General features: G+C 43.2%; 3 protein-coding genes across 7 annotated transcripts; 1 reads left to right on the top strand and 2 right to left on the bottom strand.

Annotated features, from left to right (window-relative positions):
• Positions 1–19,748: 19,748 nt before the first annotated feature.
• Positions 19,749–60,173, bottom strand: NUP37 (nucleoporin 37). Of its 3 annotated transcripts, none has more exons than XM_014608456.3 (10): positions 60,079–60,173; positions 59,068–59,259; positions 56,300–56,424; positions 54,407–54,479; positions 49,566–49,660; positions 31,526–31,616; positions 27,140–27,318; positions 25,280–25,330; positions 24,324–24,417; positions 19,749–19,887 (listed from the first exon to the last, which is right to left on the bottom strand). In XM_014608456.3, exons 2-10 carry the CDS (start codon positions 59,221–59,223, stop codon positions 19,774–19,776), a joined length of 978 nt encoding a protein of 325 aa, XP_014463942.1. In that variant the 5' UTR covers positions 59,224–59,259; positions 60,079–60,173; the 3' UTR covers positions 19,749–19,773. The 3 variants fall into 3 exon arrangements, with proteins under 3 accessions (XP_014463942.1, XP_019345098.1, XP_059582426.1); XM_019489553.2 differs by having other exon boundaries at positions 60,074–60,152; XM_059726443.1 differs by lacking the exon at positions 60,079–60,173 and adding an exon at positions 59,660–59,759 and having other exon boundaries at positions 27,146–27,318.
• An 81-nt stretch (positions 60,174–60,254) lies between these two features.
• On the top strand, positions 60,255–122,021 carry PARPBP (PARP1 binding protein). 3 transcript variants are annotated; one of them, XM_019489614.2, is made up of 11 exons: positions 60,255–60,497; positions 63,711–63,864; positions 66,800–67,024; positions 68,108–68,218; positions 69,602–69,772; positions 76,121–76,275; positions 103,734–103,917; positions 107,709–107,887; positions 115,385–115,466; positions 120,850–121,012; positions 121,522–122,021. In XM_019489614.2, the coding sequence occupies exons 2-11, from the start codon at positions 63,715–63,717 to the stop codon at positions 121,854–121,856; spliced, it is 1,755 nt and encodes a 584-aa protein (XP_019345159.1). In that variant the 5' UTR covers positions 60,255–60,497; positions 63,711–63,714; the 3' UTR covers positions 121,857–122,021. The 3 variants fall into 3 exon arrangements, with proteins under 3 accessions (XP_019345159.1, XP_059582424.1, XP_059582425.1); XM_059726441.1 differs by having other exon boundaries at positions 60,488–60,559; XM_059726442.1 differs by lacking the exon at positions 60,255–60,497 and adding an exon at positions 60,604–61,835.
• A 92-nt stretch (positions 122,022–122,113) lies between these two features.
• Positions 122,114–123,690, bottom strand: PMCH (pro-melanin concentrating hormone). The gene is made up of 3 exons (XM_006277268.4): positions 123,320–123,690; positions 122,561–122,765; positions 122,114–122,287 (listed from the first exon to the last, which is right to left on the bottom strand). Exons 1-3 carry the CDS (start codon positions 123,563–123,565, stop codon positions 122,238–122,240), a joined length of 501 nt encoding a protein of 166 aa, XP_006277330.1. The 5' UTR covers positions 123,566–123,690; the 3' UTR covers positions 122,114–122,237.
• Between the last annotated feature and the right edge of the window lie 16,812 nt (positions 123,691–140,502).

The following is a 140,502-nucleotide window of genomic DNA, read 5'->3' as shown; positions in this document are numbered from 1 at the left end:
GGGGTGCGTTACAACCCCCTTTGATTCCTGCTCCACCCCAAATGTGTTGAAAGCTTGCAAATAAAGATTAAAAAAAATTTTTTTTGGTGCAAATATCTAGTTGGTCTAACAAAAGATATCACCTCTGCCAGGACCTTTGATTCCTTTTGGCAGTGGCAGTAGCATGCCTAGTCAGGTAGCGCTGAGGGAGTCAATGACTTCGTGGCTCGGTATAACTTACCCTTTCAATAATAATAATAATAATAATAATAAATACATCATATACCCATCATAATCTACCCTTCTAAACTCTTCATGCCACCAGTGTTAAGGTTGCTTTCTTCTTTTTAATGGTCTTGATGTTCCACCAGTTAAGTGATGACCCCAGCAGGCCTTCCTGCCCAAGTGTGGGGGAGCTGGATCGGGTGATCTCATGAGGTCCCTTCCAGCCCCTAACATCTCTGAATCTCTGAATCCTTTGTTCTGCACTTCTGCTGTTATCTGCTCATTGTCCGGAAGCTCCTATTTCACAGCCCTGCAGATTGTTTTTAACTCATTTGAATGAAATTATATTTGTTTTCACTGTAATCTTAAACTGAATACTGCAGCCCTGGGCTCCTAGCACATTAGTAAAGCTTCTAGTTTAATTGGTGGAAAATATGTATTGCTTTATGTGTGAAGACACAGCTCACCCCGGTTCCAAATTCTAGATCCACCCGTGGGTGGAGCTGCATCCTGAGGAGCAATGACAGGGCTCAAGGGCTCAGATAACTTGTGAACACCAGCCCCCACTGTAGTTCTGCAATGAACACCCTCATGCACTATTCCTTGAATGCCTAAACAGAGGAGTTTTAAGCTGTAGCAGAAAGGTGGTGTTGTCTTCCTGTATAGTGTCAGTGTAATGGTTACTGGCACGTTCTGGCCAGTTTTGCTGTCTCCACGTTTTAAAAGGGTTGAAAATAGAAGAAGAGTTCAGGAAAGAATTGTCAGAATGCTCTGATGTCTTGGAGAACTGCCTTGGAGAAAGGGCTCAAGAAGCTTGGTCTGTTTTATCCAAAATCAGGCTAAGAGGAGACTTGATTGTAGTCATCAGGCAGGAGATGTCTGAAAGCAGACATCTCTTAAATTTAGCAAAGTTGTAACAAGATCTGGAGGATGAAGGTCAAAGCCAGACAACTTGGAAGTGGAAATAAGGTGCACATTTTTAAAAGTGAAGTTTAATTAATGTTTGGAACAATTTCCATCACAAAGGTTTCAAATCAAGATGGGATGTCTTTCTAATTCAGGAGTGTCAGTCATCCAGCCTGCAGGACAGGTCTGGCCCAAAGAACTGTTCCATCTGTCTAGAGACAGGCCAGAGTATTTGAGGACGTGGTTAGTGGGGAGTAGGGCCTACAACAGAATTGGGGGCGCTGTTGGATATGGGTGAGGGAGGGCTGTGCTGACACTGCCCCCCAGTCAGTTGGTCCACTGTCACCACCACTTGCACTGTCCTTAATTGTCACAAAGGGCCATTTGCCCCATCACCTCTGCAACTGTTGGTTGTGTTGCTGCTGCCTCCAGCCCTGCCACATCCACCACTTGTCCCATGGATCCACATTCAGCCTGTGGCACAGGTTGAGTTTGACACCCCTGCTGTAGCTTATGGTTTCTCAACCAGTGGTCACAACTCTTGAAGAAAGTCAGATAGGCCATGAGGTCTTGGAAAAAAAAATGCTGCAACTTAATGTAAAGAAAATCTCACTCCTGTACTTCCTACACACTTGCCCTTGAACAAATTTATTTGAAACAACCTTGCCCAGATAAATTGTATAAATTCACTGTTCTCACTGACATACTTTTTACTTTTACTTTTATCATAAATTAAAGGGGGTCATGACTTTGCATAAGAAATCATCAACCTGAAGAGTTTAAGAAGATCTGGTAGAACTCAGCCCGAGCAATACAGGGCTTACCGGGTGGAATTTTCTGGTTTGTGTTATACAGGAGTTCAGACGAAATTATCACAATGACCTTTTCTGACCTTGGAAAACCTAGATATTCTGTGAACATTTAATGACCAATTCCTGGTACAAAGACTCAGAAAAATAAAACATTCCTTTCCTGAAATTAGAGGATGTCCATTTCCCAAGCCATTTGCAGCAAAGTCTATATAATCTGGAAAATTACAAAAATTTTACTGCTCTCATGTTTTGGACTTCCATGGCAAGAATCAATTCTATGGTAGTGGTGGTTTATTTTTCTCAGATATATTTGGCATTTCACAGATCTGTGTTTCACGAAGGCAGATTCAGTCTTTGTCTTTCATATCTTTTGACTGACAGATGTAATGATTTTTTTTCTGTGGCCCATTTGTCAATTTATATGTAAGATACTTGTGGATGGGTACAAACTGTTCAGGAAGGACAGGCAGGGGAGAAGAGGAGCAGGAGTTGCGCTGTATGTGAAAGAGCCATATGATTCTTCACAGATCCAGTATGAAACTGGAGATAGGCCTGTTGAAAGCCTCTGGGTTAGGGTAAGAGGAGAGAGCAACAAGGGTGATGTTGTGTTGGGGGTCTGCTATAGACCAACAGACCAGGAAGAAGTGGTGGATGAGGCTTTCTTCAAACAGCTAGCAGAAGTTTCCTGATCACAAGCCCTGGTTCTCATGGGGGACTTCAATCACCCTGACATCTGCTGGGAGGGCAATACAGCAGTGCACAGGCACTCTAGGAAGTTTTTGGAGAGTGTTGGGGTCAACTTCCGGGTGCAAGTACTGAAGCGGCCAAGTAGGGCTGTGCTCTTCTTGACCCGCTGCTCACGAACAGGGAAGAATTGATAAGGAATGTAGTAGTGGATGGCAACTTGGGCAGCAGTGACCACAAGATGATTGAGTTCAGGGTCCTGAAGAAAGGAAAGATGGAGAGCAGCAGAATAAGGACTCTGGACTTCAGAAAAGCATCTTCAACTCGCTCAGGGAACTCCTGGGCAGAATCCCCTGGGAAGCCAGTCTGAGGGGAAGAGGAGTCTAGGCTGCACTCTAAAGAAGCCTTACTGAGAGTGCAGGAACAAACCATCCTGATGTACAGGAAGACTAGCAAGTATGACAGACCAGCTTGGCTTAGGAGGGTACTCTTCAGTAAACTAAATCACAAAAAGGAAGCTTCTAAGAAGTGGAGACTTGGACAAATAACTAGTGAAGAATATAAAAGCATTGCTTGGGCATGCAGGGATGAAGTCAGGAAGAGAAAAGCCAGTGGTGTACTGACGGGGGGCGGGGCATGTCCTTGGGTGCTGGCTGGGTGGGGGTCGAGGCAACTTGGCCCCGCACCGGCACTTCCGGTTTCCAGGCTTGGTGATTGACCCCTGGGGGATCCCCCTCCTCACTCGGTGATTGGCCGTGGACTGGGGAGGGAGGGGGTGCAAATGTAAGAATTGGCCCCCGGGTGCAGGAGACCCACGGTACGCCACTGGCCAAAGTGCAATTGAAATTGAAGTTAGCAAGGGATATGAAGGGTGACAAGAAGGGTTTTGACAAGTATGTTGATAGCAAGAGAAGGATCAGGGAAAGTGTGGGTCCCTTACTGAATGGGGGAGGAACCTTGTGACAGAGGATGCACAAAATGCTGATATACTCAATACCTATTTTTCCTCAGTCTTCATGGGCAAAGTTAGTTCTTAGACTACTGCATTGGGCAGCACAGTTTGGGGAGGAGGGGAGCAGTCAACAGTGGCAAAAGAACAGGTTAGGGACTGTTTAGAAAAGCTGGATGTGTACAAGTCCATGGGGCTGGATGGGAGGCACACAAGGGTGCAGATCCTCAAGGAATCCATCTCGAAGCACTTGGAGAAGAAGGTGATTAGGAACAGTCAGCATGGATTCACTAAGGCCTATGATGAGATGACTGGTTCTCTGGATGTGGGGAGACCAAAGGATGTGGTATACCTCTATTTCAGCAAGACTTTTGATATGGTCACGCACAACATTCTCTCAGACAAGCTAAGGAAGTATGGGCTGGATGAAGGTGGATAGACAACTGGCTGGAGCATCAGGCTCAGAGTGTAGTAATCAGTGGCTCAATGTCTAGTTGGCTACTGGTATCAAGTGGAGTGCCCCAGGGGTTGGCCCTGGAGCCGTTTTGTTCAATGTCTTCATCAATGACCTGGAAGAAGGCATAGAGTGTACCTTCAGCAAGTTTGCAGATGACACCAAGCTGTGGGGAGAAGTAGATATGCTAGAGGGTAGGGCTAGAATTCAGAGTGACCTAGAGAAATTGGAGGATTGGGCCAAAAGAAACCTCATGGGGTACATCCATATGAGCGCGCACATGTGTCTTACAGTGTCTCAAAGCCCTTTGAGATGCTGTTAGAGGCATGTGTGGGAATGAGAAAAAGTTCTCCACAGTGCAGATTTGCAGCACGGGGGCAAAATTAGACACCTGGATATCCAGGAGCGAAAAAAACTGCAGCAGATAAAAGTGGGACAGGGCATGGTCTGTGCAGGGTGGCTGTGCCATGGGGCCAAGAGCATGGCTGCTGTTGCTGGTGTTGGCTACAAATGTCCAACTTGGGATCCTTAAAATTCTAGTTTATTAGGCGGATTGAAACACTGTAACGAGTTAAATCATAAACCTTGGGGCTGGTCCCCATGCACACACACACACACACACACATGCACACACATCCACACACACAGTAGCAAGCTACAGAGTCAGGTATACCTATCCTACAAGCGCTGGAGTCTGCCGTCGATGGCCAGTCAAGGCTTCTTTCAGTGTGGTGTTATCATCCAGAAGGGGGTCGCTGGCTGGTCTTTCTGGCTGGACAGGTCGGGTGCTGGTCAAGTTGGAGATAAAGAGGGCGCCACTGAGAGTCACTTTTCACTGCCTTTTATCTGTCCTTGGCAGACTTTGGTGACTCCCCAGTTTTCAGATTTGCTCAATCCAGGGGTCATTGACCCTCGTGGGACTTCCCCCCCCTCAGTGGCTACTGGATGGCATCTGTCAGCCCCAGGGGTCGTCCGCATGTACGTGCAGGTTTGGGAGTCCGTTGATGAATTTTGAATAGGGCTCTGGGAGTGGTCGATCTGGAGATATTCAGCCCAAAAGTTGGTCCCCGGTGTTGATTAACTCAGGCCAGGGCTTCTAGCCCTTGATCAGTGACGGTTAGAGATTTCCCGGTTGTTACATTGTCTTCTATTCAATTCTTTTGTTGGTTGATCTGGAGTTTCCCAGGTGTTAATTGCTGTCCGCTATCATGTTACACATTCAATCACTGATTCACTTGCTCTTTCAGGGGCCAGCCTGATACAGGGAAGGACAGTTTGATTCCTGCCCTTGTTAACATTGTTACAATGTATAACTTACTTATGAAACTAAATACAGTCAGTTGAAAGATGAAAGGTGAGGAGTATAAAATATAAGCTACCAATGCCATGGCACACAAATAGATAAAAATACCAAACTACAAGAGGAGATACAAAATGCACACACAAATTTTAAAACACAATTCCTTATCTTAAAGTGAAAGAGAGAGGAAGGAAGAAAAGGTAGAAAAAGAGAAACATATCCAAAGAGGGGAGAGCAAATGCAGGCAAGAGGAAAAGGGGGCTTTCTGCTACACTGGTAAGCTGTGGGGGGTTTGGAGCCGAACGGGGGACAAGTGAGGAGGCTGCAGCTGGGCAGGGAGTGTGCGGGGGGGCGGGTTGCTGTAGCCGGGTAGGGGGTGAGGCAAGAGGTGAGCCAGCCTGAGGCAACCAGAGGCTCGGTCCTCCACAGAGACACATTGGTAGCCTGCCAGAGCATCTCTGTAATTGGCCCTTTGCCCATTGCTGAAGCACGCTGCCTGCAGCAACCGGGCCCTGGCCTCTGTGCCAGGTAAGTAGGGGATGGGGGGAGGTGGAGGAGAAAGGGGGACTGCTGAGGGTGCAGGGGACCGTGAGGGGGCAGCTTGGGAGGGGTGGGTCCGCTGGTTGCCCCCAAACTGAAGCACACTCGTGCCCCAGCCAGCTGGCTCACTGTCTACACATGCACTGCTTATACATGCAAGAACTACCCTGCTACAGAGTTTATTAATTTCCTGCACCCTAATAGGGGCAACATGTGTAGATGCTGAGGTGTCTACTGTGGAGCTAATTAGCTCTGCAATAAATATCTCACGTAGATGCGCTCACTGAGACACACAGAGATGTCATCCACCAAGTGAACTTTGCAGCGTGATAAACTAAAGAGCTGTGTCCTTCATATTTTCTCCCTTAAATTTTATTATGTTCTGTTATTTTAGCAGGACTTTTAATATTGTTGTTGCTAACTGTGGGCTAGAAATTCTGCAGGGACATTCTATTATCTGCCCAGTTCTTACAAACAGGAAATATCTGTTAAATGAGGTTTAAAACAGGTCCAGTGGGAGCTCTCTGAGGAGTCATGTCCTCCTTTTAAGCATGAAAAAAATAACCTTCGGCCTCCCCTAATTTTAATGAATACTGTGCTTTACCCATCCCAATATACTTGTCCAATATAATATTAGATCCTCAATCTATTCATCCAACTCCTTAATTATTTTAACATTTAGCCTGTCTTGTCCTTGAAACTTGTATACTATATATTTTGTTTAATAATTGTCTGGCATGTCTATTTCATTTTAGCTCCCCGCTTTCCTCTCTTGGTTTCTGAATCTGGTTCCCAAGATGTCAGCCTCCATTTATTAATTACTCTGTGGTCACTGTTTCCCACCTTTTTAAACACTTCTAGGTCTATTAATGAACAGAGACAAAGAAATATAAGCAAAGAAATAATTGGTTCCAGATAAGTTTGGAAAATATGTGGAGAATCAATTATAGGGAAAAAGAAGGATGAAGGAACTGAAGGGGAGAGAATTCTCAAACCATCAGCAACAAGAAAAGAATGGAAGACCAGAAAAAAGGCAAGTGTGTAATGAAAAAGTAGGCTAGGAAAACAGATATTCCAATATTATAAAAGCCTTAGTCTGTCTGTCTGTCCATAATGCTTTATTTGTACTCTGATTGGCTGACAAACAGCCAATCAGTGTGTGAATATAGTGTTCGGACAGGAGGTGGCAGCGTGCCACCATGATGGCGGGGACACAGGGGATGGAGCGGTGTGGGGGATGAGGCCAGCACAGCTCACCCCCGACGCCTGCCCTGCTCCCTGGAGGCAGCAGCAGCAACGGAGCACATGGAACAGAGGGGTCAAGGCCCCCCCTTCCTCCTTTGAGGTGGCAGCGGTGGCACAGGAAGGGAGCCACAGGGGGGGTGGGGTGAGGCCACCAGTGCTGCCCTCGGCCTGCCCCCCTCCCACATCTGTCATCGCCACCTGCAGAGCTGATGCAGGCAGACGCAGCAGCGGCGGGGTGAGGTACGGGCCCGATATGAGGTGGGGGAGGAGCAGGCATGCCGTAGTGGCGGTGGGGGGAAGAGTGGGCCTAGGCCTGATGCGGTGGGGGAGGAGCAGGCCTGACTCGGCAGTATGGGGGGAGAGCAGCGGGCCTGACCTGATGCAGCACATCTGCTCCTTCCCCACATTGGCCTGGGCCTGCTACTCCCTGGTTCTGCGGCGGGCCGGCTTCTCCCAGCCTTGGACCTGGTTTCTCCCACATCCCCTGCATTGGGGATGGGCCTACTCCTCCCCTCTCCCAGCGGGAAAGGGGGAGCGGGCATGGGGTTCTGTCCCCGCCCACTCCCACCTGCTATTCTTGACAGGCATTTGATGGTATAAATATAAATGAGAGTTTTCCAGTATAAATATAAAATAAGAGTTTTCCAGTCGTCTTAAAATATTTGTAGAAGACTAGAACCCCTCTTGCTCCATTTGAACCACTGCACACATTTTTGCATATTTTTCAGGTTTTTTTTGGAGGCTTCCTTCTATTTCTACTTTGTTTCAACCAGGAGGAATTGGAAGAGGATCTCAGGTGAATATCTATTGTGGCAGAATTTTGTGCTGGGATCTTGTAGAGGTGACAGCGTGGTCTGGAGCCAGGGCAGAGCTGCCTGTACGTGTCTGCCTGGGGTGTGTGGGCTGCAGATCGTAGTCCTGCCCTAGCTCCAGACCACGCTGTCACTGCTGCAAGATCCCAGCCCCGGAGCAGCACCCCACCCAGCCATGTGCCCTGCCAGTGTTGCTGGGGCTGGTCTCCATGGAAACCCTGGCCTCACACTGTCATGGCCCTGCTGTTGCTGGGGTCTCCATGGAAACCGGCCACAGCAATGCAGTCAGAGGCTGCTGGGAAATGGAGTCCAGCTGCCAGCTGGATCTGCCATTTTGTCTACCCCTGTTATAGATTGACATACAGGCACCAGAGCTTGGCTTTGGTTTTACATTGGAATATTTTAATTCTTCATTTTCTGTGAGGAAAACAATAGAAACTTCTCTGCGTCCACTGGGAAATGCATAGCTATTGTCCATTAATTTAAGGCAATTGGTAGTGTTGCCAGTAAATGAAGCTATCTGACAGTTTTGTATTACACTATAAGCCTCCGTTTTCAGTTGCTTATAACTTTTTTCAAGCTTCAGCCATTTGGAGTGGGATTTTCCATTGTGTTCAACTGAGGCGGAATTTTCCTGGGAAAATATGAGATAAAACAACTTAAGTGTTTGTGAGAATAATGTTAGGGAAAATACATGGATTACTACGATTAAAAAAAGAAATCTTAAAACCACATCATTCAGAAGTTATGGGACCTCTGTGCTGTGGACCAGGGAGCTGAAATTTTGCAAGTGAGGGTTGTTCTGGTGTCGGGGTGCACAGTATTTGCCTCAATTAAAAGTTTCCTAACTTTGTCCAAGTTATAAGTCTCTTGACAATCTCAGTCTAAACATGGTCAGTAGAAACTCCTTAAGAGTTTAGTAGAAAAACTATTTGAAGATTTTTCCCTGAGTTGTGTGGACAGGAGAGTGGGGTTAGGATTTAGATGTCAGTAAGGGAAAGGCAGAGATATAGAAGGATCTAGGACCAGAACTAGAACTGCCCTCTCCATATCTGGCACTGCCTATTCTGTGTTTACATTCTGCTGCTGTCAGTAAAAAGCTGTGAAATTCACTAGCAAAGTGTGCACCTTACATCTGATCTAATGAGCGGTCCTCTGTAGCCACCAGCTGCTAAACCTTAATTAGTAGAGATCGGTGCTGTTTTCACATTTGGAATTTCTGTTTTCATTGTTTAAAATAGGAAACTGCATTTAAAAAACTCAGTCAAAAGAATGTTAAAGGTCATAAAATTAGGAATTCGGAACTTGGAAATACTTGAATTTAGGAAACCCGTGCAATCATGATTTGTGTATTATGACATAGTCTTAAAGTACATGTTCACAATTTTAGACAGGATTTTTGCCTCCCAGAGTGATCAGGCTGGGCCTGCTCTGGGGATAAATCAGGCCTGGGCAGCAAAGGGCACTATTGCCTATAGGAGTCTTGCTTAATTTCTTGCAGGAGTTGGAAGGTTTGAGGATTGCAAAAAGAGAATCTTTTCGGTCTCATGATTAAAGCCCTGAAGAACTGGTTTCTACCTTTGCATCTGCCAGAGTTCCTGTGTGATACTGGACAAATCTCTTGAACCAGCATTTTCTCAGGTGGTCACTAATTGCATGTTCCTTATTTCTTAGAAACCAGAGGGCTGCTCTAGCACCTTCCCTTCCTTTGTACAGTGTTGAGCGGGGGGGGGGGGGAGGGGGGGGGCAGGGGTGTGACCGGGCCCCGGCAGGACCTCTCATTAGGGAGGCCTGCCTGCACCGTCCCAGGCTTTTCCCCACTGGCTGCTCAAGGGGTGGGAGTGTTGTCAGACCCCAGCACCCTGCTAGCACTCTGAGGCAAGGGTGTGTGTGCAGTGCATGCCTCTGTTGATGATATGGAGTTTTTCAATCTCCCTCCCTGCTTCTTTATACTGGTTGAAGCAAACTGACAGGCAAGAAAGCCAGCAGAGGGCTGATAAGTGTTTATCACCCCATCAGCAAACCAATAGTCTCTCCCCATTAGTTCAAATTCTTCTTAAACAGCTTACCAGCTGACCTGTTAATTAGCTCCAAAAAGCCCTAAGCGGTCACTGTTCTGTCTGCGTGTCCCAGTGAAATTCGAGAGACACACACACAGACTCTTCTTAGCATTAGCTAGCATACCTCATGCCTACGGTCCATGGGGCTGGGATCCATGCTGTGGGAGATGGGAGGGAGCAGGGATTCCTGCTTAAGCAGTGAGCGGGTATGGGGAGGGCAGTGGGAAGCCAGGCAGACCCTGCTGTGCTTGCAGTCTCTGCCGGAGCTGCAGCCAGGGAGCAGAGGGGAAGGGCCAGCCCTGCTGTGGAACAGAAAGTCCCGCCCAGCCCAGAGAGCATGCCAGGATGCTGAAGGAGTCTGGTTTATCTTAAACCATCAAAGGGTCTGGGACAGACATTGCATAAACCGGTTTGACCTAAATCAGTTAAGTCTGGTATTACATTCAACCATGTTTATCTCAAACTGGTTTCAGCCATTTTCAAACTGGTTTATGTGCACTGAACATCTGTTCTGTTACAGGTTTAAACCAGTTTCTGATCACTTAAACCAGTTTATGTGTAATGTCTGTTCCTAGCCTATATGACAGTGTAGTGTGTGCTGTTTTATCTTGTGTTTAGAAAGAAATAGCTGATTCCTTTGTGCTTGTTTGTTTATATTACGGAAAAGGATATTGATATTATGATTTCTAAGACCTTACAATTCTAAACTTATTGAGGTTGCCACTGGTTTATTCCTCTTAAGATAATGGTTCCTTAAAAAATTTAAAGAATGTTTTATAGGCTGTTGTTTTTCACAGCAGTATATTGGCAAAGTTAGTGGAGCTGTTTGAAAAGATTGATTATTCCTGGCCTTCCACTAAGCAAAAAGGGCAACATTAGCCTAAGCAAGTTTTTGAAGTACTAGCACCTTAGTTTCATATTTTAAAATATTACAGCTTTACAGAATATTTCAAATAAGAGGATTTCTCTTTAAAATTAGCTTAATCCTCACCTAGAGGTTCCTGCAATACTTGGTGGCCTTACTTTAGCTTAGAAGTAAGCATTGTCAGAAGCAAATTCAGAGCTAGACAGATTAGGCAAAGGACAAGATTTCTTTTATAAACAGGGAAACAGATAAGGTAAATATGAAGAGTGGTTTGAAAAGGTTTTCAAAATGAACATGTGCTATATGAATAAAATCTACTAGGAGACTGTTTTATCTGGAAAAAAAATGGAGGCCAATAGAAGCAGGTTGAGCAGATAAAATATTTAAGCATTTGTAAGACCAAAGCCCTAGCATGCTGACTAAAGCTAACTAAAATAAACAGAAGTCAGAAATGTAAGGTTAAGTGTTAAACTGTGCTTTCTTCTGTGTATTCATTAAAATGTTGTCTTTATCTCATTTTAAGTAGTTAGTAAAATCTTTAGAGTCATAAAATACCCACATCTAAACTAAATAGAAAATAATATATATTTTAATGTCTTCCACAAAATTACATCAATAACAAAATATAATCTTCAGTCTAATTTAACTGATACATTTCAATAAGATTTACAAAACAAGCTCAATGTTAAGGAAACCGGATCAGTAGCTTGTGTTACAAATCTTTTAAAATTAAAAAGATTACAATGTGACAGAATCACAACTTGTCTTTTTTGATTCAACCCCTTCCCTTCAGAAACTCCAAGGACTTGTTTATGTAGGAAAATTTATGTATAACATTCTTGGCCATTTTAATTACCTTACTACCTGAATGAAGACTGGCTCTCTTTTAACAAGAAATGTCCATTATCTAAAGGTTTCCAGGCAATGCTGAAGACACTAATACTGGTTCAGTTTCCAGCATTCCAAGATATTTTGGGTGTTGGTCAAACCTTATCTGAATGCCTTTGGTTTGTAAAACAGGACAGAAAATCTTGTAAGAACTGGCTTTCTTGTCAGATTTCTGGTACTTTCTCATTTTGATTAAACCAAAATAACTGCTCAGAAATTTGTATCACAGCACTTTTGTTCCCAGCTGGAACCAGGAAGTGCAGAGAGGTATGAAAGGAAAATATACAAACAATGGAGTAGGGGGAAATTATCCAAACTTTCAAAAGCTTTTAAAAGGTGTTTTTATTTTATCTGAACTGATATTTTTTTTCTGAATTTTATTTTATCCATTCCTAGGTCAAACTGAAAATATTATTTCCTTTTTAATAAGTAAAGAATGAATTAACTCTAGTGGGAGGATTTATACACGATTATGGGATAACAACTATGTATACAGACTAAATGTTTTGCTTGGTTTTTTTTACCTTCACTCTTATTGGATGATAAGCTTGTATAGAAATCTACACATCAAATTTAAGTGAATAACATTGCATAGGATATAACTGAAGGCAGACTATGGTCAGTCACACACACACATACACATAGGAATTATTTTGCACTGCAATGAAGTTCAGCTTAGTTTCAGGGTGGCTGTTTTTCAAAAATGATTTTTAAGTTGAACTTTAGTGTTGGCAAGAAGCTAACTTTAGGTGGACTTAAGCCAACAAGAAACACTAAAGCAGTATCTTCAGAAAGGGGATCAAAGCTTTGTCTTTACCATCAGTAAAAATAAAAATACCATCGGCAGGTCTTGTGATTAACATACCATAAAGAGAAGTGGCAACTGCATGTATTGACAATAGCACTGGAAACTAATTTGACAGATTTTTATATTGCACAAAAATTGAGCTTCTAGCCAAAAGCAGAATGAAACTGTTTGCACAAGCTGAAGAAACTGGCAAAGACAACTGTAATTTACAATTGTTCATATGTATTTTATAAGCTTATATAAATGTTACAGTTCCCAAGGTACGGTACTCTGTTAACGATCAGCATAGAAGTCAAATATCTGTACAACCAAGAAGTAAGCGAAACAGAAATAAAGAGCTGATCCAAGGACATTTCCAGCCATGGTTTCACCTGATCCTCCATAGAGGCAACCATTGTTTTTATTAAGGTGGTCCAATGAACAGCTGAGAAGGTCAGAAATAAACAGTTTGATTTCCAATGAAGTCCTCTAAGTCTACGCTTACGAAGGAAACTGGCAAAAATACATGTAAGAAATGGATGGTTATACCCTCAATGAGTATTTTTCATAGATTGAAGCAAATGAAAAAAACAACAAAAACCAAAACTGATATCCCATATCACAATGACTTAGCTATGTGATAATGTGTACCAGGTTAGCAAATAAAAAGATTTGTGGGATATCGGCCCTTCACAGTTAAATAGATTTACAAAAGCAAACTTTCATCTGTCACCTTTCTTTCCTCTTAACTTAAAGACATGTAGATATAAATGTTAGCTCATTTGGAAGCATTTGAAAATACCTGTTATATATTGACATTTGACAGATTAGACTAAAAAAACATCAAAAGCTCCTCCCATCTCCTTGTATCTTGGATGCAGACAGTTTGTTCAAGATTTCTTTGAACCAGCTGATGAATTGATGCTTTTTATTACTGCAAGTTTATTGAAATAAGTCAGATTAAAATACTAGAGTATGTCCATGCAAATGCAAATTAAATTAGTAAGTGTGTAACAGTCTGAAGTTTGATTAAGAAACACAAATGATTATTTTGTTCTGCAAAGCAGCTCACAAGAAATATACTGAACACATACTGGCTACTCATTTTAGATTATTTTCTAAGTATGTATTTCATAGAGAGAAAAAAAAAATGTACTAAAAGCCTTGAACTGGGCAATACCCTTCCAGATTCTGGGATAATCCAGAAAAAACAAGGGAAAATTGAGGGGGGAAAATTCTGGCTTCCAATTTATATAGGTAAACTTACAAAGTACGATATAATTTCTTTCCCAGGAGTATAGAATCTGAGCAGCCTTTTGAGCAACCCAAGACTTCAGACTGTACCAACAATCAAAGCAAATTGGACTGTGTGCGTGGATTGGTGTTAGATATTGCCACCCAGAACTACGGGGGTGATATAAATGTTCTTGTAATATACAAGTAAAATAATAAAAATAGAATTCGTCGTGGCATTGTTTCAAGGACAGCACTTTTATAGTGCCCATTGCTGTAGGAATAATTAGGATGCATAGGTAAGTAATCTGGATATGCTGCAGAACATGTTCTCATCCAACAGCCCACCCCATCCCCATACAACTCTTTAACTAGATGACTGAGGGCAGAGAGAACCTGTGCCATTGTGGTCTGCAGCAGTCAGGAGCGAAGCAAATGCTGCATCTTGAAATGTGCTCTAATTTGCCTATTCTGCAGCTTAAGTATGTGTCACTGAATTCACAGTTGGATAACCTTTCAGTTCTCTTCCACAGTGCCCAGGACTTGTATGTACTAGCCCTTCTACTTGCTAACCTCCCACTATCCTCCAATACACTGGAAGCTACAAAGATGCAACTGGACACCTGAGCACCCTGGGCAGCAGTGGCACATGGGACAGTTCAGCTGCTGCTATTTTTACACCCCTCCCTTCTAAGTCCCCAGTCACCCCTGCTTTGTTATTCTATTAAGAAGCTAATTTATGACTTACATCCATCTGGTCACTGTTGTCCAGGACCTATTCCATTGTTGGTACAATTTAGTCCGGCTGACCTAAACAGAAGGTGCTCCCTCCCCACTGCTGTTAGGAGGAGCATGTAGAGGTTCTGGTTAACCTTTGCTATGAGGACTGTAGGGCCTCTGATTTTGGAATAAGCACCAGAAAAATGCATTTATGTGGAAAACAGTTCAAAGAGCCTGATAGAGATGGGGATGAGGCAGTCTGCCTTTCAACACAAATTAAGTGACTCAAATCCATCCACTGTCAATCAAAAGGGAAGGACAAGTTTGGCAATTCTTTGTCTACCTGCTCCCACTCTGAAGACTTTTATTGGGTGTTTGTTATTATGCCCAAGACAGAACCCAAACTCCTGTGTAACCGTATCACGAACAAGGAGGCATGCTTTGCAAAGCAGAGGCCAAGGGGGAGGAAGCGTCAGAGAACCTGGTATTCAGGAACAGAATACAGTGCAGCAAGCCTAATTCAGGTCCCCTGGGTGGATGGGCTAGGTGACAGTTTGGGGATATATTCTTTTGATCGGTGTAGGGTGGGCTATGGACAACCAGTAGAGGAAGAAGGACCCAGAGCTTGGCAGTAAGCATTTACCATCTCTAGTATTACCATATTTACCCAACTTCAAATTTAAGATGACCCCCACCCCATAATTAGATTCTGTATATGGAAAATTTAAAATTTCTTTATAGTTTTCTATGAATAGAACCTAATTATAGGAGAGATCTTACATTCGTGTCACCCTTCCCCCCACTGCAATGGGGAAAGTGACAGCAAGGAGGCAAGCAGTGGCAGGGGGCAGGTGGCCTGACCCCTGCCCCTTACTGCTTGCCCTCCACCACTTTCACCTACCGCTGCCTGCCCCCATGTGCTTGTATGTGCTGGCTGATTAGTCTCAATCAGGGCTCTGTCTGACTCAGGGCACGCCCCCACCTGACTACAGAGTAGCAGTTGCAGCAGTGGCAGCTCCAGCCCTTACCCCAGGTGGAGGAGGGGTGAGGAGGAAAGGAGGAAGGGGGTAAGCAGAGGCTACAGATCTGAGTTGGGGTTAGAGCCAGAGTCAGAGCATTTGCCTGTTTCTCCCCACCCTGTACTAAAATCCAAGAACAGGGGCTTTTTCCTCTTTGTTGAATGGAGATAAAAAAACAACAAACCCTATCTTGGATTTGAGTAAGTATGGTACAGGGGAAATACTGCATAATGGAGGACTTCTTGGGTTATGAGCAACACGGTTATTGTCCTGGAGGATATTACATGCAGGGGATTGAATTTAGTTTTTGCTGAGATTAAAAGCCATGCCACTTCTCAGCCCTTCCACCTCCACATCAGAGATGGTTGCAAAGGACTAACAAAAATTTAACCAAGCAACTAGCAATCCATGTTTGCTAAGGACACAGCTTATTGTTAGAGGACAGAGTCCAGATTATAGACCTGGCAAGCATGAGTGCATATATCAGCAAAGACCAGTCTTTGTAACCATCACCACCAATGCACTAGTTTAGACTTTTAGGGCACTTACACACACATGGGGAGCCTGCTCTGACACACTAGAAATCCAGTATGTCAGAGTATGTAAATTGATGCACTCTGGCAGCCTTGCATGTCATGTTCATCAGCAGCGCAGCATTCCTCTGCCTTGAGAAAATGGCAGCAGTGCGCTTTGAACTAAAACCCATTCGATGTGCTTTAGTTCAAAGCACACCTCCACCATTTGTTGAGCGTGGAGGCACACTGTGCCGCTGATACACGTGGCATGCGGGCGCTTTTAATTATAAATCCTAGTGGCTGTAGTAGGTCCAAAAGCTATCCAGTTTCCTTGCTCCCAGCATCCACAGGCTCAATGACAAGAAATGCACATTTGGAACAGATTTCTGATTTGTTGCCATGTCAGAAACAGAGAAACTTGCTGGAGTTGCAAACATGCTGTTTCTCAAGGCAAAAAAAAATGCTGTGCGCCAGATGTCCCTCTACACGTGCACCACTAGTAAAAGCATTCCATCTGCTGATGTGTGTCCATCCACACTAGAAAGGATCTATTCTTTGCTTGGGATTGACAGGTCTGATTCTGTTCCTGAAACTACAAAAAGCCTGAAGACTTCATTAGAGGATAGTCAGTTAACCTTTGGCAGAAGCAGGTCTACCAAGCTATTCTTGGGGGTAAGGAAAGTTAAAGAGTTCTGTAAGTGACAGTTCCCAATCTAAGTTAGAAACATAATAGTTAAGTTTTTGTAGCTGTTTTCTTTTTATGGCAATGAGTCAACAAGAAATAATCAGAATTTTACTGCATTACAAAATGGTGATGACACACGGACATATGACTTTCCTGTTTAAAAGAGGGCAATTTAAATTTAATTGAAAGCACATGTGAAAATTCATACAGTTTAAAATGACTGACTGGTCTGCAGCTATATCAATAGAATTTGTAAGAAAGGCTCTTCTTTTACTGATAAATATAAAAAATGAAACAATTCTTGAAACAGTGCATTGTAAGCTATAGTGTTTTAAAATTTGCTCATAATAGCTTGTTACATGTGAAAACTGCGTACTGTAAAACTCATTCTTGTTTGCCCAACCATTGACATCAAGTAGAAGAGAGGTTGTGATTCTTTTTTTTTTTTTAAAGCTACAACCCATAAGACCAGAAAAGCCCTAAGGATGTCCATTGCATTAGTTGCTATTGAAATGAGAAAACAGCTGAGACAAGTATTCAAGGCTCAGCAACTATCAATACAATGTAGGAAGTATGCTGTACATAGAATGTAGATACCCAAATACCATGAAGACAGATGTGGTATAAGAATATGAATGGAGCAGGACTTAATAAAGGGAAAGATATATATAAAGCAGAATTAAAGAGACAAAAAAACCCCCAAAGCCCCCAAACAGCTCTCTACATTTTGGATGCCTTTGAATAGGGGAGAATCACACGTTGATGATCACTCAAAATAAAAAGCTGCTAAACCTTTCTGAACAAGATTAACAAAACTCCAGTTCTTACAGAAAATGACACCGTCTGATTTGGAGAAAAGCAAATTTCAGACAGTGGTGGGAATAATAAATTATTTTTTGACAAATTTCATGGTCATGTTTCTTGTAAATTCTGGTGGGAGATTAAAACATTAACCTCTCAAGAAAGAAATAAAGATTGGGAAGGAATAATGAATTTTTAAAAGATGACTTTTAGCTAGCTTTTTGCTGTCTTGATACTGGCATGGTTGTGTACCAGTTTGCCTGGTACATAATTGTGTACCAGGCAAACTTAAGGTTGCTCTAAATTATGGTCCTGACTATAACTTCAGCAATCACCAACTACCATAATGGTCAGAGAAGAAAATAACCCTCTCTGAGCTGCTGTTAAGTCCCCTTATCTTTGTCAACACCCTATATGTTGCTAGTAAGGATGAACAATAACACAGGAGCTGCTATAGCAAATGTACCTACCTTATTCTGGAGTGAACCACTCAATGTCTGAAAGCTTGAAAGCCAGTTTGCAGTACTGGAGCTATGTAAGGGGACAGAAAGCCTGTCTCTACTGCTCAACTTCCCTCTCTGGCTTTTTCTTCATTTCTGGACACTGGGTTAGAGCAGTGGTTCTCAACCTATTTGCCACAGTGGGCCACACTTGCAGCTCTCAATGTGTTGTGTGGGCTGCACCCACACAACTTACTTCCTGAGTATCCATTTAAAAATGTTGTTTTGTATCTGTTATCTGACAGTAATGCAGTACAAATCAATATTCTGTAATACCTCTCATTTCTACACTGTCAAAAGTCTTTGTGGCCCGTAGGTTGAGAACCACTGGGTTAGAGGGTCAAGAAAAGCATACTTCTAGAAAGCAGACACGTCATGCCCCTCCCCTTCTTGTAGGCTGGGTAAAGACAACTGTATATCAAAAGGATATTTCTCAGGCTATTTGTTATACTTCATGTGAAGTTCATGACAACATAAAAAGATTAGTTTAAAATAATTTAAAATCCAAATCAGATGGGTCTACTAGTTACTAATATAGAGTCAAATGCTAAAAAATTATTTCCTTCTCCACCCCCTTAATATTGTGAAAATAAGTCAATTTTCCTGATTTTTCATAGGTAGTAGCTTGCAGATATGGCAAAAGTTAAAAATGATTACTCAGATTATTAATATAATAAACCAGTTCAGTATTATCAGTAACAGGTACATTCAGCAAATGTGCTCACTATAGCAAACTGATAGCTTAAGGATAACATTTTCTGACAGTAGATAAAAAACAAACATTCTCCTTTTTAGTAAGGCGATGTCCATGGAAGCTTGCTGTTACCAGTGGACAGAAGCAGTTGGTTGGTTGCAGGGGCTGCATTGACAGCATCAGAAACATCTGCTAATACAGCTCAGATCTTCATAAAGGCATAGATTAATCTAGCAATAAGCCCCATATTTAGACAAAACTGTCACTTGAACACGGTCTCATGGAGACTGTATAAAAAACCTCTTACATCTCAACAAATGTATTGTGAAAAATACACACATTTGATTTCAAAGGAAAAAACATACCAATACTGAAGACATGGGGCCAAGTCTATACCACCCATCAGGTGCATGAGTGAATTCAGGTGTCTAAGTGTGTTTATGTTACATTCTCCTTAAGTCTCCAAAAAACAGTTAATGCAAAAGGTGGGTTGGTTTTCCTCCTCGTTGCTATTTTGTGACTCAAGCTTAAGAGTATGACTGGGCGTGTCTACATGTTCATTAATGCGCCTTAGATACTGCGCATTTAGTTTAGTACTTCCTTAATAAAATATTAACTAAATACGCAGTACCTAGAATTAATGTGCAGTAGCACTGACACATGGTTTAGCAATGCTTACTGCGCATTAGTCTAATAACCTTGCGCAGTACACTATTAGTATGTTTTTTGGTGTAACGCACTACTATGCAGTGTTATTAGGCTAATGCCTAGTAAGAATCTCATTTAGACGCGCCCACTGTGTTACAAATGTTAGCTGCATTAACAGATTTTTTGGGGTAGAACAAAATTGTACTGCAGCATCTAAGTCCACTAAGACATCCAATGGGTAGAAGAGAATCTGGTCCCTGAGCTATGCTTTACAAAAACTTGTTATATGTAATCTATACATAAGCAAAGGGATTTAAATTGTTTTGTCTGCATATTTTGATTACTTTGTTTTTACAGTTTCTCAACAAATATACGTGAGCGACTAGATTTCTTTGTATTTTACTACAGAAAGACAGTATTTGGAAAGTTTAACAATCACAATAGATGTTTATTTACATTTCTGTTATCCAAAAGAAAATCTTATGATCTCCTCCAACTGCGCATAATGGAAGAGTTCTGTGCCAGGTCAGACCAGATCCTACAGCTGCTGAGCCAATGAGAATGGGCTAAAAAAAAAGAGAAAGCATATCATACACATTTTTTATTCCAGACTGTATATGTGACTGTAAGTTCAACAGATGTACAAAAATCTGAAATTCTAATTAAACCACCTAAACCAAATACCATATTTATTCGAATACAAGATGAGGTTCCCCCAATCAACATGGGGGAAAAAAGGTCTTCATCTTACATTCACACGCAAGAAAACTTTATTAAATACATTATCATTAAACTGCTGCCAAAAGCAGCATGTTCTCAGTGATGGCAACCAAGTCTGAAGTTGATTAAATGCAGCCAACACTGTGCATGTTTATAAAACACATGACCCACATAAGGCAGACGTACTGACAGGAAAATTTTTTTTTGGTGTGGACCTTAAAAAATGGGTGGGTGTTCCCTTCAGAGGGAACTGGCACTAGGCCTGGAGATACTGCAATACTAGGCTGGCACTAGGAAGGCCAGAGCCAGCCCTGATACCCTGCCTATGGTATCAAAAATGCTTGCATTTGTTCTTAGCCACAAGGGCCGAGATGCTGATAGTGTAACCTATCACAAGGATAGGTTAGTGCAGCCCACCTGAATGAGATACGGTAGTGCGCACTGCACTTGGCCTCTTTCAGAGCTGATTCTTTTACAAGTCATGGCAAGCTGTTATACATTGAATACATTTCAACTTCCTCTTTATGCGCACAGCTGAGCTGAGCCTTTCTTCCCATTTCCAATGAGTCTTTTTTTTTAACCAGCCTTAAATGTCTGACAAATACCATCAAATGGAGCCCCAAGCAGCTTACCCAGAATCCCTTTGTCACTCCCTCTCTCAGCCTGTCACGTATGATTAGTGTGGCTCCACCCTCTATGAAATGGAGTTGGAACGGGCTGCCTCATGCCTCATCTGCATCTAAATTTTTGGAGCATCCCAGGACCCGTGACAAGAACACCTGGCTCCAGTCATGAGCAGGGGCTAATTAGCACATGGATCCTTTGTAGGGGGTATCTGTAGTACACATACATGCTGAGCAGTGCTGAGCTGTGGGGTCATCATGGCTTGAAATGCTGCTGTCTTTGGTAGGGCCCAAGCCAATGACCTACATGGTAAATTGTGAACCTTTGGCTTTGGACTGATGTTATGCACAGTTTATACTATATACCAGTATATATAGAAATGTTGCTTATGTTTATGGAGTACCTGTCCTAAAAGTTGCAGCAGTTTCAAAAGAGGTAAACTGCATCAATTCTGGATGAACTAAAGTCTATGGGTACCTGTAGTAATCGCCCTATATGCAAGTTACTACAGGCAGTCCTCGACTTACAACCTTTTGAGTTACAATAAATGGTACTTATGACCTTTATAAATATACACCCTGTTTTGAGGTTCCAACATGGGTTTTGAATTTATGACGCTTGACACAGCTGCCTCCAGCTGGTAAGTCCCTTGTGGTGGGGGGAGGGAAGGGGCGTGGGGGGCCAGATCAACACCCCCAAAGTGAGGGAGGGATTGGGGCTGGGGCAAAAGCTGCCCACCCAGGGAGTGGGGGCGCAGAGAGGGGGTTGGACAGCTCCCACCAGTGTATGCTGCCAGTCTGGCAGCGGCTTGTCTGGTGGCTCTGGCTGCTGCTCCAGCTGCTGCTCTGGGAGAGCATGGGGGTGGGGGCATGCCCCCAGATCTGTTTGGGGCAGGCAGGACCAGAGCTGCGCTGGGCTGTAATCCAGGTGGGCAGCAAAAGGCGCTGGGAGTGGGGGCTACGCCCTCCTGCCGCTCGCCCAACTGGGGTGGGGTGGAGCCGCTGCGCTGCCTCCAGACAAGCGGTGCACAGTGGCAAGAGCCGCCTTGGCCTCCCATTGCCTCCTGGATGAGCAACGGTTTTGTCCCATGCCCCCCCATTCTGCCCTGCCCAAGTCTCCCTTTGTCCTGTGAGCCCCCACCCCTGCCTTGGCTGGATGAACGGCGGCAGGGCATGGGGGGGGCATGTGCCCTCAGATTGGGGCAGGACAGGCAGGGCCAGGGCTGCACCGGGCTGCGCTCTGAGTGGGCGGCGGAGGCTATGGGGGGGCTATCGCAAATTTTAGGGTGGCTGCAGCCCTGCCATAGCCCCCGCTCCCCTGCCCACCCTGATCTGGGGGCACATGCCACCCCCATGCCCTGACGCTGCTTGTCCAGCTGGGATGGGGGGGGGGGGGAGGGCGCGCAGGATGAAGCCGCTGCTCGTCTAGGGGGTGCGGGGTGGCCAGGGTAGGTCCTGCTGGTTCATGCCACTTGTCTGGAGATAGCACAGCAGCTCTGCCCCATCCTGGCTGGGTGAGCAGCAGAAGGGCATAGCTTCCGCTCCCAGTGCCTTCCACCTCCCGCCTGGAGCACAGCCAGGCGCAGCCCCAGCTCCACCTGCCCCGTGGAAATTCAGGGGCACATGCCTCACAATGCCCTTCCAGACTGGCAGCGGGAGCAGTGGCCAGAGCAGCCGTACAAGCCACTCCCGGACCAGTGGTGCGTAGCAGCGGGAGCCACCCCACCCCCTCCCTGCGCCCCCCTGCCCCAGTTTGGCAGTTTTTGCCCAAGCCCCTGTCCCAATCTCTCCCTCACTGCGGAGGCATTGATCTGCCTCTCCACACGCCTTCTCTCCCACCACAAAGGACTTACCAGCTGGAGGCAGCTGTGTTGAGCATTGTAAAGGACCCAATTCCCCTTTTTTAACATTGTTCCTATGGGAAAATTGGTTCTGAGTTATGACATTTCAACTTAAGATGCGGTTTTCAGGAACCAATTGCATCGTAAGTCTGAGGACTGCGTGTACAGGTATGTGTATTTCTAGGTCAGCACTTTCCAATTTGCTTCTCCCTTCTATGTGCTCAGGGATAGCAGGGTTTGACAGTAAGGAAGGGGGAAAGGGCTACAGGGGAAGGAAGCTGGGGGGAGAGAGAGGGCAAGGGGGTTACCTAATCCCCCAGATTTATTTTCCCTGCGGTAGCAGTGGGAGGGGGACACATTCAAGGCAAATCTCCAATAATTAGATTCTATGCCTGAAAAATTCTAACAAAAAATTTCCATGTATAGAACCTAATAATTGTGGGGTTGTTTTATATTCAAGGTCATCTCATATTCAAGTAAGTACAGCAATTTAAATTAAAAATCTCATTAGTTGCTATTCTGTTCCATCAGCTACTATACGTACATTAAAGCAAAGCATTGAAATGACAAAATGGAACCATTGGAAGGTATTTACAAATGTTCTCTCTGTACCCAAGACTATTTTAATAAAACCAGATATTCAAGATTACAGTTAAGTACGGTGCTTGGAGACAGTATGTTTGTGTGTCCAAAATAATAAAAATTTGCCTAATATATTTTTTCCGTCTGTGCTATTAAAACAATTTATTTCCCTAGAGTGCATTAGAATTACAAAATACTGTAGGATTTCTGGCAGGTGTTAGTTTTTATTTGCATTCTGTAACTGGCAGCTTAAATATGGAATGATTCAATGTGCATGTTTTAAAGAAAATATGAATTAATATTTTCTAGGATTCTGAGCAAGCCAAACATTTACATATGAAAACACACAAAAAAAATGAAGGGAACAACAGAGCAGATTCTCATTCCTCTTCCAAATACACAAAAAGAAATATGCAATATACTCACCTGACTGATAATCTTTGCTTAGGATTTCAAAGACACATGACCTATACCTTCCCAATCAGTTGTTACCCTTATGCATTAGGCCCCAGGTTGCATGTACCACCCTGGCTGGGCAGTGCCCCCAGCCTCTGCCACTTCCTCACTCGCTCCCTCACCATGGGGGCCTTGATCCCTCCCCCCCTGTCCCCTTCCCCTCCACAGACTTACTTGCAGGGAGTTGCTCTCCATGCTGCCCAGCTGTATTTCTGGCCATGTGCATGCATGCAGGCACGCACATGCATGTGGACTCCCTGCATCCTGCTCCCAGCAACTCCAAGCAGGACCTTTTGCAGGCTAGAATGCTGCCTGCCTGCAAGGGGAAACCTGTTTCCCTGAGGGAACCCAGGCATCCAGGGGCCCTGGCCCTGCAGGGGAGAAGGACCCAGGTGTCCAGGGCCCTGGCCAGAAGGCATAGTTATAGGTAAACATTATTGCCTACAACAGCCAAAAAAAAGTCAATAATGTAATTGCCCTTTTATCAGTGCCAATCTGAAGCAACCGATATATCAGTGCACCTCTAATAAATTTCAATCAAGAATTTTAAATGCACTTATTTTAAACCTAAAGCAGAGACTTAGTCATATCGTAACTAAACTAGTTATACAGAAAATTGTGGTCAGCTCATGTTTGGGTGACTTTTGGTCTGGAAAAACAAGTAGTAATCACCTGTAGGCAATCCTAGTTACCTTTTCAAGGTAATTATTAGATATTTACTTATGTGATTTAAAGAGAATAGATGAATCCCACCCAGAACACAGCATTATATAATTTTACCTGAGGATGTCCTGAATGATGAACTAGAAGTTGACTAGACATCTTTCCTGGATAGCCAGTAGTCGCAAACAAATTTTCATTCACTCGGGACCACCTAAAATAAAACAAAAGTGCTTTTAAATTCAAGTGTTGAACTATCAGTATTATATATGAACCTGATTTTTTGTAGTTAAGCATTGTTTGAACTTTCAGAAATAACACTAAAAAACTCAAATACAGGAACAAAAATACTTTATTTTTTAGAAAAGACTCACTATTCATTGCCTTTTACAATCTATGTACCTTAAAACCCCCCCAGCTAAGTGCCAATCACACTCAAACTCCCACTCAGAGTGGAATCCTGTAGGATATAGCCCTTTAAAAATTGTTAATGGAAGGACATGAAAACTGGAAAGTTCCGTATTTTCAATATTTTCCATCTAAGCTTGCTTAGTAATGCAGAAGTATGGTGTACTAGACAGTACTTGAATTAAGGGTCAAGAGACTTCTGTCCTATTCCTGGCACTGTTACTAGCCTACTGGATGCCTTGAACAAGTCACTTCAAATCTTTTTGCCTCACAAGCTTTATATGTAAAATGAAGATAATTACAGTGACCTCCTTTGAGAGCTGCTGAGGAATGTTATATAATATATATAATGTTATATAAAACCTACCTACATTGTGGTTTTGTGGAAACCACAGAAAACAGTGTTGTGCACAATCGTTGGGAAACCTGGCATTGGCCACGATTTCCCATGAAATCAACCAAAAAAAAAAAGTGGTAGTGAAATAGACAGTGAGGGCACCCTCTACCAATCAGTGGCAAGAGGCAGGACTGCTGCGAAATGCCCAAGAAATTGGCTCTGTGTGCTGTGAACAGGCCATGAAAAACCCAGTGTCTCACTATGACTCAGGTAGGTCCCTATATGCAACTGTAGAATACTAATAGTAGGAATATAAAACAAAAAAAAATACCTGAATAATTTGGCTCGATCTGCGTGGACAGGTCTTTTATCTTGTGGATACCTGTAAAATATACCATTTAGTATAAGAGCCATTCTGCAAGCTGTAGCAAATGATACTTACACTGAACTTTACATTGCAAGGGCAAAAAATAGAAATTGTTTACAGGAGTGGCAAGTTCAAATGGAATGGAATGTGGGGAATCTACCAAAAAAAAAGATAAATTTTATTTTGGCAGGTAGGCAGTCTCACATTGGGGTCCTGACAGGCTGAGGAGTCCACCTGTGAGAGAGGAAGAGATAAAAAGGGGGCAAAGTTGCATAGGATCTGAAGAGGAATTTTAATTTTTTTAGATTTCCTTTGGACCTTGGCCTTACAGAATTTCTCCTCTAGATGTTGGTTGTGTGTTGTTTTAGAATTTAAGAGATTCCCCTACCTTTCTGTTCAAGACATACTATATTTAATAACATGGAAGATCGATGGGGAAGAAAAACATGGGATGCCAACAGCAGCAAGGAATATAGAAGGTATATTTGTGTCCCCATTCAAGGAAGGGTGAAAAAAAACAAACCAGATGCCTGCCAATGAAACAGCTTGCGATTAATTTGTGTCTCCAGCACAGAAAGTTTGAGGTCTAACCCCACTTATGAAGGTGAAATTTTCAGAAGGCTATATAGCACAATGGACTGAGGGAGTCTGGGACACTCTTGAAATGGGAACAGGATAATCCCATCCTGTGGTAAAGGCAGCATTTAAAGAGCGATCCCAAAATCTGCAGTTGTTACTAGGGCTGTGCGAAATTTCGCCGGCTGTTTCATTTCGACTTGTTTCGACCTTGAAACAGCAAAATTGAAATGAAATGAAGGGCTTTGAAACAGCCTTGAAATGAAATGAGGCCAGTCGAAACATTCTGAAAGTTCCAGAACGTTTCGAGTTTCAAAGCAGCAGTCAGGTGGTGGGAGGCAGGGGAGGGCCAGGGCACTCCCAGCAGCTCTACAGCCCTATGTGGCTCAGCCAGGCGGGGAGTGCAGTCCTGGCTCTCCCCACCTCCTGCTGCTGGGCTGCACTCCATGGGGCTGGAGGAGCTGATGGGAGCACAACACCAGCTCTGCCCACCTCCTGACACTGGGCTGTGCTCCCATTGGCTCCACCAGCCCCATGGAAACCAGCCTGGTAGCAAGAGGCAGCCAGAGCTGGCGCTGCACTCTGCTTCCTGCCACCAGGGCTGTGTTCCACGGGGCTGGAGCCACTGGGAGCTGAGCCTGGTGAAGGGAGATGGCGTGCACTGCCAGTGCTGCGCACCAGCCCCCTTCACTGGGCTCAGCTCCTAGCAGCTTACTGCCTGATGCACAGCACTGGGGCTGCGCTCCACCTCCCTCCACCAGGATCAGCTCCCAGCAGCAGCAGCAGCCTCCTGCCCGCACCCCCAAGAGGGCTCTGCCGGACTCCTCCCAGGGTGTGGACTAAACTCGAAACAGCGAAACTGTTTTGACGAAATGAAATGGAACAGTGCTTTCAAAACAAAAATAAATTTGAAACAAAACATTGTTCCATCGAATCATTGAAACAGAAGTTGAAGTGAAATGGTGCTGTTTCGCTCAGCCCTAGTTGTTACCTATGTCAGGAGACACAGCTTGGCAGTGAAAAAAATGGACTGACTTGCTGTTGCTTTCACTAGGGAAAGATATATAAAGAATATTGGAGATACCTGCATTATTTATGAATGCTTGGTTAACTTCATTTAAATCACAAGTGAGTGGGATGACTACATGCAATGCTAATTGGTTAACAAAACATAGTAAAAATAGCAGTTCTAATAATGTAAATAGAAAGAATATGGTGAGGATGTCTTGCTCAGTAATTTGATGATACCTGGACCTGATATCCCAGATTAGCCAATCATTCCCAGCTACTGCTCCAATTCTAAAGGTGTTTTTTAAACACCAGTCTGCTGACATCAGCGGCATTTGTCCAGACTCAAGAGACAGAATGGCTTGCTGTGTAGTGAGATCGTAGAATCGTATCGTTCCATTCTTCTCTGCCACCATCAACTGTAAGAGAAGTAATAGATGCATTTTAATACAACTTTGTAAACTGCATTCTTTGCAAAAATCAAATTTTAAATCTTAAGTTACTACATAGCAAATCTTATCCTCCTGCAGCCAAGCATTAATAGACATAGCAAACGCTTATTAGAGTTGAAAGGTATTCACGATGGAGAACATGAAACAAAACAAAAATGAAACCAAACTTCTAGTATTTAAATTAGTGGGAATATTTTTGGTAGAGAAAAGTACATGAACTGACACCTATCAATTCCCATGTTACATATGTTGAATTGTAGGCCTTCTCAAATATTTTTAAAAGTGGTTTGGCCATGCAGAAATAGAAATCTAATAATTTTTATTGTGAACTGTTTTTATAATGACCAGGGAATACCAATGTTGACTGTATGTGGGACCAGAGGCTGAGCTTATTTTAACAGAACTCAGGAACTTTTCTTTTGGACTCTGATGTAGCAAAAAAATGGATGAATTACGTGTGCCAAGTAATGTAATAGTCTATTTATTTTTGAAATGTAACAATTATTTTATCTAACCAAGTTCTACTCAATGTCACTTGCTCAAGAATCTCTTTGCTCACTAGTGTGGAATGAGTTTTTGGATTAAGCCAGGGCTGGCCAACCTGTAGCACATGTACCACAAGTGGCATGGGCAGCCTCTGTGTGCGGCAGTTTGGGGAGAGGGCAGGCAGCACAACAGAGGGCAGAAAGCCTAGCATCAGATTAGAAGGAGAGCACGGGGCACGGAGAAGAAAGGAGAGGAGCAGATTGGGCGGGGGAAGTGGATCACAGTAGCAGTCAGGGAGGTTGCGGGGGCTAATTTGTGGTACCACTGCAAAACAGACTGGCCCCCACTAGATTAAACTATCCCAGGATGCTTTGAGGGGAACATTATGATGTATATAATATTTAAGTAGGCAATTAAAAAAAATCTAATGTCCAAGTATGTTCGAGAAACGAAAAATGATAATTATCCCACTTTGACATAAGAAAGTATGACTTTACAAACAAGAAGTGTCACAAGGGCGATAACCCCATTGGATTAGAACAACATTTTGAGGAAATACTGTTAAGGAGGTTTTTGACAGAGGGACTTAAAAGTCCCGACATATCTGTTTGGACGAAGGTGTGTCCTCTTTTAGACAAACCCTCCAACAGAAATACTGCTTTCTAATAAGGGTCAGAGGCAAGGGCAAATAAAACCCTGTAGATCCATTTCATATTTTGGTACTTTGTAACTAAGTTTAGAGGAATCTAGTCTGTAATACTTATCTACAGGAATTAGTTTTTTAACCTTACTTTATTTCTTTTATATATTTTTATACACTATATAAAGGGAGAACAGAGTGCAAGTATTCACAATAGTTTTATGGTAACTTGAACAGATGTTTGAAACTGATACTTCAGGTAGTAACTGATGGGTGCATCAGAGAGAAAATGTGAACACCGATCTCTAAGGCAGCAAAGCCAGAGTCAATAATGAAGCTGAATACAGGGTACAAAGTCTCCAGCCCTAAAAAGTGTCAGGATGTGAGTATGACTACTAATAAACATTTACAAACCGCTGTAGAAGCGTCAGCTATTTAATCTTCAAAACTCCCTTGCGCGCTAATGAGATCAATACACCAGGATTTCAAATATATTTAGATTTTTACTGCACCTTCTATATACTCTAAGCAAATTTCACCTATGAATCTCCTCTCCCCCTCAAAATAAATGAATTCATTATGGAAATGCCAAACATTGACACCCACTATCAGCTTTGTTTAAAATAGGAATGAAAAAATTTAGAATTAAACCACTGAGGGTTGTGCACTCTTAAACTGTGTTACTCTGTGACCTCATGGATTGAAACCCTCCTCATACCCCTTCTTACTTTCTTCTGACAGTCTGCTGCCTCATCTGCTGTGACACATCTAAGACTTAGAAGGGCTGATGGTGGGGAAGTGACCACATCTCTCTGTTTTGTCCTAGAGTAGCCGTCATACCTGTGGGCACTGTAACATTGACAAACAATAACAATAGCCTAAGTTCAGAAGGGCTTCAATGGGACAGAAATGAAACTGTCTGGAAAAATTTTGACAGGGTGAATGACACACTGGGAAGAAGTTTGAAAGGTTTATTTAAATTCTAAGGGCTTTTTAATATACTATATTTGCTCATTATTCATTAGAACCTGAAATTCACTCTCAGCTGAAACTACTCCTATCAGACCTTCCATGCTATAAACCATCCTCCACCTCTCCTATGGCTAAGAGTAGACTTCATCAGGATGGAAAGGAATGTAGCAGTATGCTCATAAGTTACCCGGGCCTTTTTGAAGGAAGAATTTTTAAAATGAAACTTATTACTTAGGGAGGTGAAAACCATGGTTTTAAATATGCTGCAGTTTTTTCCTCCCACTGCTGACTGACTGGTGGAGGGGCCCCAGCGGCCCTGCCACTTGCTGCTGACCAGATGGAAGCAAAAATTGTGGTGTATTTAAAACTGTGGTTTTTGCCTCCTGGCCATTAGGATCAAGCAGCAAGGCCAATCAGTGGCAGGGGGTGCACGGGGGAAACTGCAAGATTAAAGGACCTTTCCAGCATGAATTCCAGTGGTCCCTAACTATAAGTTCATAAACTGAATGTCAGCTCAATGATCCATAAGACAACATGTCACGCAGATAGTAAGGCAGGGTGGCACCTTAGGCCCCTGGGAAATGTTAAAATAATAGCACAATTGGGAGCCACTGACTCTTATCCTCCACCCCAAACCTCAAGCATTCTGCCATTCTAGATGTGCATGGCAGGACATGCGATATTTGCAGTAGGCCATAAAATTTCTCAGATCCCAATTGCATAACTGGGGTTGTCCGTTGCATAATCTTGCATATGAAGCAGGGAGCAACTATCCCACACTCCAGGACTACTACATGTTTGATACCAATGTTGAGCTGAGTTTTCAGCTCAGACATGGGCTGCCCAGCATCCCAATTCAAGGGGACAGCTCTGGATGCTATACTGGGACTCGAAGTTGCCCCTGATTGTTGTGATCAGGTGATTGTTGGCACCACCACTTCAATTATATATATGGAACATCTTTGTGGCTGGTTTTCAATTTTATGGAACTATAAATCGACTGAATGCATGGCACGCTGAAATTTTTGGCATTAATTGCATTATAAATACAATGTCTGCCAGGGCCCTTAGAAACTAACTGGTTTAGTGAGATATGAGCTTTTGTAGGGAACAAGTTACTTTGTCAGATGCTATGAATAGACTTGCAGAAAGAATGGGTTTTAAATAGAAGGAAAAAGGGCATAGGGATGAGGGGAGGGGGGAAGTGGGTTGATTTGATTAGATCAGGAACAGAGTGGCCAGCTGCCTCACCTTTGATCCTTAACCCCTCTGCAGTGAGGGTAAGTACAGACCTAGCAAAGGAGAAGGCTCTGCAGCAAGAGTGCTGTAAAGGAGATGGGTGGTATGGCACATCTCCATGTTGCATATCCCCCTTGCCAGACTGGACCTCTTCGTGGACTGGATCTACCCTACAAGGCATAGGTTACCAACCCCTGTATTAGATCAACTGAGTTGAATAAGTCTGGTAAAATTAAGAGGGACAACAGAATTAAGCAGTAGGATGTGTGAAATCCAAACAGATAAAAAGATAAATGAGGAAGTTGTATAAGGAGATGGGTGGAAATAATTCATATTAACCAACCGCAAAGTTATTTGCTCTTTCAGTAGTAGTTGCCAAGGAACTAGGAGAGGACAACAAACCAAGCCATTTACTGTTTGGAACAGGGGGGTGGGGGGGAAACCTGTATCTTGATTCAAAGTGATTAAGATGCATCTAACCTGCTAAAATTTAGGTATCAATGGAATTTAGAATCTCAGTAAGCAGAGGCAGACCTGGAATACAAAGGGACATACTTAGAAACCAAATACAAAATGACATAAATTTGTTTGGGGGGAGGGTGGAATATAGAGCATGTTCCTCATTTTTGGAAAAATTAGACCCAGCACTAAATCTTGGTTATCATATTTAGCCTTTGCAAAACTAGTAAATTTACAGAATCTGTTGCTAATGAAATGTAAAAATAAATTTCTTCTTTGATGCCTTAAACTCCAGTCTTATTAAGACTTCAATATTTTATAGTTTAGAACAGTACGAATCTTCATATAGGTTTAAGAAAGTAAACTGCAAAGCACAACCTTAAAAGCCTCCTCAGGATGCCAGCACACACTCACTCCAGGGGAATGAAGAACAAAATAAGCCTTTTGATTTCCTTCCAGATCCCAAACCCTATTAAAAAAAAGTACAATATTAAAGTATTTATTGGTGTTTGACTGTAAAAATATTAATTTCTACCTCTGACCTAATGACACCACAGAGATGGTAAATTTGATCTGATACCTATACTCTACCCTTTGAGCAGAAAACATGTTAACATGTTAACAGAAGTTTTAACACTGAGATACATTAAACACCTGCAAACACTTAAATCAACAGAACATAAGGTGCTAAGTACTTCTTAGCACTTAGATCAGGCACATGTGCAGAAGTAACTTTTATTCATGTTTAAGCATTTTTCCTTTACAATTAAAATTTTGTTGAAATATTAGTAGAGATAACTAGGGAGGGAAAATTTTGTTTCCCTCCCTAGTTATCTCTACTAATATTTCAACATGCTAAGACTGATCAAGCATATGTAAAGGCCAATGGTACTAAATCATAGACCATGTAAACAGAGATGTCAGTATACACAGTGTACGACAGCTGTCTCTGTAGCTTCAGTTAAATGAGAAATTTCTATAGCATGAACTTAATACCATAAAAATTATTCAATTATACTATTAATGATAAAACTGTTAGAAGTGATAACTATATATATTCAAATACTGTTTTGAAAGACAATACGCAGCTTGAATCCCACCAAAATATAGTCAACAAGCCAAACCATAAATGACTTTATAATACTACATGACATTCACTCTCACATTATTCATAATTCTGCCAACATTGCAGACTGTGTACTACATCACAAATAATAATAAGAAAAATCACAGATAGGAAGAACAGTATGGATTTGATCAATATAACCAACCCATGCTACCAGAAAGTGTATGACCAAGTCATCCACTTAACTATTTGGCTTGCTAACATTTCTAAGTGAATTGCCTTTGGAGTGAAGGGTTTGACTATTGCAGAGTAGGAGTTTTGAAGGGATGGGAGCCCAAGAAGGGTGGCTGTGCCTTAAGGAAATGATCCTTCGGGCACAAAGCAAAACGATCCCCGAGCAAGGCAAAAGAGGGAAAGGGGCCAGGAGGCTTCCATGGCTGACCAGAGAAATCCAGGGCAGCCTAAGGGCCAAAAGGGGAGCACATAAAAAGTGGAAACAGGGTGAGATCACTAAAGATGAATATACCTCCTCTGCTCGTGCTTGTAGGGAGGCAGTTAGGCGGGCCAAAGCTACCATGGAGCTGAGGATGGCAACCCAAGTAAAAGACAACAAGAAATTGTTTTTTAGATATATTGGGAGTAAAAGGAAGGCCCAGGGAGGAATAGGACCACTGCTAAATGGGCAGAAACAATTGGTGACAGATAGGGGGGACAAGGCTGAACTCCTCAACGAGTTCTTTGCCTCAGTGTTCCTAAGTGAGGGGCACAACAAGTCTCTCACTGGGGTTGTAGAGAGGCAGCAGCAAGGCACCAGACTTCCATACGTAGATCCTGAGGTGGTGCAGAGTCATTTGGAAGAACTGGATGCCTTTAAATCGGCATGCCCGGATGGGCTCCATCCGAGGGTGCTGAAGGCACTGGCCGACATCATTGCAGAGCCACTGGCAGGAATATTCGAACGCTTGTGGCGCACGGGCCAAGTCCTGGAGGACTGGAAAAGGGCTAACGTGGTCCCCATTTTCAAGAAGGGGAGGAAGGAGGACCCGGGCAACTATAGGCCAGTCAGTCTCACCTCCATCCTTGGTAAAGTCTTTGAAAAAATTATCAAGGCTCACATTTGTGAGAGCCCGGCAGGGCAAATTATGCTGAGGGGAAACCAGCACGGGTTTGTGGCGGGCAGATCGTGCCTGACCAATCTAGTCTCTTTCTATGACCAGGTTATGAAACGCCTGGACACAGGAGGAGGGGTGGATGTCGTATACTTAGACTTCAGGAAGGCCTTCGATATGGTATCCCACCCCATACTGGTGAACAAGCTAAGAGGCTGTGATGTGGATGACTGCACAGTCCGGTGGGTGGCGAATTGGCTAGAGGGTTGCACCCAGAGAGTCGTGGTGGATGGGTCGGTCTCGACCTGGAAGGGTGTGGGCAGTGGGGTCCTGCAGGGCTCGGTCCTTGGACCGATACTCTTTAATGTCTTCATCAGCGACTTGGACGAGGGAGTCAAATGTACTCTGTCCAAGTTTGCAGATGACACAAAGCTATGGGGAGAAGTGGATACGCCGGAGGGCAGGGAACAGCTGCAAGCAGACCTGGATAGGTTGGACAAGTGGGCAGAAAACAACAGGATGCAGTTCAAAAAGGAGAAATGCAAAGTGCTGCACCTAGGGAGGAAAAATGTCCAGCACACCTACAGCCTAGGGAATGACCTGCTGGGTGGCACGGAAGTGGAAAGGGATCTTGGAGTCCTAGTGGACTCCAAGATGAACATGAGTCGGCAGTGTGACGAAGCCATCAGAAAAGCCAATGGCACTTTATCGTGCATCAGCAGATGCATGACGAATAGGTCCAGGGAGGTGATACTTCCCCTCTATAGGGCGCTGGTCAGACCGCAGTTGGAGTACTGCGTGGAATTCTGGGCGCCACACTTCAAGAAGGATGCGGATAACCTGGAGAGGGTCCAGAGAAGGGCAACTCGTATGGTCAAGGGCCTGCAGACCAAGCCCTACGAGGAGAGACTAGAGAAACTGGACCTTTTCAGCCTCCGCAAGAGAAGGTTGAGAGGCGACCTTGTGGCTGCCTTTAAGTTCATCACGGGGGCACAGAAGGGAATTGGTGAGTATTTATTCACCAAGGCGCCCCCGGGGGTTACAAGAAACAATGGTCACAAGCTAGCAGAGAGCAGATTTAGATTGGACATTAGGAAGAACTTCTTCACAGTTCGAGTGGCCAAGGTCTGGAACGGGCTCCCAAGGGAGGTGGTGCTCTCCCCTACCCTGGGGGTCTTCAAGAGGAGGTTAGATGAGTATCTAGCTGGGGTCATCTAGACCCAGCACTCTTTACTGCTTATGCAGGGGGTCGGACTCGATGATCTATTGAGGTCCCTTCTGACCCTAACATCTATGAATCTATGAATCTATTGGGGTGGAATATAAAGAAACTAAAAATGAAACAGGGTTGCTAGAAAAGGAATGAACAGAAAAATCTAGTAAGAACATAAGAAGTGCTATACTAGGTCAGACCAATGGTCTATCTAGCCCAGTATCCTGTTTCTGATAGGGGCAGGGATGGATATTTTAGGGGGAGAGCACTGAACTGGATATACTAGAATTACCTGTCACCTATTCATTACCCTCCCTGGCATCCAACATTATTGGTTTAGAGATGTGAGAGGAAACATCTCCAACTGTGTAAGCTACATAACTCACTTGGGACAAAAGATTGTAACGAATAAGCTATATACCTGGTCTTACTCCTTTTGTTGCATTTGGAAAACACCTACCATTTCTTGGGCATGTCTACATTAGACACTTTACTGAGCAGCATACTATTTTGCTGCACAGTAAAGTGTCACAGTCTACATGTGCACAACAATTAGGGCACAGTAGACTAATTTATGGCCTGCTTCAAATACAAGTGGTATCCAGCAGTGCAGTAAATTACTGTGCTTAAAGGCATATGTAGATGGTGACATCAGGATTAGTTTATTCTGATTCAAACTGAGCCAGAGTAGATTCAGTCATACTAACTGCGTGTGTAGATGTGCTCCTTGTGTAGGTAAGCAAACACTGGTGGTGTAACTAAAAGTGGGTAGCTGGGTCAAGTCATGAGCCCTGAGAACTGAGTTATAGAGGGCACTGGAAACAGATGTCAGAGGGGTGAGTGGGTAGGAGTTAAAATGGCACTCAGGGAGGGGGTAGGAGTTTGGGCCTGCTTAAGGGCAGGAGCTGCTAAATTCGGCAATGCCATCCATGGTCCTGTGATGTCAGGATTAAGCAGCACTGGGCCACAGCAGAAGCTGTAGGGCGTAGTAACTTCCTGGATGTTGGTGGCACCATGCTAATACTTCCCCATGGAGTCAGCAGCATCACCCATGATCCAACTGGGTTTTGTGCCCAGGATGCAAATATTATCAGCAGTTTGTGTCCAAAATGATATATAACTGGAAGCAGCACTGGGAGAAGAACATATGAACAGTGAAATAAGTAACTAGAAATGGAAAGTGTAAAGCAAGGGTTAATATGCATTTTATAAGTCGTTATTCTGGGATTTACCAGGGTTTTTTTTTTTCCAAACCCCCTTTTCAGCACAGCAGGGTGAGAATATCTGCACTACAGTTTACAGCTGAGTTTATGTCACTGCTAGCACCAATGCAGCTGCGGTATTTTAAAAAAATAGGTCATATTTAGTTTAAATGCCCATAGTGCGAGTCCTTCAAATCTTTGACTCAAAGGCACAGTAAGAGGAAGGAAATGTGCAAAGCTCACTCTTCACCAAAAGAACACTTAGTATAGATTAAAAAAGACACGGAACAGAAAAATTACAAAACAGCCATAAAGCCAACCACCTGGAGGTCCAGGAGAGATGGCCTTCAAAAACTGTAATTTTTAAGAGGAAACAACCTGAGCTACAGCATATTTATTTCTGTCAGCTGTTTGGTTTAGCATTCCTACTGCCTAGGGTTAGTGACTTATTCCAAGTTTCTTTGGCTCTTTCCTGAGGTAGATGAGGTTATATATTACCTATAGTAAACATTGTGTCCTCTCCCACCACCAAATTTCCTAACCTGTGAGGAGACTTGAGGATCAGATTCATGGCTTCATAGGCCGCATTTGGCCTGTAGGCCAGAAGCTGAACTCCCCTGTCCTAGGACCATTACAAAGTCATTTCTCTGAACTCTCTATTTGACATGAAAAGGCTAAAATATTATAAAACGAATAGGCGTTCCCAGTTAAAGACAATGAGATAGAGGAACAATGAGTCAATTCTTAGTCAGCATGAAAGATGAAACTTGCTCAATCTTTAACACTAATTCCTGTAGCAACTGGGTTTTTCTTGGATATGTCTCAATTAAGTATTAGATTCCAATTGCAAGTTTATAATCTGGAGGTATATATGGCTAAAAATCTTACCAGCAGCCACATCTACTCAGTCTTCAAAGAAGTAGCAAAGTTATTACACACTCCCAGACCTTTTAAATTCATATTTTGCTAGGGTGCTTAAAACTTTATATTAGAGAGATTTCAACATACTTTTAAGTAATACATCAATAGTCTAGACAAAAAAATATATGTGAAATAAAGTAAATATATTTAATGAACAATGCTGTCTTCCCATGCCAAACCACAACAGATCAAATATTTGCTTTCCCTTTAGAAATCATAGGGTCTCCAATCCTGAGGGATGTGTATCCTTATTCTAACAATTCACAAATGTTTAAAAAACTGAATAAGTAATTTAGAAAGATACAATACTTTCTTGCACTGCCAAAATGTTTCCCTTGTACATCTTTCCAAATCAAATCAACACTTTTCATGTATATTCAGTGTGTGGAGAGAGAATTATGGCATAACTGAAGATGGTGAATCATTTTGGCCAAAGTACTATGCCATCATGTTCCCTTCTCAGCAGTAAATGAGATTATAAGGTGTGGAAATAGAAATGCATGTTTTCTCCACTCCTTTGGTGTTTATTCATAAAGTGACATTCTTTTATCTGTTTCATTGTATGTCAAAATTGTAAAATGGCTGAAAACCCCTCCAGATTGTCTTAACCATCCATTTCTTTGCAAACCAAGGGAAAAAAAGCAACTTGAAATATCCATTGTCTTGTAAATTTCAAATAATGAGGTTTATTTTAGTATGACCATTCAACTAAGACAGTTCTAATACCATATGCATGCTTTTATTGGAACCTTTATAACTCATTTCTTGAAATGACAACAGATTGAAATACATGTTCCTATTTTACAAACAAAATCTCAGATAAAATCACCAAGACAAAAAATAGCAATTCAACTCATTTTATGTCAGTGTTAAGATATTCATAGCTACATTCACATAATCATATCCCACGTGCTCTGGATAGGTTAGGCAAATGACACACTGCTTATATGCAGCAATTTTATTGTGCAACCAACTTTTATTAAACTTGGCAAAGCACGTATTAGAGCATCTGAAAAAACTTTCTTGAAGTGTGAAAATCATCCTTACTTCATACTTCACAAAGAACAAAAATAAACTGTCAAACTTTCCAAGACAAAAAACATCACCTTTGAGCCAAGTATAATAAAAATGTCATAACATTTCCCCCGAAAGTTACAGACAAGTGGAAAAGGAGATCATTTTTCTTAAAACCACCAATAATGATTTAAATTGATGCTACACTACATTGCTTTAGTTGCATAAATGAAATACTTGCTTCATTAGCAAAACTAGTATTGACAATACATTTTTCATATGAAACTCCTAATCTGTACTGAGGCATCATGCGCTGAAATTCTTAACCAACTGCAGTACATAAGGAGAAATAGGTAAATAAAAAACAGACAATAAAAATCACAAGCTTATCCATCCCTCCAGAAAAGCTGATCAAGCACATTGGTTATAGAATAGCAGTCTGGCAGAGCATTAGTTATCTACTGTGATTCAAGGAGAATTTCCAGGTGGTCTGCAGAAAGGGGTGATCACACTGTGCTGCGTCCTCTTAATTTCTAGCTGTTAAAATTACATCTAAAATAAAGAATATATTTTCTAATATTATTTCTCCACATATACAGTTGTTGTAGTTGCCAGAGGAATATGGAATGAATGGGAAAAATATTTGGCAATATTAAAAATAGTAGTGAGTGGGGTTGGAGTGGTAAAAGATCCATAAAAGACTATTTAAGTGTGATTCACCCTACAGAAAAAAATGAGAACTCTTAGCATAGATAAGTGAAGAACAAAAGATCAAAATAAGCTTTATACTGTTGTGCTGATACTCTATACCAAGCATCAACAGACAACCTTTTGAAGCAGCAGACTGTTTAAATGGAGCTAGCTCTGAAGGTGGCTGCCACTTCAGACCTGGCCACCAACACCGCTTCCCTCTGCTGTGCCCACATCCTGCAGAAGTGTTGCAGATGTACTGGCTTTATGAGCTGGATCTGATGGATCCACTTGCTGGACTGAATCTGACCTGTGGACCACAGGTTGCTGCCACCCTGGCTCTATACTAGGTGTGGGCAAAATACAGCCTGCCAATTGGATGGATCTGGCCTGCAGCTGTCCCCACTGTGCTCTACATGGGGTTACACCCTACTTGTTCCTGCCAGGGCAGCCCACACTGCACTCCTGCCATCCCCAACCTTTGCCAAAGTGCAGCTTCTGACAGGGCTGTTTCCAGTGTGGCTGCAGCCAGCCAGATGCTCCTCTGCTCCCCTCAGCTCCAGTGGGTGCAGCTGGGCTGATGCTCCCCCACCACCTCTGCCTGCCTGCCCAGAGTAGCGCAGCAGGGTCAGAAGTGGGAGGAGTGGTCACTGGAGGTGAGGAGAGCACAGCAGCACCTGACCAGCTGCAGCTACAAAGTGAAGAGCCCCATCAGAAGCTGTGTGCTGGCCAGGAACGGCAGGGATGCTCTGCTTGCTTGCCTCCAGCTGTGGCTCCTGCTGCACCACTCTGGGTGGGCCGGGGGAGCTTCAGCCAGGTGGCTCCTGCCCAGCGTATTGAGCTCCAGCTCCCAGCTGCCTCCCACCTGCTCCACCTTTAGGTGGCTGCTCATTGCTCTGGGAAGGTGGAGTGGGTGGAAGGCAGCTGGGAGCTAGAGCCAGAGCTCCATGCACTGGGCAGAAGCTGCCTGGCAGAAGCTTCTTGCCTGCCCACCCAGAGCAGCGCTGCAGGGGCCGGAGGAGGAGGAGGAGCAGCAGCATCTGCAGCTAGAGACAAGGGAAGCAGAACAGCCCTGCTGGCCTGGGCCCTGACCAGTGTGCAGCTTCCAGCGGGGCTGTTCTGAGCGTGGCTGCAGCTGGCTGAGTGTTGCTATGCTCCCCTTGCCTCCTGGTCACAATGTGAGCCTGGCCAACTGCAGCCATGCTGGGAACAGCCCTGCCAGAAGCTGTACACTGGCTTGGACCTGGGACAGGGCTGGGAGTCATGGGTGGGAGCATGGCACTGGCTGCCCTAAACAAGCTATGCTGCACGTGCCCCTCCCCCAACATGCCCACATATGCTCTCCCCTCCATACCCTGCCCCAGCTACCCTCCCACATAGGGCAGGGCATGCAGGGAGCAGATCACGCCTGTCCTGCTCCCAAACACTGCTCCCCACCCACCCAAAGCCCCTTAAGGAGTTCTGGTGAGTTGTTGTGGGAGACAGAGAAACTGTTAGAGACCTAGCTGGAGAATTTAAATGGGGTATTATGCCAGAAGGGACGAAGACATATGACTTAGCTGGAAGGCCAAATCAAGATCCATACCACAGAAACCTGGAGGATGAGAAAGATATGGTAAAATTGCAAAATCCAGCCTTATTATAAAACATGCTCCAGAATGGTAAACTGCCCGTGCGGAGATTCCTTGAAGATGAGGAATTTGGCTAGATCGTACATAAGTATCAGGGGTGCACGAAATGGTTTCCATTCGATATGGATTCGTCCCAAATTGGGGCAGTGATTTGATTCGGATCACTGTCCTGATTCAATTTCACTGAGTCTGAATCTGAAGATTCAATGCTGATTCAGAGATTCAGCGATTCAGCCATAGATGCAGCTTTAAATGTTTTTTCTACATACCTCGAGGTACCAGGTGTGGCTTGTGAACAGAGATGCTGGGGCTAATGGAGCATCCCACAGGAGCGCAGGGGGCTCCCCCCGCATGCTCGGCAGTGGACCCGGAAGTGAACCTGAAATGTTTTTGGTCCACTTCCAGGTTCAGTGCTGAGAGCGTGGAGGGCCCCCTGGCTCGGTGATTGGCTGTGGGGAGACCCTGGGTGCCCCCTCAGATCCAGGAGGCACCAGTCACTGAGCCGGAGGGGGGCAGTGTCCTGCATGCTCTGCAGCGGGACCCAAAGTGCTTCTGGTCCACTTCCACGTCCGCCGCTGAGCGTGCTGGGAACCCCCCCCACCATGCTCCTGTAGAACACTCCATCTGCCCCACCATCTCAACATTCATGAGCCGCCTGGTACCTTGAGGTATGTAGAAAAAACATTTAAAGCTGTGTTTATGTCCGAATCATCAAATCTCTCCAAATTGATTCAGAGGGTTCCGATTTGATTCGGATAGCTTAAAGGGTCTCCTGATTTGATTCTGATTCGGAGATTTGGCCACTGAATCGGGCTGAATCGAATCAGTGACTGAAACTTTGCACAGCTCTAATTAGTATGCACAACTTTACTTAATACTCAAAAAAGAGTATTAAGAAATGTACTTGTTGGTGAAATGTTAGGTATTAAGGCAGTGGTCCCCAATTCATGGCTTATGGAAAAAACACTACCCCTAGGACGCTCTAGCATTTCCTATAGCCAAAGAAAATTAAACTGTTCCAACCACGGAAGAGCCCAATAGGACTTTGCCTTTGGTGTACTGCTTGTTTAATAATGACAACTGTGAGCCAGTGCAGGTTGTAGACCACTGGGTTAATGGAATATCAAGACTATTAAACATTGGTATGATTAAACAAGGATCTTGCAGCTGTACAGCTTTATAGCATATTTTTCTTCAGTACCATAAGCTAAGCACTATAAAACAGTTAGATGTTCAGTGGGAGATTTCTCAGGAAAATGTAGCTGTAGTTAGAAAATGGCACCAATTATCAAGCAGGTAGCACATTTCTCTCTAAGTTAATACTGGACTGGCACTGTGGTAGGGGTACAATACAGCAGAAAGGAACTTCTTACATTTCATCCGAGGTAAGGTCCTAACAATCTGTAGTTATAAAAATGTGAAGTCACTTTTGTAAGAGGAAAGATGTTAAATTCCAACTGGGTAACTATATTTGCCTGCCAAATATTACCCTCTAGTTGTCTCTAGTAACCAGTTTGTCCTAAATGATTGATATGTAGTCAAGGGTACTACCTTTTGCTCACAGGCAAAATAATGAAAAGTGATATGTGTTCTAGTCACATTTTTCTTAGAGACACAATATCAAATTCAAATCTGTTATCAGACTCTAAAGGCAAGAAGGTAATAGATACCTTTTCTCAGTGTGCAATTTGTTCATGAAGTACCATTCACCTTTAGTGGATCTGGGGAGATCCTGGATTCTACAAAGGCTTTATTTAATAGTGTAATTAGGTTGTGAAAAAAAAGTTAAATAGTATAAAGTTCCAGCTAAAGAAAGCTTCTTTAACTTGTATTTCTTCCCTTTTCTTTCATGCCTCAGCTACCAGTTACCAAATACAATGTAGAAAACCCCCCCTTTCTTTATCACCTATATAGATGCTCATGGTTTCACCATTTTATTTTCAGTGTGGTGGTTTTGTTGAGTTGAGCTCTAAAGGGCTAATCCAATAAAAGACTTAGGTATCTACAAGTCAGTTATCACAATACAAACTTGTAAGAACCTGGCCTTCAGTTTACACATTGGAGTCCAGACCCCAGAGTCAGATGTCTAGGGAAGGGCGCAGGAAGATAGGAGGTTTCAAAAGTTTTGATCGAAAACAGTCCACATACTTGAAGGGGAGCAGTAGAGTTAACTAAACTCTAAGCACAGTTGTGTGAAATCCTACCCCTCTCCAGAGTGAAATCCTATTCCTCTCTAGACTCAGGGTCTGCAGTAAGGAGCCTTCAACCCCTTGGTTACCAGATTCCAGAATTCTCTCTTGAATGTAGGTTCTCATAGCTGTTCTTTCAGAGATCTGAGCAGGGCTGACAGTTTAAAAAACAAACAAGCAAAACAAAAACCGTATCTAGCTGAAGATGATGGTGACGGTCTTCAACTTAATAATGAACCCTAGGGCTTAGAGTACTCATCACGGGAGTGAGAGTCCCAGGTTCAGCGCCTGCTTCAGCCTGAGGAATTTCAAACCTCTGTCTCCCAGGAGAGTTCCCTAGACCAGAGGTTCCCAACGACAGGGCCGTGGCCCGGTACTGGGCTGTGGCAGGTTAGCTGTGGGGTTATGGCATGAGTCCCCTCCTCATAGCCCCATTTGTCTGCCTGGGTGAGCAGCTTCCAGGGTCACAACTGAGCTTCTGAGGTTAAAGCCAGGCGGTGGGGGAGCCCTGGGAGGGAGGCAGCCAGCTCTCCGTGCCCTAGTTCACTCCCACCAGGCCAGAGTAAAAAAAAAGGTTGGGAACTACTGCCCTAGACAGCATTCTGCAGGCTAGGCTGCGGCAATTAACTGCTCACCCTTCCTTTTGAAACTAGTACATTCTTTGCTATACAGTGTCAGTCATGCAGCAAGAAAGGGCAAGCAAGAAAGCACAACTCAGCAGCCTAGTAACATGGGCACTTATGGGGAATAGGAGCGGGAGAAGCCTGGGTTCTGATCCCTGTTCCCAGAACCTTTTGTTTACCCTTTTTTCTGGCCCTTCAATCTTGTGCAATGGTACAGTTTCAGAACAAAAAGAATGTGAGATTTGCTGGACCAGAAAAGTTGCAAGCAGGAGGGAGCATGACTAACTTAATTATTAGGCAACTCAGATGAGAGGAGACCTGACTTACAATCACTTCTCCAAGGACTGTTTTACAATTAACCAACGGATAATAGACAAATAATCCCAGTAGCCAGGATATGAGCCCAAGTCTCCTTTTTTCCAGGTAAGTATCCAAATAAGAATATTCATGTTCCTTATTGGTCCCTCTCTTTGGTCCAGTTAGTCCCAAATGCTTTTCTGTGCGGCAGCAGAGCTTCAACTGAAGGTTTAAAAAGTCTCCATGCTCCTGGAAGGAGGTAGGGATGGGGTGTCAAACTCCTTTGGCTCCAAGAGCCAGATCAGTAACATGGAACAGGTCCATGGGCCAGATAGAGTGCAGGACTGACTCCACAGGTGGGATTAGGGCCCCAGTTCAACCTCCACCCAATCCCATACTGGATCCAGTGCCTGCTTTGGGACAAGCTGTGTGTAGTGCTGTTCCAGCTGGTCTGGGGCAGGCACCAAGTTCAGACCGGGTCCCAGACTAGGTGGAGTGAGAACTGAATCCAACCTGCAGTAAATTACTTTGTAGGACAATTAATTTAATTAAATTAACCCTCATAACTAAAAATGTAGGTATAGACAAATGTATACTTGAAGCAGTTTCAAAAAGAAGAGAGGGACCTGCTACTACTAAAGATCTCACAGCCTGTAACTGTTACATGTACATGACCTTGTAAGCAGGGCTGGGCAACTATTTGGTCTGGAGGGCCACTTAATGAGTTTTGGTGAGCTGTTGAGGCCTGCACACAAAATTAATGGTGTTTACCAACAGCTATACTTAACATTTTATAATATAAAGGATCCTTCATGTCATTTCCACACTTAATCAAAATAACAACACTTATAAACATGCTAATGAATATGATACAGGTCTACCCAAAACTTGTCTGCAGGCTGTATAAAAATCAATTGGTGGGCCAGATATGACCCATGGGCCATATTTCGCCCACCTCTGCCCTGTAGTGATACAAGTGCAACTAAATCACCCCAACTTTTAACCCTGCTTCATAATAGGGTTCAGCTGCTGTGATTTAGCTGTACTTGCATTGCTACAAGGCCATGAATATGTAATAAAAGAGTCAAGTTTCAAAGTAGCAGCTTGCTCCCCCCACAACTTGTGAAGCTGCTACAAGTGCATGTTTATCTATACCTTATTCTACTTTTCTAACAAATGAATCTGAATGTAAATTTTAAAATTTGTTTTAAAAAAAGTTATTGGTTTTGTTTACAAAATGATTAGATATGTATATCAGTGACAATCTTACACTTGTACAATAATTAGAGTGCAATAATAGCTTAAATGAATCATATCTGGGCAACATATTAGACAGCATATAAAAATAGGCAAAGGATTAGACTAGCATCCAAAAAAAATAATCAGGAAATAATCTTGTCAGTCTATAATCTCATTCCAAATCTTCCTCCACTGTAACCCATCACAATGCATAATAAATATCTTGATAAGGGTAATCAAGAAGTCTTGCATTTGAAAAGTCTTAATCATTAAAAAAAGAAATGTTTGTTATGACTTGGACACATTAAACACTAGAGTAGGTGTCCTGCCACAACAAACAGGCCAAAGAAAAAATAACAGAGGAACATAAAAAGTTTTAATTCTTGGCTAAACAATAATCTTAATGCAAGTGCAACAAAGGGAAGGGTAACACAGATGTTAAACACTGCTGGAGGCAGGAGCAAATGAGGACAGAGTGATTTTTGGCATTGCTATCCAAAGACTGCATCATTTATTGAATTAAAAAAAAAAGTGTCACCCAGGAACAAGTCTTGGCAGCGTTTTAAAGAACAAATAACTGGAAGGCCGAGGGAAGATGATAGCCATGCAGAGTCATTCTTAGCTAGCTTTTATTTTGGTTCTTATAACTTTGGAGTCTCCCAAGGGCTGCTGCAACCTGTGGCTCTACTCCCTGCCCCACAAACAACAGGGTGGGGAAGGAGAAAGGGAGGGGAACAGAGCTAACCATCAGTGAGCATGGTCTTGTACACCCTGTTTACCCAGAGCACTCCCCCACCAGAACTGGGAGGTGAGGGACCTGTGCCCTCCTGATTCTGGAGAAGAGAGGGGCACTGTGGGAGAGCTGAGGTGGAGTACATAGGAGAGAGCTCACTGACAGTCTTCCCCACTGTGCTTCTAAAAATAATATTTGCTTTCTTCAGGGTTATTTTGAGAGTGCTTCCACCATTTTCAGAACACCTTGAAGAACATCAAGAGTGCTGCACTTCAAGAGGGATGTAGATAACCTGGAAAGGGTTCAGAGGAGGGCCATCCGCCTGGTTAAAGGACTACATGAAAAACCCTACGAAACCGACTGAGGGACCTGAATCTCTTCAGCTTCCGTAACAGAAGGCTGAGAGGTGATCTTGTGGCCGCCTACAAGCTCATGGGGGGGAAATAGAGACAGCAGGAAATAGGGGATACAATGTTTACCAGGGCGCCCATTGGGGTAACTAGAAGCAATGGTCAGAAATTGAAGGAGAGCAAATTCAGATTGGACACACCAGGAAAAAATTCTTTACAGTGAAGGTTGCCAAAATAGGGAATATGCTTCCAAAGGAGGTGGTGCTGTCCCCTTCCTTGGAGTTATTTAAGGGGAGATTGGACAAACACCTGGCTGGGGTCATCTGACCCCAACACTCTTTCCTGCCCAGGGCAGGGGGCCGGACTCGATGGTCTAATAGGTCCCTTCCGACCCTAAAAATCTATGAACATGTGTCCTCTTGCCCTTTGAAGCATTTCAAACATGAAATGCTTCAAACATTTTCTGTCCACACCCTATGAAAACTACTAGCCCCTGCCTTAAGTTTTGGCATTCTAGTTAATCCAATTTTGAATGTCAAATCTCCTCCCCACTATCTCCACCTAGGAAGCTAATTTAACCCCAAGGTCACACACACTAGAACAACATGTGGTCATGTGAAACAAAGAAGATCGAATCCAATTAGGATCTGCAGGAAAATTTCTGAGTGTGTCCATAAAACAATTTGCACTATGGCATGAGTACTCTAAACTGAAAGGATATGAATAGTTATACAATGGGTAGCAAAGCAAAATTACACAGACACAAAAAACAGGGTAATGAGACAACTATATATCTTTCCCACATGTCAAAGGAGTTGGGACAACAGGCAGGCTAGCCCCAAACTGGCTCTGGTTACCTGCACAGGAATGATTGCCTGCTTACAGGCAGCGGCCCTTTCAGTACCCAGGGGACAGATGCCTTTCTCCTTCGCTCATATGCCTGAATCCTTGTTCCTGCTTGTTGGTTCCTGCCTGCTGACCCCTACTTCCTAACTTGGTGGCTCCTGACACCCTGGCTTGTGGTTCCAGTCTGGACACCTGCTTCTGGCTTTTGGCTCCTGGCTCTGTCTGCTCCTGATCCTCTGGTTTGTGACTATGTTGGGACCCTTACTTCCAAACTTTGACTGCTCCCAACTCTTTAGTGTCAAGACCCGGGCTGATCACCCATGTCCTAGTCAACTCCTAACACCAGAAATATGGGTGGTGGGGAGTTACTGCAGATACTGCAGTAGGAAAGGACATATATCTACTTTTGATTTACATGCTGTGACTCCACAGAAGCACCTGACAGACACCTGCATCTACCAATTGCAGCCCTTCTACCAGTGATAGCCCCCCCAGTGACTGTTAAGGGTATTAGAGAGAGGAATGTCAAGCAGATTTTCAGGTCTTGTACCAGTAGCCAGCACTTTTTTTAATATTTAAAATTCAGCTTTAGCATTAATACTCAGATATACATCAGTGCAGGAAAAAAAAGGTGGTTTTTTTTTTCCTTTCTTGAATCTGCAGGTGCAATGTTAGGTAAGATGACTTGCACCTTTGATTTCATTAACGACTTAAATGGCCAAGGCAGGTTTGTCATCAGATGACAAATGGCACTTTCAGATTAACATATTAAAACTATACTTAGCGTGGATTCTTAAAATAACATCACACAGAACATATTTAATACAAGAATCATCTCATTGATGCCTCTCCTCCAAACTAACTGCACATACCATTTTCTTTCCCATTACATCTCTGTGATGACTAATGCAGTTGCTCTCATTGAAAGAATATTTTAACTCTTTAATTCAAATTTTGTAACTGGAATTAAGGAGAAATCTTTATGATGTGACCAGCTAGCTTTCTATGTAGTAGTGAGAACTGCTGAACTAGAAGACTTATGAAGCACTGATTCACAAGGGAGACCACCTCTGAATGGAGCGTTTGCACCTAGGCTTTTATTGGAAGCCTTCCATCCAAGTGATGGAACCAAGTTGGTTCCACACTGAAATGTCATGTTGAGGTAACATACCAACAGTTTTTTTAGTGCATGAAATATGTACCTCTCTGATTTATCTAGTTTCTTTAAATCTTCACTAATTCTATTGTGGTAGAGAGGTGACTAGGGAAAATTCAGAGATATTTCTACATTTTTTTCTAACAGCTGTACATTGAAAGTGATTTAACTCGCTTATGGTTAATACAGTAAAACCACTGTTAGACAGTAATGGTGAAATCTAGCAACGTCAGGACAACACCCTCAAATGCTGGGAAGTTTGTGTTCTTGTACTAGTTGTTCTAGTATTGCATATCAAAACCATTAACAGATGTCTTAAGAGAAATTTACAGCCAAAAAAAGTGTTTCTCTTCTCACATTTTTGTTGAAGAACCAAATTACACAGTAAATTAAATATGATCTTGGTAAATCCAAGGGAATGCATTCTCCTTTGGCTTTTGAAGTGTAACTTTTATATTCAATTAAAAAATATATCTTCCTGCTCCACATTTCTTTTGCAAGAATGGAAAAAATGAGAACTCTGGTGGCCAAACAAATCCTGCTTACTTCCCTTGGCTGTTAACCAAAGACTTTATAGTTTTGTGGATAAAGTTTCTGCTTTATATTTTCAAGTTAGAGTTCAATTTTGGTGGCAAACTTTCATTACACTATTTTATTCTGTTAGTGTCAAACCAATAACTGCATTTTAACTAATTTCTTTATCTATGAAATATTCTTTTATTACATTTAATTATTTAAAACATTCAATCAACTCTTTTTTTTCTGAAGGAAGACTGTACTAGACCAAAGAAGAACCTAAAGAGGAAGTGAACCAGCTAAGGCCCTTAGTAGATCTTACATTTTTTTCATTCTTATAAAAATTAGAAGACTTTTGTATGCTTGATGGAAATGAGGTTATACAGAAACCTTCTGCTAGCCAAAATAAGACTTCTAAATTTTCTATGGGTAGAAACCAATTCAACCAATTTTCATCACATGTCCATCTAACCTTATCTTAGAAAGTTCCAGGGATAGAAATTCCACACTTTTCTACGCAGACTGTTTCAATTCTTGACCACATTCATAATTAGAAAGTACTTCCCAATTTTCAACCTAAATTTCCTCTGATGCAGTTTTGAGGACATTTCTCCTAATTCTGTCCCTTGCAGTCATAGAGAAAATGCTATCTCCATCCTCTTTATAATCACTCTTCAGGTATTGCCTTTTTAAAGCCATTCAACATATGCAACTTAAAAACAGAAACATTACTTTAAAAAGTTAGACTGTCATTTGACTGCTTAATCTATTCACTAACTGTTATGTCATTAACTTAAACCATAAAATCATAAAAGTCATAGTTGATCTGTCAGTCTTCCCTTCTCAGAAGTCTTCACAGTCCCCAAATGTTTGGTCTTCTGCTTCCCTGTGCATCATGGGATCATCTTTCTCTCATTCCTTGTAATGTCCTCTCTTCATTGCTAAACTGAACCATTAGAGCTGCATAATCCAATATGTGGCTTTGGTCCTTGAGAATCTAATCCATGGTAAGAATGTGTATATGGGTTTTATTTGAGAGTGCTTCCTTAGCTTGGACCTGCAATATCTTTTTCTTTCAAACTGATCTTTGAGTCATCCCAAGGAAGAGGTAGAGTAATGATTCTCAAGCAGGGTGATGTGAGATCCTTTTAAGGGTTACACAGACTGCCACACAGTATTAAGCGTGCAAACATGTACACATAATTCACAAGATAAACCCAGAGATGGGGATGGAGGAAAGTAGCTTTGACTATGTTTGCTCTGCTCTGGGGACTACTGCTCTCCTCAGGGTAAGTAACAGTCTAGGAATAGACAGATTTCCCTTTTATGTAACCAAGAACATCTGACTTGATCGGATAAAGTACAAGAGAAAGATACATGACAGAGGTTGTGCCTTAACACTGAAACAATTAATTGTCAAACTACTTAATATCTCTTTCCTTAAGGCAGCTGACTGACATTTTCAGTAATTACATATTATTTAAAAAAAAACCCTTTTATTTTTAAATATTTCAAAGTTTTGTTTAAATATTCTCAGTTGCTCTGGTTTTCAGATATTCTAGTCAAAATGAAGAAATAGTAAACTTGACATTTCATAGTCACATTTATCCACAGGATACATACCTGCAGGTGTGATCATCTCCTACACTTGCAATCACCTGACCTTCTTTAGGTGCAAATACCAAGTCATTAATGTAATCTGAGTGGCCATCAAAAATCTGTTAATAAGAAAGAGAGACTTATCCTGAAGTCCAAAGCACTTCTGATAAATACTAGTATTTGAGCATTCCAGAAGTTTGTTACAGGAAAAGCAGACAAATTTACAATGAAGCTGGCATTCTATATAGTTAGGAGGAAAGGTGTATAAATGTATAGAAACTGTTTCTAAAATTAATCTATATATTACTAAACTATTGTTCCAATCCAATTTCTTGGTTTTAATATTTACTTTAGACTGCTGAATATAATTTACCCATACAAGAAACTGATTCAGCAGCACAGCATCTTTGAACAAACAGTAGGTCCTTCCCCTACATGTGAATTTCTAGTCCACTGGCTTATTAGGCCTACTATTCATTTTTATCTGTCCTTGGATAGCGATATACTTTTACCAACTTGTTTGCATTTTCAGTACCTCTCATGCTATTTGATGAAAACCAAGAGAATATGATAAATATCACATTTAAATGTTTCTGAGCTGTCTGGACAGAAGCACAAGCCTTCTGAAAAACCGACAAAGTTCTCAATTCAAGTATCCTATCTTTCATGGTTTTACTCCCATAATTTCTCCAATGTTTTGATGCAATGAATTGTCGCACTTTTTCACACAAATGTATTCAAAGCAGAAGAATAAAATCTTCAAATCTAAATGTTCACAAAGAAGCAATTCTTACGTGCTTGTGAACAATTAGACAGATTTCACCCTCTGCTTCTTGATCTGAGGTCAGCCTTGATCTTGTATTTAGGACTATTCAGGTTGCCAAAGTAACACAAAGTTTCTCTGAACCAGTTTTTGATTTTGTTCTTACATGCTTCCAATTCTGTGTTGATAGTTGGAGTAAGTTGTTTTTTCCACTGAGGCTGAGTCAGACTTTTCTGTCAAATCCTTCCCAAAGTGCTAAATGCAATTGTTTACTATTAAACACAAAATGTTTAGTAATTAGCCAGACTGTAACCACAGACTTCCTTCAATTGGTTTTGCATGTTTTGTACCTCTCTGGAGAGAGTCCTTTGTTACATAAAACTTATGTTGTTATGTTGGATCAATCAAAATTCCACCATATGTTCACTATAAATTTCAACATCTAGTTGTCAGCCTAGTTTTCTTGAACTTTCATCTCTGTGTGACTGGAAAATTAAGGTATCAAGCAAGCCTTGTTTTACTGGGCTGGCTAACACTGGCCAGTCCAGAACAAGTTTTGATATTCCACAGTGCACTTTAGGGCTGAATTGTTTATTACTTCTTTCTCAATAAAATGTAATAGAATGATATATATCCTTATATCAAAGGCTTAAAACGACTATACATTAGGAAACTGTGATTATATTCATTTTATTGGTTGGTATTTTTCAGCAACTTTGACACAGTCATTCATATTTTCTCTTTCATATGTAGAATCATTGATATATTAAGCAGAAATATTGTATTTACTTTAGCATAAAATAATCCCAAATATAAAATCATCTCCTCAATATAGATTTTACATATGGAACATTTACAAATTAGTTATAATTTTCCAGGTCTAGAACCTAATTATTGGAGGCTTGCCTTGAATTTGTTCACCTCTCACTGTGTTTTCCCTGCTGTAACATCTGGGGGAGTCAGGTTGCCCTGTCACTGTAGTCTGAATTTCTATTTTTATGCATTAACATTGTGCGTGTGTTAGTTTTATTTTAAATAATAGTAGTGTTGAACTGATAAACCTTTATTTCTGCATTTCATAAATGGCTCAATGAATTGACAAACCTTTATTTCTGTATTTCATTAATAGCTAAACTCAATTTTGTATTTGCCTTTTTGCTTGACGTGAGTGAATGAACTTTGCATGGCCCTGCATATGAAAAGGAGTTATGTGAAAGGGTGAATGGTAAGAGAATGGGAATATTTAACTGTTTGTGTAAGCAACAAGGCGCCAGCATGTAAATTACCAGTCAGTGAACTAATTAATGAATGGATGAAGAATCTGCTTGAGACCTGGCGCACATACAAGATGATGAGGGAAAGGAGTGCTGTATGTCCTTGCAGCCCACCTGGCAGAATACTTCAAGGCTGAGATACCAACTTTTACGACCAACACGACCGAGTTGAGATAATCAGAAGATGGATGAGAAACTTCGAAAACAGAGACCAAGCATGAAAAAACCCCAAAATGCTGAACAAAGACTGGCAACTCCTATAAGAAGAAGGATCTGAGTAATGCCAGGTTGGGTGAACCATCTTGATTGCTGCTGCTTTCTTCGTAGCACAGGCGCATCTGTTCACCCCGCTCCAGCTTCAATCTTCATCACCAGCTCAATAGGCCTGGGCTGGCCACCCAGTGCTAATACTGAGCAACTGCTGCTGGTAACTATAACTGCTGGATGGAGTGGTTGTTTTGCGTATGTGCGTTTATGTATGACGACGTGCATGGTGATATGTGTATGTTTGTATGAGTGGTGTGCTTAAGATCATGTATCCGCCTCTCTTAAATCAATAAACACAGCATTTTGCTTTATCCCCCCTTTTCAGCTTCAAGATTTGGTTTAAAAAAAAAAAAAAAAAAATTGTGATCCCCCCACCCCCACAACACCTCGGGATAATAGTAGACCGTAGTATGAACATGAGTCATCAATGCAATGCTGTAGCCAGCAGGGCAAACAATACTCTGGCAAGTATCAACCGATCCATCTCAAGCAAAACCAAGGAGGTGATTCTTCTGCTTTACTCAACATTGGTGAAACTGCAGCTAGAGTACTGCGCCAAGTTCTGGGTGCTGCACTTCAACAGGGGTGTGCAAAAGCTCAAGACAGTCCAGGGAAGGGCTACCCATATGATCAGAGACTTGCAAGGCAAGCCATATGAGGAAAGGCTGAGGGACTTGGGTCTCTTCAGCCTAAAAAAGAGAAGGCTGAGAGGGGACTTGGTAGCAGCTTACTGCTATATTAGGGGAATACATCAAGGGCTCGGCCAACAACCATTCACCAGGGCACCCTTGGGGAAAATCAAGAGTAATGGCCACAAAACTCCTGGAAGACTGTTTCAGGCTTAACACTAGGAAACTTCTTCACAGTTAGAGTGTCCAGACTGTGGAATAAACTCCCTCCAGAGATGGTGCAATCACCTATCCTGGAAATCTTCAAGAGGAGACTGGACAGTCACCTTGCTGGGGTCACCTGACCCCAGTTCTGTTCTGCCTAGGGCAGGGGGGCTGGACCCAATGATCGTGTGAGGTCCCTTTCGGCACCTTACAATCTATGAATTAGCCCCCACGTATGACAGAAACTAATTGGTCTTGTCATGAGTCCTGGGATCCTCCAAAAATGTATATACAGATTCAGGCACAGGGCAATGTGGTTCAGTTCCACCTCATGGAGGATAGGGTCACTCTAATCATACGTGGCAGGCTGTGGGAGAGGGGTGAACTGTTTGGGGCCCCGTTTAGTGATGCTTGCCAGACATTTAAGGCTGAAGAAAGAGGCATTATTGGAAATGGGAAAGACACGTGCAGCTCAGCTTACCTGATGGAAGCCTACCACAAAGATTAGTGCAGCCTGTCTGAATAATATATACGATAGTGCCTATTGCACTCAGCCCCCCTCAGCGCTGACTGTTTTTCAAGTCATAGTGAGCTACTACATTGAATATATTTTGACTTCCTCTTCAGTCCCACATCTGAGCTGCCCATCACTAAACAGGGACACAAACAGTTCACCCCCCTACCACATATGATTATTGTGTCCCTGCCCTCCATGAGGAGGAGCTGGACCAGGTTATTCTGCCCTTGAATCTGCATATACATTTTTGGAGGATTCCAGGACTTGTAACAAGAACACCTGGTTCCACTCATGAGTGGTGGGGAGGCACTAATTAGCACATGGATCCTTTGTTGGGCAGGGTGGTGTCTGGAATACACACAAATACTGAGCAATGCTGAGCTATGGATCACCATGGTTTGAAAATGCTGTTGACTCTGCTGGGGCCCAGCTGAAGGACCTACATGGTAGATCATGAGCCTTTTGGCTTTAGACTAATATCCTGTACAAGTACCTGGCAGGGGCAATACTATGTCATGATCAACACCATGGTGGAAGTAGTATTGGTTTATGCAATTTTGCTGTACCTGGAAGGAAGAAGCCCTTCTCCCTAACCTTGAATGGCTTTGTGGACTTGAGGGTGAAGACTTGTCCATTGCACTGTGGGCAGGCAACCCTACAAGAGTCTACTCCCAATGGGAGGATCTCAGCTACACACTTTATTTTATAGAATGTGGGATTTCTCTCTAGCTTGGCTCCTTTGGTCTTTTGGCTAAGGGCAAGTAAGACTTGGGGCCATCTGAATCCCAAAACTTCTGGGCCTGGGGCTTGCACATAAGATGCCTGCCATCGCTCTGGGAGTATCTAAAGGCCTAGGCTGAAGAGTCTGGGAGGTAAGATACTTGCCAGCGGTAATACCACATGGACCTGAATAACTGAGCTCTGCTCAGTGGGTGGAATTTGGAACTGATTTGATTAATTTGGCCGGAGAAATGAAATGAAAAACAAAAACAAAACAATAAAACCCCAGCAGTAGGCTCCCATCAGTATGTTTGCCCATTATGGGCCATGTGTTCTATAGTCATGCTCAGTGTTAGCTGTATTTGATCAACTCCATAGTTTATTTCCATTACTGAGCACACACTGCTTTTGGCAGCAGTTTAAATACATTTTCTATCATTAACAAGGTTAACAACATCTAATTCAATCCTAATTAATTAATTTTTTCTTACCTTATATTCATTCTTCTCCTGGAGGTCTGAAGTGAACAGCCTTAACTTCCTATCAGCAGCTGCAGTACAAAACCTAGAAGGATTAGATAAACAGAAAAACCCTTTAATTATTTTGCATCACTGAGTTAGGATGGAAATCTGGTAAGTGGCCAACAAGCTTACATTGCACTTCATGTTTTTAGAAGAACAAATTCATATTATTATGCCTACGTGTGCATGTGTGCCCGCACACACACACACACCCACCCACCCACCACTTATCACTACCGTTTGGCAATAACAGCCTTTAGAGTGATAAAACAAATTAATCATTTTTTGAATACAGGTCAATCAGAAGAGAGTTTAATTGCAACCCCCTCCTAAATATTTTGGACACACAAGTACATTTCAAAGAATCTTAAGAAAGTAGGGCTGGAAGGGATCCTCGGTAGGGGCAGGGGGGGCATGTAGTCCAGTCCCCTGCTCAAGGCAAGATCATACCTGACTAAACCATCCAGGCCAAGTGTCTGTCTAACCTATTCTTGAAGAGTTCCTTGGATAGAGATTCCACAGCTTGCGGATAGCCTGTTTTAATGTTTAAAAACCCTCATAGTGAGAAAGTTCTTCCTAACCTACAACCCAAATTTCCTTTCATGCAGCTTGAGGTCACTGTGCCTAGTCCTGCCTACCATGGCCACAGAGAAGAGCTTCATCACAGTAATGCCAACTGTCACAAAAACATTGCAAGACTTGCGATTTCTAAGTCAAAATAACTCTGACTCATGATCTCCCCATCGAACCCTAAAGTCTCCAGATTTTCCCAGCTGGTAAATCTGTGGCGAGGAAGGGGCAGGGGAGAGGGAAGGGGCAGAGGCAGATCAAGGACCCCATGGTAAGGGAGGGATTGGGGCAGGAGCAGAGGCTGGGATGAATGGGGTTCTGCAGCCAGGGCAGGTTGTCCAGAGGCGTGGGGGTGGGAATGGAGCAGAAGGCGCAGCTCCCTGCAGCTGCACACACCTCTGGGGGAGGCGTCTGCACCCCCAGGGCAGAGGCAGGCTGCCCGCCACAGGCTCGGGGCTCTGCGCCCTGCTGTCCTTGTCTGGGGAGTTCAGCTGTGTGATGCTGTCACTGCCTGCCGGGAGGGCAGGGGATGCGAGGAGTGCTGGCTGCATAGCGCATCCCCTGCCTGCCTGATGGCAGGAAGCACACTGGCATCGCACGGCTGAGCTCTCGGGGCAAAGGCAGCAGGAAGCATGTGCTCCTCATTCCTCCCCTGGGAAGTGTGTGCAGCTGCGGGGAGCCATCCCCCTCTCCTCCCCATTGCTCTGGATGACCTGCCCCGCCCCTGGGGCCCCAATCACCCCAGCCCCTGCTCCTGTCCCACTCCCTCCCACGCCATGGAGGCCTTGATCTTTCCCCCCTACCCCTCCTCTTACCAGCTGGGTGCTGTCTCTCTCTCTGTGTGTCTCCCGCTTCCTGCCAAGCCACAGCCCCCCAGCTGCCCCATACTCCTCAGTACCCTGCACTGGTGACGCATAGGGGGTGCATGTATATCCCGAGATTGGTGGTGCAACCCCTGAAAGAAGCGCTGCCACTGCTGGTGGTGCCTGAGGGCGGTCACCGCTAACGACCACCCTCCCGCCTCCGATGGCATCTGTGGGTGGTCACCGACCACTGGTCAGCACTCGCCACCTCCCTCCTCCCCCTTCGATACTGCTGTGGCTACCTGCGGGAGCTCCCCCCTTGCCACCACCACGCCTCTGCCTGTGCGTGGCTACCGGGTACCCTTCTTGTACATGCAGACTGTTATCAAACCCCCCTCCCTCAGTCATCTTTTCTCCATAAAAAAATTGTAGTTCTTTCAGCCTTTCTTCCAGTCATGTTGTTCTTGTACTCAAGTGCTTTTAAAAATACCTTATCTGGGGAGGTAAAGAATTGAGTCTGGTTTCTGGACTCCATGCTATGGCATCAACTCTGATCCCATGATGAAATGTTCTTAGCATCTTATATTGTATTCCTTCCACTTCTGCATCCTCCTCCTAAATAAAGTAGCACAATAAGTTTATCAAGAAAATGGTCCTGAAGACTATTAGTAAGACAAAAACCTTTTAATTCTAGATCAGTCTCCACTAGTAGTGACCAAAAATAATTACTCGGTTGCCTTTTAGACTGTCAACTCATTATGAAAGAGTCCATGCCCTCTTTGTAGGTCTGTACAGCAACAAATCACAGAACACAAATAATAATATTGAGTGACCTATGACATGTAAAGTGAGGTGCTGATATTCAGTTTCTACTGAACAGGTGTATACATCACAAATCTTAGATTACAATTTACATCTTTGTTAGTCTTGGAAACAAGGTTAAAAACGTGTGTATGCAGGCACACTAAGCCTGTCATCGTTTCAGATCATGACTTCATAGGTTTAGTTAAGATGCAATGCATTGGAGCTTTTGGGGGGGGGGGGGGGGGAAGTTTCACATGCATACAAGTATTATCCATCTTTTGACAAGAACCAAGAAAAGAAAAAGAAAAAAGCAGCACACAGTCAACAAGATACAGATAGCTTCTTTCAAGTTAAGTCCGTAGTAATGAATGTTTCCAGCATGCATGGACTATCTACTCCAAACAAAAAAGAGAAAAAAAGGTAGAGGCTACATTGGTAGTAGAGGCATCAAAGATGACCACAAGAACTTATAAAAAGCTTATTACCATGTTGTTTCATCTACTGGAAGGAATAGAAAAAAAAAGTTCTATGAACATGTCCCTGCTATATTGCTATTGTAAATGCTGTTGGATCACTGGATGCATAAATAATGTTCTTTTATACACAGATAGATTCAGATAAGAATTTCAGAAACTAGATCCAGTTTCTAGAACACTCCCCTCTAGGTTTCCAAACATGTTCACTGAAAAGAAATGCTTTGTATTGTTGAAGTTAAGCACCGTTTAAAAAATAATTTACATTGACTCTTGATGCTTATATGCTCACAAGAAGCATTTTGTTTTTACCTAACAATTGGCCAACATGAATTATGCAAAGACTACCACCTATATGTATACTGAATAGGTGCATAATTTAACTGTATAACATGCCAGTTCTAATTTTTTTGCCTACTGATTACGTAACAAATAAAGATTATGCATAGGATCTCTTCTGCACTGCTGTCTCCTTTTTGCCATAACTGCATTCTGTTTACCTATATAATTTGTAAAGTGAAGCAAAAGCCTCAACTTGAAGGTTTTGTAAGCAGCCCTGAACTGACTAGGTCCTGTCAATTTCAAGGTTGGGGGAGGCATAAAGGAGGTACAGAAAGTTAAACGCCAGGCAATAGCAGCAGGTCCAGCTTCAGCCTCCAGCTGCAGTCAGGTTTAAGACTGGAGTTGCAGCACCATGCCTGCTGCTCCACGTTCTCTCTTCCCTGTGCTCCACCTGCTGTGTCCCCCTTTCCTAGCGCTCTCCCTTCATTGCATGCCCCTTCCCTGTGCCCCTTGTGCTCTGTACTCCACTTGCCCTGCACCCTAAGTGTCCCTTTCCCCACACTCCCCTTGCTCCACGTGTTCCTGCCCTATGCTACCTGCTGTATCTGCATGCCCTTTCCCCTGCGCTTCCCCTTGCATGGAGTGGCCCCTTCCACACCTCATCCCCCATGTCCCTTTCCTCACACTCCCCTTGCTCTATGCATCCCTTCACCCATACTCCCCGCTGCAACCCCTTCCTCTGTGTCCCTTCCCTGTATTCCTACAAACCCTTGCCCTGTGCTCTCCTCATACCATACATCCATTCACCCATGCTGCCCCGCCACCTGTTCTCATGAGCTCCCCCACACTGTGCTTTTCCCCCCCACCGTGTTCCCCTCTGCACTGTGCTCCCTGCATACCGTTTCTCCATGCTCTGTGTGCACCTTTCTCCATGCCCCCTTGCTCTGTGCATCCCCCCCTCCCATGTCCCCTCACACCGTATGCCCCTTCCCTGAACACCTCCTACCTGCCACACAAGCTACCATGGCTGCATCTTGAACAGGAGCAGCTGTTTGCCTGGCCCAAACTCTGTTCCAAGCAAAAGGTTTCCACGCCCCCCTCCACCTCCGAACGGGAAAAAAGCCTCATCTTATATTTGAGGAAATATGGCAAGTAATTATTAATTTCTGGTATCACAGCCATTGGCTGGAAGTCAGTCCATAAGTAACAGATTCATACAGATTGGGATTTAGTGCTCTGGGAAGAAGAGTTGAATCAGATATAATAAATTATGGCACTTTGTAAACACACACAGCACATCTCCAGTTCACCAGGCACAGTCCAAACTAATAGCTGCACAACTCCCCAGGTAGCAATTACCTACATTCCAAAAGACACAGAAACTGAACTTTCTTTCCAAGAGAAAAGACCTATTATTTTTGTGTCTTATTCAGTGATCAAAAAGAAGTTATAGTAGCAGAATCAAACCTCACAGTAATATACATAATTTTCATTGAAGTGAATTTCTATGAACATACATGCCTGAAGAACAATTATGCTGGAATCTAAAAACAAAATGGGCCCAACTCAAAGTGATTTTATAAAGGAAAAAAAAATGCTGTGGCTCCAATGTACTCCTTAACCATTCCTTTTAAAGATGAATTAACCCCCCAAACTGCAAATATTCAGTTAAAAAAAATAACAGAAAAAACCTACTCACTTGAAACCTGCAAGTCCCGACAACGACATAATTGTTGCCACCATATGCAATTAGGGAACATGCCTCTCCACTATCAAACGGACTGAACTCCACCACGTGCACGTAATCCTCGCAGTCCACAGCATAGGCAGCGCTCCTAACAGAGTCTTGCTTCATTTCAGTGGTAAGATGGAGGTGGCATAGAAGCAACAACTGTTACAGGAGGAGGAGATTTAAAAAAAACAAACAAACAAACCGCACGTGCATGCGCGCGCACATACTCCCACCCCCAGACAAAGCTTCTTGGGGTAAGGGTAATATCTTTTATTAAACAAATTAGACAGTTACAAAAAAGTCTTTATTTGCAAGTTTCTGGGCCCAAACGTTCTTCATCGGGCAAAGATGAATTGAAAGACTGTAAAATTTCTCCGAGGTAGAAATAAAACCTCGTATTACATGGGGGAGGTAAAGGGCTGTATGGTTCTCCTGGGTAGGAAATTTTATTTGTAAAACAGCTGTTCTTTAACATGGCTACAACAAATATTCCCAGACAAAAAAACCCCCCAAAACAAACCACACGCTTGAGAAGAAAACACCTGGGACATGATCTTACCAACAGCATTGGGGCACGAGAAGTCAGACACAGACATTTTCTGACTGTGGGGCTCTGCCTGCTCCATAGGGGCTTTAGCATCACAGAGTTCCCACACAGCAGCAAAGCTAGAAGGGGCCTTAGGACATCCCCATGTGCAGCAGGGGACCAGCCCGCAAGCACCAGGAAGGGGCCCAGATGAGCCCCAGGCAGAGGAAGCAGCTCCTGCCCCTCGTCCCAAGGTGTTTCAGGAAGGCTGGGGGAGCGCAGCCTTGCCTCAGCCTCCCCTCCACGGGATGACGAGCCCCGTGACAGGGCAGGGCCCCCCGCACACAGGGGAAGGGTGGCACTATTCTCCCCACCCCGCAGCTGTTAACCACCCCCCCAACACCCACACCTCCCCCGCAACACCCCCCAACCCCATCCCGACCTCACCTTACCTAGAGATCTCCCGCGAACCTGTTCGTAAAGCACTGCTTCCGTCCCCGGCACCCCGCACTTCCGGGCCAAAGGCTGCGGCGCTCTGATTGGTCGGCTGCGGGAGATTTAAATTCAAACCGCCGGGGGCTCGCGTGCGTTGGCGCTTGGGGCCCGCTCATTGGCTGGACCGGAACGCGGGGGGGCGGGGCAAGGACAAGGACACTCCGCCTCCTCCCCCTCCCCCTCTCCCTCCCTCCCCTCGCTTCCCCTCCGCGCAGGTACCGGTGTCCGAGATCCTCCCTGCAGCCACTCTCTCGGACCCGCCCGGACCTGGGGAAGGGGGATCCCGAGGACGCTGAAAGCCGTGAGCGCGAGTCTTGCCTGAGCAAAGCGGAGCGGAGGCGCCAGGAGCCCGGGGCTGCCGGGGCACTTGGAAGGCGTGAGTGGCGCTGGGCAGTCGCCTGGCTGCAGGGCCCTGGGGCAGTTGCAGTAGCCACGCAGGTGCGGTAGCTCCGGGGCTTGACGGGCTCGGTCCGCCTGGGCGCCTGGATCCGCCGGTGCGCTCGGACCGTGCACCTGCATCCCTGCCTGAGCCTGCGCGGACCCCCCCCGTGCACCCGGATCTGATCCCCAGCCTCGTGCCTGGACCTGTGCGTGCCCCTGGCTGGCAACAGAGTGACCGTGGGTCACCACGGTGTCGCACGCGGGGCCATGTTATCTGCCCTGCAGTGTTTCATTCTTTCATGGTTGTTACGGGCTGGAGGGGACCTTACAGATCATCAGGTCTGCCGGCCCCCCCACTCCCGTGCTTGGGCAGGGAAGGCTGCTGGGGTCAGATGCACAACGCATGGATGCATGCAGAGGTGGTGCAGTCAGAGGTGTACAGTCCAGTACACCTGGGGTGTGTTGAATGCTAGTAGTGGTCCATCTCCAGCCCATGCAGTCCTGTCATCCAGCCTCCCCGTGGGACCTGACAGGCTCCTCAGGGGACCAGAGGCTTGTCAGCAGGGAAGTGACAGTGCTTCCCTGCCACCAGATCTCCAGAGCTATGGGGAGTGCTACAGGCCAGATGACACATTGCATGGGGTGGAGATTGAGCTGGTCACCCCCTTCTCCAAGAAGGGATTTAGGGAAGGGCAAGGAGTAGGATTTGTCCTAGGCTGGTAAATAAGGGTACTCCAGTGAACAGGGAAGTCATCAGTGAGTCCACAAATAACTTCAGAGGTTGAGTCAAGATCAACGTGTTCAACAACAGATGTGGTGAATAGTTCAGGGAGGAAGGAACAGGAAGATCCTGGTGATGTAGGATCACAGGTCTGTCTTGTCTGTCTCTCATCTATACACCTCTTAGTGAAGTGAATTTGCTCAAAATGTTTGATGCCTTGTCATGCATCACGCTGCTACAGGGGCTGACTCAGTGCTGGAGTTTCCCAGGTATTGATGCTACTATGACATTTCTTCAGATTGGCCTTTGAGATGTCCTTGCATCTCTTCCTTGCCCACCCCTAGAGGGGTGACCATCGGTGATTTGGGAGCATAGGACATGTTTTGTGAGCTGGTTATTGGCCATCCTATGACGTGTCCTTTCCAACGGAGCTAGTGCTGTGTAAACACAGTTTTAATGCTGGTGGTGTTTGCTTGAACCAGAAGACAGGCGTTCATTCATCTGTCCTTCCAGCTGGTATGGAGGATTTTTCACAGGCATCGCCGATGGCAGTGATCCAAAGCTTCCAGGGGTTTCTGCTACGTTGTCCAAGTTCCCCACTCCTACAACAAGGTATGGATGACTGCAGCCTGTAGGCGAGAAGTTCGTCATGGTCATTGAAGACACAATTTTGGAGACATCCAAAGGCAGCACTGGCAGGTTTTATCCGGTGTTGAATATCATTGTCTATGTTTACTTTTTGGGAAAGGGGGCTACCTAGACAGGGAAAATGCTCAACTATCTTCAAGAATTGCCTTCTGATTGTAATATGTGGTGGAGCAGCTGTTTGGTTTGGGGTGGGTTGGTAAAGTACTGCATTTTTTGTGAAGTTGGCAGTGAGGCCAAGCATTTCATATGCTTCACAGAGGCAATCCAAAGTGACCTGGAGCTTTTCAATTGAGTGGGCATGCATAACACAGGCTGGCATGTTGGAAATTCGTAATGAAGGTGTTGGTTATCTTGGATTTGAAATGTAACCAGCTGATATTAGAGATTCCCATCCATGTAATACTGGACTGCAGCAGGCTCCAGATGGAAGTCCATCAGCAATGAAATATGATATAGCTATGGTGTACATGGAAAAGTACTGGTGCAGTTGCACATCCTTGCTTGACTCTAGTCCTAATAGTGAAGGAGTCCATTTTTGCACCATTGCTCAGGAGGTTTGTGGTTCTGTTATGAAGAAATCTGATAATGGTAACCAATTTTGGCAGTCATTCAGATCTCATTAGTATCTGACAAAGAACCTCTCTGTTGATTGAATCAAAGGCCTTAGTCAGGTCTAGCAACAGAGATAATATCCACTGTCCATCAGAGTGATCTGAAACCACACCGGGGCTTGGGTAGAATCTCATCAGTGAGGAAAGTGAGTCTGCTGATAAGAATGTAGGCAAGGATCTTCCCAGCTGTGAGCAGGAGGGCAATATCAGTGTTCACTGCAATATATCTCCTTTCTTGAATATGGTAATGATTCTTTCAAGTCACTGGGTATCTGTTCAGGTTTCCAGATTTTCACAATAAGACATGTTGATGAGAGGACGTGTTTCCACCTTGCTTATAAATTTCAGCTGGTATTCCATCAGGATCAGATGCTTTGTTGTTTATCTGCTTATTTGCTTTTACTTCTTGATAAGTTGGTGGATCTGCAAGGTAATCGTTAATGGGGTTGTGGAATGGCTTCAGCGGTATTGTCTTTCACATTAGAGTCTCAGTTCAGGAGCTCTTGAAAGTGCTCATCCCACCTTACTTTCATATTGGAGCTGTCTTTAGAGAGTGTTGCATCCTTGGACCTCAAAAGAATGGCTCCTTATGCACTTGACCCATAGATAGCTTTGGTTGCGCTGAAGAAACTGTCATGGCTATCATAAAACTTTTGCATCTCTTGCTTTGTCCTCCCACCACTTGCCCTTTTGCCCTCAACTTTTGTCTGGGTCTCAGCTTTAATGTGGCAATAAGTGTTTTGTTTCAGTTTGATCACTCGCCTCTCCAAAAGAAGGGATTCAGAGGGTGATGGGGTAGGATTAAAAAACTGGAAAAACAGTACTGTGAAGATCCATTGTAAAGAAGGAGATGGTTTATATTGGGTGAGGATGGGCTGAGTGATTTGTAGGAAACTTGAGGGGCACCAGATGAACTATGGGATCTAAAAAGTTTAGAGGAGTTTGAGATGAACCAAAACCCAGAGGTTTGGGATTAAAAGACACCTTCCACTCTATAGGAAATATTCTTGCAGTCCCCAGATTGGGGTATAAACACATGACTTCACATCATGCATTGCTTGATGTTGCCACGCTCCCTGTCCTATCACCTTCCCTTCCATAAGCTTATTCAATTCAGTCTTAAAGATTCATGTTCCTTCTCTCCACTGCTTTGCTTGGAAGTCCATTCCTGAATTCTACTTCTCTGATAGTTAAAAATCTAACTTACTTTCTCTGACTTCTATTGTAGGAACATGGCTGCCTTTCAGCAAAAGATCTTAAATATGGTCAAGAGTTTTAGAAGACAATGGCATCTATTTTCAGACTCGGAAAGAACAACTGTGTGTGGAGCAGACTGTATGCTTATGGCTTTACAGCTTTCAATGGCTGAGGTCAATAAACAGGTTAGTACTCTGTCAATGGAAACTGCTGGACATTTAGGAGTGCCTACATGTGGATTAAGATCATTACTTTATGTGCATATTTGTCATGTATTTTGCACGGAAGTAAAAAAAAAAAATAAAAAAAATCTTGCACTTAGTTTTCTGACCTTTGTATGCTGAATCGCTCCATTTCAATATTATATTAACGTGTCTGAAGTTTGCATTATTGTTTAACTTTGATTACAGCCTATGCTCTTTTCCTTCAGATGTTCCTCATACTCTAGATCAGGGGTTGGCAAACTATAGCAATCAGGATGGATTCAGCCTGCCAGGCAATTCCATCTGGTCTGCAAAGTCCTGATATTGGCAGTGATTTGGTGGTGGCAATTTGGTTCTGGGGGGAAGTGGTGCTTGGGTTGGAAGTGCCAGAAATTATACACAAAAAAATGTCTCTTAGCCTTTGGACCACTGTGAAGTTGTGTTTGGGATGCAGTATCCCAGTGAGTGCTATAGGAGGGAGGTTTGCTTTACAGAGACGATGTAATTTGAACCTCCTGGATATAGATGGGGGTGGTATATATTAGGGCTGTGCAAACCTTCGGTTGCTGATTTGATTCGGTGGCCGAATCTCCCAATACAAATCTAATCAGGAGACCCTTTTAATCTCTCTGAATTGATTCTGAGAGATTTAGCGATTCGGACATAGACACAGTTTTAAATGTTTTTTCTACATACCTCGAGGTACTAGGTGGCTTGTGAATGCTGCAATGCTGGGGCGGATAGTGTGTCCCACAGGAGCACAGGGGGCTCCCCAGCGCACTCACCAGTAGACCCAGAAATGGACCAAAAGCATTTCCGGTCCGCTTCTGGGTCTGCTTGGGAGCCCCCCCACCTCCTGACACAGCAACTGTTGCCTCCTGGGTCTGCAGGGGGCACCCGGAATCCCCCCCGTAGCCAATCGCCAGTTTTTTGGGGGGGGCCCTAATGTGCTCCCCAGCAGACCCAGAAGTGGACCCGAAGTATTTCTGGTCTGCTTCCGGGTTTGTCACTGAGCATGTGGAGGGCCCCCACACCCTCTCGAGCTCCTGTGGGTTGCGCTATCTGCCCCAGTGTCACAGCATTCACATGCCATGCCTGATACCTTGAGGTATGTAGAAGAAAGATTTAAAGTTGCTCTATGCTGAATTGCTGATTTTCTGAATCGGAATCGAATCTTCAGATTTGGATTTGACCTAATCGAATCGGGGACAGTGATCTGAATCAACTAATCGAATCGCTGTCCCTGATTTGGGCCAAATCCGAATTGAATAGGGCCCATTTCTCACACCCCTAGTGTATGCCTGTATGGATGAGTGTAAAATTTCAGTGTCTGCATACACTGTTTTCTCTGCAGCACTCAACATGTTTTATGCGTTGACTTGAAAATGATTAGGAAACTGAGGTAAACCTTACATTTCTCTGTTCTCCATCCATCATACTATGAGGCTTTTTATAGAAGGGTACAATGTGGCTGTATTACTTTATTGACCAGTATTAGAGGTAAAATGTAGAGATATTAAAACTGGAAGCTTCTCCTTCATTGCTTTATTTTGGTTTCATCCAACCCAGCCATACGTGGTGAGGATGCACAGTGCCAGCACAAGCGCTGAGGTGCGCATATACTTTTAAAATCATGGGGATTCAAAGGGATTTGCCTTTCTATCTTTAAACAACTTTTACAATATCAGTAGCAGTTATTTGCTAGCTACCTAGGCCTAGGAAGAACTGTAAAAAATCTTGTTGCTCCCCAAATTTAGTGTTAACTTCATTTTAGAACGAGCAAAACAAGGCTTTGGAACTCGTGAAAGAGCACACTTGGCACAATGTACTATCAAAAAATACAACTGAAGTACTTTAAGATGTGTAAAACTTCTTTTTCTTGTTTTATGCCTATGAAATCTAATCTTTCTGATGTCTATGGGGGAATGAAAGGACTGAACTGCTTGAACTTCCTTCATATATTAGCCAATTGGCAGGTGCTCCTAGCAAAACATTTTCTGATTTTTACCACAGACCCTTTCAGTCAGTTGTATGAATAATAGGATTGTGTTGTCATGATAGGGACTTGATCATAAAAATTGATCCATGGAGTTCACTTTTATTTCAATTGAGTGTGTTTTACAACATGTTAAACTGCAATCCTTGCTCTTTTGACACAAGATTTTTTATTTTAGTTACCATATATAAATATTTTATTTTTAACTAGTGACTCCTGAAAGAATTCTTTCAAACCAAATTGAGAAAACATTTTTCTGAACTCTGTTGGTGTTTAAGTCCAGCATGAGTTGCATTGACTAGATTTTTATTGTTGTTGAAAGGAAAAAATATAGAAAATCAGAATAGGAGCACTTCAGAAAATGTACCTCTCCCTTTTCCTAGAAATGATCTTGCTTTAAGATAGGCTCTGTGGACACATGGTCATAGTAGTGCAGAGCTGTTCTTGTGAGTCTGAATTGCTGTGCTAGGGTGTGCACTTAAGTTTTCTCCAAGCTACTTTCAGCCTTCACTGCCTACTTGCATATATTGGGAGCTTCTCAGCTGGGGGAGGTGGGTGCTTATTTTATCTCTGGCAGACCCAGGGTGGGGAGAAGGATGTATCTCCATAGCTTGTAAAAACATTTACACATTCCTAACTTTAAGCATTTGAATACCAGCCATTCTATTGAAGTTAATGAGGCCAGTCTTGCTAGTAGAATTATGCATACGCACCAGGTAAAATACTGGAAACTAAGAGTGTATATTCTAAAATTCTTCAGTTGTACAGTCAACCTTTTGGTATAGTGTAACTGAGTTAGGGTTACGGTACTTTAGAATAGAGGGGGATCTTAAAGTTAATAGCTAGTTTTGAGTTTATTTTTTTTAATGTCTGTACTACCCATGAAACATAATGCTATTTTGTTTTTCTTCTTTATAATAGAACTGTGGAGACTTCACAGTATTGCTAAGTGATGTGTTGGAAACATGGAAATACTTTCTACGTGACAAACTGGGATTATCATGTGACGACATGGAAGCACCTGTACATTATGCTGACATTAGAAAAGCTTATGATACATTCTTAAAGAGCAGCAATCTGTTGGATCTAATAGAGATATGTCAGAAATGTCATATGCTAATACCTGAAAGTGAAGAGATCCCTCCAGTAAGTGTCTCATTTTTAATTTCTAGAATGGTTTAAATACGGCTAGCTCCAGTAGTTCTAAAACCCTGAATTGTCTATACATGCTGCTTTGTTTTTCTGTGAGGAAGAAAGTTCTAGCTTTGTAATTGTTATGTTTTCAAAGGGATATTTAAATGATTGTTTATTTCTTCCGTTCCTCCTGTTTCATGGGCTTTGCAGTCCTTGTGACACTGGAGCGGGTGGGCAAGAATCCTCCTAACTGAACATTTAACATTACCAAGTCTCTAGATTCAGAAACATTGTATTAGTAGAAAAATACTTAGGGCCAGGTTCTATTTGGCCTATTAGGCCCCTGCTATATGTTGAACTTAAGATATGATCAACCTGTTAATCATGTCTTAATTTGTGACCCCTCACATGTTCAATCAATAAATGGAATGATAAAATGAGGAATAAGCTACAGATTGATTTCACCAAAAATATGTAATAACTTTGTGACTTGTCTCTATAATGCAATTAATTGAACGTGTGTGCAGCTGCTCCTCTGTGGCTGGGAGCCTGCAGCTGACGAGGCTCACAGCAGCAGGGACACCCCATGCGGTCTTGCAGCTGGTGGCCCTGTCAGCTGACAGAGCCCACAGCTGCAGGAGTGCTGCATGAGCTCCCATAGCTGCAAGCCCCCCAACTGTGGGAGGGCATGGGGTTCCCCCATGGCTCTGTGCCTTGTCAGATGCCGGATACCAGCCATGGAAATGTATGGCATGCTGCTGCAGCTGTGAGCCCAGTCTGAAGTGGGCTTATAGCTGTGGGAATGCATGGGGCTTCTCAGCTGCAGGAGTTTGCTACTTGCCAGTGCAAGGGAAGCCCAAGATTGTGATCCTACAATCACGCCTCCTGCCATGCATGTGTGGCAGGATGATTTCTGTATTTTAAGGCTTATACCTCAATTTTCTGCTTGTATAATGACTATTTGGAAGTTTCCTGTTTTCAAAGGCAGAGCAGCCCATACAATCTGTTTCTTCTTTTTTTAAGGATTGGAAGAGGCTGTGGTTACTATAATTGCAGTAACTATATAGTTATTTTGCTTGATATATTTTACTGAAGGTTCAGTTCCTGGAATTCATATCTGGAATACCAGACTTGGTAGAAGAAAATAGTACTGTTCTTTGTACATCCTCTACACCAGTCACCAGACACAGCCAGGACAATATGAAGGTAAACATTTATTCTCATCTTTACTGCAACTTTAAATATGCAAAATATATGCAAAATTAGCCTAATAGGGGAAACGTAGTTTGCTCTTCATCACTTACTACTAGTCAAAATTGCCCTTGAATTATGTATTCCTCTCCCCGTAACTTCTGAATTGAGGGCCAGAGAGGACTATTCTGCAAACCTAAAGAGCAGTCAAGAGTCCTCTGAATATTGGTTCTCTGTATATATTGGTTGTCAGGCTAGGCCCCCCTTCAAATATGAAAAGGTCCATTTTTCCCTTGCTTATGCATGGTCTTAGGTACTCTTCAAGCAGCAGGAGTTGAGCAATAGCTGCTGCCCTTTTATTTCTGAGTGTCCTCAGAAACATTCAGCCCTGATGTTGCCTTGACAAGTTGGCTGGTAAATTGCTCAGTGATGCACTGTGAGATAATAGCTCTGTTAAGCTTCACATGCTAGATTTTATTTCTTTCCACTTCTTACACACTGGAAAAACTCACCAACAGCTCCCAGCAAAATATTTCTCAGTCTTCCTTAGTTTTCTTTCAAACTTGAATTTAATTCTTCCTCTCACCATCTATTCTTTTGTTTTTAATGTCTTCTTCCTACACCTCTATGCCAGGACCACATCAAATAAGGAAAAACTCAGTTATTTTAAAAGTTATGAATATCTGACTTTCTTATTTACCCCCTTTTATTCTTTTGTGTTTTATTTTTCCCTTTGTTTTTGTTTAAATTTGAAAATTCTTCTGGTCAGGGATGAGCTTTTTTTTTTTTTTTTTTTTTTTTTTTTACAGGGCCCTCATTCTCTTAGTGCTCAGTAACATAAAGTTCTTTGAAATCACAATTATCATCAAGGTCTTGCATGTCATTCAGTGGGGATCCTCTTTCAGGAAGCTACGCAGGAACCATGATCATTAGGGGCTTGATTCAAAATCAGTAGAAGGCAAAAGGACAATCAGGCTTTAACTGATTAGTGAAGGCTTAGAACACTTGAAGATAATGGCAGAAATACCATTAAACTTAGCAGAAACCTGATTTCACCCTGGGTTGTGAAAGGAGGATCTGTCAGTGTGGTTCCTACGGAGGAGACCCAAGATAAAAATTAGAGCCCAACACTGCAGTGGGGGGGAGAGTGTGAAATAAATCTCAAATGTCAAGTCGTAATTGAGTAAGCATCCCAAAAAATGTTGTATGTTCATCATGTTTGCTTCTATCCATCTTTCCATAGTTGTCTTATTTTTAGAAGTCAGTATCTTGGAATTCAGTGTATATGATATTCTTACTCTTTTAGACCTGTTACTTTGGCAGATATCTAATTAATATCTTTTTAAATGAAAATTTTTCAAGCTTTCTTGCTCTTCTCCTTGTTGCCTTCTTATGCAGGTGCTACTGATGGTGAAGAAGTTTTTTTGTGCATATTTAAGCCTGTTGGTGAATTCTAAGAATGATCTGGCGTTGGCTCATGTTCTAAATGTTCCTGAAAGAGGGCTTGGAAGAGAAGCTTTCACTGACCTGAAGCACGCTGCACAAGAAAGACAAATGTCCATTTTTCTGGTATGTATATCAAATCCAGTAGTAATTTTTTCAATATTTTGTCTTTGTTATACATTCAAACTAATGAAACAGTATGATAAAAACCTGTGTGGTTCCCTTCAAGGCTGTTTCAGGGTATAAAGCAAGGTTGAGCTAATGCCTACAGTCGGCACCCCCCCCCCCAAATCCCCCCCATCTAGATTTTAAATCGGAACAAGATGCATAGGATTTGTGAAATGATATGAGTGTATACTTGCACAGGAGGTTTAAAAGTGGACAAGTAAATTTGTGTGCATATATAACTTTTTTTATAGTTGTGAGAAGCATATTACAAAAATGGGACTCCAGCTATGCAATGCCTAGAAACCTTGTTGACTTTGGCAAACAAACCATGAGCCTGTCACCAAATTGTTGTCACCTCTTTTGAAGGCACACCTGGTCTCCTGTGCACTAGGCTGTCTTTGGCAAGTTTTGGAGACTGAAGGATGTGCAAAAAAGCCTTCTCTCCAGGCTTCTGGAATCCCTGCATGCCTCTTTGGCCTCCCTGAGGCTCCAGTCTGTTCCAGAGATTTGTAAAACATTTACATGCTGCAGCTGACTTTATAACACTGCTCTTCGCATGGTAGCCAAAGCAGATGTTCAAAGTTGAAAGATCAGTAGTTACGATACTTATTCAATAGAACTGTTTTGACTTCTCGATCTTCTGTATAGGGAGATACTTCTTACCAGTTACTTACAATGGGGTCCACACTGACACATACTTAAACAAATTCGTGCTTGCTTCACAGTAACTGCAGTTCTTCAAAATGTTTTGTAATCGGCATGGGTCCATTGCTAATCTTGGAGTTGTTAGCTCTCATGGGCTTAGAGGTGCAGGTTATTGAGGAAGCAATGCAGACGGTCCACCCTTTATGGTTGTGTAGGGAGCATAGGAGGGTACAGGGCACATGCATGGCTCCAAAAAACACTTCTTATTAAAGGAATCCAGTCTCACCTGCATGGGGCATGGGCTCGCGTGCAGCACGCTCCACACTGATGACAACCACACTGAAGAACCACAATCACTTTAATAATTCTGTGTGACTTCAAGGCACACAAGATCCACATTGACACCAATAACTTGCCCTCCACCCCTACTTTTGAAGTCTCCAATTACCATTGGCTTCGAATTATTGTGGAATTTAGGGAGGGTTATGACTGCTCTGCCCCCCTATGCCCTCTTAAGGAAGCAATGAGGAGCATAAGGCATATGTAGAGCCCTTACTGCTCTCATTTAGCCCGGAGGGATCTATGCTGACAACAGCATTTCAAAGAAACACAGTTACTATCAGGTAATTCCTTTATGCTGAGGCAGCTGAACTCTCATGTTTTTTTTGTTTTTTTTTTATGGTTGAATAAGTATGGAAAAATTTGTGAAACCACAGTTCTAGGATTAATTATTTTAGCTACTAATGTTGTGTTAATATTGTATAAAAACAGTATGTGTTTGGACTGGATTTGTTGCACTCTGTCTGAAGGTTGCCAAAAGGGAAACTTCTCTTCTGTGTTCAGAAGCCTTCTCTTGGCATCTTTGCTTTGGAGAAGTTTCATGAAGCCAAAATATTTTCCATTGAGGAGACAAGCCCCTGTGAACCACACACAATCCATAGCAGAGACATGAAAATTGGCAGGTCTTTCATTTTTTGCTAAAGTAATTCCCATTTTCCTTTTTCAAGTCATGGGGCAAAAGAAATAAGCTCTTATATTATAAAGTTTAAGACTGTGCGCCATAGTGAATGTTGTGCCCTACAGATGGAGTATTATGTCTCTAGAAAGGTAGTACACAATTAATAGTTCTGAAAACTTCTATAAATTTGTGTTTGTTTATGGGAAGACTATTGTTTTTAGAGTCTCTTCAGCTACTTTATAAATATATGAAAACTAAGAAGTGAGTGGTGGAAGTTAGGTACCTAAATCTATTCTTAGACACTTAAACTCACCTGGTTTTTGTAGTTTTGTACATGTGCAGTCCTTATTCCGCTTCCATATTACACTGCAGGGAATGTGTTGGCACTTAGTGCCTCTGAAAAATAGTCCACTGGTGGAACCGACTTTTTAGATGCACATTTTAGATGTCATAAGATACTTTCTGAACTTATGTAAGAGGTCTCATTGAGGTTCAGCTCGCATGCAAAATGTTACTTAAGTGTATACATCTGGAATTATCACATTTATAAGTATCCTCAAAATTTACCTCAACTTGACAGAGAGGCTAATATGCTGAATTACTAGGTGCTAATTTAATAATTTCCTTGCAGAACTTGTGACCAGTTTTAAGATCTGGTCTTGTAAATGCTTGCTTTCGGGAACAATATTTACCACCGAGTAATTCAATTGACTTTGCTAGAACTGTTTATAATACGAGCCATCATTCTCCTTTGCAGAACTGTTCATATGCAGATGCTTACTGAGGTTAATATGCACCTCAAACATTTGATTAGAGACTTTGCTTTAGCACTTGCCATAGGACATGCATCTTTCTGGCCTGTGCTAAAGGGATAAAGAGCAGTGCTCCTATTCGTTAGTCCCTCTAAATGGTCTTGCCTACAGATTATATATTTTTTGTTAATTTGTGTTTACAGTCTGTAGACTTGTTCAAAACCTTCCTTCTAAAATCTTTTTTCTTACTGTTATTACTATACTTTTGTGTTTTGCAAAGAGAAAATAGCATACACATTTTAATTTTGATGTTTAAACTTTATTATATAAATATTGCATCAAAAACAAGTGGAGAAAATGCAAAAGTATGTGGCCCTCCCAGGGGCTCAACATGAAACACATGTCAGCAACAGCAAATACAGTGTCACTGGAGATTGAAACCCTCTCCCCCATTCCTCACATGGGGTTGCTTATGTAGGACTAGCTGTCCATTTTCCACTTTGCAGAAGGCCTCCTTGATGGCCCAGTACAACACAAACTGGTCCATGTTTTGTTGCAAGGTCAAGTGTCCACATTCAAATGTGACGTGTCTGAACCAAGAAGTGGAACAGTTGAAGGGCATCATCGGAACCAGGATAATGCAAACTGTTTTTTGTAGCTTGTCAGAATTGCCATCTTGCCCTAGCTGAGTAGGAAATTGGCCAGGCAGATCATGCCCTCCTTAGCCACTCAGTATGGGATAGAGAAGATGTACACTGTCTTAGTGAATTCCAAAATCCAGCATGTCAAAGAGGGTACTAAGGGCAGGACAGAGCAGCTGCAGCAGAGAGCAGTCCAGAAAGGCATAGGAGGTCTCCTCTCCCTCTAACTTACAGAAAAGGTATGCTGCTGCTGGGTCCAAGTGGCAAACAAAGATACCTGTGGCCAGGGCCCCATGCAACAGCTACCACTGGAGATTACCAGTTCTCTTGACAGTGGGTATCTTGTACAGGGTACATAAGGCTGGACAGGCTTGGTCTGGTGTTGCTGCTACTAGGCGCTGTCTCTGTCATGTTAGGGCAGGTGGTGAGGACATGGGCATAATATACTTTGACTGTTCGCATGATCCAGTGCCCAGACAGGAATTTAAGGCAGATGCCATCACTATTGTTGATCATGGAGAGGGACAGCAGAGGGCTGGGCCCACCACTCATTACTGTCCATAGCAGGAGAAATAGTTGACAGAGGGGTCTGGCTAGTGAACTGCCATAGGGGAGGGCTTTTTGTGTGTGGAGATGGTCTTCGAGGGTGGCAAGCACATCCATGGTGAAGGCAGTTTTCACTTCAGCCAAGAGGCACAAAGCAAAATGGACAGAGTGCAAACCAGGCTGTGGCTGAGAGCCAAGCAGACCTGAGCTGAGTTCAAAAGGGTCAGCTTGATAGTGTGTGACTGGATCAAGGAAACAATGAGGCTTCTGGAGGCGAGTCTCAATGCCACCTGCTGCAAGACTAAGTTATGGAGCAGGGGCTCCTGCAGCAACTCGGGAAATTGCACGTGGTTTCTGTGGGGTGTCAGTTGGAGGCAGGCACATCAGGCCCAGGGGAGACTGCAGTAGAAGGGTGGCAGGCTGTTTCAGTCAAAGCAAATCAACAAGAAAGTTCTTGATCAAGGTTGAGGCAGGAAAGCAAAGGTCAGCAGTTGCTAAGGTAGCTGTTCCCCAGCAAAGAGCAGACTCTGAAGAGCTTGCAGGCAAAGGCAGCCATCCTTCTCACCAGGCCGAGAGAGAGAAAAAGAGAGCGTCTTTATTATCAGTTTTCTTTCAGTTGGGGTTTGGCATCCTTCCCCCCCCCCCCCAATCCTTCCTTTAATTTTATTTCACAACATGATTTTATTATTTTAATGGGCTTCATTTTTCCCATGGCTACCTCCTAAATTCTCTTTATTTCCTTTATATGTAGAGACCAGGAGTTTGTGGTGGTATGATGTTTTGTTGCTCTTTTCAGAATGCTTTGTTTAAACCTTGTTAAATATGAAGAATCATAACTGTCTGACCTGTAATGCTGCTGTAACCATATCTGATAGATGCACCAGATTTCTGGTGTCTTGCAGAAGTGTTATATTCCTTGAAATTGTTTCATATAAAGGTCTGTTATATTCCAGGACTGAAAGCAGCATGAAATCCAACTTCAGATGCATCTCTGTAGTAAATCCATGGGATTCGTTTCGGATTCAGGAATGAGAGATTCAGTTGAGAACTGCATGTTCTCCTGTACCCAGGACTGCTGCAAGGATTTCTGCCAAGCTAGGCAAACAAAATTGCAAATTGTAGGGGGCAGCAAACTAGGCTGCCATGTAGGCTACCATTTTTGCTGCCCTAGGCAGCTTCCTGTGCTGCCTGTATGCTTAAACCAGCCCTGCTTGTACCAGTTCTTTACAAGAGCTTACCTCCAATTGGATCCCTTAAGGAGGTATTTTGGAGCCCTAAAATTAGCTCCTCAATTAAGTTTTTCTGTACTCCCCAAGGAAACCTGCTGTGTTATGGCCTTCTCCATCTAAATCTGAGATCTTATGTCCCCTTAAGAATGGTTTCAAAGCTCATCGAGGCTCCAGCTCTGCTTTTATTTCTGCTCTGAAGCAGGATGCTGATGCCATCAGTGCCCCCCACTCCCTCCATTTCATCAGCGGCTCTTCTGAATCTCAACAGAACAGTTCTGTGTTTCTGACTTTTCTTTCTGTGTCATGATCTAGTTGTGATTTCAGCTGGGCTGGGCGTGCTGAGACTTTGTGCACTGACTCTCTTGCTCCTTGGCACAGTCAATTCCTCAGCAGTTCATCATGTCCACCCCAGCAGTGTGGTTTCATGTTCCTTCAGAACCTCTACTCTGGACTTGGCTGACACCATGATTTTACTCTTGATCCTAGACCAGCTTATCCAGGTCAGAAGAAGAGTGTTTTACCCAGACCTGTGTTCCCTTTATTTCATTCTGCATACTTTTTAGGGTAGAGTAGAGGTTTGTTGTTCATGTAAGGGTGACCTTTATTCAAGGACCAATCCTAACTTTATTAATGGTGGTTGCTGAATTTCACCTTGGCCAACAAATCAACTTGCTAGTATTCATTTCAAGACTTCTTCCTGTCTTTCTATCTGCACACAACTAAGTCTGGAAGTCTTCAACTGTTTTCCTTCCTTAGCTGAAGGATATAAAGGCAGAAAAGTACCAGTACAGCCACTGTCCCTCTTGGATACGGGGTTTTGGTTACCTGTGTTATGAGACCACTGAAGTGGAACTGCTGTCAAGGATTAGAGCCAAAACAACTTCCATAACATTTCTGTGCAGCTTCCATAATCAATATCTACTGACCTGCAGGCACATACCTTTGCCAAACATTATGTAATTACAGGTGCCCCCTGGGGTGATACTGTACTTGGTAAGGTGGTTCTTCAGACATTCTTCACATAGGGAACTCTGACCCTCCCAGTAACTGGGCACTGGTCTGGACAGTTGCTTAAAGGATAAAGAAGTTACTTACCAGTGACTCAGATTCTCCAAGATATGTTGTTGTTGTTCATGTGCATATCTTCATTGTGTTTTGTTTCCCTGTTCCTCAGACTCTCATGCAGTGCATAATTCTGCAGTTGGGAGGAAACTGAGAAATAGAAAGTGCATACTGCCCTTCATCCTCTTGGAATGAGGGCTACAGTGCACCTTATGGCTATTGCTAAGGCAAAAAGTCCCCAGCTGAATAATGATAGGTGAATGTGCATCCATGGGGTGTGCATCATGGGTAGTATAGAGGGGTAACATACCTTGAACTCCATTTACAGGTAAGTAACTTCTGTGCTCCGTTGTTTTCCCATTTGTGTTGAAGGGATTGTTTCTTCAAAATGGTTAACTTATGTTCTCTTTCTAACATTCTACTCTTCTGTTCCCACTACAGTTTTACCTATCTAAATATTTTTCTGTTAAAAGGTGGCAACATCTTTCATCCGAACCATAGAACTTGGAGGCAAAGGTTATGCACCTTCACTGTTTGATCTTTTAAGGACCCATGTAAAGGGACTTTCAGACTTCGTTAATTTTATTGACAAATTGGAAGAAATTGTCGGTGAAGTCCTGGATCCAAGGTACTGGAATTTCTCTCTTTTATTTAGTGTTTCTCCTTTTATTTGCTATATATGCTTTTTAAAACATTCAAAATAATTGCTTATTTACATACCATTTTTAGAAAAGTAAGTATTTATGCCTTATATTTTATAACTGCTAGAGACTGGTAAGAGCACTTTGATAAAGTGAATTTCCAAGTGTTGAGGCTTGTATTCATTTTAAATCTATTAACTAAATCAGTGCATACATGATACTGATAACATAGGTGGTTCTGTAAAGGGAGGTAAACCCCCAAAACATCCACAGGTTTCTGAGTTTGATTAAAACAAATAATGCTTCCATGAATGTGCCTCAGGTTTTTTTCCTTCTAATTCATAACTACTTACCTTTTCGATAATCTGACTATAGACACCCTCATATACATGTGATTATTCTCCATTCATCACCTAAACTGTTATTCAAACTTAACCTCTGATGCATCTTGTTTAGATGTTCCATATTGAAACAGATAAACTGAGTCCAGTGAAGTCTGACTACTTTGTATTTAGATATTTGTGTAAATACTTTGCTGACTAGAAGTAGATGTCAGTGAAATAGGTCCCAAATTCTGGTTATGGGATTCTTATGTGAAAGACTGCTCTGTATTTCATCTCTTTTCTGTGAGAAGCATGCAGGGACTATTGGATAATCTGTGTTTTCAGAGGTTTGAGGCTGAATTCTCTTGGGATAGACACATGGGTGAGGTATTAGTAACCTAGAGAAACGTCTGGGGAGGATAACCATATTAAAATGCTTTAATTGGATTGGGATGGGGGGAAAAAGGCTAAATTTTCCCAAACCTATTAGGAATCAGCAAACCAATTTTTATTGTTTTCATAAGTAGTATTTAAATAATCATGTCACTGTTCGGTGAATCAGAATAATAGTTCAAAATGTTATGCTTGAAATGGGTTACATCTCTTATTCTCTTTCCTAAAGAAGATTTGATTTGTTTTTTTTCTTTTTGGTTTTCTGATTAACCTACTTATCAAAGTAGAAGACAACATGTGATGAACAAGTCAGCAACATTATTTGAATTACTGTTCAGGCCACTTTTGTAGAATTTCTTGTGCCTTTCTTTAAAATGTTGTTTTTACTCTTTGCTCTTAATGTCCTCATATACACCATTTATATATTGTATGTTATTTAAAAGAATATTTATTCTGTCCCAATACCTGTTTGCAGTGGAAGAAAGATGATTAGTGTTTCTTCTTTTGAGTTCCCAGTAGCTTCCTTAGAAAATAACTTTTTGTAGCAAGCATAATGCTAGTGCTACCTCTCATTGGCCTTGTTTTCATTTCTGCATAAGTATCAGAAGAAAGCAATATAGGATAGTCATTATGAATTGACTAGCAAATTACCTGTCAAGAATGAAGTGGGGGTGGGGGCTGGCAGGGACGGAGCCCTGCATCCGGCCCTGTCCCTCCCCCCCACCTGCCACTTCGGGTCCACCTGGCCTGCGTCCACCTGCCTGCTGCTGCCCTCTCCCTGCCAGCTGTTCTGGGGGGTGCTGCCACCATGATTTCTCTCCCCCCCCCCCCCCCCAATTGCCCTTGGTCAGGGGGGAAGTCCCACTGCTGGGATGGCTGGGGTATGTTCCCTGCTGCCAAACTTCCCTGGCAGTGGCTCAAACTTGGGCCCGTGCATCGCCCAGCCAATCACCATCTGCCCTCTCAGCGGTGCACGTGCAGTTGGTCAGAAGTGTTATGGACAGACACACAGACAGACTAAGCTTTTTATTATATTGGAATATCCAGTTAGACAATGGTCAAAGTTGGAAATCCTTTACAACAGGAATCAGCAAACTTGTAAGGAGCAGCAGGTTGAGCTGAGGCAGGCTTAGTTGAAAGTAGGGTACTGGTTCTGACGCAGCTGCTGCTGTCCCAGCCCACTGCTCTCTTGCCCCCCTACTGCAGCCACTACCATCCCTTGCTGCTGGCTTCTATCTGTAACAAATTTGATTGCAAGAGAAGGGATGGTTAATGTAAGGCAGCATGCAAGAGAGGAGGGAGGGCTGGGGTGGCCACAGGCAGCTCAGCAGAAAAACTGCTTAAGGATAGAAAAACACTACTGCTTCCCCCTCCCATACGACTTGCCATTGATGTCCCAGTGCTGCAGGTAGATGCAAATGCTTGGTAGGCTGGAACTGCCCTGGAGTCTGTCAGTTGTCAAACCCTGCTTTATGATACTCAGTTGTTCCTAACGTGTTTGCCTGCTGATGTTTGCCTATCTGTCTTGGGGTCCTAGTTCCTGTTTTCATTCTGGGAAAACAGGACCAGCTCTCTTTGAGATTTTAACATTACCTTTTGTGTGTGCATTTAGACCCATGTGAATATGTGATTTCCCGCGCACGCCCCCCATTTCGTTCCCCAGAGACCAATCCAGCTGCCCCTTCATACTTATTCCAGTCGTTTCTGTTTGGCTCCAAATGCCTCAATATTCTCAAGTTGTAAAATGCTCTTGTCAGTGTCTCTGCATACCTTGGTAGCTGTATGGTCACTGTCAGTGTTTAGGTGGCCGCCTTTGTGGGTCTCCAAAGGAACCTATTTTGTAATCACTCTGTAACCTTACAGAGATATGAAACTGAGATTTGTTTTGATTCTTAATAAGTTTCCACTACTGATAGTCAGAAAATAACCACTGAATTTTGCTTCTATTCTTTTCTAACTCACTCTGGATTTTGGGGGTTGAAAGCAAGGAAGGGGATGGTTTGACTGCCTTTCGGTACTTCTTGAAGGCATGGTCAAATAAATACTGTCTTCCATTGGACAAGGAGAAACTAATGTCATCGGATCAGTTCTCTCATGTGAAAGAATAATTAAGGGGAGGACAAAATAGTATTCAACCTGTATCAACAGAAAAGGAAAATCTTGGGAAGAATAAGACGTCTGAAAAATGGACTCCATCACTTGGTCCATGTGCTGTATAATCTAGAAAAATCTGTAACTTCTTCTAATCTCATACTGGAGGAAATCAACCCTGAAGATGTTTAGACACCAAAGATGAGGTCCTTGCCTCCTTCCGCTTTTGTCCCTTACACTACATATGAGGGCTACTGTAATATAAAGGTGAATTCTGCCTTGAGAGGATAAATAAAGTTGCTGTTGGACCAAAAGAGTGCATGGACTTTCTAAGATGTAAAATTGGTATGAGGGAAAGATAAATTTCCCCTAATCTACCCTACTCTTGGACTGAGTTAAATGGAAAAGTTGGCTTGTGCATTTCACTTTGTGTAGGAAGAGCAACCGCAGAGAGAGGACACTGAAAGGTGCCATAGGAGGTAGTTAAGTGCTTTTTATAAGCATCAGGGTTCATGTTCTAAAACTTTTCTGAGAGGTGTATGCATGCAAATGGTTTACCTCCCACACTGAGGGAGTCTGTGCTGGGATTTGATCCTCTGCCTCCAGTGAGTGCAGTTATTTCAGACCTGATGACTAAACCCGAGTCATATACTCCATTGGTTACCCAGCTCTTGGAAGCAGGTCTGAAGCACCAGTGGAAGCACTGAAGCCAGCAGAGTTTGAGAAGCTTCCAAATAAATGTGACTAAAAAAAGGAATCGGTGTGGGCAAGGAGACCAGAGTCAGAAAAATTCTTCCTATAGGGAGTCAGAATTGGAGATGAGGCAGAAGCTTTGCATCCTTACACTTGGGAGAGATTTTGGGCGTTTACCCACATGCTCGGGGAGTGGGGGAGGAGGGGCTTTAATTAGACTGGCTTCAAGAGCCTCTTTAATTAAAGCACCCAGAGTATCTCATGCATCAGTGTTCTCGCGCTTAATAATGGTGACAGAGCACTTTATCTGAAGCTTATCGAACAAGCTTTCAATAAAGCGCCCCCACTGACATTTTTAAGTGTGGGGATGCTGATACACAAGACACTGGAGTGCAGTAAGTACCACGCTCCAGCAGACTTGATTAATCAAGTCTGCTCTGATGTGCTGCAATTACAGCATGTTGGAGCAGTCTTGCTGCTTGTGTATAGGCAGCCTAAGTGTCTTATCACAGTTGGGCTGTTTACTGTGGAGAAAAGGTATTTGAATAGGGAGATTGGTAGGGGAAATGATTAATAAGTGGTTCCTCTTGTGGCAATGAAGTAAAGACCCAGGTCCTGTTTCCACCAAAGCCATGAAGTAGGAATTGTGTGGGTTATATGGAAGGCAGGAGTGAAATGATTGCTAGAGCCACAAGAAACTAGGGGATCACTGGTGGGATTAGGGCTGAGCTTAGGTGAAGGGGCTGCAGTTGGAATGCCAGAAATATGTGGCAGTGACTCAACCAGGGTGCAAAGTAAATCTTGCTTACTGCCCTTGTAAGAGTCTGGGGCCTAGACTTGTTGCTGTCCTGCCACACCAGGCAGTTCTTGCTTCCTCACCCAGACTATCTCCTGGGATGGCACACTTCCTGGACCCTGTTTCCAGGAGGACTTATTCTGTGTCACACAGTTGGTCTTGATGTAATCAACTAGAACCCCCCCCCCCATTCTGCCTTCCATAACAAGGTGCACATCTTATTTGGGGGCACATGGTACGCAAGAAAATATAGTATCAACACTGTTAGATGAGCAAACATACATATGACTCACAGGATAAACTCAGAGATTTCAAATAGAAATCCAGTGTCAAAAACATTCTGACCTTTTTCTGGTCTTTCTGAGTTCTTTAAAACAGAGTTGCTCTGTTTTTCTTTAGTCCAAAAACAGGTATGAAAGTGAAGAGCTGGCATTTTCTAAAGCAGGGGTAGTCAGCGTGTTTTGTCCGGAGTGCTGAAAACCCCCACAATGCCTACCTTGGAAGGTGCTGGAGTGCCGGCATACCAGAAAAACAAAATAAGGGCAGGGAGTACATGGCAGGATGCCCTGCTTGTGCCCCGCTGCCCCTGCCCCCCAGCCTGGGCTCTGTGGCTCAGCAGCTACCCAGAACCTGGGCCAGCTGCAAACATCTGCTGCCTCTGCCCTGGACCCAGGCTCTGGGGAGGCAGCACATACCAGCAGTGTTCCCTGCTGTGCTGTCCTGGCCACTTCTGCAAAGCAGAATTGGAACCCGGTGCGACAGGGCACAGCGGGGGATGCAGAAAGCTGCCTGCTCCCAGCTCCTCGCTGCCCTGCCACACTTCCCCTGTGTGCACGGGAGCAGCGTGGGCAGCAGTGCAGGGTTGTGCCCCTTGCTGCTGCCCCCAGTGGGGAGCTGAGAGCAGGCAGCTTTCTGTGTCCCCGGCTGTGTCCTGCCACGCCGGGTTCCAATGCTGCTTTGCAGAAGTGACAAGGGCAGGACAGCAGAGAGCATTGCTAGTATGTGCTACCTCCCCAGAGCCTGGGGCTGGGAGGCAGCTGGGGCCAGGGCAGAGAGGCAGCAGACGTTTGCAGCTGGTCCAGGTTCTGGGTAGTTGCTGATAGCCACAGAGCCTGGGCTGCTTGTAGCAGGGCTTCCATGGGAGCAGTCCAGGCTCCGTGCTGCAGCCAGGAGGCTACAAACAGCTGCTGCCCTCCTGGCCTAAACTGTCTTCCAGCCCCGGGCTCCAGGAAGGCAGCACTGCACCCATTGGGGCTGGGGCTGGGGAGGCAGCAGCTGTTTGTAGCTTCGGCTTCAGCCAGCCCTGGCTCTGGGTAGCTGTTGATAGCCATGGAGCCCTGGTTGCTCCCAGCAGGGCTTGCAGTGTCCCAGCTGCCTGCTGGGAGCAGCCCAGGCTCCTGGCTGGCAGCAGCTACATAGAGCTGGGGCCAACAGCTGCTGCCTCCCTGGACCTGATGTGTGCTGAGGAAAATGGCCTTGTGCCATGCTCAGCGCGTGTGCCAGGGGTTGCCGACCCCTGTTCTAAAGGGTGCCTGGAGTCTTAATAAGGTGGAGACCCTCTGCTATATAGAAAGGAAGGAGGAGGCTTTTTAGATGGTCTGGGCAGAGACGGAAGAAATAGTTGCGGAAATAGTTATCAGAACTGGAGCAGCTGGGAACCCTTAGGTTCAGAAGCCCTTGGATATATGGTGTTAGAAAATGTATTGCAGAACTATGAAAGCTCTAGAACAGTGGCTCTCAACCTTCTTGTACCAGGACTCATTTGTAAACATTAAGGGCCAGTCCTGACCCAGTAAATAGTTTAAGTAGAAAGCAGCCACATAGCCCTGCCCGCTGCCCCCAGGCCCCAGTGTGTGGGGCAGGGGGTGGCTATGTGTGGGGCAGGAGGGCCCCCCAAGTAGTCCCTTTCAGGCTGGAGGTCTGACAGCCTGCAAGGGAAAAGCTGTAGTTTCCCATATTTTCTCTTCTAAAGGAGGATCCATTTTTAAAGTTTTTTTTCACAACCCTTCATATATTCTTGCAACCCACTTTTGGTTTGCCACCCACAGGTTGAGAAATGCTGCTCTCGAGTATATATCAAACTCCAGGATGGGCACCTGGCAGGTTCTTTATCTTTATCTTTATATCTTAGCTACCTAGTCCCATGGATATCTTCTATCTGTTTTCTTTTTACCTATAAATAAGGCCTGAGTTTCAGATGTACTCAATGGGAGAGGGAAAAGGCGCTGTTATGTTCCTGATTGCAGCAGTTAGGCTGGTTCCTAGAAGATCTGTTGTATTACTGCTTCTTCTATTCTAGCACTATCAGTTTAGGAAGGCAGCATGTAAAGGAAGGGTGGAGCCAAAATTTCCAGCTGCTGAGAAGTCTTCAGGACCCTGCCCAGGCACCAACATTAGCCCTAGATCTACCAACATGAGTAGCTCTCTTCTTCCCTTTGAGAAGTCACAGAAGAAGTTCAAAGGGACTACTGAAATGGGAGCAGCTTCACTGTGTTTGCACACTGAGTTCCAGCAGACAGCCTAAAAGGGAAGAACCATTCCAGCTCCTGCAATATTTAAAGGACCTATAACATTGTTTCTCCAGGCCTCATTTGGCCATTTGATCCTGCAGTTGTAGGAGAGACAAATTTGTAGCTTAAACAGGAGGGATGACACAGGATGGCATAGATATTGTAGTTGGAAGAGACACCATCAAAGGAATCGGTTTGCTGTACCTTTCAACATAAATGCATTGTTTTTATCTACTCTTGCATAAAAGAACAGGCACCAAACACTCTATTGCAGACAAATCATTCAGCAAGGCTGAAAAAAACGACAGTTTAATACAGAAGTACTTGCAAAGAACCCAAAACTGAATGCTACTGTTTTTGGAGTTGCTAGAACAATTCTAAGTAGCAGTTGTGCTGTTCTGGAGAATCTAGTTACTAAGAAAACAAGCATCTCTGAGGAAAGACTTGTCCTCACAATGGTGGTTACTGGCTTCCATTGATCCTGTTTATTCCCTGACAGCAGCAGTCTACTACTTACAAAATCTCAATAGGTCTCTTGAAGCTAAGAGCTAGTAGTTCCAGCTAGCTAAGGCACGGTGATTTAACAGTCATTGCTAATATAGAATAAGCAATTACTATTCACAGATAAGCCATAACTGTCTACAAGGCTAGAGACAGATACACCCTCCCCCCCCCCCCTCTTTTTTTTAATTGCTTTAAAAGGAGAGGCAGGGCTGCTACTTGGCAGCATTGCATGTGTCATTACCACATCGCTATCGCATCTGTCTACCTCAAGATGATATACAATGTCATTAGAATTTGTCTGTCTCTGCTAGGCAGTCCCTGTGATGGAAGAAGCAAGAAGTAGGCCAGTATTACAAAAGACTGGCAATTCTACCTCTAAAATACAGGAGATTACACAGGTCAGCTTCATATGAATTTTCAGTCAAGAGCTTCTGACTGGGAACAATAGTTAGCATTATAATGGGTAAGGCAGTGGTTCTCAGACTGTGGGGCACATATGGCTTAATCAACACACTGTTGCAGCCCATGTGACAGGAAGTAAGTTGTGTGGGTATGGCCTACACGCTGAGAGCTGCAAGTGTGGCCCACTGTGGCAAATAGGTTGAGAACCACTGGGGTAAGGTAATCTGCATACAGTGAGGTTATCCAAGCTACAAATTTATTTTGTGTTTATTCCACTGCAGAAAGAAATAGAATATATTGAATTGTGTCTGATAGCAGAAAAACTTAGTAGTGTCAGAAGATCTTTTCAGCTCTTTCAGTTGTCAGAGATAAATGTATATAGGAGGACAAACTTATACTAAATACGTAGCTAAGAAAAATAGTCGGCTTATTGCAGAAGCCAGGGTAGATTTGCACTGTATAAATCTGCCCTGCCTTCGTCCTGACTTAAGACTAACACAGCTAACTAGCAGGCTGCCAACGATCAGAGATGTAAAAGATGTTTCTTGGACCTCCTTGAAGATATTGGCTCTGGACACCAACTCACAGACCAGAAGCTGCTTTGAGAGGGCAGGTGAACAATGATATAAGTTGCGTAAATAAATTATCATGAGCATACTTGGATCTCCTGGTAGCTTGGATAGAAAAAAATGTATCTGTTGTGTCAACTCATCATCTAGTAGGAAAGAACCTGAGTAGTAGATTCGTTTAGTGGAATCATGGAAACCAAGTCAAAATATGATGATCTAGTCTAGCACTCTGGCTTGCATCTACCAATGCATCTTAAGCAAAACCCAAGAAATCATCCTCCCACTTTACTGGGCCTTGGTGAGGGCGCAACTGGAGTACTGCATCCAATTCTGGACTCCACACCTGAGAGAGGATGTGGAGAAGTTTGAGAGAGTCCAGAGGAGAGCCATGCACATGATTAAAGGTCAAGAGAACAGGTCTTATGAGGAGAGGCTGAGAGGCATGGGCAGGGTTCTCTCTAAGCAGCATGCATGTGTGGCTGCGCACAATTAAAAATCTTGCCGTGCACCAACTTTTTAAGGCTGCGCATCTGCCCAGGGAGGAGCTGGGTGTGGAGGGCGGCAGAGGTACCGGGGCCGGCATGGGACACTTACCAAAGGTAAGCTCCTCACTCATGCAGGGCAGGCAGTGGCTCCTCCCCAAGGCGAGGCGGGGCTGGCATGGGCTCCGCCAGCTCTGGGGAACTGCTCTGTACCCCCACATTGCTTTGGGGAGCAAGAAGGCACATGGCGTCAGGGCTGGGGAGTGGAGCAGTTCCCCCAAGTCGCCAGAGCCTGTGGAGCAGTTTCCCGGAGCCAGCGGAGCCTGCACCAGCCCTAGCTCCCATCCCTGCCTTGCCTCACCTTGAGGAGGAGCCACTGCCTGCCCCATATGAGGACCTTACCTTGGTTAAGTGTCCCAAGCTGGCCCTGGTGCCTCCCTTTCAGTTCTATCAATTGATTGTTGTCCCAGCCGCCTGCGGAGGGTTCAGGATTGAGAGTATGGTCGAGGGTAGAAAGGTAAGAAAAGATAACTGACTTAACAAAAACACGACTATGCATAGTATACTAAGACAGAAAACGATGGACAATAATAATTTGCGTTGGCAACTTATCAGCAGTCCCCTCTGATGCCTGATGTATGACAAGTTTATCTTTCCACAAAGCTCAGCAAAGTCAGGCGTCCCTGATCAGCACTGTCCGAGAGGTACCAGGAAAGACCCTGGTATTCAGTCCTTGGGCTCCTCGAAATCCATGGGCTCACTGATTCAGGTCAACAGCTAATTAGTAGTTTCTTTCACAGAGCTGTCTCTTCCTTTTAAATGATTTCCGGATGTGCCAGCCGATGTATAACTTCTGAGCTATAATGATGATAACTTACAGCCATTTAGATTCTTTTTACTTCAGCTGTCCTTAGGCCGACCAATAGCAGTACAAGTCTTGCATTCTTCTGATAAGGTTAATTTTAACTATACCACAGGGCCTACCATCACTTCTATAAGGCTTTGCTAAATTTATTAGGCCTCATACAACATACAAGGCCTTACTACATTTTAGACTTTAATTAGGCTCCTAGTAACAACCTATAACTTAATATCTGAACAAATGACAGAAAAACACTTGGTCTAATCTTCATAGAGTCTTCAGCAAGCACTTTTTATCACACAGACATAATTTCAGCTGTCACAATTGTGTCCAGCCCTGTCACAATTGTGTCCAGCCCATTGCTGCTGTACAGCACTCCACTATGCTGCTCTGGGCAGCAATTAGCATGGAGAAGGGTGGTGGCTGAACCCTGCCTGCTCCCACCTGGACACTTACTGGCGGCCTGTGCCGAAAGGGGGAGGCGGGACCAAAGCAGCATGCTCACGGACTGCTACTCCTTAGAAGAAACATTGGGCATGGGACTCTTCAGCCTGGAGAAGCAAAGGCTCGGGGATGACTTGGTGACAGCTTAAAAGTATATAAGGGTGTGTATCAGGAACTGGGAGAACGTTTGTTCATGAGGGCACCCCAAGGGAAGACAAGGTCTAATGGTTATAAACTGCTGGAAGACCATTTTAGACTGCACATAAGGAAATACTTCTTTACCGTCTGAGTCTCCAGAGTCTGGAATAGACTCCCCCCAGAAGTGGTGCAATCACCTACTCTGGATACCTTTAAAAAAATGGTTGGATGCTTATCTTGTTGGCATGATCAGACCCCAGCTGACTTCTTGCCCTTTGGGCAGGGGGCTGGACCCAATGATCTTGCGAGGTCCCTTCTAGCCCTAATGTCTATGAAATCTGTGAAACCATAAATAGTCCTAATAACAGAGAATATGGAAAATAATAAATATTTTTCAACAAGTTCAAAGAACTTGAACAGATCAGAACTCTGGCAGTTCCCTGGTACTTTTAACTAGTATATGTATTCCTCTCTTCAGTCTCACAATGGGTAGGGTTCTCTCAAATATCAACAAATTTCAAGCATGAAAAGGATGGAGAGGCTGTGATACTTGGAATTACTAACCATGAGTATAGCTTCAGAAGTAGAGGATTTACTTGGAAAAGGTTCAAGAGCAGGGGCAGGCAAAATATGGCCTGTGGGCCAGATCCAGCCTGCCAGCCCATTCTGTCATGCCCACAGGGCCTCTAAACATTTTGGAAAATTAATTTTTTTTTCTGCCTCTTGCTGTCTGTCAAAGATAACAGGCAGCCAGTGGCAGCAGGACCCAGCGGGAGCCTGTGGCTGAGCAGCAATTCTAGCCTGGCTCCACCCAGCTCCCACCACCCTCCCCCTTCCCACCCTCAGCCCTAAACTAGAAGCCTCTGTGGTTCTAGTTCTTTGTTCATCTCGTCGTGCCCCTCTTCCTTTCCCTTTTCCTTTTCCCTCTCCCTCTCCCTCTCTCTTTCCCTCCTTCCTTCCCTCCCTCCGTCTTCTCTTTCTTCCCTCTCTATGAAGTTTTATTTATTGTCACCATGTTTAGAATTTTTAGAAAACCTGGTATTTACCATAAAAAAGACATGTTTACAAATATTAACTATATTAATATACAGTGCATCCTGCCATATACACCCCCGCCCCAGTTTTGTTTTTTTGGCATGTTAGCATTCCAGCACCTTACAAGGTAGACATTTTGGTTTTTTTGGCACTCTGGCCAAAAAACATTGCCTACCCCTGACATGGACCATGTGACAGTGTAACTTCTAGTTCCAAGGACATACTGCCCCTTCCCAAAAGGAGTACTTCTGGAGGCAAAGGGAAAGACTTCTGGTGTCAAAGGGCAGGGGTTAGGGGGCGGGACTTCTGGCCACAAGATGGCGACCAGGGGGTGGGGGCAACTGTCAAGGGGCGGGGCTACCCATGCAGCCCTCGACAGCTCACCAAAATTTGTGAAGTGGCCCTCCAGCTGAAATAATTGCCCGCCCCTGTTCAAGAGCACCAGCATGCTTTGTTCCTTGTGCCTGGTGTTTTGACAAAGAAACCTACAACCTTTCATTGCTGCTGAAGTTAGTAGCTTCCTGCGTAAGGGAGGATCTAGAGAATCTTTCTCTTTGTGTAAAAGAACAAGAATAAATCTTTGGTTACTCATGATTCCTGAAGGTCTTGGATCTTTTAGATCAGTTTGAAGATAAGCAATGACTATTAGCTGCATCAAGGTTTAGTCTTTATGTATTATATTCAGTATTGTTCTTGTTGGGATGAATTGGTTACAGCCTTCTGTCACCCCATTCCCTCTGTTACTGTAGCGTTAATGACTGCTGGGACATTTAAGGCTGAATTTGAGGAAGAGCAGAGTAAGCAGGACCAGGGGCAGTGCTCCTGTTGCTGTTAGGGCCATGACTTCACTGTACAGCAGCAGCCATTAGATGGCACTGTTGCACAGCTCTCAGGAGTAGCAGTTGAGCCTGAAGCAGCCAACCTGTTTCAGAAAACATGATGTTCTGTAGGGACAGAAGTTGCACATAAACCGGTTGAAGCGATCAGAAACTGGTTTAAACCTGTAATCGAACAGAAGCTTAGTGCACATAAACCAGTTTCAAAATTGCTGAAACTAGTTTAAGATAAACGGGGTTGAATGTAGTATTAGACTTAACTGGTTTAGGTCAAACAGGTTTATGGAACTTCTGTCCCAAACCCCTTCCTGGTTCAAGTTAAATCAGAATCCTCCAGCATCCCAACATGCTTTGCAGGCTTGGGCTGGGCTGGGCTGTGCTGTCTGCTGGAGCAGAGCAGAGCTGGCTCCGCCCCTCTGCTCCCTAGCCTGAGTGGTGATGGCTGGCTGACAAGGGGGTGGGGGTGGGGGTGAGAAACCTGGTTGGCACAGCCTAGTCTGCCTGGTGGGAGCAGAGCAGCCCCTGCCAGCCTTTTCCCCACGGGGGTGATGGGGGCGGGGGCCAGCAGGCTCAAGCGGAGGGAGATTAAACTCCCCTGCCTCCCCTCTCCCACCCACAGAGGACCCCTGCTGGAGTCTGCCCAGCTTTCCCCCCTGCTGGACGCTCTAGCAGCAGGCGGCATGGCCAGAGCTGGCCCAGGCAGCAGGTGAAGGGGGGCAGGGTGGGGATTAACACCCCCCCCCCCAAATCCAGGGATGACTGGTGCCTCCTGAGTCTAGAGGGACACAATTTGTGGGCAGGCCCTGGGACAGGCCAAAAGCCCCATATCCACTCCTATACTTCTGTGTTGTGCCTTAGTGCCCCCCACCACACACACACACACACACACACACACACAACACTGGCCCAAGCGGCAAAAAAACTGCCCTGTCCTGAGCGGTGCCAATCTCAGGGGGCATGTGCCCCCTCCCCCACCAGTTGCCTGTGCCCCCCAACTCCCCTGTCTCCCACCAGCATGGGGACCCCTGCTGGGGTCTGCCCAGCTTTCCACCCTACTGGCTGCTTTTCTAATGGGGAGGGGCACGGTCAGAGGTGCTGCAGGGGAGCGGGGTTTAATCCCTCTCCCTGTCCCTCCTTTGCCTGAGGGGCTGTCCAGGTCAGCTCTGGCCACGCCCCTCATCACACGAGTGGCTAGTGGGGTGGAAAGCCAGGCAGACCCTGGCTGGGGTCTCCCTGCTGGTGGGACAGAGGGGAGACTGGGAAGGAGCAGCCCTCTCTCCCTCACTTTGCCTGAGGCTGGCCATGCCCCACCTCTCCCCCCCATCAGGGGCAAACCTGGCAAGGGCTGCCTCCCCCTCCAGGCAGACCCTGGCTGGGGTCCCTGCAGGCCAGGGGTGGGGGCTTAAACTCCTCCCAGTCATACTCGGAGGCCTGCCAGGGCCAGGCCATGCCTTCCCCAGTTCAGCTTCCCTCCAGCCTTGTGGCTGCTGCTGAAGGGAAGGGAGGGCTCGCACTAGCACTCCCTGGTGTCTAGCCTCAGCCACTGCAGACACGTAGCTGCATTTCTGGAATCAAAAGTGAATGTCTGTTCACTTGCAAATCGGGTCAATCTCTGTAGGTTAGACTAGCTTGCAAAGATTGAATCAGTTCAGTCTCAGGCTTTTTGATTACCTGTACTTAGCTGAGAGGTCCTTTTCTCATGAACCATCTTAAAGTCACTTGTGCGGTTTGAGTCTGAGGTAAATGTTGATCATGAATATTGGTCATTCTTTCTTTTGAAAGAAGACTGTCAGTTTCTTTTACTCTGTATTTGCTTTTATAGAGCCATGATCATATCTGAAGACACTGAGGATAGTGTTTTGGAGAAGAAAGCAGATGAGATCTGTGATTACAAGAGGATTAGAGGAGTAGAGTAATGACTTTTTAAACTTTTTTTTTTTATTATTATTATAGACAGACAAAGGCATGGGAAATATTTACCAGAAAAATCATGTAGAAAAGCCAAAGGTAGTCTATTTAAAAGAAGACCCACTTAAGTTTAATCTTTTAAAATACCAACCATTTCCAAAGGCAATTGTTACAGTAATAATACATCATTCAATGAAGTGCAGTTTATAATGGGAACACGGAAGGTGACTGTTATTAGTAGACATCATCCTGATTTGTTCTTGTGTTGCATTCCAAGTTAATATACAAAGTGCTTCAAGATGATGTGAAAGTTTAATAGGATGCCATAGACAATAAATGTTGTTTTCAAGCTATAGTATCAAGGACAGTTCTGACCATATATTTCTGAATTTTGGGGAGTCTAATACCTAAAACTCCAATTGCATATTGTCACCATTGATTTTTTCAGGATAACTCAGGCTTATGCTGAAAAGGCACTGTTCTAATCTGGGGAGTAGAAGTTCAGAACAAAAACTTCGGATGCCAGAAAAGATACTTATTCCCAGTCTCCAAAAACTTTCTTTTGAAAGGGTACTTTACCCAGGTCTAATCTCCTAGTGCTCCTGTATGGGTTTCAAAGAGACTTCTTTTGAAAAATATAGTTTTGAGGTCTCGCAATAGCTGATAGCTAGTTAGTTCACCATATTTTATTACTTTTTCTGTAGTGTTGGTAAGGTATTGAAAACACAACATGTCATCTGTGGGTTCAGTATTCACTAAGAACGCCATATAAAGCTCAAGCTATGGCTTTCAGTTGATGCAGTGTAATTTTTAAAATGCATGAGACGTAGAAAAGTATAAATGCATAATTCCGTGGTTTATGAGGTAGGGCTCTTGAGTAGTGTGATTTCTTTGGTTCATAAAGTCACGTTTTTGTCTTTCATAGCTGCATTTTAAAATCTATGAAATAACCTTATTGATGCAACATTAATGTAAATTTTGAAATTCAGTCAGAAACCAAAACTTTCTCATAGCAACTTTTAACTCTTCAACTAGCTTCAACCTGGGAGCAATGATTAGTATCATAATGGGTAAGGCAGTGGTTCTCAGACTGGGGCGCATGTGACCCAATAAGCACATACAGGCCACATGTATATGTACGTAACTAGCTTGGTGCATCTTAAACTTTTTAGACTCAAGGAACACTTTAAACTCAAGCCATCCCTCAGAAAATGTCAGTGCCTAGTTTTCTCTCATTTTTTTTATATATTTATTTTTTGACTACAGAAAAATAATTGAGCAATTCTTCTATTAAAAAGAACTTGGACCACAACAGGTCAGAACATTTATGACTCTGGTTTTCTATTTGAAATCTCTGGGTTTTTCTTTTGAATTGTGTCAGGCGTTTGTACACCTAACAGTGCTTATACTGTGTTCCCCTGCAGTACCCTTACAAGGATCTCATGGCATCCTAGGATGCTGCAACAACTTGGCTGAGAATCATTGGCCCAGCTAAACCGTTGCTGCATTAATATAATGCTGCCATTAATTTGAATGCATGAAATTTTGTGTTGTCCTTCTCTCATGACCAGGGATCCTGGTTTTCTCTGTTTAAAAATAGAAATTCTATTATTTCCCCCCCATACCTCCTTGCAGTTCTCTGATTAAAAAAACCTGAAATCTGTGTGTGTGTGTGTGTGTGTGTGTGTGTGTGTGTATTAGGGCTTTGGAGGCAACTCATGTCTGGGTTTGTGGCACCATGAACATGAGAATTTGTTTAACATATCAGATTATATTTTACAATAAAATTTGACTTTTAGTGTTAACCTATTGTAGGTCTAAAGCAATGGATATCAACCTTTTTAGACTTAAGGCACACCTCAAAAATGCCAGCTCTTAGCTTTCACTTGGTTTTTGACTATGGAAAAATAATAGAACAGTTCGTCCTTTGCAAAGGACTCAGAACAGCCGCAACAGGTCTGAATTTTTTTTGACACTTCAGATTCCTGTTTGAAATCTGGGTTTATCTTGTGAAATCATGTTTGCACACCTAACAGTGCTAATATTGTGTGCCATCCTTAAAAGCAGGGGCGTCAAACTCATCTGGCAGATGAGTGGTGCAGGACCAGTCCATGGGCCAATTCATACCCACAGGCCTGCCCTGCATTCCAGATCCAGCATGTGTCCTGGAGCAGCCAGAATGGGCACTATATGGCATGGTCCTGTGTTGGTTGTTCTGGTGCGATGCTGCCCATGGCAGCCACTCCAGGATGCATGCTGGAGGGAGGCTGTGTGCAGCGCACCCCACAAGCAGACCCACTGGCAGCATCAGGGACCAGATGACAGGGCTGCAGGCCATATCTTTGACATTACTGCTTAGCACTCTAGGGTGCATGGTTGATAATCACTGATCTAAAAAGGTTGTTGTTGTTAGAACAATCTAAATGTTAATTGTTTATCAAATCCATAATAAAGAACAGTTTCTATTTACATTTGTAATTGTGCGGGCCGGGAGCGGTCCAAGGCCCTTTTTTCGCGCGGCGGGCTGTGGCCAGCAGCCCGGACACGCCGGGTCGGGGAAGACAGGCGGCACGCTAGAATTAGGCATGGACGCTTAGTGGTTGATTTAAGATTATTTTACTTACACTGAAGATGGTCGCGGTGCAGGCAGGAAAACTTGCTTGAGTTGCGGTTACAAAACAAAACAAAAACTCGAACCTGCAGAACATAAGGGTACGTCGCAATGGGGTTTCGGCGACGGGAAGAAAAAAACTGCAGGACTCGAACCCCGGGTAGAGCTCTGGATTCACTCACACGAAGTTTGCTAGACTCCGTGGAACTTTGCGCGCAGGGAAGGGTACGTCGAGGGATCAGGCGGCGACGGGGAGAGGCGAGAGGCTGATCAGACCCCTATAGCCTTCTTGAGATACATGCTGGGTCCGATAGGCTCTGCAGCGCTTAGAGATCTTCACGAGACGTGAAGTTCTCCTCCTCCAGATGGTTGTGGAGTCCTCCAACTTGGGCAGAAACCACTCAAGCCTCTTATACGGCTAGCAAGCCAATTGCTAGCCGCCACGTGGGAATAATTTAGAACTGGCCAATAGTGGGGCACGAATCTGAATGCAAATGGCGGGAACTCCTTGCAACGTGCATCTCCTTTCTGCAACTAAGAAATGCACCCTGCAAAGAAAGCTACAAGTGGCGGGAAATAATTCAGCAGTGCCAAAGCACACACAAACAAAAAATCACACCCTTGGGTTATGACAGTAATTAATATAATAAATGTTCATAATCTGTGAAAAGCCATTTTGTTCCCACCACAAAACAGTTACATTTTACGACCAATGTAATTATTGAACTCTTTTCATTTGGGAAAAACGAACAAACTCAAAATAATGACCCTGTCAGAATAGAATTTTTGATGTATACTTTCCTGTTCTTGGAATACCCATTAGGAATCTGTTTTATATTTTACCAGAATTTTGAACATTGTCCATATGCTTGACTTTATATACTGCTTTTAAACTTTTTTCCATTTAAAGACATATTCCCATAAAAGTGCATGCTATATTTCGCTAAATTAAATTCTGTACTGTTATGTCCATTTTATTTTATCAGTAATTTCATTGTCTTTCAGAGCAGCGTGAACACTAATATTGTATTATTGGTCTAATTCATAGATTCATAGATGTTAGGGTCAGAAGGGACCTCAATAGATCATCGAGTCCGACCCCCTGCATAAGCAGGAAAGAGTGCTGGGTCTAGATGACCCCAGCTAGACGCTCATCTAACCTCCTCTTGAAGACCCCCAGGGTAGGGGAGAGCACCACCTCCCTTGGGAGCCCGTTCCAGACCCTGGCCACTCTAACTGTGAAGAAGTTCTTCCTAATGTCCAATCTAAATCTGCTCTCTGCTAGCTCGTGGCCGTTATTTCTTGTAACCCCCGGGGGCGCCTTGGTGAATAAATACTCACCAATTCCCTTCTGTGCCCCCATGATGAACTTATAGGCAGCCACAAGGTCGCTTCTCAACCTTCTCTTGCGGAGGCTGAAAAGATCCAGTTTCTCTAGTCTCTCCTCGTAGGGCTTGGTCCGCAGGCCCTTAACCATACGAAGCAATTGAAGCATCAGTATTATGCAATTAAGGTTGTTTCATTTAAAATGAAATTTAAAATATCTTATTAAAGAATATTTGTTATCTAATTTAGTATATCCTTTAATACTAAACTCTCTTTACATAAAATACTTTGATCATTTGATTTTTAATTGATGACCAATGGACTTGATACAAAAATGTACTTTGCCTTATTTTGCTGATAGAGGTATTTTACCATGCCAAAAGACATAAAAGTTTGTTTTCACATTGTGTTATCCATTATGTTGAAATTGCACAGTTGGGCCCCAGACCTGTAGGGAACACTATGCATGGCTCTCCTTACTGATGCCAGTCAGACTATGGGAGTGTTTGGGGGTTAGTCCATGTATGGGATTAAGGTCCTGTTGGATAAAAGTATATATTTTTTTAAATCTATTAACTGGCCAAGTTAAATGTTTGTAAATTCTGCTACCAGATTGAATAAAATGTAGCAAATGTGAAAGTTCTAATACATTATACTTTATTATTTTTACAACTGTTTTTATTAGGAAAGGTACTAGTAGCCTTGACTTCTTTAAGGTTGCTTAGTACTTCTCATTGTAAGACCTATTTGCAGTTCGATGTTGCTTTGCCAGACTTCAATAAATTGGGCTGACATTTTCTGTGCCAGGTGTTTGTCTGGCTAAATATCTGAACAGAACAAAGTCGGTCAGGAGTTCTCCCCAATTACCCTTTTTACTGACAAAAAGAGGAATCCAGTCTATATTCACACTGTTAAAATGTCTCCAGCTGTATTAAGACATCGTGGCCTATCTTGACTGGCTGAAACAGATTGAAGTACGTTCCATTCTAATGCATTTCACAAGATGTATCCCAGTCTTAGAGTTTTAAATTTGCTACCTGGAACTAAATTTACATTTTTCTCAGCACTCGGTGTAGAGCAGAGGTACTCAGCCTCCAGCCTCCAGGCCAGATTGGGGCCATGGCACCATTTTCTCCAAGGGTCAAGACATTCTGCGGGAGAGGAGCAGTGGCACCAATCCTTTACTGCCAAATCTTCTAATCTGTTGGAAATGCCAGGCCCTGAGCACTGGATAGGACGCCTGATCCCAGTAGGGCTGGACAAGGGGCACAGTTGGGTCCCCAGGACTCAATCCATGTGGGGCAGGGAGAGGGTGGTACCAGGCCCTAGGGCCTGGTCTGGCCCACAGATGGCTCCACATCACTAATCTGGCTCACAGGGCCAAAAGGTTGAGCACCACTGATGTGAAGGGCTTCAGATCAGGTGCTCATTTCAGCAGGGCTGTCCTGCAGTTACTATTCCAGTAGACTTGAAGCACTTGTCTCCGAAAACATGAGTTACTGCTTGTGAATTACCAGAAGTGCAAGATGTGTAGCTGATGGCTTGGAAGAATAGTTACTTAAATCAACTAAGTGTTTCTTTGGGATATTCCATCCAGATCTATTGTAACCTGCTCTCCTTCTCCGCTACTAGAGTGTTCTTGCTTTCCTGGATCCTGTTTTGGTGAATAAACTGGATAAGTCATTCCAGCCACCCAGTCCTCAATGGTCTTAGCCAAAAAGTGCCGGAAGGCCCCAGTGGACACTGGTACTCAAAATATTCCAGTCTTATGTGCATGGGGCCCATACATGCTAAAAATTAAATATATATTGAAAATATCTGAGGTACATTTGTAAGAGCCACAATTATTGTGAAGTAAGTAACTGTACTTTCTTCAAAATGGAAGTTACTATGTTGACTGCAGGTTACAATTTGATATACTTCTACAGACATATATGGATCTATTTGGTTCCTACTGAAGTGAGAAAAAAATCCTGGGCCGCTCGCAGCACCGTTTTTACAGCATGCCCCTTCCCTCTGCTTATTTGTGAAAAGGCTATATAATATCTTAATTTCAAACTAAATTGATTCTACAATAACACCTTTTGCGTTCTTGTGTTTTTTTCCAAAAACAATTATCTAAATACCCAAGGGGTAGATGCTTATTAAGTGTTCATGCACTGAATGGCTATGAAGTTCATTGAGTAATTGCCTGTATACATTCCACTATCAAGGTGCATGCATCCCATGCACTTGAAATCAGATTTTTTTCAAATAGCAGTGTTTGTGATGATGCTTGTGCCAAGTGTACACTTACTTCCTGTAGCAAAGAATATAAAGTGCGAGGCAGCCGTAATGCTTCTTTTATCTGTCAGCAGCTGTGAAATAAAACCCTGCAGTAGTCTTGTTTCTCACTACTAGCTGGTTTTAGTTTAAAAGTGTAAAGTTTGATTCTGATTCTATTGACATATTTTGATTTGGTTAGAAAGGAGTACCTTCCTGTTGTGGTGCTCAGTCCAGGACCCCTGATGCAAAGGGCATTTTATGTACATAAATCAAAATGGTGGCGCCTAAATGGATGAGGGCTTAAATTTTGCTCACGTCATGATGTTCTCATGCCAATAGAAGATGGGCATGTTCACCATTTCACTATACCTCCACAAGGAATATGCTCTGATGTAAGCAAGATTAAGAATAAGATTCTGAGGGTTATGGAGGTAAAGCTAAAGCACTCTCTTTTTCTGGGAAGTTCCATGCAAGCTGTCTGTGGAAAATTCTGTATGGCACCATTCATGCGTGACCAGTTTTCATTTTCTCTTGCATGATAGGCTCTCCATTCTCCTGTTTATCCTAATGGCCCTTCTCTGCATTTGTTCCCATTTTAATGTACCTTTTTTGTATAGCCACTGGTTTAAGCTTCAGCTGGAATACTGTATACAGTTTTGGCCACCCATGTTCAATGTCAGATATAGCTTTCAATGTACAAACTTCCAAGACATGCTTATACCATATTTGCTTTTTTTCATGATTGCATGAGATGCATGCTTTGCAGTTTATTTCTTGTTGAACTAATCCTCCCATGTTCTTTTTTTTTTTTTTTCCTTTCCATCTGAGCCCCAAGTTTACAGTAGAAATTTTATAAGCCCTACCTGTCATGTTGTATTGTTAAATACTACTACATTTCATTCCTTTCATAGTATCGTAGTACTTAGGGTTGCAAGGAACCTAAACAGATCATTGGGTCCTACCCCCTGCCCTAGGCAGGAACAGGTGCTGGGTCATATCACCGCAGCCAAATATCTGTCCAGCCTCCTCTTGAAGACCCCCCAAGGTAGGAGAGAGCACCACCTCACTTGGAAGCCCATTCCAGAGCCTGGCAGCCCTAACTGTAAAGTAATGTCTCCCGATGTCCAGCCTGAACCTTCTCTCTAACAATTTGTGGCTGTTATTCCTAGTAACCCCAGGTGGTGCCCAGTGGGACAGAGCCTCCTCCAATTCTCATTGGTCCCCACCTGGAGAGTTTGTAAACAGCCACCAGATCCCCTCTCAGCCTTCTCTTGTGGAGGCTGAATAGGATCAGGCCCTTTAGCCTCTCTTTGTATGGCCTGCCCCACTGCTCCTTGACCATGTGAGTGGCCCTCCTCTGGACCCTCTCAGTGCTAGCCACATCCCTCTTGAAATGTGGTGTCCAGAACTGGACACAATACTCCAACTGTGGCCTGACCAATGCTGCATAGAGGGGAAGGATCACCTCCCTGGACCTACTTGTGATGCACCTGTAGATAGACGACAAGGAGCAGTTAGCTTTACTGACCGTTTCCTTGTGTTGGCGGCTCATGTTCATCCTGGAGTCAACAATGAACCCATGTTGGTTGCCCCTGAGCATTACCTCCCCTGCTGGGCCCTTGCAGATGTGCTCCTTGATAATTTTCCCAAAGATCTTCCTAAGGACCGAGGTAAGACTGACTGGCCTATACTTGCCGGGGTCCTCCTTTCTCCCCTTCTTGTAAATGGGGACCACATTGGCCCTTTTCCAATCCTCTGGTACCTGTCCAATACTCCAATCGTTAAGACTACCCAGTTTTTGTTATGATCCTGATTCTTATTTGTGTTGCTGATTCTCTCCAACTTTGCCATCAGCAGAGTTCGTTAGTATGTTCCTAGTTTTTTGTGCCAATATTACTAATGAAAGTATTAAATAAAACCAGTCCTAGAAGAATTCCTTTAGTAACTCATGTCAGTCTCTATAATTCCTTTTTTACTTCTCCAATAGCCCAGGGCTATCTAAATTCTTAGCTGCCTGGGGCTGTATGAACAGGGACTGCACACTGGGGATGATGACCCCCCGGGCCACCGGCCTTCCCCTTGCTGCAAGCTCCCCCAGGACTGTGTGCATGTGGCTCCAACCCTCACCATTGTACCATGCATGTTGGTGCACCCCACAGTGCTGCACCACATGTCCGTTTCCCTCCCTTCCCTTCCCCACTGCTATACAGTGTACAGTCTCTTGGCTGTGGGCTCCCCTGCTGCATCCCTCTGTAGTGGTGGGTGACAAAGTGAAAGCCAGAGAAACGAGGAAGACCCTGGGTGCAGCAGCAGCCAGAGCAATGAGGGGCAGCAGTGGCCATGGGCAGCCCACGGTATAAGCTAGCTGCTTTCAAACTAAAATTCATTCCATCCTGGGTCTCTCATACCACAGTGATAACAAATGGACAATTCCAAAAGGAACTTAAGTGCCTGGCACTCTTGAGCTTCCTTCTGCTCTTCTGTGGCATGGAGCTTCTTTGTCATAGCAGGTCAGAGCTGTTCTGAGGCCTCAGCAAGTGTCCTGGCCTTATGAAACCTGTAGCCACTCCCCCCTGGGTCACCTGACCCCCCACTTCCTCCCCCTCCCCACCGCAGAACTGTCAGTCACAGCCCTGATTGTGTTTTCTGCACCTGGGGCCATTTTTATTAAAGGCCTCTCCACTTCTAACAGTTCTTCCAGCGGCCTTGAGCCAGCCTCTCTGGATCTCTCTTCTTCAGAAATGGGATAGGGGCCCCATTACACTTGTATTGCAACCATTATGTTGACGATTCTGTAGCATCATAATTGTTTATATGGGTATCCCTTGATAGCAGTACAGTTGTTATTTTTATCTATACCTAGAGATTATCAAAATGGGTGAAATAAGATTTAGCTACAAAAAATGGCACTGAATGGTTTCAGGTTCACTCCACAGTTGTGGCCTGTCTAGTGAATATCCTGATTTCTGAAAGATGCTGTATGGCAGCATAGAGTTCAGTGTACACATTCATTTTTTTTTACTTGATGCCAGTTTCTAAGTCAAATGCAAACTGTAATACTACAGTCTTGTAGTCCTCCCTCCAGAGGCCAGAAGTTACCTTCCTCATAGCATTAGGACAACCTGCTTGCTAATTACCCAGAGGTGGAATCAATGTGAACTATTTCTAGGAAGAACTATTTTTATAACTAGTTCTTTGAGATGGTGTTTTCTCATAGATTCTAAGACCTACTTTACCTCCTGGTTGACAGGAGTCTTCTGGTTGATGAAGGAACTGAGTGAAGATTGTGACTGTCCCACTCATTATTTCTTTTATTATAGAAAGTGAGCATTGCAAAAAGGTGCAGTCATAAAGATGTTGCTAATCAAAATAATCAGAATTTACATGCACAAGGCTTAAGCAGTTAAACTTGCACTTTTTACCTCCCAGATTGAGTAAAGGCATTCTGTTGGCAGTGGTCCTCTAATAAAGACAATGAAACAATAGTATATTAACATTTGGGGACAGATATGGTGGTGAAATATAACATTTTATCGCAATATTACCTTGGACATTAGCCATCTCCATTTCCTTATGCATAAATAAATATGATAGTCAAAATAATTTTCCCAGCCATGGACTGGTTAGGATGCATATTCTCAAATTACATCACTTTGGGTAGTTTAGACTTTCTGTAATGTTTTAAATTAGTCAAAAAATATAACTTGAGGTAGATTCAGTACTTTGGGCAACGTATTCCAGCCTTGAGTAAAACTAAATCTTGTAATATAGTTTTCTATTATACTGCAATCTGGTGAAATGAAATAAACCATGGCACAGTATTTTAATACAATCCACATACACATTAGATCAGCACTTTGCCTTGGCCTGTTTATATGAATTCTAGCTGAAGAATGAACAAACTTTTCCTTTCATTCCTCCAGCTAGAATTGTGTATATCTAATGGGGAACTGGAACTCTTTTCCTGGAAAGGAAGAAGGAATAAGGGGAGAGAGATTAAATGAACTTTACTCCTTATAGCAAATAACCTCAATTGGCATTAGCGAAAAGCAAAAAAAAATACTGAATGTTTTTTAATTTTTTTTCTTTAAAAAAATACAAAGTAAAATAGTATCCTATATAGTACATACATATTTGTGTTCAGGGAATTCAGAATAAATTGATCTCTACATAGCCAAATTTTTTATTCCAAATTTATTTGAGCAGGGGGTTGAACTAGATGACCTCCTGAGGTCCCTCACAACCCTAATTGTCTATGAATCTAAGTAACTCAGATATTTTCATAAACTCAGTATTTCTGTAAACAGACGGGAGGGAACTAAACTCAAGACGGCGGGTAGCTTCTGTTGGTTCCTTTACCTAGTTGTCCATCGTATGAGCTTCAAGTTCAATACAGTAGTTTTGGAATAGACATTATTACGGTTACCACAGCTCGTTTCTCATTGGTAGCAAGCATTGCTTTTTGAGGTGTCAATTAAGCACTGCAAGACGCAGGCAGTTTGGCTTGTAGTTTCAGGAGACTTAGCTGGAACACCCAATATGTGCTTCTTTCTAAGACAGGATTTCTCTAGCAATGATTTGCTTTCACCTCCTGACAATTGCGCTGTATGATTTTTTTTCCCTTGACCTTTTCTTTCTCCCATGATTAAATTTGACTGTGGTTTTTATAGCATTGATTCAAAACCATCTAGTTTTCTTTTTATACTGCCTTTCTAAAATTGGATAGTCCCTGACCGGTGTGGAGACAGATTTCACATGGTGACTTTACCTTTGGCTAAGTCCTAGCATTGTACTTAAATGTCTTCAAAGCAGATTTTTTTTTGCCTTTGACTTGCTTGCAAATCTCATCTAAAAAATATACTAATTTTTCATTTAGTGAGGTATAGCCTAAGTAGCTGGAGAAAAGCTATAGGAGACTCAGGGCTTCTTAATTATTTCGGAAATCTTGTTTGACCTCAGCGCCCCTAAACAGCAGTGTCTGGCCCTGTTCTTTTCAGGCAGTTGAATACAAAACAGCTTATACAAGTCAGTTTTTATGCATCAGGGTAGTGCTTGTCCTCACCCTCTGCTGTTTCCTTTCCCTAACTCCTTTTATTTTTTTAAAGTGTGAGTCCGACTTAGCTACATCTCCCCTTGGTGGAGGCACTCCCCTTCTGGACTTCAAAAACTCCTGTTAGGATTTAACAGTCCTTCTGGTTTGGCAGGGCTTTCTTTTAGGGACATTGCTTGGAGAGCATGCATCCAAGCTAAGAGATTATTTCTAGGAGGTATTGATAAATGTAGACTCCTTTTGAGGCTTTAAAAAAGATGATAATATATCTTGACAGCTCTTCTATAGAATTATTTTTCTAGTGTTTCAGATTTTGAATTCAGTATACTAGAGGCATTTTTGCATGTGAAATTTTCTATGAAAATGAGAGGTGTTGTTAATCTATACATTGTCCAGAAAAGAGTGGTCCTTGTCAACCTATTGACAAAAATCCTATAAGTAGAAGTTGGGAGCAGCAAAAAGGGAAAGGTGTAGACCTGACTAGCATGGCATAGTCCTGTGACATACATAGTTTTGTAGCACTCTTGGCTATCTTGTCTAGAACATCAGAGATGTTAGTTTTGTCTACACTGGAATCAGACATGTGATTCAGTATGTGTGCAGTATGTGTAGGCCTATCCAACATGTTCTGCTTGGCTACCAAGAGCAGTGAGGGTATAATAGGTTGTGTTTCACTATTGGCAAGCTGCCTGAATAGGTTGTTAAAGGTGCGACAGAGGGATTTCACTGCCATTGATAACCACTTTATTTAACTAAAGCTAAATCAAGTATGCCTTCAAAAGCTGAAAGTAAAGTTTCTGATTATATTGTAGACATAGCCCACTGAAGAACAAATTAAACTTTAATCATTGTTAGATTAAAGGCAAGGTGCAGAGTAGCATGTCCCTTTAAGGGGCAAGGGCTCGGGTCAGCTAGCTCTTTACTTCTTCAGTTGAGAAATGGTCAAATGTTCCCTCTAAAGGTCTGAGAGAAGAGATGCAGAGGGGCTGTGGGAAGAGGAAAGACTCCTGCACTAGACCCTGAAGCAGGGAAACTAAAGCGAATTAACCTTTTTGAAGCATTAGCTCAGGGTCCGCAAAGAAACTGCCATGTCTATTCTGCTTGAGTTTTTTTTTATGCTGATAATGAAACTGTTCCTTGAAGGAGATTTGCATGTGACAGTGAACTCTTCCTAAGATGTGGAAACAGGGCAGTTGCCTCACACCCAGGCATTTAGCTGCATACACGAGACAAAGACTATTGTAAGAGAAATCTGCACATTAACTGCTAGAGCAGCATGAAACAAATCTAAGCCAGGAATAACCAGAGTTACTCACTCTGGGAGCCATATCTGATCCTCCACCGAAGTTCAAGAGCTGGAGGGGGGAGTTGCTGAGTGACCCAGGATGGAGGTGACCCCCTCTTGCACTGTCGAGCCACTCTGGCTTTCCTCATGGGGAGCATGCCCCAGGGTAAGCGGCATGGCTGCAGCCTCAGAGCCACCGTGGGGGAAATGTGAGCAGGGCTTCAGCCAATCTCTGGAAAACCTCAAGTACTGTGCCGGCAAGCCACGTGCAGCTCGTGAGCCACAATTTAGCCACCATGGGTCTATGTGTTACCCCTGGAAAAAAAGGTGCTACTCTAGTCAAAAGGTGGAAGGTTGTAGAGGTAGAGAGATTGGTGTTCAGTTTAAGCCAATACTATTGCCTAAGCAAAGTAAATTTACACGTTTATTGAAAGAGGAGTAAATTGTTTATAAAGTGTCAATTTTCACCTAATTGCACTTGCAGTTTTTTAACAAATTGACTGGAAATGTTTATGTGTGTTTATATTGGAAAGTAACATATGTATTACCAATGTATGGTCCACCTCTTCTAGAATCTTATTAAACACTCATCATTTGTGAGCAAACTGTTAAGATGTGTCTTGAAAACAGATATTTTTATCGTAACTTTTACTGCTAAGTTATTTCCTCTTCTAGATCACAGTATTACTAAAAGCTGAACTCGTGATCTTCTCTCCCCTCCCCCGCATCTTAAATTTTTTTTTTCAAGTAAACCATTATGTTAAAGGACAATACTTATTGCATACTGCTGTTTGATTTAAAAGATCAAAGCTATTTTCTGAACAGTTTTGATTAACTGTGAAGACTCTTGATGTTCAAAACTAATAAGTATACTAAAGCATTGCCAAGATTAATATGGAGATGACCCTATGCTTATTTTCAGAATTGCGGGGGGGCGAATTCTATCGACAGTCAAGAAGCATTTGATAAAAGGACGAAACAGCAGGGATCCTTTCTGTCAAGCAGCTGAGGAAGTTGTACATGATTTGGATTTAAGGATTAAAAATATTATCAATTCTCAACATGAAGCCATGACTGCTAGCACCACTGGAATCAGTCCAGCCCGGGTAATAGGCCTCCTTTTGTTCTCCTATTATTTAGCTTTACAAGAAAGCAAAGGTCTTTTTGGTAACTTGAAATATAGTATAATCCTTTTCCAATTACACAGAATATGGTCATTTCCTGTGTAGTGTGGTTCTCTTTGACTTGTTGGCATTCTCTTAAGTACTTCTGTATTGGGGAACTGTTTTCAAAAAGTCGTTTTAACTTCAACTACATTTCTTACATTAAAATATAAACAATTAAAAATATATATAATCCTGCCCAAACAGCACTTTTTAACTTTTATCTGCTAGTAATACAAATACAATTACACTGTAACTTACATTCTCAGATAAGCTATATTAAGATGTAGTTAAGGTTGAGAATGTATATCAATAATCTGGAATAAAATACATCCAGGATGTGGTTATTTTAGAGCTGAGCACTGTAAATGCAGGAAATTCAAAACAGTTACACGCTTGGATTGATTTCAAGTGTATGTTAAGAAATCAGACACACTTTCCCATGCCTAAACTTTTTCCTTGTAGTGATGTCAAGCAGAAATAATTTGATTATAACCAAGGATCCTGGTTTTCTCTGATTTAAAAAAAAAAAATCCCCAAGTTTCAGATTAAAAAAAGTAACCCAAAATCCACATTTTTCCATGAATAAAATGAAAGACTACTAATTTATAGATGTGTGTATATAGTGGTATTTCATTTTAATCACGGAAAAATGTGGATTTTGGCTTACTTTTTTAAAACCAAAAATTGGGATTTTTTTTTTTTATCAGAGAAAACCAAGATCCTTAATTATAACTAAACCCATTTATGACCACAAACTCTAAGTTTTAGAAAGACTTTTTTTGATAGAGAATAAGGGAATAAAGTCTAGTGTATCATAAAGGGCAGAGTTAAGGGTGCTTAGCTTTCTCACCTGCTCTTTCCAAGCTTAAACATATTTGTATTTAGTTTTAGAAAAATTATGATTAAACTTTATTTCCATTCTTTTGTTTTAGTATAATTAAACCTCAATATAAACTACTCTCGTTTTACCCTCAAGTATAACTGTTATAAACCTTGTCTCCGTAAGTGCATGTTTATCTGCGGGTTTTATTTTTGTATGATCTCTGAACAGAGTCAGAATGCTACAATTTAGACATTTCTGTGGATTTGAAGATGTATACTTCAGGCTTATTTTTACTTTAAGGTTTTATCTTTTATTAACAGACTTGCCAATATGGCCTGTTTATGCTGTGCCTTTAAGAGGTCAAGGCAACCAGGGTATTCCGAGCAGTTAAGATAGCCAGAATTCTGGCCAGTTTACATATAGACTGTTTTACTAGGATAGTGAAAAGCAGTTAGAATATATATCCCATTTTCCATCTGCTGTCACCTGTTTTCATTGCCTCCATACATCAACTTGCATTTCCCTGTACCCCCTCCACTTTTCTTCACTCCTATCATTCCCATTCCTTGTGCATACGCATTCTGTTTTCCTCCACACACCCATGATTCCCTTTGCCTCTTCATGTGCTTCAAATTTGAAAATAAGTATTTAGGAATAATGTAATCTTTCCTGTTTCTGCATAAACTTAGCTCCTTCAGCAAAACTCGCAAACAATTATATTTTCAAAATGCCTGATGTTTCCTATTGTTCTTGCTGGTGTTGATGTCATAGCTGTGTCTGAACGATACCAGTCTCCTGGTTCCCTTTAGAAGGGCAGACTTGGAAGATGGTGGGTGCCCTTCCCATGTTGTCACAAAGTGGAGGATGAATGCTTGGTCCCCCTGAGAATAATGGGAAATAAGTGCACTTCTCAAAATGGACACCTGAGGGCAGCCTGTGACTTCAGTAGTTTTAGAGACCAATGGGGTAGGGCAACTTTTTCTAGAACTTTGTATAGAAGTACATTATCTTTTAGCCTCTGTTGAAGGAGCAGTTTCATTGAAGAATAATTGTAGAAATTTGCCATGCAACCTTTACAAAAAACAAAACATTTTATGCTTAGTTTATTTATTTTTTAATTGACCACTATAAAACTCTTAATTAAAAATGTCATTATAAATTTTCAGAAAAATCATTCTAGAATCAGAGTATGTTCTGTTTTGGAAAAGAGATTGTATATTTCATCCATAAGAGGTTGAATCCTTTCAAGGCCAAAATTCAGATTAATCTTACCTATACAGTTGAAAGTAGTGCCTCAATAATGTAGTATGGGTTGGAAGGCTGTTTATCACTCACTTTTGAATCAAATGTACCTGAAAACAGTTAATTTTTTAAAAATAAATACAGTACAGGGTACTTTTATCCTATGACTCTCTCCACTAGCTGGGTCTTGTAGAGATCCTTGTGGTGGAGCAAAATAATTATTCCATGGAGCAGTTACTTCCCCTATGCTAAAACCTACATTGATGACTAATGGGAATTGTCATAATTTCCTTCCTAACAAAAATATTTTTCTGGTTAAAATATGCTTTGTTGTGATTTGGATTGACAGATGGGAATTGGAGTAGCAGAAGAGAGCTATTTAATTGATATTTTTAAGGACAGGGAGAAGTGGATTGACACACAATGGGCTTAGCTTTAACAAGCATTGAGATGGGGACTTTTTTTTTATTTATATAAAAACTGTTTAGAAAGTGCCTAGTGCATATTTTTTTAGTCTGTGCATGGCTGTCATCAAGAGAGCATCTTTTTCCATCAAAATAAAATTCTGTCATGATACAACATGGCACAGTATGAAAGTCATGATGTGGTAATGTAATAACTACATTGTTTGAGAATAAACTTTATGGAAATTAAATGGTACTAAAATAGGAAAATTCTGTAAAACTGTAACAGCCTTAGTTATTAAGAGATTATAAGTTATAGTAAATGACTGATGTTACTATGGTTTCTTGAAGGCTAAATACATTAACTGGTAGCATTAAGTAGAGGGAGACTGGAAATTGTTCTTTTAAAAGAGGTTTAAAAAATAATTGATTCTATAAACTTTGCTTATTACTTGTTCTAACTCTCAAAGCAAATTAACTGCAGCTCAGATAAACAAGAAGTCCTGTATTTTATAAAAGTCTACCATATATTGTGCTCCTGTGCAAGAATATTACTTTTTTGACGTAGCAAATCTGCAAGTCTTGCAGTCCTGTAGTGCCTATGAAGTTCAGCATCTGTACTGCTTAACTACAGAACTGAGTACTTCCAGGTGTGCTTTGTTATTGTCTTTGAGGACTTCTTTATTCTTAGGGAAATTTGTGAGGGATTCATTCTCTTTGAACCTAGAGATTATTATGCCAAATTATCTCTCTGACATTTTTACCCAACCTTTATCAGTTTTTTAGATTTGAGAAGGTAGTTGATATAAACTTGTAAGAGGGCATGGTGGACTTATTTAGAATCTACTTGTGTATTGAGTGCCACAGGACATGCAATAGAAAAATATTACTTTTCTTTAAATGTGAACTTCTGCAGTGAAGTGCTGTGGGGAAGGAACTTCTAAATGTTACATTCTGATATTTAGGCTAGATATATTATTAAGCTTATGCCTCCAGCTGGCAATGAGCTAGATGTCATTACTTGCTTGGGGTAAAGAAGAAACTCCCTTATGAAGAAGTTACTTCATAATTGCTGAGTTAGATTTTTTTTTACCTTCCTCTGAAATATCTGGTTCAGGATGCTCTTGGTGATGGGCTATTGTTCTGGTCCATTAAAACAGAAAAACTTCTAAATATCATTAAAACAGAAAAGCTTCTAAATATTTCTATTTCATGTGATTATTTTATACTTATTTCTCTCTAATAATTTTATTTCCCTTTAGCCAAAATTACATGCCATAAATCATGGCACGGCATACTGTGGCAGAGATACTGTGAAGGCCTTACTAGTTCTTTTGGATGAAGAAGCTATCAATCCTCCTACCAAAAACAAAGCAGAACTTTTATATGATGATGAAAATGTAACTTCATTTGGAATCACCTCTGTTTTGACACTGTTCAGGTCAGTGCTAAAAGATTCTTAAAAATGAAGCCTTGTAGTAATTTGTCCCCAGAACAAGAATAATATTCTTGTATAAAACAAAGTATTTAGCAGTGGTCTATTGCATGGGATGGTAGAGAAAGGAGTAGTTCCTTCAGTTTAATCAAAGCTTAGTCTTAATCTCATTTCTTATCTGCTCAGTGGTAGACTACATTTTCATCTACCCTCAAAGTGAATGAGTGTTTTATGCTAAATAATGCAATCTCTCTAGGCAATTTAAAGAGTGTAATCATAGAAAATTAGGGTTGGAAGGGACCTCATGAGGTCATCTAGTCCAACCCCTTGCTCAAAGCAGGACCATCCCCAACTATACCATCCCAGCCAAGGGTTCGTCTAGCCGGGTCTTAAAAACCTCCAAGGATGGAGATTCCACCACCTCTCTAGGTAACTTATTCCAGTGCTTCACCACTTTTTCCTAATATCCAATCTAAACTTCCCTTGCTGCAATTTCAGACCACTGGTTGTTGTTTTGTCATCTGTCACCACTGAGAACAGTCTAGCTTAGGGATAGGCAACCCCCGGCGCACTTGCCAATTAGTGGCATGTGAAGACGTTTTCCTCAGTACGCCAGGAGGTGTGTGAGGGAATTGTTTAAAAAATAAATAAATTGTTTTTAAGTTGCTGCTTCGGACTCTCTGGAGCAGCCACAGATCCCAACACTGTGGCAGGCACCGGGGGAGGAGTCAGGAGAACACAGGCAGGAATGCTATCTGTTCTGCTGACCCTGTGCCCTGTCCTCAGGCTGTGCCCTCCAGCCTGGCCCCTGGAGGGAAGCTGCAGGTGAGTAAGGCTGGGACCCAGGCAGGTGCTGTGGAGAGCCACTGTGCTGGAGGCTCCTGGCTGACTTGGCCCCAAGTGTTGCCCGCAGTGGCTGTTCCCAGGGCCCAGGGGCTCCTGTGGCTGGATCTCTGCACCAGGGGCAGCTCTGCCCCACTCACGCTGTGCCTGGCACACAGGGAGGCTGAGCTGGGAACCCCCTGAGCCTGGTATCCTGCCCTGGCCAGGTGGCATCCCCTTGTGGGCAAGGCAGTTGCAGCCCATCCCTGCAGAGCTATGCAGGCTGGGCCAGGCTCTACATCGGGTACTGCTGGGTGCCCCTGCCCACCCGCTGCGGCCCAAGTCTGTGGAGACCCGAGGTAGTACCCATTTCTCACCCAGCTCCCTGTCTCTTCTGGCCGTCACCTTCGCAATGGCCCAGCCAGGATGACCTCCCTATGGTGCTTCCCTCCACGCCTGCTTCTCCCCGTACTGCCTGGACCCTACCCCAAATGCCTGGCCCTGGTACTGGACACCCTGGTTCTTTCCCTACCCAGATAGAATGAGGTGTCTGTCTGCCTCAGCCCCAGCCAGGCCCTCCTTTCCAGCCCTGGGCCTGGGCTCCCCCCACTTTGGGACTGCTGGGGAGGGTCTGAGCACCCGAGCCCTGACGGTTGCTTCTGGGGTGTCGATGCCTCTGTCCTCCAGACTGCCCTGGACCAGCAGGCCTGAGCTGCAGCCGGTAGCAGTGGAGATGTGGGTGGTGAGGGACATACCATCTTTCTCACTTTCCTTTTTTTCTTTCTTTCTTTCTCTCTCTCCACATTTTCTTTCTCTCTTTTTCTTATTCTTTTTCTTCTCTTCTCTCTTTCTCTTTTTTCTCTCCTTTTTTCCCTCTCTTCTCTCTCTTCTCTGTCTTTTTTTCTCCCCTTCTTTTTCTCTCTCTCTTTCTTTTTTCTTTCTCTTCTTTCTCTCCCCTTTTTCTCTCTTCTGTTTTTCTCTGTCTCCTCTTTTTTATCTCTCTTTTCACCAACTTTAGAATTTTTATAAAACCTGGCATTTACTGTGTTAAAAAAAAAAGCAACATTTACGATTATTAACTATGTTAATATGCAGTACATCCTGCCATGTCTGTGTGTGTTGTTCCGCCGCCTCCCCTCCTCCCCTCCCCCCACCAGTTTTGTTTTTCTGACATGCCGGCACTCTGACATCTTACAAAATAGACATTGCAGTTTTTTCAGCACTTGGGCAAAAAAAGTTGCCTACTCCTGGTCTAGCTCCATCTTCTTTGAAATTACCCTTCAGGTACTTGAAGGCTGCTATCAAATCCCCTTTTAGTTTTCTCTTCTCCAAACTAAATAAACCCAGTTCCTCCAAACTAAATAAATCCAGCCTCTCAGAAGTCATTTGCCTGAGCCCTAGAACCATTTTCATTGTGCTCCACTGAACTCTCTCCAACTTGTCCACATACTTTCTATAGTGTGTGTGTGTGTGTGTGTGTGTGTGTGTGCATGTGTGCACAGTGGAGGGGTGGGGGGGCAAAACTGGACACAGTACTCCAGATATGGCCTCACCGGTGCAGAATAGAGCTGAATAATGACTTCCCTTGATCTGCTGGCAGTGCTTCTATCCCAGTATGTCCAGTATGCTGTTAGCCTTCTTGGCAACAAAGGCACACTGCTAACTCATATCCATCTTATTGTCCACTGTAACCCCCAGGTCCTTTTCTGCAGAGCTACTGCCCAGCCAGTCAGCCCCCAGCCTGTACTAGTGCATGGGATTGTTCAATCCTAAGTGCAGAACTTTTCACTTGTCCTTGTTGAAGCTTGTGAGATTGGAGGATTGGGCACCAAGCAATTTGTCTAGGTCACTCTGAATCTTAGTCCTGCCCTCCAGTGTATATACTTACACCCCACAGCTTGGTGTCATCCATGAATTTGCTGAGGGTGCAATTCATAGCATCTTCCAGATTGCTAATGAAGATATTGCACAAAACTGGCCCCAGGACCGACCCCTGGGGTACTTCACTTGATACTGGGTGCCAGCTAGACATTGAGCCATTGATTACTACCCATTGAGCCTGACAATCCAGCCAGTTTTCTGTCTACTTTAACAGTCCATTCATCCAACCCATACTTCCATACTAGCATTTTTGCAAGCAAGCTGAGGAAGACGGTAAGCCTTGCTAAAAGCAAGGTATGCTACATCCACTGCTCTTCCCACATCCACAGAGCCAGTCATCTAGTCATAGAAGTCAATCAGGTTGGTCAGGCATGACTTGCCCTTGGTGAATCCATGCTGACTGTTCCTAATCACCTTCTTCTCCCCCAAGTGTTTAGAAATGGATTCTTTGAGGACCTGATCCATGATTTTTCTGGGGACTGAGGTGAGGCTGATTGGTCTGTAGTTCCCTGGATCTTCTTTCTTCCCTTTCTTAAAGATGGGTACTATATTTGCCCTTTTCCGATTGTCTGAGATCTCCCCTGATTGCCACGTGTTTTCAGAGATAATGGCCAGCGGCTCTGCAATCACATCAGCTGAGTCCCTCAGCATTCTTGCATGCCTTGCATCTGGCCCCATGGACTTGTACACAACCAGCTTTTCTAAATAGTCCCTAACCTGTTCTTTCACCACTGAGGGCTGCTGACTTCCTCCCCAAACTGCACAGCCCAGTGCAGTAGACTGGGAGCTGACTGTGTAAAGACCAAGGTAAAAAGGCATTAAGTACTTCAGCCTTTTGCTCATGATCTGTCACTAGGTTCCTTCCACCATTCAGTAAGACCCATACTTTCCCTGACCTTATTCTTGTTGCTAACATACTTGTAGAATACATGTATACATCTATGTATTAGTGGTCTTTCATTTTAATCATGAAAAAATGTGGATTTTGGGTTACTTTTTTTTAATCTGAAAATTGGGGATTCTTTTTTTAATTGGAGAAAACCAGGATCCCTGATCTACTCATGGTCACTGCTGCCCAACTTGCATTTACTTCTACATCCCTGTTTGTGAGCAGTAGGTCAAGAAGAGCACCACCCCTAGTTGGTCTTCCCAACACTTACACCAAGAAGTTGTCTCCAATGCTCCAAAAACTTCCTGGTTGCCTGTGCACTGCTGTTTTACCCTCCCAGCAAATGTCACAGTGATTGAAGTCCCCCATGAAAACTAGGGCCTGTGATCAGGAAACTTCCTCGTGTTGTAATGCATTAATATATTTTAAAAAATTATAGTCCACTTCATTGGTAGATGAACTGCAGGATGGTGCGGGAGGTCTTAGAAAGGGGAAGAATATCATGGTTTTCTCAGATGTAGAATCCTTTAGAATCCTTCTACCTGCCTATCGCGGCACACCTCGCTGCCCTGCTCCTAGAGAGGGGAAAGCTGCTGGGGAAAAGCCCCAGCAGCCATAATGAGTACAGCTGCGGGTTGCCAGGGCGACTAATAAGAATCAGCTGCCTGTAGGGGGCAGGGCCTGGCTCCTATAAAGCTAAGAGTCAAGGCCAGGCTGGCAGTGGCCGGCCAGCAGCCAGGGAAGCAGGAGCTCCAGGAGTGAGGATGGGGAGAGGAGCCTAGCAGCAAGTACCGCTGATATGGAGCAATGTTGTTGGAGCCATAGGCCTTTGAGTTTAGTTATAGCCAGGCGGCTTGAGTTTGCGTTTGTGTATTTTACACCGGAGGCTTGGGTGCGGCTGTAGGGGTTGGAGGAGGCCTCATAGGGACCCCATAGGGGCGGGGTGCCCTAGCGCCAGTGAAGGCGCAGCTTGTGCACCAGTGGAGGCGCAATTGAGTGCAACCAGTGGGTTGCGGGAGGGGAACTGAGACCCCAGGTTGTGTGCGGGGTGCATAGACCCCAGCCCCAGAGAGGGGCGTTTTGAGAAGGTCCAGTGTGGGCACAACAGGTCCCAGAGAGCGGGACGATTTTATTAGGGAGCCCAGTGTGGGCACAGTGAGCCCCAAAGAGAGGGCGGCACTACTAGGAAGTCCAAGGCGGGCACGAGGAGCCCGAGGTGGGCAATATGTGAGAGGCCCAACGGGGCAATATGTGAGAGGCCAGATTGAGAAGCCCAGGACGGGCGTAGCGAGCCTGGTAATCGGCTAGCGCTGCAGGGAAAAACCCAGGACAGGGGCAGGGTGCTGCGGTGGACCCAGACAGAAAGGGTTAGCAGCACAGCGCCCCAAGAGAAGGACAGGGTGCTGCGATGGTCCCCAAGGAAAGGGGATAGCAGCACAGCGTCCTGCAAGAAGGGAAGCAGTGTGGTGGGCCTGAAAGACCGGAGGCTCGAGGTAAGAGTCCCAAAGTGGACAAGGGTCCCTGAGTGGGACAACACTTTTAGAAGAGGCCCCAGAGAAGAGGGGCAGTGTTAGAGAAGGCCTCAGAGAAGTGGGGCAGCATTTTAGGAAGCCCAAGGAGGGCACGGCGAGCCCCGAAGAGAGGAGTGCCTTTTGAGAGAAGACCCCAGAGAGGGGGCAGACTATATAGAGAAGGACACACCAACGTCAGGTACATCAGCGAGGCTTGGGGCGTGGTATTAGGGGTGGTAGGAGCCACGCGTAGCCCACAAGGCTAGGGTGCTTGAGTAGCACCCATTGTATGGGGAGACCTACGAGGGGTCCAGGAGTTTACGTGCCCGAGGAGACGCAAGGCAGCCTCCCTATTACATTTTCCTTAAGAGCAAAGACGTGGCGGGTGAGTATGGAGGGTGCCCTTGGGCCGAATTAGCGCGGAGAGAGGGCCTTGAGGAGATCACGGCCCTCCTGAAGGACCCCGCCATGACACTGCCGTATGAAAATAGAAAAACAAAATTATTTTAAATCTAATGCATTTAAAGCTGTTTAACTGAGTTATGAGGTATACTTAAGCATAATCTATTAACTATGAGACCTGGTTCATGAATTTTCCTCCCTTCTCCCCACCCCTCATACTTGTACTTATGGATATGGGGTATTAAAGTAGGAAATTTTAATTTATACTCCTTATTATAAATGTGATATTTGTTTGGTTAAATCTCAGTAACTCCCAGTGTGAATACTCTTATTCATAATTAAGGTGGTCATAATTTTCTTTACAAACTAAGCTAAGCTAGACCTGGCTTATGGTCACTTTAATTCAGAATAAGAGTGGGGCATTAATGTAATCTAATTAATGCAAGTAATTAATAAAAGCCCAAACACTGGAAAAAGAAGGGAGCAGATATCAGGGTTATTTTTCAGTTTATTAAATGATACAGAGAGAGATTTCAATAACTCTCCTCAATATTTGGTAGTGACACTTTTATTCTTTCAGTGCAAGAGCCCAACTTGTGTCTCCATGATTCCTAAATGTCTTGGTAGAGGCAAGCCTTTTGTTTTGCTTAAGTACTTCCTTTTCTAGGTGTAAAATACAGTATTTTAAATAATATAATCTCAATAAAATGCTAATACCTTACATAAAATAAGACCATTTGTTAATTTGAGCTGCTTTTGTTTTACCAGTGTTAATATTCAAAAGAATAAGACACTAATTTATTGAAGGAATTGAATCTTCTACCCTAAGGGGTTGATAGCTCTAAAAGCTAAAAAAACTTCACAAAAACTGAGGGTGGGGAGAGTTCTTTTTCTTTTTCTTTTCTTTTCTTCCTTCTAATGAAAAAAAAACAAACTTCACATTCTGCGCTTATGCGAGGGATCTCAATTGCTTTACAGACATTAAACCTCTTAATAGCATGCAGTTCAGTAAAAGATTTCTTCATTTTTCCATCTGACTTCAGGTATTTTTTCGGTTTACTTACTGCTTAGGAAAGTAATAAAAAATATTTGATCTACTGTCCAGTCCTGTTTCAGGGTCTTCTTGCATTTAATAGTCATTGGATAGAATGGATGGAGAACAGTAGAGAAGTTTATCTCACTGGGGGTAAGGATCTAGCCTAGAATTCAGAACATGCTCTTTTCCAGAGCAGCATCCATTTCACTTAACCACAACATGCTAGCTTGTTTGCTTTCTCCTGACCTTATATCTACCTCATTTGGCTGCCCTTGGACCAACTTTAAAAGAAGTGCTGGGGAAGGGACTAGACATAATACCATCAAACTGTATGTAAATAGAAGAAAAATACTACAAGTCTGCATGCTGTATTTTCTTGCATACTACTCATCCCCCCAAAAAATATGCTCCATATTTTTGAAACACAGAATGAAAAAAAAAAGATCTTTCCTTAAGAACCTCTGCCAAGGGTTGGGGAGAAGAGAAAGTGTTCATAGATGGTAAGCAGCTAGAGAGCCCTGCATGCAGCATATGCAGCTTTACTTTTGCTTTTTCCTGTCAGAAGCTTAAGCATCCAAAACTGCTATTACCACATTTCTTTGGTTATAATGCATGTCCCAATTTCAATCAACTGAATTTTGGAAAAGAGTATCATATGCAGGAAAATATGATAAACTATATGTTGGGAGTATTACTCATTGCCACACTAGCTATATTAGAAGTAAGTTATGCCTGCAGGACTGTAATACTATATATTATTAAAAATGCCATTTAGTGAAAGATCAGACCCTTATTTTTATTTTATTGCATCAGTATCATTTGCAGGGAAGAAGGGGCACAAGATACAACTAGAGAAATAAGATCACTTTACTTTTCCCCTCACATTCTGAGCTGCATAAAATTAGTAGTTCATCTTAACTACTTCAGTAGTTTGTAAGAATTTTTTTTCTCTCTCAATATAGGTCTCCATCTCAGCCTAGGGGATCTTCTCCAAAACCTCTCAGGCAACGTATTAAAAAACTTGAGGAAGAAAGTAAATTTAAGGTGCAGTATGGTAGTGGTCTTTTGTGTACATATGTCTGTTCATTTGGGTATGTAATACATATTATTTCTGCATGTGTTAAGTTCCCTTTGTCTTGGAAAAGGATACAGATTTGTAGAAATAATATTAATAAAATTATTGATTTGCATAAGTATTTTACAACTAATCAAGCAACTTGATCACATGAGTTTTATCTCCTGAAAGAAGAGCTATCTAAACAGAGACCTAAACAAAAAAGCGACATGAAAAAAAAAACCCAGCAAAGACGCTAGAAAAGAGAGGCTTTAACTTAGTTCAGTGTTTCTGAACCGGTATGCTACAGCATTTTGGGCTGGAGCCACACCTCCTGCCTGGCTAGAGCTACGCCCCCTGCCTGCTGCTGCTGCAGACACAGACGGAGGGGCGTGGCCCCAGCAAGGCAGGGGGTATGGCTCCAGCGCAAAATGCCATCTGGCTGGCCATGCTCCCCCCCCCCCGGTTGGTGTCTGGCATGCTGTGGTGCTTCTTTATTTAGATAAGTGTGCTGTGGGGTGAAAAGGGTTGGGAAACGCTGACTTAGTGAATCAAGACCCATTGAATTAATTGATGCATATATTTAAAAAAAAAAAAAAAAAAAGATTACTTATAGTCCTGTAGATATTCAGGTAAAGGCATGATAGGATCTGGTGTATGATCCACATAATCAAGCCTCCTGCCATGCCATGTGTGTGTGTCGCAGGAGGTATGATTGTAGGATCCAGCATTAGATCCTATCGTGCCTTATTGTCAGTACAGGGGAAGCGTAGGATCACCGTCCTGGACTCCCCCTGCATTCACAAGTAACAAGCTCCTGCAGCAGTGAGTCCCATAGCTGATGGGACTTGCAGCCACAGCAGTGCCCCACAGCTACAGAAACCAAGTCCCGCAGCTGCGGACTCTGGGTCTGGGCAATCTGGCCCCATGGTTGCCAGAACCTGGAGTCTGCAGCATTGGGCCCTGTCACGAGGAAAAATCCCATCAGCTGCACTGCACAAGTCTCCCTCCCAGCATTCATGGGGACCCAGAGTCCCATAACTGTGAGACTGTGGGGCGTTGCCATACACACAGCTGTGGAACTCTGGGTCCCGGCAGCCATGGGGCACTGCCAGGAACTATAGTCTGCAGCTGCACGGCACTGTTGAGAGGGAAAATCCTGTCAGCTGTGGGGGACCCTCCCTCCTGAAAGCTACGGGGTGTCCCCTCAGCTGCAGGACGCCCAGTCCCACCTATGCATGAGACCCCTCCCATCCTGAAAGCTACGGGGGCGTCCCTTTCAGCTGCCAGAGCTCCCAGCCACAGGGGCAGATCCTGCTACGCGTGCAAATTAAAGCTGGATAGATACCAACTATAAAGTTATTACACATTTTCCAGTAATAACTTTATAGCTAGTTGGACCTCTTCAAGGTGCAGTAGTTGATTTGAACATGTAGCTGGTCTCAATTAATTGCACAATTAACCCAGTAATTGCATGATACATGTAATGTGTAGTGGGGCACCTTAAAACAAAAATACATGTGGATAAATCTTTCTTTTGTTTTTGCATTTCTGCTAGTCTGGGTACTGTAAAATAGCAATAAAGAAGTTTCACAATATCATTTATGGGTACTTAAAATTTGTTTGGAACATTCAAAAATGCTGTCATAAACCAAGATCTCTCTGTGACCAAGAAAAATTAAATAAGAGTCTGTATGGTATTTTGTTCTATTGTCCAGATAAAAATCAAAACTCATAGGCTGGGTACAGACGTTCAGAAAGCCTGAGGAGGAATTGATCTGTTACACTGTTTTCTGTAAACAAAGTAGTTTAGATCAGTAGCGAACAGAACACACATTTGATCTTTGGATGTGGAGGTGAGAGGGGCAAATCTTAGACTGCCATTTTTAAACCAGTCTGTGTGCACTAAACTTCTGTTCCATTATGGGCACAGACTGATTTTGTGTGCCATTCTTCTGTTCTGTTACAGGTATAGACCAATCTCTGATCACTTGTACCAGTAAAAGTGTAAAGTCTGTACCTGGCCATAGTTATTGTTAGATGTTGTTATCCACATCATTTAAAAGAATGTCTTTAATATTACTGAAAATTTCCATTACATCTGTTTTTTAAAGAATACATTTTATAAGAAGTGTAGAGTTAAGGCTGTTTTTAGGGTTGTGGTGTAGTACTATCTAGTATTTTCATTGTGTATGGATGAGAGCTAAATGAAAACTGCTATCAAGTAGTTTATCAGGTGGATTCTAAAATAAAAGAGGGACAGGTTATGGATAAACTTAAAAGAAGTTAATTTATCAAGTTTAAAAATCACACTTAGCTAGTTTGAATTAATTGTTGAGTGCCCCTGTGTAGGTCTTGAATACGCTGGCATTTTGTTTCTGACTAAAGCAAGGCATTAATTTAAAAGTGTGATAGCTATTCCTGAATAGCTCCATGTAGGGATACTTATCCTGGAACTTCAGTTCTCCAGCAAAACTATAGCATAAATTTAAGCTGAATTTTAGAGCTCTTAAGACATCAGACAGAGAAAGGTAGAAACAGGGTCTTTCGTAGGAATCTGTTTACTTAGGTTGTAGATTCACTGTCCCTGGACATTTTCAAGAGCAGGTGAGTGGATATTTGACTAAGATGGTTTACTTGGGGATTATTTTATCTTGAGTAGGGGGCTGGACTAGATGACTTCATGAGATCGCCTCCAGCCCTAATTTCCTACAATCCCATGATCTTTCTGTGAATAAATCAGACTTTCAAAATCTACCTGGTGTCACTGTAGAGTTCTCTGTATGGCACAGTACAGTTCTGAGGAGAGAGACCCAAGCTAGCTGGAATTCCAGAAACAGTAGCATTTGGGGGGTGTGGAGTGGGTCCTATTCGATTTGGATTCGGTCCGAATTGGGGACAGAGGTTCGAGTTGATTCGATCACTCTCCCTGATTTGATTCAGCTGAATCTGAAGATTCGATGCTAATTCAGAGAATCAGCGATTTGGACATAAACACAGCTTTAAAAGTTTTTTCTACATACCTTGAGGTAGCAGGTGCAGCTTGTGAATGCTGTGATGCTGGGGTGCATGGAGCACCCCACAGGAGTGCGAAGAGTCCTTCCATGTGCTTGGTGGTAAACCCAGAGATTATAGCCTGAGGGAAATACATGCACTGTGTTGCTCTCTTGGAAGAGGTGTCCAAAGAGAAACAGGTGCAGCTAATTTAAACTGTGGAAATATACATGTGAAAAAGAACAGTAGAACTGCCCAAGATCAGTTTTTACAGGGCACATGCGTATTAAATGCCATTCTACTCTGAAAAATGTATGTAAAAGCACCTAAACAGATCTAGTCCCTTTGAGTATTGAAAAGCAGTATTTCCTGTAGTGGGGATTAACTTTATTGTTCTTTGGAATCAGTAGTGCAGCACCAACATAGCCAAAAGTGATCTGGTTCTGTTTATGATTTGTGGAGCAATAAGGCTGTTAAACCAGAAGTCCTAGCATAGAGTAATTATCATTGCACCCAGGATGTCTCTAGGGGCTTTTATTTATCTGGAGAAGTGCAAGAGAAGCCAAAGCAAGTTCTTCCAAACTATACACCTGTTTATTGGGATATTTTCAATTGGGAAATATTAAGAAGAGCAGCTACATACAGCACAGAATACACAAGCATAACTCACTGTTGGGTGGAGAGGTCTCAAGTCCCTCACAATCCGTCTCCAGGGTTTGAGGCAAGTTCCACACTTCTACCCCTCTGCCTTTGTGGAGGAATTTTATACAGTTCAGGTTCAGATTTCTATATTCCCATCCATTTGTCTGAGGTAAGAATCTTTTGGTCAATTCAGTAGGGAGCAGGGAAATTAAGTCGTGGTTGGTGACCATTGCTCTTTCCTAGAGTCACGTTATTAGCATGGAGTTGATCACTGGCCTGTGCATCTAAACTACTTTTAAACTATCCTTCACAATCCAGTTCTCTTGCGTGGAAAGTACTGTGATTTATATTGAATTGCTTTGGGGATCAGAGTATCTGTGAGGAGGAATTAGTGACACATCCAGCACAGCAAAGAGGTAAGGGCTGTTCAAGAACTCCCCAACATCTGCTCTTATCTATACTTGCCTATTCCTTTTGAAGTCTGCTTAATTATACCGATGCAACAGAGGACAGAATTTGCCCCATGGAATCTATATTAGTGACGACAAATGAACCAAGACAAAGCTTGACTCAAATTCCAGGTTGATTTGGTAGTGTTACATGCAGAAGAAGAAACACATTTTGGTAAAAACAAAACAAACTTGATTTGGAGTAATTGAGTTCATATTGCTATTTTTATTTAGCTTTCAGAGTTGAATTGATTCAGCTGAACTATTTAGCCAGGTGTTTGGTTTATGTGATGGAATTCATTTGTCTCTATATACTGCAGATAGATAAGATAGTGTTCTGGAGTACTGCTGAATTCTCATAAGGCTATGCAGATCTTTCTCCCCCTTTCCTTAGGACATTTATGACTTGTGACACAACAGCTGGAAAAGTCCTTTGACCTTAATTCTTTATAGGGAGATTCCTTGATTTATTTTTTTTAGGGTTTTTTTTTTTTTTTGTGAAGGATTGTAAATTTTAAAATTCATCTAATAAAGGTAGAATATCAAACGTATATTTTGCTCAGCTTCATATTAGATTACCTTTTGTCTGATTTCTTCCTGGGTGCTGTTTTGTATTTCACATTTGACATGGTTCAGTTTCATTGGGAGGCTCAGACTAATGAAAGTGTCTTGTAAACAGAGGTGTAACTAGCAATTTTAGTGTCCTGAAATGCTGGAGGGGAAGGGTGTACTAAGTACCCACTGCTGCTGCTGCAATATGGCCTGCCTGGGTACAATCATTCTAGGGTCCCATCTAAATTGGTGTCCAGGGCTGGTGCCCTGCTTACCCTCCCTTAGTTATGCTACTGTATATGCTGATGGGCCCACTTTTCAAATGCTCTGTGTAAGGTTTGATTTGACATTAGACAGCTAGTCACCATGACAGCTGCTCAAAATAGTAAACAGATGCTACTAAATAGCAAGACAAAAGAAAAACCTAGGACAGAAAAGTTTACACTGGGCTTTTAACGTGATCAAATACGACTCTTGTTAAAAAGAGAGATTGGTATACAAATCAAACCAATCATTTTGTAGTACCTGAATTTTACTGTTAAGGCTTTTTCAAATTAGTTATAATATATTGTTATTTGTACATTAATGCTGTGTTTCACCTTAAGTAAAGATGTTTTAAGTTTTTTCATGTTATAAATAAGGTGAGGGGAGATTATACTACTATCACTACAGCCATTCAGAATAATTTCCTAAATTAATTTTAAGGATTAAGGCTAATTTTGTTCATCCCTAACAGATGAAGCAACCCTTAATCAGGTCTCAGTTTGCATGTACGTATAAAGATGACTTGACTAAGAAGAAGAGTCTGCATTTTTTCAGTAGCAGCGAAAGCCCAACTTGCATACACCCAGCACAAAAACAAGACCCTGCTCTCCCTCTAAAAGATGAACCTTTTGCAGGTAAATTGAAGTAGAACTGACTGACTGAGAAAATTTCATGCCTGATTTTTCAAGTGATGTACCACTTTGTTATTATTTAAATACTATGACATCAAGCTTTTGTTAAAGTAAAATAAACTGAGGGTTTAATAGCTTTGCACGTTCTATGATCAATACAACCATTTTGGCTTCAAAATTATTCTTTTAGATTACTACATATATAAGGTATGAATTATGTAAATTACGATTAAGATCTTAATATGTTATTTTTTTCCAACATTTTAGAATTTATGTACTTGTTTCCCAAAGGTTCGGAAGTTATATTTATGCATATGCGATGTAATTTTAAAATTAACAGTAACATTTTCATTGCTGATATATTACAGGGGTTAGTGGATAGTTAGACTGTTTTTTTATATGTTTATTTATATATTATTAAACATTCATGGCTTATGTCATTTTAATCACAAGACTATCAAAATTAACTTTTTCCTTTCCTTAAATATGTTTATTCTCCTACCTGGCTGAAGGTATGAATTCAGATTTTGAAAGACAAGCATTTGGAACTAAATCTGAAAATATTCACCAGAATGGAAGTAAAAGTAAAAAAGAAGATGCAAAGCTGAGCTGTCAGCTAAGAAACAAGAGCACAAAGAGGAAACAAGTGGATCTGAATAAAGAAGTCATCTGTAATAATGATAATGAACCATCTCAGGATACAAATATTAAGAGACCTAAGACTTCAAACAACCCTCAGAAGAAATTGGACAGCAAATTGGATAGAGCAGGAAAAAGCAACAAAACTACAGCCAAGACTAAATTGATTTCTGGTCAGGCAAAATTAACTCATTTTTTTAGATCATGAATCTTATTTTTATTTTGACACATATAATTGTTTTACTATTACATAATAAACATGGTAAGTTTTGCAAGAACAAGACAACAGATGCACAAATACCTTGACTTCATTGTGTATGGTAATGTGAATAGCATACATATACTATTAAACAAATATATCTACAAATCTGAATATGCAGAATTTTCTGTTTTAATAATGATACCACATCATTTTTACAGCTAGGTTACTTGATGATCATTGAAAATGTTTCCCTCACCTTGAAATACAGAGACTAGTACCTAGATTTAAGTGTATAACAATAGCAAAACACAATAACTTCACGTTTCATTAAACTGGCAACCAAATAATTTAATCTCCTTCAAGGAAAGTGAGGCTGGCCAGCAATTTTCAGACTTGCCAACAAGGTCGATAGACTCTTCCCAACATACACCTGAGTACTGAAAAAGAAAAAAAACCTCCAAAAGTTTAAATTGTAAAAATTGGGATATATTATAGTGACATCTAGCAAGATTGTTAATTTTTAACAAATAAATATACCTGAAATAGTCCAACTAAATATTTAATTTGATTATATCTATTAACACATTGTACATTGATAAACACTAGCACATAATTTCCAAATTTCCTTTTTCAAACATTTGCAAGTATAATCTTATTCAACTAAACATATATACTGCATTACGTCAAAGTTAAAGTGCAAGTATACTTACTGTCAAAATCTCTCCTTCCTATAGGAAACTTAGCAGAATTTTCTTCATCACCAACCTCTCTTCTTTCCTGTATTGATTTAGTATTCTTTATTTCGGTGTCAGCTGGAAAAGCTACTGATCCCTTCAGGGCAAGATAAGGTAGCTGTTTTATAGCCAGGTTCAGCGGCAGACTGTGGCTTATGAAATTATGTTTGGAACCTATATTCTGGATTTTAAAAGGACTGATTAAAATTTTAAAGACTGTTACCATTGTGCTTAGACTTCATCAAGAAAGTAAGTAGTGCAACTGAAGATGATCTTTAAAAAGTAAACATCATCATACAATAGATGTTAATTGAATACTGTTGTATTTTAAAAAGCAAGTTAATAGAATATGTGTAATCAACCTAATTGTTTATTATGGTTGTAAACCTCCTTCATATACCAACTGGCTGAGACCAGAATATGCATTATTAAAAAATAAAAAAGAAAGAAAAAGAGAACTACATAAAGTAAGCTGAATTCGACCCCCCGACATACACATAGTCCTGATCACCTACATATCTTTTTAGAATAAGATACCTTTTGTTACCCAAATACAGATTAATATGCCTAATATTAGATGCATGCAATTAAAAATTAGCCTATGAACATACACTAAATTGCAGAAATGAGTGATTGCAATTATCTGCCAAAGCATCCTTTATAAGTGAAAAGTATTTATCTCTTAAAATGAGTCTTTATTTACATTTTGGAGTTGATTAAGAAACGGAAACTCACAAAGAACTTTGGGTTTCTGTCTTCCTCTTCATCCTGAAAACTAGCATCTTCCATCTTATAGTGCTCAAGAGGTGTACCCCCTGTCTTCTCTGTTTTATCTCCATTCCGCAGAGATTTTCCTAGAGTGAAGGTGTTTAGTAGCATGTCGTCATCTTCTACGTTCTGCAGAGACTTTGAAACTGAAAATAGAAAACCTTGGGAAAGAAGAGAGAAAGTTAGTATTAACATGTAGGATGAGAAACACATTCTTAGTTGCTTAAAGTTGGCATAGAAGTTAAATGGCTTCAGAGATTTAAGACGGGTTTCCCTTGCAAATTAACATGGTCTCCAGCTATGCCTATCCTTATATATTTCACAGAGTGAATAGAAACCACTTCAGTGGCTTATGAGTTCATCCTTTATGAGTGACTCATAATAAAGAGGATAACCTTTTGTATAGTACTTGTAATGCCATATGCTACTTAAGTATATTTTCTTTTTTTAACATGGATAATTAGTTTCTTTGTAGACTTTTAGGGCAGTACAGCTTAGTAGTTTCTTTTAATGGATCAATTTAACAAAGTCACAGGATATAATCTCAATTTATGGTCCTGATTAAAGCAGGCCTTAATTTCCACTTAAGTAGTTTTAGAAAAGAACTAATTTACACATGAGAAATGCCATCCATAGAGTAATTTTGTTTTAAAGATTAGTAATATTATATTTTAAAGTAGAACTGACTTTTTAAAATCACTTTTAAACGATGTAATTGAAAATGTTAACAATTGGCAATGACTTTACATTATCTTTGGCTTAACAGAGGTAAAGCTGAAACCTTTAATGAATTTTTTATGTCCTGTATATATGATACCTTTATATAAAGTTATCAGTTAGAAATCCTCACTGATGCCTTTGTTACACTTGTTAGACTTTGAAGCTGAAAGGAGAACAGTATCCCAAAATCTAGCATCATATATTTAGGTGTTCTGTCATTTTGGATGTATCAAAAATTCTTGCCCTCTCTCTCTTCCTCTAAACAAAGAAATTCAAGTTTTACTTAAAATTTACTCTATTTTCAAATAGAATTGATTTTTTTCAAAAGGTAGAACCCTATAATAAAGTATTTTGTTCAGAAACAGGATAATGCTGTAGAGGAGGATTTGTTGTTGTTATTATTTTTAGGGATTTTTCCATATTATCCTACTGGAGCAGTGTGGTGTCCCCTGTGGGAAAAGTGCATGGAACCTCCCCAATCTTAGCATATCCCTTTTTATAAAACAAAATAAAAAAGTGACATCAGAGCCAGCTGTATAGTATGGCTGTTTATCTTTGCACTGGTTCTGGCTCCCACATTTATTCTCATTCCAGAGAGAGTGTGAGTTTGTCCAACTAGTAGGAGAACCTTCCTAGACTGTCAGGAACCTGGCCCAAGCAGCCAACTAAGCACAGAGTGAGAACTGTCCTTTTCATCTTTTCTAATTTTCTTTTTATGTACCTTTTTATGCATCCTCATACTTTAGGTAAAAGTTACTTTTGCATCAAACAGCTACAGTTCTTTCTTGCACTATATATATTTTTTTTTTACTTATGAGTAGGTAGCATCTGAGATAATCCATTGGCAGCCTTTCCAGCACTGGGTTGGTTGGTACCAAGGAGACATCTGGACTTGTTCATATCTGTTTAGATATAATTTACATTGTGTTAGGTGTTCTGTTTTAACCACTCTGTGCACATAGTGGGCTTAACAACGCCAGTATGCAGATTTTCCTTACGTCCACTTAAATTACACTTCTGAAAAATGATTTTTTTCCACGTAAGAGCCTGAGATTAAGTGCCAGTTCATTTACTTACATGTAAAGGTACTTTAGAAAATATCAGCTCTTGTGTTTTGCTTTCATTACTATTAATCTTTCTTAGTGGTTGTTTAGTGGTGTCAAGAGGTCCGCTGGTTCTCATTTTTGGTGGGCTGGTTCCCATTTTGTAAGTGCTGTATACGCTTAAGATGAGAGATCCTGCCCCCAGAAGTTTACAATCAAAATAAAGACAAGGTCTGACAAGTGAATGTAGAACAGAATGAAGTAGGACCTGGGTAAGATAAGAGCTGATTATCAGGAACACAAGTTTACATACTTTACTCAGGATAAAATGAGGTGTTATGCTGCTTTGTTTAAATCAGTGGTTTGTGACCTTTTTTTGAAATTGAGACACCACTCACTGTATTTGAGGCAGTCTTCATTGGACTTAAGACACACCTCTGTAACTTTTTTTAATTGAGTGGCACCCAGTTTCCAAAACTAATTTATATATTACAGGGCTTACTTCCTTGCAGAAAGGCTGGGCAGTGAGGGTGGGGAATCATCCAGGCAAGAGACAAGCCTGACCCTGTGCTTGGTGTTTAATTCATCTGCTTATCTCCTCACATGTTGCAGTATCGTTCAAAGGATCTGATGGAACCTTGGTAGAGGATCACTGGTTTAAAAGGACAAGATGATAATGAATAGGTCGCTTGCCTAGGCACTGCTAGGCAGTTTAGCATGTTTGCAATGGTGGGAATTTGTCTTGCAAGACTTCTGAAGTGGCTTTGCAAACTGGAGGTAGGTTTTGTGTGGTTAAGCTGCAGTATGAAAATAGATACCAAAGTACTTATGAAAGAAGCAGGCAAGCAGACAATGGAGACAGCCGTTGCATTTTCAGTCAAAAGCGACCATGATAATGAGGACTTAAAGGCTGGATAAAATGGGAGAAAGTAACTTATGAAAGGCCTTCAAAATAAGGATAAATTTGTATTTGGGCTGGAGACTGGAGCTTGTGAAGGACTCAAAGTTTGAATCGGTCTGAAAGACTTCCAGACAAAGTCTAAATCTCTCTGTCTGTCTATATTGCAGTCACATGTAGACTTAATTAATATGTAATAGCTAAGTAACTTGGATACGAATATCAGGGTAGCTACCACATAGTGTAACTTGGTGTGAAATAACCGTCTTGGTATAGAAAATTTGTTGGGTTGGGTTTTTTTTAGGTGAGTTTTTCATTCTGTACTGCCACAGTTGCACTATTGTCTATTTGCTCAGTCTCATGGGTAAATTTTTTTTTTCTTTTAAGATTTTCAATCCATCATTTGGTTTTCAACTTTTTGTTCTGATCAAATTTAGGAAATGTAAGCAGAGGTGCAAGAAAGCTTATTTTAAACACTTAAATTTTCTTTTTCTGTTTTCTGTTTGTTTTGTAATAATATTTTGAGTCAAAACAAAAATAGCTCTGAAGCAAGTTTATAAAATTCCGGGTCTACAGTCCTTGCATGATTAGGGCAGGGAAACCATCTTGTGTTTGAGCATCCTGAAGAAAACGAAAAAAAATACTTATCTCTATATTGGAAGGGGCACTTTACTCCCTTCTGTGATATTATTTAGATAACTTCACTTAGCATTGTGATATGGGGCCCTCTGTTATCTCAGAACCATGGTTGTGTTGCCAATTCAGTGAATGCTTGTTTTCTTTCAGATCCAGACAGTCTAAAATGAGACTGCTGCTGCCTCCTTGGCTAACTGTTCAATATCACCCCTCGCCCCCTTATTTAATTTTTAAAAAATTTTTCCGTGGTCCAAGACAAATCAGCCAAATCAATTCCAAATCCATGAGTCAGTCCAGAACCATAAGTGGCTGTACTACCAGCAGATATCCTCCACCCTCATCTGGGGATTCAGATGTTCCCAAATCCTTTGGCGGGCATCCTACATGCAGGCCCAGTCCCAGAGTTTTGGGGTTTGGATGCCCCCGAGTTCCACTTGCCCTCAAGCCATATGGCTGCAGGAGCAAACTAGGGAAGAGTCTCCCACTTCCATAAAGTGGGCATAAAGCCAAAATCTCTCCACTCCAGCAGCTAAGTGGAAGGTTAACTATGCATTACCTTTGCCGGTACTACTGCACCCCTTCACTCTCTAGTACTCTTCACTGCAGAAGTGTCTGAGCTTCCCCTTACTGCAAAAGGGCTGGGAATCTAGCAGCCAGCCACTTGGAGAGGGTGAGGCACAGACTTTTAGCCTGTAATGACTAGCTGGTTTGTAAACTCTGGCCCATGCCAGCAAAAGGCTGCCGACCTCTGTTCTACATTGTTGCTAATACAGAGTGAGGTGGAGACTGCAGAATGGTGCCCATGTGGCTTTGCACTTCTTAGATTGCTATGCGGCATTACTGGCATTTCCTGTATCAGTGTGTTGCCAGTCAAGGACAGCCCCAAAATCAGGCCTAATCAGGACAAAACCAACTGTGACTTCTGGCTGGTTGAGGACATAGATGACATGTAGCAGGGGCATGTGCCCCCCCCCCCCCCCCCCCGAAATTGGCCCTCGCCGATTAGAATTTCCAAACAGTATTGCTAAAGAGTTCTGTTGCTACATATGTATATAAAATTAGATAGCATCCCAAAATGTGGTCATTATAGATCCTAGAGAATGCATGGTTTACTTCTACTTGGTGCTATGGCCATTTAGGACAGCAGCCTCAAACTCAGTGTATGTATCTCTGTATCTGGGTTAACTAGCAATCTAACAGAAATTATATTTTTTCCTTTGTTCTTGAAATGTTCCAGTTCTAGAAAAAAATGCAACTGTCCTATATAATAACAATGGTACTACTTCTAAATAACCAACAAAATTTGTCCTTATCAAACTGGCCTTTTCTTTCCACGGTTAATATTAACTTAGTGCTGCTCACACGAGCCATTGACAGCTATTCTAAGTTACTCCTCTGGCTTTTACATGGAATCTTGTTACCATGAAACTTGGACTTCTTCCTCTGAAATCTGATGCGACATGCATAAGTAAATAAAATGTGGTTGGTGACATTTTAACATGTCTGGAACTTACCTTTTGCTCTATTTGCATTTCAGTAAAAATTAAATAGTTGCTAAACCTCAGTTTTAATAGTTAGTTTATTTACTCTTCAATTTTCATGCCTGAACTTTTGAGTTTAATGAGCACTATCTGCTGCTGAACAATAAATAACAGATGTGTATTTCTGTTTTTTAGGATTTTTTGAGAATGAAAAAGGTACAGTGCACTGGACTATTCAATTAATTTTAAATGTAAAAGAAAATTGTTACTGAATTTAGAATATAGTGCAAAAACATCTGTTCAGTGATCATTTCTATAACACACTTTCAGTTGAATCTTCCTTTTGTCTTTACATTTTTCCTGTATTCCCTATTTCTTTTGCTAATGTCCTGTCTAATATAAATCATGGTTTTATGAATTTCAGTACTACACTTGATCTCAGTAGTACATTTAATATTTTGTTTCTGATATATAAAATCAGAAAGGAAATGTGTGTTTGTGTATTTAAAAAAAATAAAAAGCAAGTAATTTGTATAAGGCAAGCATTTCTCATTTTATTGTCTGTATTATCCAGATTCTGCTATGGTACCTTACTCTGGTTAAAACTGAGCCTTATGAAAAGTGCCCCATACAAAGTGTGTTTTGAGCTCTTAAGTTAGGTATAATTGTACTGAACTTGCAAATAGCTGAACGACCTTATATGCATCTATTTATACTGTCCCCATGACACTTCTCAATTAGCTTGACTTTAAGATTGTTTTCAATTATATAATCATAAAAAGATGTGCTTATTTATCTTGGTCCTATACATATGAAGATTTTAGCAGCAAAAGGTATACTATGGAAAAAATTAAATATAGAAATTTAACACATTTAAAAAAATGTTAGAGGTAGATAGTTGCAAGATTTTTTTTTTTTTGGTTACATCTTCTACCTTTTGTTCAGATGTTTCTATTCCAGTCATACACAGGCAACAATTAGATAAAATTAGAGGATATTCAGCTGTCAGTCCAATTTGAGACCCTGTGTCTCAGGGTTCAAAAGTTTAATTAAAAAACCTTTAATTCTTTTGTTCATTTGTGTAATTGCATTGGCCGGGAATCGGCCATGCACGGGGAAAGAACCTGTGTCCCTGAGAAGGGAGACGAACCTTAGGGCTAGGACAGGACATACCGAAAGACAAGGCAGTGAGATTGAGGGGCTTGAGAGGCAAGCCCAGATCAAAGGAGAGACTGCTTGTTGAAAGGTATAACAAGAAAGACGTGGGGTTAGGTCTAGAGAAAAAAAGAAAAAGGCTTAGCTATGGCAGGAATAGTAGCTCTAGAAGACAGGTGGCAAGAAACCTTCACCTGGCAGTTGCGGGTGGATGAGGCAGAGGAAAAAGCTACCTGTCTAGAGCTGGATTTAGAGATAATGAGGGCACAGAAGGAACAAGCCGAGGCAAAGGTGGCCGCCTTAGAGTTGCGGGTACAACCCGGGAAGAAAGAAGGCGGTTCCAAAGAAATAAGGCGCCTGATGGCATCAGGAGCAGAAAAGACTCGAGCATTAGAACGGCTCGTGGCAGAGGAGGCCAAAAAGAGCAGGCAGCGAGAGGAGCAGCTGCGAGAGATGCAGGGAGGAGTTGGCTGAATGGAGGAGGAAGTCCCCAGAGCCTGATAGGAACCAAACAGGAGAACAAAAGGAGGTAATGCAAAAGCTTGAAATATCTAAAAGCCTTGTAGCAACCCTCCAGAAAGAAGTCCACAGCCAGGTGGAACAGATAGAAAGCCGGGAGGAGAGCCGGGGGCTCTGGCGAGAGAGGTGCGACCAGGCAGAACGCATAGCTGAAGAGCTTAGAAAGAAGCTGGCAGAGGATCATACGCGGGTAGAAGAAACCAGGAAGGTGATAATAAGAGAGATGGAGAGAGTGAAAGAATATACGGCCAGTCAGGAGGCTTTAGAAGCACAGAAGCAGTCCCTTGAGGCTGAGATGAAAGTCAAAACAGGGGAGCATATAAAGCTGCAGGCCCAGTGTCAAAGGGGAGAGAAAGAGTTAGAGACCAAGGTGAGAGAGACTGAAGAGTTGCGGGCCCAGTTGGAAAAAGGGGCAGTGGAAAAGGACCTCTGTGAAGAACAGATATGGGCCCTTAAAACCCACCTGGAGGACAAAACGGTAGAGCACATGAAGCTGCAGTCTCAGCTGCAGACCGCAGAGGCGGAAAACGGCTGCCTGGAAGACCAGGTACAGCACCTTAAAGCCCTGCTAGCAGAGAGGTTGGCTAAAGAGGCAGCAACCAACACTGAGAGGGAGCAGCTATGGCAGCAGATGCAAACCTCGAGACGGCAGGTACAGGCCTTAGAGGAACAGATTAAAACGTTCCAGGAACAGAGACAGTCCCTGCTAATGGAGGTGGGAGCCTGCACCAAGGAGGGTGTAGAATTGCGAGCTCGATTGCAAGAAGCAGAAAAGGACCACGACCAAAAGGGGGAAGAGATCCAGTCCCTAAAGACTCTGTTAAAAGAAAGCACAGCCAGGGAACTGGCATTGCAAGAGAGGGTGGTACAACAGCCCGTACAGACCGCTCGGATACCTTGCGGAAGACTAGCCATAATAAGCAGTTAGTTGGAGGGACATGCCTCCAGGGTCAAGGCAGGATATGAGGAGCACCTCCAGGAGCTTAAAGGCCTGAAAGAGGTGTTAGTAGATGCAGAGAAAATGCTAAAAGCGGTGCAGCCCTTGCTCCGGAAAGAGGAGAAGAGTCAGGAGCCACCTAGAACGGAAAGTTTACAGATCCTTAGAGAAGGAAAGGAACTTGAGCAGCAAGAAAAGAATGCAAAGGGGGAGGTACTCTTAGGGGTGGACCCCATGAGGTTGAAAGAACAGATCACCACTGCAGTTATGGAGGGTCTCAATCAGAGATGGAGTCAGTGGGTGGTCCAATACACTACTGAAATGAGTGACCTCCAGGAAAAGCTGAGAAAAGTTGCTAGTGGGGGTGATGCTGCAAGATTGGCATCCCTAAAACAAAAGCAACAGAAGAAACTAGACCAGGGGCCAGAGACAGCTCAGATTCAGGTGTATAGCAGACAAGAGACGGCTGCTATAGGGGAGAAAACGATAGAATCTCCTGGTGAGAGAAGAGTCCAGAGGCCTGAAGAGGACCAGAGAAACCGAAACCCCAAGGAAGCTAAGGGGGGAGGAGAGGTGCATCCCAAGCTCTACCCTAGAGCGGAGCTACCCAGCTCTGTGAAGCAAAAGGAACCGTGTCAAACCCAGACGGCAGGTCCAACCAAAAAGGTAGAAGGTCCAGCTATGATTAAAGCAACTCAGGGGGAGATGAGACAAAGGAGAGAAAGACGACCTTATGTTTATATTAATAATCTCCCACGGCAAGTCAGGTGGAGGACCCTAAGGAAAATAGTAGAGACCAGAGTCGGAGGGGTAGCATGGGTGAAAATATATACAGGGCCCAGTGGAAGACCGACTGGCCAGGGGAAAATAGAGTTTTGGAGGATGGAAGATGCCTGGCAGGCACTTAAGGTGCAGTGGGAGCTTTGGGGAAAGCTCCAGGATTGGCAGGAAGCCAAGGAAAGGAGGGAGTTATGGAATAGAACACGGAAAAGAGAAGACCTGGGACACAGACGGAGGAAGAGGGGCGAGACACCCCATGTAGCAGGAAACAGCTCTCCCAGTAAGAGAGAAGGGGCTTTGGCTCCACAGGGTAAAGGCGGTAATAGAGAATGAGAGAGAGGCCTGAGTAGCACCCTACCAGGGACAAGCTAGTGTGGGGGGACTACCTTTGCCAGGGTAACTCCCAGAAAATCCCACGCGGTGCACCCTGGGGAAAAGGCGAGCAGGGGGCGCCTTAAAACCTCCGCCACTTGTGTAGAAAACGCTGGGTGCGTGAAGAGAGGCCGAGAAGAGCCGCTGAAGCCAACTGGATTTGAATGGATGAAGATCTCCCTCGGTGAGTTCGATCTTAAGGGGGGAGGTGTGTCGCAGGGCACCTTAGTGCCTGCTCCTAGAGAGAAGAAACTGCCAGGGAGAGAGCCCTGGCAGAGCCAATTGAGCACAGCTGCGAGTTGCTGGAGCAACTAAGGGGAGCCAGCTGCCTGTAGGGGGCAGGGCCTGGCCCTTATGAAGCCCAGGGCTGAAGCCGGGCTGGCAGTTCTCTGCCAGCAGCCTGGGAGGCAGGAGTTCTGGGAGTGAGGATGTGGAAAGGAGCCTAGCAGCAAGTACCATGGTTATATGAAGCAATGTTGTTATGGCCATAGGGCTTCAGGTTTGAGTTATAGCCAGACGACTTGAGCTTGCATTTGTGTTACAGCCTAGGGGCTTGTGGGTTTGCTTTGACGTTGTGATATTACACCTGGAGGCTTGGGTGAGGCTGTAGGGGTTGGAGGAGGCCTCAATCATAGGGACCCCAGAGAGTGTGGGGTGCCCTAGCGCCAAAAGGGTGCATTAATTTCACAGCGCCAGTGAAGGCGCAGCTTGCACGCCAGTGCGGGAGCAACTGGCGGCAAGGAGCGCGGCCAGTGGGTCGCGGGCGCAACCAGTAGGTTGCAGACGGGGGACATAGACCCCGGATCGCATGCGGGGTACATAGACCCCAGCCCCAGAGCGAGGGGCAATTTCATTGAGAAGCCCAGGGTGGGCACGGCGAGCCCCAAAGAGGGGGAGCGCCACGTTGTATTCTTGAGAAGCCCCGTGGGGGCACGGCGAGCCCCAAAGAGGGGGAGCGCCACATTGTATTCTTGAGAAGCCCCGTGGGGGCATGGCCAGCCCCAAAGAGGGGGAGCGCCACATTGTATTATTGAGAAGCCCTAGAGAGGGGCGATATGGAGCAGCCCCAAGGAGGGGCCATACTGAGGAGCCCTAGAGTGGGGCGATTACTGAGGAGCCCTAGAGCGGGGCCATATTGAGGAGCCCGAGACAGGCATAGCGAGCCCGGCCGCAGGCTGGTGCAGCAACACCCCTCAGACCGAGGCAGGGCGCTGCGGTTGCCCCAAGAAGACAGGGAGTAGCAGCGCGGTGAGCCCGTATCAGAGAGGGTACCCGTGCGGTTGGCCGGAAGGGCCGGGGCCCGCTAGGGAGTCCCTGAGCGGGACCACACCGTCAGGGGAGGCCCAGAGTGGGCTAGACGAGAGTCCCAGTAAGAGGCTGGGTACTAGAGAAAGCCCAGAGTGGGCTAGATCATAGAGGAGGCCCGGGAAGCGGGCGTGCAGACGTACCAACGTTTATTACATCTGCGAGGCTTGGGGCGTGGTATCAGGGGAGGTTGGAGCCACGCATAGCCCATAAGGCTAGGGTGTCCGGGGAACACCCACCATATCAGGAGACCCCCAGGGGGTCCGGAAGAACCGCGGGGACAGAGGTCCCGAGTAGCTGTGCCCAGGGAGTCATAGGCAGCCTTCCTATTACATTTTCCAACAAGACGTGGTGGGCGAGAATTGGAGGGTGCCTTGGGCCGGCCTGACACGGAGCGAGGGACCTTAAGGAGATCACGGCCCTCCGAGAGGACCCCGCCGTGACAGTAATGTTACAACAGGATAGAGGTAACAAGGGGGGATTTCTTAATAGCTTGATGGAGATGTAAAGACATGGAGCTTACCAGACGATAAAAAACAAAACAAAACAACCCGCCCCGCCCTCACCCCCCACCTGAAAAAAAACCCAACCCCCAACAACCCATGCTTTACTGGAGGAAGCAGCACTGGGTGCTTCAGCTGGGCTTTTTGGTGTTTTAACTAATAGCTGATTCAATCAGCTGTTAGAAAAAAGGTCCACTAAAGTGCCTGCTCTATACAGAATTCAGATGAGCTGGGTCTAACTAATGTGCTGCCTCTTTTGGGCATGTGTGGGGCTTGGCACATGAGCTCATGGAGTTTAAAATAAAGCACTGTTTCTTTCATTTTTTTGTAATGTCTGCAAGCAGCTGAAATGCTTAGCACATCAAGTATCCTGAAGTAATGTATTTGTATGTCCCTACCTTGACATGTATAACTAGAGCTGTTAGTGATCATAAAACTGTAGACTCCTTAAAAAAAAAAATCTCATTTTCTACCTGAAAGACCCAGCTCATCAATAAATTTGATCATTTTAAGTATAGGTTATGCAAAGTATTATTTAGTTAATGTCTTTTAGTTGTCAGCTCTGGATTTTGCTATGATTCTTTACTTAGATAATACATGACAGTGTAAAAGAAAGGTTGTATGATTGTTCATTATACATCTGGATGTGTTTTGGTCAGTACTGAAGAGTTTATATGAGCTAGCGCCAATAAAATATGTAGATATTTTAAAGTTAGATGCTAAAAATTCTAATATTTTGACCCCCAAAGTGAAGTTCAGATGTTGAACAAGGCACATAAGTTCCATTTACTGTACATGGGGAGCATTAGTGCCACCACAGAATGAGAACCAAGCAGGCAAAATACTTAGTGAGTAGTGGCCAACAGCAAGATCTTAGGAAATGGGAAGGACTGGGAGTGTGTTTGAAATCCTGTTCTCTAGAGCTGAGATGCCTCAGGGCTGCAGGAAGGCACTTCAATTGTTTTGTGACCCACAGCCCAGATCAGTGTCCTAAGGGTAGACACGTATACATTTCCTTTCAAGGTGAGCATTTTATCAGTCAGTGGCTAAAATATAAGAAATAGTACTGGAACTAGGGACTTTAAGTCAGGTTACTACCTCCCCCCTCTCCCACAACATCTAAGGGTCCTAACCATTAGGGGTGTGTGAAGCGGGCCCTATTTGATTCAGATTTGGCCCAAATTGGGGACATTGATTCAATTTGTTAATTCGGATCACTGTCCCTGATTTGATTTGGTCAAATCTGAAGATTCGATGCTGATTCAGAGAATCAGCGATTTGGACATAGACACAGCTTTGAATTTTTTTTCTATATACCTTAAGCTAGCAGGAATGGCTCATGATCGCTACGATGCTGGGGCAGATGGAGCATCCCACAGAAGCGCAGGGGGGCAGTCTATGTGCTCAGCAGCAAACCCGGAAGTGGACCGGAAATACTTATGGTCTACTTCTGGGACTGCCAGGGAGCAAACGGGGGTGCCGCCCCCCCCGCGACCCTCCCTGGCTTGGCGATTGGCCACAGGGGGACCCTGGGTGCCCCACCCCAGACCCAGGAAGCACCAATTGCCAAGCTAGGGGACCCAGCAGTGCTTTTGGTCTACTTTTGGGTCTGCTGCCAAGCACGCTGGGGTCCCCCCCGCAGTCATGTGGGATGCTTCATGTGCCCCAGCATCACAGCATTCACGAACCCCTGCTACCTAGAGATATGTAAAAAAAACGTTTAAAGCTGTGTCTATGGCTGAATCTGTCTGAGTTGACTTGGAGGGTTCCGATTTGATTTGGAGAGATTAAAGGGTCCTTTGATTTGCTTTGGAGATTCGGCCACTGAATCGGGCCGAATCTCCGCTGAATCGAATTGGGGACCGAAGCTTTGCCCAGCCCTACTAACCATTAAGATACTGGCTCATGCCCTCTTTAACTTTTCTGTATAGTTGTACAGTTTCAAAGCGGGGTTTGAGGGAGTTCATAGATGGGATACCATATAATTTGTTGGAATTCTTCTGAGACAGGATTGATTATAGATTCAGGGCATGGACAGACATAACATTAGAAGTACTCCAAGTGACTTTAAAGTGTTCCAAAAAGTGAGTACGCAGTGCCTGATGAGGATTTTTTTGCTTCACAAAGGACTTTCTGGTTAAAGAATGACCCTGAAAGAAATGGGACAATTTTTCAATTGTTTCACTGTGAAATTGTTTCTGTTACATTTCTAGCCTTCAGCAGAGTGCAATAAACAACTGATTGGTCCTGTGGCATCCCATAATGCTCCACTTCTCACTCCATCCTACATGGAGTCACTTTTGTGACTTATGACAAACTCCACATTGGGATCACAGTATCTGGCTGGCATGCGACTTCTGTCCCCATTTTTTCTGGACACCATCCCAGAAATGTTGGCCTCTGCTGTAATAGTGTAGTGGCAAGGGCTTTCTGGAGCATGTTGAAAGCAGCCTGAACTCAGAATATCAACACCGCCTTCTTTTGCCACGTTCATGAGGTGGATAGTGGCAATGGACCTCCCTGCTGTCTGAGGCAATGAGAAAACTCAGTGCTCACTCTGGATGAGCCACTACAACAAAGCTATCCACAGGCATGTCACATTTAAAATGTCTGCTTGGAGAGCATAACCACAGTTTTTGTCAGTGCCACAGGAAGGTAAAAAGCATGATATAAGAAGGTCTGTGATGCCAGTTGGATTTTGGGTGCTTTGAAGGCATCTTTTGTCTACTATGAGGAGCTGTTATGGATTCTGGTGGGAGGTGACTTGATAGGGTTCTGCTATATTGCAAACCCTCTGGTTTCTACCCCTACCATGGCTGAAAATCAGGTACAGGAGAGTTGGGATGATTTTGGTAGGGTCCATCCTTCTATTTGGGAGCACCCGTTAAGATATCTGCCAGCCATCTGGCCATGAGAGCTCTGATATTTCATAGATTTCATAGACATTAGGGCTGGAAGGGACCTCGGAAGATCATCGAGTCCAGCCCCCTGCCCAAAGGGCAGGAAGTCAGCTGGGGTCATAGGATCCCAGCAAGATAAGCATCCAGTTTCATCTTGAAGGTGTTCAATGAAGGCTCTTGAACCACCTCCGGTGGCAGGCTGTTCCAGACCTTGGGGGCTCGGACAGTAAAGAAATTCTTCCTTATGTCCAGCCTGAAACGATCTTGAAGTAGTTTGTGACCATTCAACCTCGTCATCCCTTGGGGCGCTCTGGTGAACAAACGTTCCCCCAGATACTGGTGGTCACCCCTGATAAACTTGTAGGTGGCCATCAGATCACCCCTGAGCCTGCGCTTTTTCAGGCTAAAGAGCCCCAGGGGTCTCAGCCTGTCATCGTAGGGTCTGCTTCCCTGACCTCTGATCATGCGCGTGGCTTTTCTCTGGACTCTCTCAAGCTTCTCCACATCCTTTTTGAATTGTGGAGCCCAAAACTGGACACAGTACTCCAGCTGCGGCCTCACTAAGGCCGAGTACAGGGGGAGAATGACGTCCCAGGATTTGCTTGAGAAGCATCTATGGATGCAAGCCAGTGTTTTGGTCGCTTTACTAGCCGCCGCATTGCATTGCAGGCTTATGTTCATCTTGTGGTCAGTGATGACCCCCAAGTCTCTTTCTTCCATAGTGCTAGCTAACATAGCACTGCCGAGCCTATAAGAATGCTGCAGGTTTTTTTTCCCAAGGTGGAGAACCTTGCATTTATCGGCGTTGAACACCATCAGATTCTCATCCGCCCACTTGCTGAGCCTGTCCAGGTCAGCCTGGATCACCCGCCTGTCTTCTGGTGACATAACCAAACCAGACCATTCTAGCTGACCAGCAGAGCAGGTAGTATGTCTCAAGGGGGCATGTGGGGGGAGGGAGGGGTGAATGCACCTTTCCAGGGCCTTTGATTATAGTGCCCTAGGCTGCTATACTGGTGCCTATGAGCACATATATGAGCTGGAAGAGGACACAAAGCATGCCAAGGAAGTCCTTGACCCTCACCTTGAGCAGGATAGGTGGGACAGTACTACTTTTTGCTTTTCAACCAGGGACTGGAGGGTGAGGAGATGGTAGGCATTTTGACTTGAGTCTAAGTTTTACCTAAGTCCCATTTTAGGCACTGAATTCCTTTATTTTCATCTAGCAAAGTCTTAGTTGCTATACTTGCAAGCAAACTCAAAGTTTCAGGAGGGAACAGAAGGCAGGAAAGGGATCTTTCAGGTTATTGATTAGCCTAAGAGGAATTTTTAACAATCCCAAGCAGAGGATGTAAAATTTGCTGAAATTGTACTGTAGAGAGAGAATCTTGCTGAGTGTTTTCTAAGTGGTTTTCCAGGATATCATTTTTAAAGATAAAAATCCACAGTTGTGTAAGAAGGCCAGGAGGCTTCATCTACAGGAAAGATTTCTCAGCTTGACTTTTAGTCAATTCTGAAACTAATATGGCACAAGGATGATGCTTACCTGCTAATCGACCTTTCTTTATCCAGTAATAACTCATTACCATCACAAAATGGGTTTGATAAGCCTTATGTTTGCCATTTGTTTTGGAGTTTTTCAGAAACGGGAACCACCCTGCCTATAAATGTGCACAGTTCAGAGTTTGCAGACAGGGCCAAGCCAAAAGGTCATGTTTGGCTCTCTAAGCCAAAACATAAGCCAAGCTATTTGAACTGATTAGAAAAATACAGAAATAAAATAGATAGTGTATTTATTCAAATAAAAGAAAAGCACCCCGCCTCCAGTTGGCATCTTGGAAAAAGTCCCTTGTCCTATAATTGCATAAAAGCAAATCTCACTAAAAACGTTGTCCATCATTAAACTGCTGCCAAATGCAGCATGTGCTCAGTAATGGAATCCAACTATGAAACTGATTAAATGCAACCAACACTGAACTTGACTATAAAACACATGGCCCATATTAGGCCATCATGCTGATGAGAAACTTTTTAAAGATATATTGAGCATCTTTATTTTACCAAGACTTCATATCACAGAACAGATTGACTTTTATTAGTAAATGTTTAGGATTGTGAATCTAAAAAATATGACAAAACTGGTAGGGAAATACATAGCGCCCGAGCAAGGGACTAACAATAGAAGGATGGGGGTGAGGAGGGGAACGCAACTAGGTTACAGGAGATACAATGTTAGCCAACTAAGCCAGGGGGAAGGGGAAGGAGGGGGTTCGCAACGCTGAGAGAAAAAGACGATAGATACATACAAACTTGTTACGATGGTCTGCAATGGTGGAAGAAGTGGTTCAAAGAAAAAGTGTCTCAGTCCATATAGAGTGTCATCGCAGGGGTCCTCTTCAGGTGGAGCAGGGTTGTCCGTTGTTGAAGAATCCTCTTGAAGTGAAGGTCCATCTGGTGCAGAGGGGGGGTTCAGGCGGTCCCCTCTGGGTCTGGTCTGGCGGTGGTTCATCTGGTGCAGTCGGAGTACTGGCGGTGGCCCGTGATGCATTCCACGCAGATGTCACAGGACCAACAGATGGTGTTGGACACCATGAGGCAGCGCATCAGCTTGGCGTAGCAGCGGGAAATGCAGCAGGCACGCAGGATGCTCTTGATGTTGGGGTCCCAGGCTCTGAGCATTCCCACGATGCATATCAAAAATGTACAACTACATATATTAAACCCTAAAAATCCACTTCCCACAAAAGAAAAAAAAAACAAAGCCTCATAGAAATCTTTTTCTTCATATAGAATCCTGTGAAAAACTTTCCTCAGTAATCACCTGAACTTCTCAGCCTCTCCTTTCAGTCCTCTTTGTTGGTTCAGTGAAAGAAGTGTGCCCAGTCCTTTTTCCTCCACTTCTCTGCCTCTTCCTCTCTGATCTCTTCCTTGTCATGATCAATGTACTATTTCAGTTCAGGCAGCCCCAGCTTCAGGCACTCTTTCAGTGAATGCCAAGCCCTAAAACACCCATAGGTTTCTTCCTTTCCATAAACTAGTTTCAACACAAGCTAATAAAGTCCTTAATAACATTTCCTCCAGTCCCTTTGGTATGAGTTCATATAGCACCACATCCCATGCTAGTGACAGGTTTATTTTGGTGATGCTCAGAAAGCGGTGGACTCTTTCCCACATCCCCTTTGCATATGTACACCCCTGAAACACATGTCCAACTGTTTCTGTTTCCCTGCACCTCTCCCTTGAGCACCTTGATGAACTCATCAAGTCCCATCTGTGTTGCAGCTCTTTCCCCAGCAAGATATTTCTTACAACCATCCATGCTAGGTCAATATGTTTGCCTTTTACTTGTTTACCCACCACTGCTCCCTAAACCTTCTTCACTTGTCCTTCTGTGATGTTCCCCACCACCAGCATCCTGTCTCTTTCCCTTAACACTTTAATCAATTTCTTATGATCTTTCAGGACCTCCAGCCCTACCTTCCCTGTTTTTGTACTTCTGCACAAATCCTTCCAGCCTGATGTAGTGAATTGGTGGTTGCTACTCCAATACTCTTCAAAGAGGTCTGACATACTCCCCATTTCTTCAAAACAGCAGGTGTGTGAAATCAGGTGACACCTGCTGCTTTCCCTTCTCCCTCCATTACTCCCTTGTGTATCGTACTTATGTATTTCACATAGATGAACAATTCCAAGTCTGGCAGCCCCCTTTCCCCTATCTCTTGCTTTGTTCAGCTCTAGCCAACTTCTGCTTTTGGCATTCCAGAAGAACACACAGATTTCCCTCTGTACTTTTGATATCTGCTGCCATGTTGGTGGGAATGCAATTCCTGTATATAGAATAATCAGCAGCAGCACAGCCTATTTCTTTGTTACAAACACAAAGTCGGTTCTTGATTGTTTC

The sequence above is a fragment of the Alligator mississippiensis genome, chromosome 4 (assembly GCF_030867095.1).
Source record: "Alligator mississippiensis isolate rAllMis1 chromosome 4, rAllMis1, whole genome shotgun sequence".
NCBI classification, from domain to species: domain Eukaryota; kingdom Metazoa; phylum Chordata; order Crocodylia; family Alligatoridae; genus Alligator; species Alligator mississippiensis.
This window is presented reverse-complemented; position numbering and strand designations above follow the sequence as displayed.

Bases quoted from the DNA above. Each gene is read 5' to 3' on its own strand.
- NUP37 (XM_059726443.1), bottom strand. From the start codon at position 59,740: ATGCTAAAGCCCCTATGGAGCAGGCAGAGCCCCACAGTCAGAAAATGT. The intron at 56,425-59,067 runs GTGAGTAGGTTT...TACTTTATTTAG, and splicing joins TCGGGACTTGCAGGTTTCAA to GAGGAGGATGCAGAAGTGGA. The intron at 49,661-54,406 runs GTAAGAAAAAAT...TCTTATTAACAG, and splicing joins AGGAGAAGAATGAATATAAG to ATTTTTGATGGCCACTCAGA.
- PARPBP (XM_019489614.2), top strand. From the start codon at position 63,715: ATGGCTGCCTTTCAGCAAAAGATCTTAAATATGGTCAAGAGTTTTAGA. The intron at 107,888-115,384 runs GTCAGTGCTAAA...CTCTCAATATAG, and splicing joins TCTGTTTTGACACTGTTCAG to GTCTCCATCTCAGCCTAGGG. The intron at 115,467-120,849 runs GTGCAGTATGGT...CATCCCTAACAG, and splicing joins AGGAAGAAAGTAAATTTAAG to ATGAAGCAACCCTTAATCAG.
- PMCH (XM_006277268.4), bottom strand. From the start codon at position 123,565: ATGTGTTTCTCATCCTACATGTTAATACTAACTTTCTCTCTTCTTTCC. The intron at 122,766-123,319 runs GTGAGTTTCCGT...TTTAAAATCCAG, and splicing joins ACAGAAACCCAAAGTTCTTT to AATATAGGTTCCAAACATAA. The intron at 122,288-122,560 runs GTAAGTATACTT...TTTCTTTTTCAG, and splicing joins AGGAAGGAGAGATTTTGACA to TACTCAGGTGTATGTTGGGA.